Consider the following 115437-nt stretch of genomic DNA (forward strand, 5'->3'; position numbering starts at 1 on the left):
AGTGAAAGTGCCAATTTTTCAACCAACCCACGTTTCCAGACGGTTTTTCAGGAATACTTCAGAAAGTAAATCATTCAACAAGGAGTATGAAATATCAGAAATATTTGGGTCCTAGAATTTTCTCGTATTCTTCATTCAGTTATTTTCTCTAAGATTTCAAATCTATACACTTTTGGCTAGACTTTTGGATATCACAATGCCCAATGAAAATATCATATTATAATTTAAGCCAAAATAGAAAACACTCCCGATGAGTTTGATATACTGCCTTTGCCCTATTTTTCAATACGAAACCACCCTTTCCTACGCACATGTACCAAACGCATATGGGACCATATTCTTCTTCATACAGAAACGAACTCGAAATTGCCATCTTAATGACATTGACTTTTTTGGAAGACTTTTTCTCACTAATGTAAAGCATAATTTATCTTTTCTGTATTTGTTTTCCTTGACGTTCTTATATGTGGAGGATTATCATCAATGTCTGTTATATGCCATATAAATATTACTTAGCCCAGCCCGGCGTACCGAAATGTAATTTCGGTTACTATATATGATGCTGCAGGATTAAGTATAGATCGTTCGAGAAAAACATGGGAGCAAATAATTTCGCATAATGTGGAATAATGTTTTACTGAAAGAAGGTCGCGGAGTATACTGTGATGTGAAGCGAGCTGTATTTTGATGAGTTTGTGTGTATATGAGCTTATGACTTTTACCCTTCAATTTATTTTTACATCCCCTCTCCGATAATTTCGGAAGAAAGGAGTGCAGAAATATCAGCCAAGATTGATATTCGTCAATATTTTCTCCAACATATTATCATTGTGTAAACGATGTACGCTGGGCTGTAAAAAACGAATATTAAGTAGATTATCGTAATGATAAATTTTTCTGAGATTCTATTAACCGGTCACATGAAATCTCTACATCAAGTACCGCATTATTCAGCTGTAAATGAAGTCGATTGAAAACAAATATAAGTATACAGGGTGTTCCATCTCAGACGAGCCACCCCGTATATTTCTTATCCCATAGTGAGTGGAAAAATTTTCCGAAATACGTCGAATGATTTTGTTTAGGAGACATCTTGTAACGTATATTCTAGGATTTAACGAGCCACCCCCTAATAGGGGGCTCTTCAACCCCTCAAACTTGAATAGGGGAGAGGGGTTGAGTGATACTTCATTTGAAAGGTCTTGGAAGCCTCTTTACAACGGTGTATGAAAAACGTAAAATTGATGAACCGTTTTCGCCAAAAATCAATTTTGCAGCTCGAATGAGCCACCTTGAATAATTTGGTTATTTTTACATGTACAAGTGCCTTTTTTATTAAGCCCTTTTTACAAACTTGAACAATCTTCACATCACATTCTTGAAAAAATTGAATTGTTTTATCATCATGCTCACAATCAAAAAAATCAAATCTGCGTGTTTAAATCAAATGTTCAAATTGTCCTCCATTGAATTCCATACAATAATACAATCTTGAGTGAAAACCGTCTCTGACAGGGTTCACCATAATTGGAGTTATTTGACGACCCTCATTCACAATTCTTTTGCGTAGTTCGTCCAAATTTTCAGGGTGAGTCACGAAAATCTTGGACTTGAGATGTCCCCACAAGAAGTCCAGACGGTTCAGGTCAGGAGATCGGGCAGGCCACTCCATAGGACCTCTTCTTCCAATCCAACGACCGGGGTATAGCAAATTGAGGTATTGGCAAACTGATGGCTTCTCAAAATACATGAGAATTTGTATCGCTCTAAATTATACAGTTATGCCGGTTAACCTCTCCATTAGGTAAAAAAGTGCATTCGTCAGAAAAGCAAACGTTGTACGGGTTATTGTTGATACGCTTGGCCATAATTTCGCAAAACTCTTGCCTTCGATTCCAATCATCATGAATGAATTCATGAATTATTTTAATTTTTTACGTATGGAACTTGTGTCTATATAAAATTCTGAAAACGTTATATTGATTAATACCGGAAACTGCAGAAAGTTGTCGTACAGATTGCGTGTTTGGCATAAGTTGGACATGTCCAAATACCGCCACAGCTGCACCTTCATCATTCACAATTCCAATAGATGCCCTTTTTTTATCCATTACTGAACCCGTCTCCACAAATTTTGAAATCAATTCCAGTACGTACTTATGGTGAACGTTCAGGATAGTTTTGGTTAAATATCATTGCAGCCGCTCGGGCTCGGGGTAATAAAGGCTAACCAGCTCAACACGTTCTTGCAATGTGTAGGTACACCATATTTTTTGAAATTTTAAACAAATCAGCAAAGTAGTAACTCAACAGATTGATTTCAATTCTGAAATGATCGAAGAAACGTTACAACCGGATAATCACCTTCGAAGCACAAAAAAATTAAGGCAAGATAAGGAAATATTTTGCTGTTTTTTTTATTTATTAGTTTAAGAGAAAGTATTATTGTATGGAAGTCAATGAAGGACAATTTGAACATTAGATTTAAACACGCAGATTTGATTTTTTTATTATAAGCATGATAACACAATTAAATTTTTCAAGAATGCAATTTTTGACGATTGTTTGAGTTTTTAAAAAGGGCTTAATAAAAATGGGCTTGTACATTGTAAACATAACCAAATTATTCAAGGTGGCTCATTCGAGCAGCAAAATAGATTTTTAGCGGAAACGGTTCATCAATTTTACATTTTTCATACACCATTGTAAAGATGCTTCCAAGACCTTTCAAATGAAGTATCACTCAACCCCTCTCCCCTATTCAAGTTTGAGGGGTTGAAGAGCCCCCTATTAGGGGGTTACTCGTTCAAGCCTAAAAAATACGTCAAAAGATGTACTCCAAACAAAATCATTCGACGGGTTTCGGGAAATTTTTCTACTAACTATGGTTTAAGAAATATACGGGGTGGCTCGTCTGAGATGGAATACCCTGTATATCGGTACAATAGTAGAAAACCGATATGAAAATTTCAAATTTCGCTATAAGATGATATGGTAGCCAATGATTTTAATGATATGCCGCACCTGTCAGTCTCAATGTGATATACTCAAAAACTACTGAGAATGTTTTCATACGGTTTTCATCAATGAACGTAGTGATTTCAAGAGGAAGTCCAATATCTATAATTGATTTTGAAGTAGTTTTGATGAAATATGACAATACTTTATGTGCAAATCCGGGTGGCTACCCGTGTGAAACTGGGAGGGATCACTGGTTATGAAATAAAAATAAAATTACATCATTCGATGCTTGGAGTGAAAGTTTGGCTTCGAAACAGACTGCCATCACGCCTCTTGTTCATCTTGGATAACCCAGATTTGAGTGTTTTTGTGATTCACACAGAAGTCATCATTATAAAGAAAAAGGTCTATGCTTTCTTTCACTCCGAATTTCAGCCCTATATTGTCCAGGTGTTCTCTAAATGAACAGTATCCATTGCTACCGTGCTGTATTTATTCTGAACCAATCTCTGTCGAAGAAGATAGTCAGTTATTTTTTCAATGGTCCTTTCATAATAATAAGAGTAATTTATTTCCTTAAGACAGTTACAAACCATATGGAAAAAGTCAGTTGCTTACATTTTGAATACAATTATACTAAAAAATTTATTTCACCGCGAATTGCCACGACAAATATTCATTCAGTTTATAAAAATACTGTTTTGTCAAAAAGGATTTCAAATTATGTTTGAATGATTGTTTTGTCAAGCAGTTCCTCACATTTGAAGAAAGAACATTATATATTCTAGAAACCATATGACTGGGAGATTGGTGAGTTATTTTGAATTTTCCAAATGGAACTGAAAAATTATTCTTTTGTTTTGTTATTGTTATTGTCGAATACTAGCATACTCAACTCTAATATGACTAGACATGGTAATGTTAATATTTTCAGTTTCTTGAATATATATTTGCATGAATCAGTCTGTGAAAGCCCCGTCATTGATCGTAAAATTGATTTGTGCATACTAGAGCTGTATCAATTGATCAATATTGAGAACATGCCGCAAATTCTTAAATTGAAAGGTAATCGAATTCAACTTTGAGATTATGTAATGGGAGTGAGCCTTCCAATTGAGATTTTAATCTATTCGTAATCCTAAGAAAATTGTTTGATCCGAACTAGTTGAAATCGATGGACCCGATTCGTATGATTGAAATGACAACTCATTACATTCTTTTTGGATATGGTGAAACCTCAGTGCTCGGATTTTCGGAGTATTTAAGAACAAGTAATTTGCTGAAAACCAGTATTTAAGAACAAGTAATTTGCTGAAAACCATTTATTCAAAGAAGTCAACACTTCATTGCAGTTATCACGCAAGGAAGGGACCATTTTTTCAGATACGATCAACGACGTATCATCAGCATACATTGTGATGAATGCAGGTACAGAAAGTTTATCCAAATCATTAGTATAGAACAGGAACATGAATGTGTTTTCGTATGTATTCCCGGAGATATTTTCCCAGTGCTTTTCGCATTTTTATTTTTTGACTAATTTCCTGATCTCGTCTCACACCAAAGATGTTGGTACCCACCCAGCTGATTTGGGGCCTATGTAAGAATACGTATAAGTTTTTTGCTTTCTGTGATTCCTGAGAACACAGTCAATCAATTTTTTCCGGTATTTCCACTTATTTCCTTGAGGCCTCGAGTTGATATTACTTGCCCTTTACAAGCCTGAATATAGTTCTATAAGAAGATGGATGTGTATTCAGGTTCTCGACTAGCCTACATACCAGTTGTTTCTGCCGAACATATTCTCGTGTTGACTTTATCCGCGAAACTTGTGTTAAAGTGGTGTCTTGTGACCAGAACCAAATTTAAAAAAATTGTATGTTCAGGATATGAGTAGACACTTATATTCCAAAATGTCTGTTTTGTCTGTTCCCATGTGGTTCGTTGAATTTTCCAGTTTGAATTGGCCCACTTCTGGCTTAAGTTATGTTGGTGTTGTTCTCATCTCCATCATTATTCTCAAATAAGTGAGTCTTTGCAACTTGCACAAAAATGAAGATGAATGTTACCATATGTCCAAGCGCACTAATTTAGTCCTTCTTCAACCACGTTTGAATACTGGTATCCGATCAGTTGGGAATCTAGTGTGACTCCCGAATATTTGACCTTTTCTGTCAGTGGTTTCTCTCCACTTCGGAATTTCAGAGGTCCAATTCTGGCATCTTGATCATTTTGGTGAATACTACTATGCTGTTGTTATAATATTCAAGACCTCATCTCTATATCATTATATTATGCCCCCATAGTAGGATGACTAAGCCGTCTGGATAGCCCACTCATTAATATACATTACTAGTGTTCTTTTGAAGATATAAGGGGAGACAGTTTTGTCTTCTAGAAGAGTCCAGAATAATAAAATGATAATAATAACTGATGATTAATGATAAAATTCACTCAAAGCAAGATATGTTCGCAATTATCAATTTTAATTTTGAAATAGGTGAATACATATCTATCTCAAGACGAGATGAAACAAAAAAGCAAGATCTTAACTTCCAAAATGATGATAAACGTAATTGAAACATCTCTTCAACATACGTGTGGCGTCGTTTTGTCGGATGGCTTGCATTAATTTTCTCTCGCAACAACTCCTAGAATATCAATTTAAATTATGGTCTTAAGAACAATTTTAATTTAACGTATTCATTAGATGGGTATCATTATCGTTTTCATCTAAATAGCTTTCTAATTACCACATTTAATGTGATCATTCCATTTTTAACATTAAAATGGGTATAGTAAGCTATCCTTAAGAGATAGACATATGCCATCGCGGACTTTTTTCTAGATTTATAAAAGAAGAACAATACGTAGTGAATTGTTTCTCTCAAAGGGATTCAATAGCGTTTTTGATGAAAGATCCTCAGGTAACACTATCGCTCCGATTTCTCACGGCTTATATCTTCATATTTCAACCAGTTCACAAAACATTGATTCATTAAAGTACGCATCAATATTTCCCTTGAATCTATTTATAAAAACGGTCATCTCCCCAAACGGAAGAGGGAAGAGTTGATAGGTGAAAGCACTCGAATGAGCTATACATAGTCAGATCTCGGAGGAATAAGTCCAGTTATCACCCGAAGACGATTGTGGATACTAACAATCGAAACGTTGTGACATAACTTGGTTTGAAATCTTTTAATTTTTATTTTTGATTTTTTGTTTATAATTTTTTTAATTTTATAAATGTCGGTTTCAGTGTTTTTTATATTTTTCCCTACAACTTCTGTCTTTGGGACTTTTCCTTCGAAGTTGATTAGATTATTTAAATCACGTTTATACGACTATTTCATTTCTCTTCAATTTGTATAAAATTAAAATGGCTTTTTTTCCAGTTTTCCCAAACACCTGAAAGAAATTATATAGCAATAATGCCTCTGCGTCACTCAATCATAAATTTTCAAGAAAATTTATCATTGATGAAAATATAGGTACTTTCAATTATTCATGCACGATATTTTATGAGAGTTATCTCTCTCGAATTAATGCAAGCAAATTATTTATTAATAATGCGATGATGAAACAGTGTAAGTATCAAAAAAAACTTCATTGAGCCTATTCTATTTCTTTTGCCTACTTATTTCTAAATTGGTCCTATCACTCGTGGTTCACTTCATAACTCATTTTCATCTACATTCTTCAGTTGAAACAGGAAATATTCCTCTAGCACATTTATATCGACACAGGCTGTTGAATGAAAAAAACTGCTAGTCTCGACCCTATCTAACACCAAATGAATGAAACAAATAAAACAAACAAATAAAAATGAAGGCATGCACGTTAGTTTTTTTGTACTATTTTGGTTAATTAAGATTGGGCGATAACCGGTTATAAGGGGTGCTCCACGCGTAGCGTTACAAATATTAAATCCAAACTTTTTTTGCCTGGGCTGTGGTAAGAGGGTGGTTTTACTTATAGTTTTTTTTTGCACTACGCTGGATTAATTATGCTAATTGGGGAGGTAGCAGAAGAGGGTTGAAATTAAGATACACCGAATACGATCTAAGCCAAAAACGAGGCTAGTATTCGGTTACACAAAAAAATAATAGGGGTGAGCGACTTAATTTCAGAGTAGGTACACCTTGACATGGGGTAAAAGACTATTTAGCATGTATTACACACTCTTTATGTTCCATTTTTAAATCTGCGTAGCGGTGTCGTGAAAAAAATGTATTATGGAGATTTCGGTATACAATTAGGGATAGTCAAATGAATAGAAAATGTTCACCATACAGACGAGAACAGATGGGTGGCATTTGTTTTCTTGATTGTGTGTATATCATTATAGTAAACACTCACAACTATTGGTTTCAGTCTAACTCTTCTATGTCAGTTGTCAAATATATCTATGTTAAATACTTTTTCACGTGTTGAAATAATTTCTTGGTCTCAAATTAGGATGATGATTTAATGAATATCTTGTGAGTAAAGGATTAGTAACAATTTAAAGTCAAGTGTAAGAGAAACTAACGTGCAGTGTCATTAGTATATATAAACTAGCCAAAGCTTCAGTACACCTTCTTAAACCAAGAAATTTCAAAGTTGGTTCACGGATTATAACCTAGATTTATTCGTATGAGCTCTACTTTTGTTATTCGAAAAATGATGGTAGAAGTTTGACACCTGCGGATCTGCTCTCTGCTGTTGTGTCGGAATTGGATTTCCAATCAGCCCATTTTATTAAGTTGAAACGCTGTTATTGCGATTTTCAATTTTGTGTCGGAATCGGATTTTGAATCAGCTCATTCCAATAGGCTGGAATGAATTGAAATAGGTTTTTTCCATTAACCAGCTGTCACCCCCTCACAAAAAACTACCCTCTGGAATCGAATTTTGTGCGAGCAAAGATCAACGAAATTAACATCATATTGGTATCTGCAAGTGGTGGTGTTCTTACTCTAACAAGTTTTCCAATTGATGATTTTCCGACTTCATTTCAATATTAGCTACTTTCAGAGCAGCCGTGTCCTCCAAAGTAATATTGTTTCTTTGAAATAATACATCCATTGCCAACCTGATTGAGAGTAGGGTCTCATATATTCTATAATCTGTTGAAATTTGTTGAAATAAGAAACCAATTAAAATTATTCATTCAAAAATAATGTACAAAATAATTCATTGCAGATTCTTAACAATTGTATATCCAATATACGACACATTTTCGACTATTTCCTGTTTATTTCTGGGATAATAATCGATATACCAGATTTCTCAATTATCTCACTAATTTATTCTTGATTTCTTTCCATTTTTTAGACCAAATTACAAAAATAAAATCTAACTTCAGTTAATTTGGAAAGGATATAAAAAAACTATTCCTACATATCAAACTCATCCGCAAAGAAAGGTTCAATCACTTTCGAACAGGTCTATCATTGTGAACTTTTTTCCAAAGTATACATCAGTGTGTACATCTTATGGCAATCCCGTGTTGTGGGAACATTGGACGGACCCTTGTGTGGTGAGTAGAAGGAGCCCCAGGCGCTATATTTGGTGAGCTGAAGGGAAGAAAAACGTCTTCCATGAACCTACCAACCTGCTGGGCGTAATTCAATCTATCAAACGACACGTACTGTGCCTTGTTAGGTATCGCTACAGGAGCATCTGGGATACCAAGCGAAATTTCAGATTAACTAACTTTGCATCCATGCAGAAGACACTATGTGAATCACCTCTTCATACATAACTTGTACGAACCACAAAAAATAGAAATATAGAAAAAAAGAGTGTTGACACCCGTAATTACAAGATTCGCAAAAGGAAGGAATGACAGGAGTACCTACAGAAGCACAAACAAATGAAACAGAAAAAAATTGTTATAGAGACGTGGACTGCAAGCCACAAGACAAAAATAACCGTCACAGAGAAGATTCCTTGAGAATATGAGACAAAATTTGTTAGAGGCTCTCATGTTGTTTGTTTTCAATTCATCCAACTGGCATAAGGACTTATTTTATTTATTTTATCTGCTGTCTTAGATATTGACGATGATCAATATGCTCTCAGAATCAATTATCTTGGCATCGAAGACAAGAGTAATCGACGAAATTAGTTGCACGTGCATGCTACTTCTTTTCCTTCATAATGAAGACATTAGTTGAATTCACCAAAAGGACCAAAAGGTTTTGAAACCACCATTGAGGTAGAACAACAAGTGAGAGAGGTTAACTATTTCGGAGTGATACTGGATCTCAGATTGAGTTCTAGAAAGGACAAAATGAGGGTAGTAGCCTGTGATGCACTGTTTGGAACTTTTGGTGTGGTACTGAATATAACTGGAGTTTCTTTCCCAACACCAAACCGTTATTTTAACACCTCGACACGTGTTTCGATTACCAATTATTGATTGCCAATTGATGACCAATTGAGGAAGATCTTCCTCTTGAAAATGATCCGGTAATATTCAAGGGCAATATCGCTGATGATGGCTAGATACACCTTAGACATAACATGGATTCTGAAACCAAACTTGAACTTGCTATAAACAATGATTACTGAACCCATAATAACGTATGCATTTTAGGTTGGCTGAGTGATCAAAGATGGTAAAAACAGCCGATATTAACGAAGTAGTTAGGATACAAAAACATTTTTGTTGGGTGATAATTGAAGTTATGTTGAATAATGGGAAATATTTCCAGTTTTCAATTACGGAAAACGCAACAACAGATTTTTTCAATATGTGGAAGAACAAACATCATACAGGTTCATGGACCAAATAACACCTAAGCTGTTTTCGAAATAAACTTCAGAGATTTCAAATTGAAACGAATTGAAAACCATGAAGCAAGTTGGAAAATTTTGTTCAGGTGAAATTTTATATTCACCTACTAATTCAGCAGACATCTCCAGGCCACAGTATATGCAGTCCTGCAATGTGCAAGAAAAATTACTTCAATTAATCATTATTCTTACAGTCAGTTAGACCTCACTTGGAGCATTGAGGACGCCAAGAGTAATCAAGGCTTGTATGAGAGTGCCGTAAAGAACTTAATGACTATCGAATATCGATTGAATCTATATTGGGTGCCAGGAGATTCAAGAATCTCAGAAAACGAAAAATAACATGAAGGTGCTAAAAACGGATCATCCACACCATTTTTGGACCCTGAACTAACTGTGTGAGTACCAAAATTATTGGTAACACGAGATCAGGAAATTGTCTCAGAACAATTTCAGGGCTGCACACTGGACACCTGAGTTCAGTTGCAGGCAGTGTAACAAAAGAAGAAAGGCAGCTCATCATATTTAATGCGGAAGTGAGGCTTTGGATCACATAAAACAAACAATTTGATGTCAACCGAAATTGTGTGTACAGAAAAATATAAGAAATACCCCTCTTTCATGCTAGCTTGAAACTGATTTTCTTTGGAATGAAAAGTCTTTTAAACGTGTTGCTCATCAGGAGGATACTTAAATACACTCCGAGAATCAGCAACCAAATAGTTGGTCTTGATCGGCCAATTTTTAATATTTTTTTAAATTCTTCCTGTTCTTGTTATCTTGAAACCGGTATTTTCTGGAATACGGAGTATTATGAATTTGTTGCACACCAGAAGGGAACTCAGTTACACCTTGAGTATCAGCAACTAAATAGTTGAAACCGATCGGCCGATTTTTAATTTTTTGTTTAATTTTCCTCATTCTTTCTACCTTGAAACTGCTTTTCTTTAGAATGAAAAGTGTTTTAAATGTGTTGCTCATCAGGAGGATACTCAAATACACTCCGAAAATCAGAAACAAAATAGTTGGCCTTGATCGGCCGATTTTTAATATTTTTTTTAAATTCTTCCTGTTCTTGCTATCTTGAAACCGGTATTTTCTGGAACACGAAGTATTTTGAATTTGTTGCTCACCAGAAGGTGACTCAAATACACCTTGAGTATCAGCAACAAAATAGTTTAAACCGATCGGCCGATTTTCATTTATTTTTTTCATTTTCCTCATTCTACCTTGAAACTGCTTTTCTTTGGAATGAAAAATGTTTTGAATTTGTTGCTCATCAGGTGGATACTCAAATACACTCCAAGAATCAGAACAAGGAAAATGAAAAAAAAATTGAAAATCGGACGATTGGTTTCAACTATTTTGTTGCAGATACTCAAGGTGTATTCAAGTTTACTCTTGGTGAGCAACAAATTTAGAACATCTTTAATTCCAGTTTCAAGATAGCAAGATCATAAAATATTTAAAATAAAATATTTAATTTTTTTTTGCTATATCCAAGGTTTAGCAACTAAATAGCAACAAAATATTCTGTAAAGATCAAAGGGAAATTATATAATTTATTGAGATACCTTGCTTCTTTTATATCACGATAGCATTATTTGCGATTTCTGTAGATCGGCACGAGCAACAAAATCGTTGTATTGGCAACTAATTAGCAACTAGTTAGCTACAAATTCATGTTTTTTTTTTGCAATTTTGCTGGATTCGCCGTGCTAGCCTGACAGGGCTAATTTTTTGTATGACAAGTATAAGAATAGGTCGTAAAGTATATTCCATACCACTAAGTGATTATGATATGAAACTTTGATATAAGAATTACTGTACTCTCTTAATATCTCAACTTCGTTGCTATACTATTTCATTAATTTCAAATCTTCGACAGCTAGTGGAAGTTTGAAGAACTATAATGAATTAAATAACTTTCAGCGCCCAATAGTCAAGTCACTTTTGACCAAACCAAACATCTGATTGAATACTTGATCAAAAAAGACATGCAAAAAATGTATCTCAATGTTATGTTGCTATCAGAAAAATGCTAACTATGCCTATGAATATAATTTCCATAGAAAACTCTCAGCTTGAAAACATAAAAAATAATTCAAGAAATAGAATATACCAGAAATGAGGAATGGTGGCATTTTAATGGCCTTCTCTATGCTGAAAACAAAGAAAAATAACAGTCGCCTTTTCAAAATATTAATAATATTTTTTTTAAATAGAATACCCTATATTTTATCATGCATTTCGATTCGTAATAACATTTTCAATAACAAAGCTCACCTTTCTTCCTAAGGTTGAAAATGAGCGACTTATGTGGAAACATATACCGTGTTAGGAATCACACGTTAAAAGGTAAGACCTCGTTAGTCCTTAGCTCACACAAGTTACTCAACTTCTGAAAGTTGTCGTGCCTATGGGGCGACAGCTGATTAACGGAAATACAGAAATATATATCTTTCACCAGTACAAAAACTTTCTTTGTTTTGGCGAATATAGAGCTATAAAATATCGAGTAAACATTCAAAAACACCGCCTTCTTGTTGAACACATATATGGGCCCTTCTCTTGGCACTACATGATGCTTTCAAAACAATTCAGCAATCAATTCTATTAATTATAGTTTCGAAATAGTTTTTCAATTCATCTACATCATTATTTTTATTTTTTCAGAAATTCACAAAAATAAAAATCTAGAGGTGTCATGTCTAGTAAAAGAGGAGGTCACTTTTCAAAACAGTCTCACTTCCTTTTTACGCCACTGATATTATGTGTTGGTGCTCCATCCTGCTGAAAATAGATCATCTGACGAGCCTCTAGATCAAGATCTTCGAAAAACTCTTTCAACACTCTTGTTAATAAATTAATATAACGGGGTTCATTGAAAGAACCATGGTAAAAAAATTGACCGATAATTCTACCTCTGAATAGACCACACCAAACATTAATACTAAATCGTCTTTGCGGATTGTGGGGATGGACTAGAAATGGTTTATGCCTACTCCAATAATGAATACTCTTTCTTTCATAAACCCCACAATTTAAAAAATCAGCCTCATCGCTCCATATAATATTTCTATAGAAGTTTGGATCTTGTCTGCATTTATTCATAAACCACTGACAAAACCCATCATCTCTCAGGGTTACCAGGTTCTACTGCTTGCACTGGTCTTAACTTATAAGGAGAAATTTTATGTTTCTTCAGAATTTGTTGAATAACAGACGGTGAAACAGCTATTTCTCTAGATAAATCTCCGATGGAATTTTTTGGATTTACCTCGGAGTAGGCTATAACGTCAATTTCTGTATCTTCAGATATTGAAAAACGTGACAACCAGTTATATCCCAAAGACGATTATGGATACTAACAATCGAAACGTCGTGAAGTAAATTCGTTTGGAATCTTTCAATTTTATATTTTCTATTTTCATTTCTTGTCAATAATTTCTTTAATTTTTTCAGCTCGTGTTGATAGTTCAATTTATATTTTTTTTTTGTTTTTTTTTCAGTTTTTGCTTGTATGTTATTTCATTGTAATTTAAGTTTTTTGATTAATAAAATGGTTTTTTCAGCTAATCTTTTTGAATTTTTACAGCTTCTTTCAGGGATTTCAAATCATTTTATATCATATTAGTCAATGAAAATCCGAACTGATGATATGATGATATGATATAGATGATATGATTTTCATCAACTAAGGGGTCAATCAATTCATAATGTATTATTTCAATGTATTACAATTAGTATGTGTGTATTTTGAGCTACATTAGAAATATATATTTTTGAGAGACATACTGAATTTACATTTCAAACATAAAAAGAAAGCGCAACTAAGTATACGATACATATTGTTGCAATTTATAATTTTATTTTTGGCTGATGTTTATAAGTTAAAATATCACAAACTGTTATTCAGAACAAATACTCATAATAGTAGAGATGACTTCTTCCAAAATTTGATGATATGAATTTTGAAATACTGATAAATCAAGAAGATCTTCAGAAGCTATATTTGTGGAAATATGTGTATTTACAGAGCGTTCTAGAGAGTATTTTGTATTGATTTGTTCCCAAAAAATTTTTACATTCGTTTGATAAAATGAAAATATTTTTCATATAATATATCCAGAGTTAATCTCTCATGAAGTGAGAGATAACTGTAACCGCTTTTTCTTAATAACCAAGAAGGAACTGCCAAATTTCCGTGGTAATTTAATGCAAACATCTCTAATTACAGCTATCTGTATCTATCATATGTGTAATTATCATACAAATGCAACGTGTCAACCATAAATGGATTGAAAGCATTTATTTGCGTATAAACCAAGAATCACATGCTCTCAGTGATTTCCATTTCCTACAGGAAATTATCTGAGTGAAAATCGCATTAAATCGAAACCGATGGGATTTTATGAAATATGTATATTCCCCGGTATATATACAACAGAATATCGGTATTAAATGATTTTTTGGGAAAGTCGTTGGATCATTAACCAACATTGATAGCATACGAGTGCTTATCGAATGTTTCAATATCAACTTTCATTTTGAAGCTTCCATTTTGCACCAACTTCAAATTCGACTGCGTTTTTTTCGGATAACTCAGCGCTCAACATAAAATCCTTGTTATTCTAGAAAGTTTGGGAAAAGCATTATGTGCATAATTCAGAAGTTTTGCGCGAGTAATTACTTCTGATATTGATCTTATTATTTTTTATTATGTTGGCTACTTGTCCTTCAATGTATGCTTCTATTGTTTTGAAGTAGATATATCTTTCCAATAAAACGAAAGATTGATATGAGAATTTGGTCAGCAGTTGCAATAAATGGAATTGTGCAAATGAAATTTATTTATACTTTGCTACACAAATTCTCAAAAGACTGTCAGAATGTTCATATAATATCTATATTCGAAATTTCGAATACGGGTCTGTATTTTTTGTGATTATATTGGTTTCAATTATGTACCAGAAAAAGGATAAGGAGACTTTTAAAATAATAGAATCCGTTATGAAAGGATAAATGTAGAGCATTGATCATGAATCCACAACCACCAAAACTGTATATTCTAATTAACTTACACAAAACCAATTTCACGATTAGACCTGTGGTGTCGTTTTTAACAACCATCAAAACTGTATTCTCTTATTAAATTACACAAAATCAATTTCACGATTAGACTTGTGGTAGTTTGTAACTGCACCTACTGTAAAAATCTTAGAAATCCTTATAAAATTGTTTCAAAACTATACCAATTTCAAGCCGAAATTTAGTATAAATAATTCTTATCAATTGGTGGATAATATTAGAAACGTGATTCTTCCAGATAACGCAAAATAAATATCGTTCGATGTCCAAAATTTATTTCACAGTATTCCGTCAATCGAAACAATTGAACTGGTTGAGTGTCTCTTAGACAAAAACACTTGAATCCACTGATAAAATTGGAAATTTTAGATTCACTTACTATTCGCCTATCTCAAAATTATTTCAAAATTATTTGACGAAAAATTCTCTTTCATGCAGTGAAGGAATAATAATGGGAAACCCTTTGAGTCCCTTACTGGCTGAAATTTTCATTGATATGAAATCCATGACATCCATAATAATCAGTTTCTTGTACTGGTACAGATACGTAGGCGATACCTTAGTCTGTTTTACTGGTACAGATAGGCAATTAGGCGAGTTTATTGAATAGGTATGTTAATTTCATCCACCGGTCAATAAAATTCACCACTGTGATGGAGGTGAATAATTCAATAAATTAGGTACCTTGACTTAACCATTACACAAAATAACAATAAACACGAATTTGCCATTTTCCACAAACCATCTTACACTGAAATTATCATAAATAATACGTCCACACACGCTTTCCACCATAACTTTGCAGCATTAAACAGTGCGCTTCACAGACTATTGAATATTCCATTGTCTGAGAGTAATTTCCAGAGAGACCTGAGTTTGATCAAACAAATCGCAGTTAACAACGGTTATAAGGTAGATAGACTCCATCCTGTCCAAAAAACAACAAAAGCAAGCCAAGGCCCTGGTCTACCCAAATTCAAGATGCGATAACGTCAGTTATAGTCATATTTGGGTGAACCATCCAATAATATTATCCGTTGTATGAAGAAAGAATGCGTAAACGTAGCTTACAGAACGAATAATAGTCTAAGTAAATTTATTAACAACAATAAAGAAGTATATGAGCTGACTTGTGGTCAAAACTGTATATAGGCCAAACAGGGAGAACATTCCCCCAAATAATTAAAGAGCTTAGAAGTAGTTTTGTAGATAGAAAGATGAATCACACATTTGCAAACCACCTTTTAGCAGAAGGACATGAGTTCAATCATGAATACGATGTGTTACATTTAGAAAAGAATAGTCTGAAACTCAATTTTCTAAAATGTTTAGAAATCAATAGATTGAAGAACTTGGGTAATTTACTGAATGATCAATTAGAATTAAATAACTCCCCGTTACTAAATATTTTTTCAAATGGGGAAACAGGTAATTTAATTCATTACAAACTTAGGTAAAAATCAATTACTTGAAATGTAGGTTCTTCAAATTGTAGAATAAGGTATATTGAACATTGAATATCTAGAATTAGTTAGTAATGATACGCCGAAGAAGCCATTGTATGGCGAAACACGTGTTACGTTTTTGTAAAATCGTTTAGTGAAAATCTCACAATAAAGTATTTTTTGAATACAAATGAAAATGTTTTTCAACAACCTACCATGTAGATACTATTCTGCATTTGTGTATTCATAATGATCAGTCACAACAGAGATGTGATTTTATCACAGAATGGCGCTTGTTGGGATGATAAGAATAATAATTTCACTTTATATTGCTGAGAGAAGTATATCCATGACGGTAATGTTTGTTTGAAATAATAAACAATAATATAATTAGCCTTTTTTTACGGAATGTTGATGGTGGTGGTGTTGAATCATAACACAATACTTTGGTTGAATTATATTAAAAACTCAATTTCACAGGAAGGTGGTTTGGAAGAACTAGTCTGGTGGCCACCAAGTTCATCAATTTAGACTCCCTACAACATGTACATGTGTAAATTACTGAAATTAATAGTTTGAAAGAATTCAATACTCAACGAATGGAAGGAATTCTCTAACAGAATTAAAAACATGTGTCAAGAATAAATTCCTGAATGAATTTTGAGAACACTCTTCAATTTCGGCAAAAGTAAAAGGTGTAATCATTTCACAATATTAATAATAATGATGGTAAAAAAGATTTTCTCCAAAAAATGTAATAATTGAAAAAAGAATACAAATTTAACCTTCATAAAATTGCCACCAAGGCAAGAAGATTTTCGTATCTCGTGTTGTCTTGTGTGTAGAGAAAGCAGTATTCCTCTACTAATTGAAAAAAATATATTTATCAACCCTACTTTTGATATAATCCGATTGAATTAATAAATTGAAACTTGCCTGAAGCTTCAATAACAATGAGTTAGATCTTACCTTGGGGAAACCCTAAAGAAACACATTTCGCTAATTTCATTTCACTAAGTATTTTGAACGTGAAAATTATAACTTTGTAATAAACCACATAAATATTGTATGTCCGTGAACCAACAGTCTTCGCAAAAATAACTGACACTGAATCTCATTATACAAACAACTCTCTCAATTCGATGTGGTGCCCTGGCACACATGGTTAAGGTAAAAAATATACTACCTAACCTAGGACAAGGAATGAAAGGGACCGGTGTTCTCTATCAAAAATCGAAAATATTATATCGATTGATTCCCCTTGTGAAAGCGATCGAAAAACGGCACACAATAAAAAATGCTCGCCCTTCATTTTTTGCACCCTTACGGTTCACCCCTGCGTTTTTTTCACCCCAGGCAAATGAGAAATTGGGTTTTGTTCTCGAGATATAAAATTTTATACGGAGACTTAAAAAAGCGTGTTACACATTAAAACTAACGACTTTTCTTTGTGCTATAATGTTGTCATATTTCTTAAATTCAAATGAGAAAACGTTGATGGCGTTTTTTCAATGAAAACTTCTTTCATTAAAAGTTTCTATTTATTTACGGAATTGTTGTGTTGGTGAAATTACCACCGAAAAAGTAACTGCTAATAATATACAAGTATTAAACTTTTTAGTAAATCTCTGAGATACAGATTACGTTTGACACGACTTTCATGTGAAATTCATAAGAATTAATTTCAACACAATTGTCTTTAATGTAATTGCATAATTTCTAATTATTCTCTGATGCGAGCTCATTTCTTAAAAACATAAATTACTTCACTGCGGATAAGTGTCGGAGTAAAAAATTACTAAAAATAAAAACGACAGTGGTTTCTGTTTATACAAAAATATTATCGAGATAGTGTCAGTATCTGAAAATTCAATTCGAGTGTTTATAATCGATTGATGATAGTAAATCTTGTGCTGTTAGGGTTATGTTATAAAAATAAAAGAACGTTAAGCAAATGATGTTATTTTTTGAAACGGAATAGAATTTTAAATAGAATATTATACAATTCATTCCCATATCTTCTCCTCTATTGAATATGTTCCAGATATATAACAATTCACCAGAACTGTTCTACTTTACGTTTTTACCTGTTGGTATGAAATATTGTGACTGAATCCGTTACTTCTTTTATTACAGTAGAGGGTAAAATGAGGACATTGTTGAATTTATCCAGGTATAAACTTCATATTATTGGGATCACCACGCAAGATCAATAAAACTATTTTTTGACATGAAAACAAAGATATTATCGTGTAGACCTTTAACGGCTCCCTTTCAACTTGAAATCTAAATCACATTTCTTTAATGAGATAACTAATCCAAATATCAGTTCAATTCATTTAATTTTCTACTCTATTTCAGAATTGTTTCAAACAATAAACATTTCAGATTCCTTCGAGAATAAAAAATAAATTTCAGCAACTAACAACGAATTCCTGTGAAGTCTCGAGAATGCAAATCTAGTATTTTTTTACCCTAACGAAGCCACCCTCGCTTTTTTTCACCCTCAAGTCAATTCATATCCGGCCAAACGTGTAGTGAACAATCTCCGTTGTGAAATCGTTGAAGGTATGTGCAGTGATCAGATGGACGACAACAATCTTCCCCAACTTGAAAAAAATCTATAATGGTGTATATGTGTATATAAGATATGCTAGTTAGAAGGAACGAAAAGAAGTTTTGATTGCTTCATTCGGATGCAAAATATCATTTCTCTTGCTGAATTTTATGTATTTTTAAATACGGCGCGCTTTAAGAGGGCTCTTCATGCTTTCGTAATTAGGTTTGGTGTATACATAATTCAGTAGCTTTTTAATGAGAAAAATTGTTGAATATGTACTTCTTGCGCAAGAGCAAACTCACGTACAGTTCTACTTTCTGTGCTGCTTACAAATTGCATTAATTGGGTTTGTTTTTCGAATTGGAAACATAGCTGAAATGAAAATATGTTCAAAGAGAATTGAAAACACTTTGTTGGGGGCAATTCGTGTTCTTTGTAGAAACGAAAGAACAATCATGTATTTTTTCACACAGGTTAATGACACAACCAACGTTGAGTAAAACTAAGCAAAAGAGTCGGAATTATTATTGGTAATATGGATTTGATGAACATTACCATCAATATCAAGTAAAAAAGCAATTATCTCATTTAGGTGTTCAATTTTTTTTGTAGCAATTTGTCGATTGAGAGATGAAAGCCACTTCCAGAAACAATCTGTTTGAGTAATTTTGTTCACTGGCAGGAATTTTGGTTGGACTATGTCTTCATAGAAGACATGGTTACTGAGTTCACATCTCCCAGGATGTAATCTACAGTTATGGCAAGGGATTGAGCAAATTAATTCAGTTTTCAAACTGAAGGAAAATTATTTTTGAATTTTTAAAATGAATTTTCGATTGACTTTTATAGACTACTTTCAAATCTAATACTTCAAAATTCTTATAAGTCTAGATGCAACATCACTAATAAATAGTAACGAAGTAACAAAATGGAAATTAGAGGTAGATTATTATCATATTCGATTGTTGAATAATAGTATTAAAATTAATGTTGACATCTACGGTAGGTGTGGTAAATGAGATATTCTTAAATAGAGGATCTGTATTGATGATGTATAATGATTGATGAATAATTGGTATAAAATGTTGAAATTATTTCTATGAAAAAATGGATCATGAAAAAATGGATAAAGTTGATTTTTTTCGTGTGTTTGTGGCTTGTTAACATTTTGATGGTTACCAGAAAAACCTTATTTGTTCTATGTGATTTTTTTTAGATTTTTGTGGGTCACAAAAATTTGAGACCAATAATGTAAATGAGAAAACGTGATACAATTCGAGGAGCGTGTAATATAGAGAATCATGTGTCTCGCTTTTAGAAAATTAATGATTAATTATAAAAAAAAATAGTTACGAATTTCGTGCAAAACCACGAACTAGTTTCACTATCATTGTTGTAGTTGTTTTACAATTATCGCAGAATGAAATGGAGAAAAAAAATTGTCTGAAAAATTAAATAGGTACAGGGATGAAGTTATGTTGCATCCCACAAATTCCAAAAAATCCCAATATATATATATTTATATATATATATATATATATATATATATATATATATATATATATATATATATATATATATGCAGATTTTTGTTCCATTAACATATTTTGTTCAACAATCTTATGACTTTTGTTTGAAGGTGATTGACAATGTTTCATGATGAATTTCACTAGTTCGGACTTCCATTGTCTACTATGTAAAATGATTTGAAATCTCTGAAACAACTAAAAAATAAGAATTAAAAATGAATAGCTGAAAATAACAATTATATCAAGCAAAATAAACCTGAAATGAAATAATAGTGAAATAAAATACAAGTAAAATAGAACAATTGAACAAATATAAATAGAAATAACGAAATGAAAAAAGAAAATAAAAAGTTGAGAGATTCCAAGTCACGTTAGTTCACGACGTTCCGATTGTTAGTATCTACAATCGTCTTCGGGTGATGACTGGACTGATTCCTCAATCAAGTACGTTTATTATATCTTTTGGTGTATTACATATTTTTATGCATGTTTACAATTTTGTGGTGCCCTGCTTTAGGCTCATGCCTCTTCAGGGGCTGTGTTGTTTTGTGTGTTTTCTTTTATATAAAGATTAGGTTATTGGGTTAGTGTTTGTGTTTTTTTCTGTTCAAGTTTGTAGTGTCCTGTGTCATGGGTTGTCCATGGGTCTTCTTTTTTTCATGTGTAGGTCTTCTTGGTGGTTTGTCGGGTGTCGTCGCTGGTTCTGATGTTTTTGATCGGGTCTTCCTCGGTTGTGGTCTGGTCTTCGTCTGATTGCCAGCGGGAACTCGTTTAGGATGTAGTGGAATCTCTCCGGTATATCCTCCAGGGCTCCCAGTAGTCTGGCTGGGGGAAATGGGAGTTTTTTCCTTGGGACCTCCTCGCGCCCCCGCGGGGTCTCCAGGGTGTAGTCAGTGTTTCTTTGGCTGCGGTGTTGTTGCTTTCTATGGTTCTGTCGGTATATTTTCCTCGGAGTTTCTGAAATCTAATGTTTATTGGGGTTAGTTTTATTGTTTGGTATAGTTCATGGGAAGGGAATCGGTAGTTTAGGTTGTGTATGCTTCGGAGTATTTTCCTTTCGGTGGCTTGTAGTCGATTTGTCAGTCGTGTTGGTATTGTGCTGTAGATTATGGCCTTATATTCCATGATCGGTCGTATGTATGTTTTGTATGTGTGCATTAGTGTTTGGCTGTTGCATCTCCCAAGTTTTCCCCTCAAGACTTTCAGGAGGTTTGCTCTTTTCCTGACTCTGCCCAGGGTTTCTCTGATGTCGGTTTCCCAATTGAGGGTTCTCGTGAAGGTCACTTCCAGGTAGGTCACCGAGTCTTGGAGCTGGAGGTTTTCTCCTAGGAGCCTGAGGTTCAAGTTATCAGGGCTAAGCCGGGATCGGTTAGTTGTGTTTGGATGTCTGAAGAGGATTGTCTGAGTTTTTGACGGGTTGATCTGGATGCGCCATTTGTTGCACCATTGTGTGAAGTGGTCTATCATGTTCTGTGTTTGTGTCTCTAGTTTTTGGGTGTTGGATGCGGAGGAATATAGGATGGTATCGTCGGCGTATTGGAGTATTTTTGAGTTGTGGGGGCGTCGTGGACGAATATTAGGAATAGGATGGGAGCTAGTATGGAGCCCTGGGGGAGTCCAGCTTTGGGTGTGAATGGGTTGGAGAGTGTGTTGTGGATTTTGATTTTTATTTGTCTGTTTGTGAGGTATGAGGCTATCAACCTGATGAAGTGTGGTGGTAGGTGTATTTGCGTGAGCTTCCAGATCAGGCCTGCATGACAGACCTTATCGAAAGCTTTTTGTATGTCGAGTAGTTCTGCTAACGTGCCGAACGAGGAGTTTATGTTTTGTGTGATGTGTGTTTGTAGTTCTATAACAGCGTTTTGTGTTGAGTGTTCGGTCCTGAAGCCGTGTTGGTGTGGTGGTATGATGTTGTGTTCTTGTAAGTAGTCGGTGAGTCTGTCAGTTAGTAGTCTTTTAAGTAGCTTGCCTAGGCAGTTGAGGAGGCTGATTGGTCGGTAAGATTCGGGATTAGTAGGGTCTTTGTGAGGTTTGGGGATCATTATGGTGTTGGCCTATTTCCAGGACTTGGGGAAGTAGGCTGGGGTTATGCATGCGTTTAGGATATCGTTGAGGTATGGTAGGATGGTGTCTGATAGGTTCCTTAGAGTTCTGCGGTTTATTGTATCCGGGCCTGGGGTTGTGTTTTTTCCGCGTTGGATGTCGTCCTCGCTGATAGGGGCTCGGAATGGGCAGTTTGGGACAATCGGGAATGGTCTTGGGTGTCTGCCTAGGTGTGTGGTGATTTGCTGGTGAATATTGTTCAGGTGTTCGTTGTCGAAGTGTGCATTGGTAGGAACGTTGAACGTCGTTTTGAGTATTTTTCGGAAGGGTTCTGCTTTTTCTGCTGGGTTAGAGATGGCGTTGTCTTCGATCATTAGGTGGCTGGGTGTTCTTTGCTTCTGTCGTGTAAGTATTTTGAATTTATTCCAGAATGCTGAGCCGATTTTGTGGTCCAGTTTGCTCGTTTCTTCTCACCATACTAGTGAGGGCCAATCAACCAAAAACAAATTGCTTACGTATCTGACTAAACGTCAGTTACCCCTCACGAAGCACGAGTACTAACGAATCTCAATAATATCATCTGAGATGATGGTGAAACGTTGACCTTCGAAGAATTTTCAATAAGTCTGCGGTTTATTGTATCCGGGCCTGGGGTTGTGTTTTTTCAGCGTTGGATGATGTCCTCGCTAATAGGGGCTCGGAATGGGCAGTTTGGGTCAATCAAGAATGGTCTTGGGTGTCTGCCTAGGTGTGTGGTGATTTGCTGGTGAATGTTGTTCATGTGTTCGTTGTCGAAGTGTGCATTGGTAGGAACGTTGAACGTCGTTTTGAGTGTTTTTCGGAAGGCTTCTGCTTTTTCTGATGGATTAGAGATGGCGTTGTCTTCGATCATTAGGTGGCTGGGTGTTCTTTGCTTCTGTCGTGTAAGTATTTTGAATTTATTCCAGAATGCTGAGCCGATTTTGTGGTCCAGTTTGCTCGTTTCTTCTCTCCATCTTTTCTGGGTGGAAAGATTGATGAGTAGCCGTATTCGTGCGTTTTGTCTGTTTTAGTCATGTCGTCTCGTTGTTGTTGGCGTGGATGCGTCGTTTGAGTTGTGGATGAGTGTTTGTATTTTGTCAATTTGTGTGTCGATGAGTTTGTTGTTGTTAAGGGTAGGTCTGCAATTTGTGATAGGTTTTGGTTGATGAGTCCTTGGAATTTTTTGAAGTCGGTGTATTTGTAGTTTTTGTATGTGATGTATTCGGAAGTGATTTGAGTTTGGGAGTCTAGGAAGGTTTTGACTAGGAGGGGGATGTGGTCCGACGTGATTGTGTCGCCAGTGTAGGCCTGGTCATCCACCGCCTCTATTAGGTTTTCTGAACATAGGATGTGGTCGATGGCTGAGGCTCCCTGATGGCTCAGACTGATTCCTCCGAGAGATGACTATTTATAGGTCGTTCGAGTACTTTCACTTATCCCCGCTTTCCATTTTCCGCTTCACTAGTTCAGTGGGAGATGACCGTTTGGCGGGAGTTGGGCATTTTTCGCTTGATGATGGGTTTCCATATGTTGCGTATTTTTACGCTGGCTTGGCTGAATACGTTGTTGGACAACGTGTTAGCGGCTTCCTTGAATTTTCTCCTGAACCAATGTTCCTCTCTGTGCAAGATCTCAGGTTGGGACCACTAGATGGTGTGTTAATGGGTCCAAACATGGTCTGCTATTCCTGATTTGCTGGTTTTCCCTCGCTGTGTGTGTTTCTTGTGCTTGACAATACTAACATTCAATGGCCTCCAATAAAGGATTTTCCGCACTCACATGGTATCCGGTAAATGCAATTCTTGGAATCGCAGTCCGCGTTTGGTGGCCTGGTTTTCGTGAGGCTGCTACGGATAGTGTTACCGGATCTGAAGCAGGTTCTGATGTTGTGCTTGGAACCAATTCTTCTTATCCTCTCCGATAATCCTCTGATGTAGGAAAATGCAAGCACTGGTTGCGACGGCTTCTCTTCCTTGCAAGGCTCCTGCTATCTTCCAGCCAAGGTCATTTTTACCATCGCTTTGGAGTAGCCATTCTGTTGAAGATCATTTATGATGATATCTAGTTCCTTCTCGAGACCTTCCTTCGTGTTACAGAGCCCGAAAGCACGTTCTAATAGACTCTTGATGATTCCTCTTTCAGTTGATTGATGGTGGTTGGATTCGTGGTTCAGATACTGTCCCGTGTGGGAAGGTCTCACAATGGAGAAGGAAATCCACAACGAATTTGGTGAAGAGGACCGACACTAAGAAGGAAACATCTGTATACCCAAAACCTACTCATATGGTACAGTATCTGAACCACGAATCCAACCACCATCAATCAACTAAAAGAGGAATCATCAAGACTCTATCAGACCGTGCTTTCGGGCTCTATAATATGAAGGAAGGTCTCGAGAAGGAACTAGACATCATCAAAAATGATCTTCAACGAAATGGCTACTCCAAAGCGATGGTAAAAAAAGACCTTGGATAAAAGACATTAGGAGCCTCGCAAAGAAGAGAAGCCGTCACAACCAGTGCTTGCACTTCCCTACAACATCAGAACCTGCTTCAGATTCGGTAACACTATCCGTAGCAGCCTCACGAAAACCAGGCCACCAAACGCGGACTGCGATTCCAAGTATTGCATTTATCGGATACCCTGTGAGTGCGGAAAATCCTCTATTGGTGAAACAAAGAGGCCATTGCATGTTCGCATTGCTGAGCACAAAAAACACACACAGCGAGGGGAAACCAGCAAATCAGGAATAACAGACCATGTTTGGACCCATCAACATCACATCGAGTGGTCCCAAGCTGAGATCTTGCACAGAGAGGAACATTGGTTTAGGAGAAAATTCAAGGAAGCCGCTAACACGTTGTCCAACAACGTATTCAAACAAGCCAGCGTAGAAATACGCAACATACGGAAACCCATCATCAAGCGGAAAATGGCCAACTCCCACCAAACGGTGATCTCCCACGGAACCAGTGAAGCGGAGGAATCAGTCCAGTCATCACCCGAAGACGATTGTAGATACTAACAATCGAAACGTCGTGAACTAACGTGACTTGGTATCTCTCAACTTTTTATTTTTATTTTCTTTTTTCATTTCTTCATTTTTATATATTTTTGTTCAATTGTTCTATTTTACTTGTATTTTATTTCACGATTATTTCATTTCAGGTTTATTTTGCTTAATATAGTTGTTATTTTCAGCTATTAATTTTTAATTCTCCTTTTTTTAATTGTTTCAGGGATTTCATATCATTTTATATAGTAGACAATGGAAGTCTGAACTAGTGAAATTCAATCTTATGACTTATTGAAAACATTTCATTGGTAAATCTTTCGAAACTCTACATAATGAAGTAATAATGTTTTAATTAAGCTCCCAATAAAAAATAATCATTGGTGTTCAAGTGATACGGCCTGTTTAACATTATTAATTTGGATAATAATTGTTTGGTAAAATTTCAAACAACTTCATCAAAATTAATTTTTAGTGATTTTTTTGATCCTATTGAATTAGTTTATTCCTTGGCAAGTACGACTTTCGAAGCTCTACCTGATACAAATATAAGTTTCAAAGGTGATTTTTGATAACAATTAGAACCAAAAAAAAAATCATAGACAAAGCACTCTAAAAATTGCATATACATGTTTCTGGCTTATTGATCGTTATCTACGATGGTGTAGAAGAATATGAGGGCAGAACTTGATTACAGAAAACAACATGAATGCATGGAGTCATCAATAAAAGACTGACAACCAATAGGTAGAAACACGTGTTTGCGGTTTCCATTTTTTAGAGTGCTTCGTCTATGATTTTTTTGAATTTGATCGAAATCAAAATCACATATCAAAGTATCTTCTGTATTATTGATTGGAACCAGACGGGTAGGTAGTTGAAGCTGCCTCCGTGGAAACGATCCTTACAACTCGAGGTTTTATGACTGAAACCAAGTGTTGCTCATTCCTGCACTTATATATACCATACTAGTGAGGGCCAATCAACCAAAAACAAATTGCTTACGTATCTGACTAAACGTCAGTTACCCCTCACGAAGCACGAGCACTAACGAATCTCAATAATATCATCTGAGATGATGGTGAAACGTTGACCTTCGAAGAATTTTCAATGGATGAACACCTGTAAAAACAACCCCACATATTCTAACGTATCACTTTATTTTACTTGAAGTCGAACCTGATTGGTTTGCACCAAATTGCATTTTTAAAGCCTATTCAAATCATGCAGTTGGCTATCTTGTAAATTATTCTGCATGTGCAGTTATCAGGACTCATTCAAATATGCCGCATATTTGGAGAGTACATTATTTATGACAAAATGAAAATGATGAAAAAAATTAGTACGCAATAACTTCAAGCGTACGCGGTTAATTAAAGCGTTTATTGAAAATTTCAATACTACCTCAATTGAAAATAAGAATAAGGTTTTTCGTGTAATTTTTTTTGTATAATTGATTGATTTTATTCTAACTGAAATAAAAAATGAAAAAAATTGCTATTTTGCAATAAAATTGTTAATACCTAATTAACTCACAGGTTTAGCAACTAGTTATACTTTTATGGCAGGAGATAACTATGTGAGAGCCATTTTAACCGTGGTCTGTCGGTTTTTATGTCTGACGTTTCGCCTACTTCTGCGGTAGACATTATCAAAAGCTAGGAGGTAATGGTCGAAGTGCTCGAGTTGTTCCCAACTCAGAAACTACAATGTTGGTGATTGAAAATCTTTATTGATGCCTTTTTGTACATAATATAAATTAATAGGTAAGATGGTATGAGAGGGCCCTGCTATAGGCTCATACTTCTTTAGGGTTATACAATGGTGGAACTTGTCTTTGGTTTAAATACCATCATTGGTGGGCGTGGCTTCATTTTTGTCGATTGGATTGAAAGACCTTGTTTGTGTACATTTGAGGACAGGTAGCCAGATTTTACTGATGTTCTTTGCCTCTTCGTTTCCCTCTGAAATTCTATTGCATCTCTGTATATTCTTGGACAGTAATTCTAAATTTTATCGAGTATTTGTTTCTCTTCGAATGTGCTAATTTTAGTGTCTTCTTTGAATGTCAGTTTGCCCGAGGCGACAACCAGTCAACTCGAGTACTGCGGCCGTTACTTCATCGCCTTTGATAATGTCCACCGCAGAAGTAGAAGAAAGCCGAGCATAAAAACATGCAGACCACAGCCAAAACACCTGGAGAATAGCTTTGACATGGTCACAGGTTTAGGCCTGGTTGACAAAATAGTTGATATCAGCGACCCAAAAAATATAACGTACCACCAAATAACCAAGGAGACCTCGAAATGTATGCTCAATCCTCAATAGTTGTCGCACTAAGATAGTGCATTCACTAGACACTGTAGATTTTCACAAAAGTATGTCATATTGAATAAGTATTTTCTGCAACTGCAAGTATATCTTGCTTTGGTACATTCTTTGCAGTACTTAATCTTTGTATTTTTGTTCTATTCGTCTCAAGAGTTTTGAATGAACTCGATCATCTGGCTTTCAAGTGAAAGCATGTTTTCAAAATATATGGTAACTTTCGATAAGACCTCATGCAAAACTATATACGTACGTTAAAGCGGTAACAATACGCGATTAAAGGCAAAACATTTTCGAAAACTAACTTGTGATACATTTTTGGATTCAGCTAAACACGTTAACTCTGATAATTGAAAAAATTGAGATGTTTCATTTATTGAACCGGTAATGACTTCATAATTCGAAAGTAGGCCACCCTGTGTATTCAATTATTATTTCAACAGTTGTTCAAAATCAGAAACTGACTAATTTGTTTCAGTTTGTTGAGGTTTTCACTAAACAGATTACAACACTGCAATACCTGTTTTACCATACAATAACTTCTTCAGGCGTGTTAAATCGAGTATGCTCAGCTACTACTGTTCGTTCATTCTATCACTAATTTGAAACATGAAGGTAAAGCTTACCATCCGAATAAGGTTTCTTCCTGCAAATTGAGGGTCATTCGTTTATTAAGTATTAAGTATTATTGAGTCGTCTGTATATCGGCTGTTTCGATAAATTCGATCAGAAGTTTGTCTCTGCTTCCGAACTTATACACTCTTTTCAAATCGAATGTCTATTTTCAATGAATCGTCGTTGCTGAGACTTCGAGATGTGTGCCGCAGTAGCAGACGAAACGTTTGTTACTTCAGGTTCCATTTGACCTCGGCCTATTAGCCCGGATTCTGTTCTTCCCAACATTCAATCCGGCCGGGAAAGCATATGATCTTATAATAAACCTTTTGTTTTTGGTAGCAACTATTCACCCTTATATTACCAATTTACTAGATATTTATTTAACTGTATTACATACAGTAATAAAATTTGATCAGGCTTGTTTACGGATGCGTCCTGTTTTTGCAATTGAAATGCAATGATTATTTGAAGGTCAGAAAGTAAAAGCACATAGTGTCAAAATATAGTACAATTCAACATATTTTTCATTGCTCCACACAATTTATATCAAATTATGAAAAAGAAGTAAATTCAAGATGGCCGCAGATACAAAATGGCGGATTATATATTTTTTCACAACTACCTCAATTTGGGCTTGACTAGTAGAATAGTTGTTCTCTTTGAAAAAGATGGAAATTCAAGATGGCCGCAGCTACAAAATTCCGGATTACATATTGCCTTACAATACTGAAGCACTAAATGAACTAAACGGAAAGAGAAGAATTGAGTAAAAAAACTGAAATTTCGAATATTGAATGAATGAAAAAAATTCATGTTAAACGGTTTTATAGAAAAAAATCATGATGTAGATTATGTTATACAAAAAACTGTAAAAATAATTTGGAGGGTCCTAGGTAGCAGTTACCACACCATCAATTTACGGTATTGATCAGAAAATAAAATCGTTGGGCGTATTATATACCTACATATTTACTCAGGTTACGCTACGCCCAACGATTTTATTATTTTTAATCTGATCAATACCATAGATTGCTGAGGAGAGTGGTGTAATAACTGCTACCTAGGACCTTCCAAATTATTTTTTTGTTTTTTTTTACATTATCTACATCATTATTATCTTTCTTTTTTCAAAAAAACCGTTCAATATAATTGTTTTCACTCATTTTATCCCTAATCATTTCCGGTAACGATAACTGTTTCATTTGTTTCTTTCAGATCGCTGTGAAAGAAATGGTAATTCATCTCTAAGATTGACCATAATCCCAAGAATATCTGCTACAGAAATGATTCCCAGAGGAATCAAATCATGCAAAATAATGTCTTTTTGTGTACTTTATCGCTCTTATGAAGTATGAAGCATAATTAAACAGTACAGGTTTTGTGCAGTTTTGTGCGGGGGGGCGCGGTACTTATGACCGCCCATGGTTCATTCTGTGTACATATATTTGACACAAATATGATAAGAATATATACATATGACACTAGTACCTAATACATATAGTGTGTGAAAGCCAAATGGAATAAATTCATTATTTCGGTTACTGTACATATTTGAAAAAAAATCCAAAACACGTCAAATGTAAATTATGAGTTGACATTCCTCAACGTAAAAATGCCACCCCTTCGAAAGAGAAGTACAACCCCCAATTTTTTTAATGGGAAGTACAGGTTTTTAATAACCCGTTTGACAGGTTTCTTCATTCTCTATTCAAAAATGTTATCGCTTTCAAGTTAATTGCAACAATTAAGATAAAATAAATTAAAATCATGTGGTTACCGAAAATTCGATAAAATACACTCAAAAAATAAAATGTAATGCAAAACGTAATGAAATGTTCAATACGAAAAACAACTATGGATGTTATCGAAGTAGATGTTCAAAATATTCACTGCAAATGTCTTGGTAGCATCCTAATCTCAAATAAAACTGCCTCCTAACATTATCATATCAGGCGTGACTGACCTAATAGCAAGCGTTATTGGTTCTTTTAAGTCATTCAAATCTGAAGGTTTAGTTTTGTACACATTGCTCTTTACATATCCTCATGAAAAGAAATCTAATGATGGAAGATCAGGTGATCGCGCTGGCCATTCTATCAATCCTTGCCTCCCTATCCACCGATTGCGAAATGTTGTATCGAAGTATTGCCGGACATTAACTTTGTAATATGGTGGTGCTCCATCCTGCTGAAACCATATCGTATTCACTGGAACTTGAAGGTTTCCTGGATCAGGAATTTACTATTTTGCTAAACTTGGAATGACATCATTTTGAAGTAGTGCCAAATAATTATCGCCACTCAAGTTGCTCTTAATGAAAAAGGGACCAATGATATGGTATCCTACATACCCTGCCCAAATAATAACCTTTTGAGGGTATTGCGTGTGTTCTCCTCTCATCCAGTGAGGATTTTCCGTTGACCAGTAGCGGCAATTTCGCCGATTAGCATGACCGTTAAGAGACAAAGTACATCAGAAAACATAACGTCTTCTCATTGAATGATACTGTTATCCAACATGACCATCATTCGCTCACAAAAATAAGTTCTCCTATCAAAATCGTCTTCCATGAGCTCCTGAGTAGGTATTATTTTATAGGGATGCATTTTATTTTATTTCAATATATTTACTAACGATGTATGGCTAACATTGAATGTAGTGGATGCCTGTCTACTCGATGTATGTGGGTTTTCCTCAAACTGAAGCATCACATCTAATTTGAGTTCATTACTCATTGCATTGGCAGCTGCTTTTTTCATCTGCCCCACATGACCAAGTTCGCGAAACTGCTTCTCTATTTTGCTTATTGGTTCTTGAGATATGGGCGGTAAAATAGAAAATTTCTCATGAAATAGGAAAGCAAGATACTTCCTGTTGTGTTCGGGTTATATCTTTGTATTCAATCATTTGTAAACTGTTATTTTATGGATTTCCGTTAATCTAACCATTTGTCAGACTTGTAGTTAACGAACTTTAAACTTATATTGAAATACTGACAACGAATGTTGTAACATATAAAACAAATTGACAAGACGTTTCAAACTAACGTTATCACGGAAATTATTTATAGTTTTTCGAAGGATACCATCTAAAAAGAACATGGCTAAGTTTTGATTGTAATTTATCGAATTTCGGTAACCACATGATTTTAATTCACTTTATCTTAATTCTTGCAATACACTTGAAAGCGATAACATTTTTGAATAGAGAATGGAGATACCTTTCAAACGATATATCACAAGCTTATACTTCCCATTGAAAAAATTGGGAGTTTTACCTGTCAATGGACTGGAGTTGAAGGTAGGGGTAGTATGTTAAATTATAAGTTAAATTTCACGTATTTCGGTATTTTGTTAAAATATGTACCGTAACCGAAATAATGAATTTATTCCCTTAGGCTTTTACACAGTGTATGTGAATAGGACGGGAATATCGAGAAAACCTAATATACTTTATGGGTTAAAACTTATTGAAAATTATTCATTTAACTGTCTTCTCTATTATTTCAATAAATGAAACATTAAATCAATATCAATTATAAAATTTGCTTCCTACGTGTACTGGGTTACACATTTATTACTTTTTTTCATCATTTTGTGCCCCAAATATCGAAAATAGGAGTTATTTCAATTTGAAACAATTTTGGAAAAATAATATTGGATTCGATTCAAACAAATGTGTTTTTCATTGACACCTTTTTCACGTTTCCTTTTAACTACATCTATGATTTTACAAATTTTGAAATTAAACATCAAGGTTTAACAATTTCTGTACTGCAACAAAATGTGACATTTTCTCGTAGGAACACCTCGCCTCATCCAACAGAATTTTGTCGAGCTCACATCTAACAACAATTTTCAGATTTTTTTCCAAACTCAACCAGTTCAGAACGAACTTTGTGTAATGCATTATAATATAATTCCGAAAAAACTTACTCAATCGCTTTAAGGCCTTTTCCATTTCAAAGCACTCAGAAGTTACATATTGTATTTGAAAGAAAACTTTGTTCGATGGCTGTGAATTATATAACGATAAATTCGTTCTGTGCGATCAAAAGGTAATTCAGCACATTTAACAAAGAATAAGATCTAATGCCGCCTATCTTGAGACTTCAAATATAAGATTTATTGTAGCTGGAGGTACTTTTAGAGTCACTTTTCATTTTATGATCAAATAAACCTGAGTATTCAATCGTGATGCTGTATTCAAAATGAAATTGGTGGCGTCATCTCTGTGAGAATCCTAGAAATAATTCATTGGTAATGAGAGTCGCGAAAGATAATGGAATATAAAAATGGATTATAAATAAAATGTACTTAATATAAGTATTAATTATGAAAAAGTTTTCTCTGTGTAAATCGTTACATTAACGTTTTTCTGTACCTAATCCCATTTCTTATGACAATCTCGAACAAACAAATTGTATAAGTAAACATATGGATATATACATGGTGTATCTCCAGGAAATGCATCGATCGATTATGGGAAAACTATGATTAGAAAGAATTTGAAAATTTGACAAGATACTAAAGTCGATGTGGGCCACTAAGCTTGAATATTTTCAAAATGGCGGCACTTCCAATTATGCCGGGAGTTGCTGTCAACTTCATTATTTCAAATGGAACACCCTGAATATTATTACATTTTTGAATTCCACATCAGATACATGAATACTTTTCGTGTAATGCCCCATATCCAAGTATAACTGTTTTTGACATATTTGAATTTTTATGTCAAAAATAATGTTTGCATACCCTAAAATGATTATAAATTTATCCCATGAGAAAACCTTTATCATTAGGTTTTGGTCGGATTCCTTGTGGAGGGGAACTAAATTCAATAGACTTCATACGAAATTTCGATAATTAATAATACAAGGTGATTAAAAAAGAAGAATATAAATATAATTCAATAAACCGTCAAAAGTGACTTTTTTCAAACGGAAACGCCCCAGTTTTATGAACTAGGTAATCATATTGAGCAATAATACTAAGGGTAACTTTGGATGGGGATACCTATTCCGAAAATTAGTAATTTTGAAATATTTGCAATTTAATATTTTTCTATCGACACAATACTCACTATACGGTTTCTAAATTCTGTCATTTGTCCATTACGGCACGGCGTTAAAAAACAACCAATTGATTCGATAATGTCACTACTTGTCGTTTGCAAATTGTTAATTTATCATTTACGAATAATGTGATGAAGTTATTTCGAATAAGACATGTGATACATTTGCGATCCGATTTCCGAAAAAAAAACATCATATAGGTATCTCAAGAAAATGATACAAAATTTCAAGAATTTTGGATCTATACGTGCAATAATGCAAAAACAAACCAGTAGTTAACAGGGAAATTATTGAAGTTGCAATTTTGGGATATTTTACAGCATACCCTACCAGATAAGTAGCATTAGAATCGGGAATATCTCAGGTATCAATACTAAGAATTCATGTCTTTTCCAAGGTTCAACATCTTGAAGAGACCTACTTTTCACGAAGAGTAAATTATGTGAATTCATTTTACTTTGATCTCAAGAAAACTATTTTTTAAAATACCATCTGGAGGGAGGAAGCGAAGTTTACGAAAAATGGAATTTTTAATCGACCACAATCGAATTATCGCCTGAAGATGATTGTGGATACTAACAATCGAAACGTCGTGAAGTAACTTGATTTGGAATCTTTCAATTTTATATTTTTAATTTTCATTTCTTGTCAATAATTTTTTTGATTTTTCATCTCGTGTTAATAGTTCAATTTTTTTTGTTTTTTTGGTTGTTGCTTGTATATCATTTCATTGTAATTTAAGTTTATTGCCTAATAAAATTGTTTTTCACCTAACCTTTTTCATTTTTTTACAAAATCTGTCAGGGATTTCAAATCAATTTATATCATATTAGACAATGAAAGTCCGAACTGATGAAATGAAGAACTGGTTTATCATTCACAGTAGTACAATATGTTCATATTGTAATATTCCTTTTGTCACATCAAAAGTACCTAATACTTCTTGAAAACTTCAGAACAGTCTCTTTCACGACGACCTGTCTCTCTACAATTCCAACATACTTGACTATTTCTTTTGCCGAGTTGGACGAAACATGTCCTGTGAGGCCTTGGAACATGAGCTCAGGCTCTGCAATTGTATTGTTATTAGTTGAAGGTGGGCCAACGCGTGATGTGCGCAATTACACCTTTTCAAGACTTGAGTAGCTCTTTCTTGTCCATCAAATGTTCTCACAGTAAACAAGGCCAAATGATTTTTGATAACTGGTTTGAGGTTACGCCAAATAATTTGCAACTGATTTTCTCCACTTGAAGGTTGAGAAAGTTCTTTGTACATTTTTTTCTTCAAACCATTTCAAGACATTCTCTTCATACTTCTAGGATAAACGAGTGGAGCGGATATTTCTCTCTATGAATCAAGGATATCGCTAATTGCACGATACCATGATACTCAGCTCTACAATTCGATCAAAGTAGTTACTGACATTACCCTGTCCATTAAATTGAATATTCCATTTCGAAATTGTGATGAAACTCTTCGATAATTCAGTTTTGGCGATTTTCAAAATATTTCAAAAAAATAGTGGGACATTCAGTAATTGTGGATCATCAATAAGTGGAGTATCTAATAACTGTAATATTCCATTATTTGGAATAGGCTCTTTTATTGGCAGTGTAGGATTTTGTTGGTCTAGGATCGAAATTTGATTACCAGAATTGTTTTGTGAAGAATTATTTTGGTTTTCTGATTGATTCGGCCGTTACTTGATGAAGATCCATAGTAATTTCACAAACTACACTTAAACGATTTGATCTCCACTAACTTTATTGAAAATAATCATAACATGTTTCGCTAAAACATTAGCTTTTTCAAATGATTAATACATCCAAGCATCCTTACATTCATATTTATATACTACAGGTAACCACAATCGAGACTACCTGTAAGAAATTACCTGAATCTCTACATCACATACCTGCTCGATTATGCTTACCTAAAGCAAATTGCCTACCATCTACATCAATAATAATTCTTTATGGGTTTTTAAGAAAACAAATTCAATAATGGTGATCTATTCAAATCCAATTGGTCATTCATTAGAATATTTGAATTTTTAAGTTTATTAATTTCCATTGCTTCTAAATGATTCAGTTTGAAACCTTTATTTTCAATGTGCAAAATTTCGAATTCTTCATTAAAGATGTGATTTTCTTCTAGAAGATGATTTGAATACGTTGAATTTGTTTTCTTGTTTACATAGCTCTTATGATGTTCCTGGATTCGATTCCTAAATGTCCTGCCAGTTTGACCAATATATACCTTAGGGCACGTTCCACACTTTAATTTATATACCCCTGATTTCTCGAATTTAGATGTCTTATCTTTATTATTTTTAACTAGCTTTCCCAACGTATTACTTGTTCTATATGCAATTTTAATATCTCTATTTCTCAAAAATGAAGCCACTTTTTCCGTTGGTTGTCCAAAATAGGTTAAAGCTCTATAATTTTGATTATCTACCTTATCAATGGGAAAAACGTCTCGCATCGCTTTTGTGTAGACTTTCTTGGCAAGTATTTTGTTTATTAATTCGGCTTTAAACCCATTGTTTACCGCAATTTGCTTGATGATATATAGGGGTATATAAATTAAAGTGTGGAACGTGCCCTAAGGTATATATTGGTCAAACTGGCAGGACATTTAGGAATCGAATCCAGGAACATCATAAGAGCTATGTAAACAAGAAAACAAATTCAACGTATTCAAATCATCTTCTAGAAGAAAATCACATCTTTAATGAAGAATTCGAAATTTTGCACATTGAAAATAAAGGTTTCAAACTGAATCATTTAGAAGCAATGGAAATTAATAAACTTAAAAATTCAAATATTCTAATGAATGACCAATTGGATTTGAATAGATCACCATTATTGAATTTGTTTTCTTAAAAACCCATAAAGAATTATTATTGATGTAGATGGTAGGCAATTTGCTTTAGGTAAGCATAATCGAGCAGGTATGTGATGTAGAGATTCAGGTAATTTCTTACAGGTAGTCTCGATTGTGGTTACCTGTAGTATATAAATATGAATGTAAGGATGCTTGGATGTATTAATCATTTGAAAAAGCTAATGTTTTAGCGAAACATGTTATGATTATTTTCAATAAAGTTAGTGGAGATCAAATCGTTTAAGTGTAGTTTGTGGAATTATTTTGGTCTAATAAATCATTTCAATGAATTTCTAATGAATTGTTACGTTCCACCAATGCTTTTAAATGATCAAATAGTTCTGCAGTCCGTGTTATCAACAGACTTTTCACCCTAATGAAACAATCGAAAGAATCAAATTTTTTAATTATACTTTCATAAACTTCATTGGAAAGAATTTTATCTATAAATTCAGCTTTAAATCCGTTGTTTACTTCAATTTGCTAGATATATAATTTTAATAAAGAACTTAATATCATCAAGCTAATTTCAGTAAACAACGGATGTAAAACTGAATTATTAGACAAAATTCCCTTCAAAAAAGTCTATACACAAACGAGAAACAAGATGTTTTTCCTATTGATAAGTTAGATAATCAAAATCAAAATCATAGAGTTTCAACATATTGCATATAGAACAGGTAATACCTGGGAAAGTTAGTAATAAAGACGAAACATCCAAATTCGAGAAATTAAGAGTATATAAATTAAAGTGTGGAACATGTCCAAAGGTGTATATTGATCAAACTGGCTAAACATTCAGTAATCGTATCCATGAGCTATGAAAATAAGAAAACAGGTTCAATATATTTAAATCATCTTTTAGAAAAAATCAAATCTTCAACAAAGATTTCAAAATTTTGCACATCCTTACTTCCCTACTAATATCATGAATGCGAATGTATGTTTGTTTGTTACGGTTTCTCGCGAAAACTACTCAACCGCTTATCATGAAAAAAAAATTGTATGCAAGATGAAAAAATTGTTTGTTAAAAAATCTCAAAATCTAGCTACTTTAGCGTCATCTAGCATTCCAGTAATGAAGTTCCAATTTCGTCTATCATTTTTATTTTGAGGTGAGGTGTCATTATTGTGGTTAGATGCCAGATTCGTTTCTATTGTACTGACACTTATTGAATGGCATAAATGCGAGCGAAGATGTGGGTAAAAACTAGTAGAAAATAAAGGTTGAAAGCTGAATCATTTGGAAGCAATGGAAACTATTCAACTTTAAAAATTCAAACATCCTATCAAATGACCAACTGTATTTAGGTAAATAGATCACTATTATTGCACTTTTTTTTCTTAAAAACCCATGAAGTATTATTATTGATGTAGAATTGATGTAATAGCTTTAGGTAATCATAATTGAAGCTGTATCTTAGGTATGTAAAAGTTGTACATGTTTTAGGTATCTAATTTGATCGAGTGAGTACCTACCTGGGTAGGTATTCTCAGTTGTGATTAGGTAGGGTATATAAATATCAGAATAAGAATGAACTTATAGGACTTATTTTACTAGGAAGAAGCTACTTTATTAGCGAAACATGCGATATATTTCTTTAAAGTTTGTGGAGATCAAATCGTAAGGTGTATTTTATGAAATTACTTTGATGGATCTTCATCAAGTAACTTCCGAATCAATCAGAAAAAATATATTGAATAATGTGCATAAATACGAATATATTATTCGTTTTCGGCAATAGAAAATTATACACTGATTATTTTCATCCTACGTAAAACAACCCAATCAATCAGAAAAAAAAGGATGTGAATATTTGCGAGAATCCCATTTTTGATATAACATTAGGAAGGATTAAATACACATTCGTCTGGAATTTATACTTATTACCATCCTTTCCATATAACTATATATTTATATTTTTTTAGATATTAGGTCTATGACTCAAGACAAGTTTTCGTGAAAACTTTCACAAAGTTTCATTTCTTTCGTAGTAATAAAATAGCAAAAATCACGTTTTCTCATGCCACACTTTGTTAGATTATTCATTCATTTACTTAGATGGAATATAGATGTCGCCCGCTCCGTCATGTTTCTCTATAGAAAATGGCTTACAATCCACATCCTGACCTCTGACAGCCAAGTGACAAACTCGGTGACAAACACGTAAAATTTTTAGTACTCACCCTGACTACTAGAGGGCGATGGCAGTACGATATCAGTATTTAATGTGATCAATATTACTAGGTAGTAGTCGCTGACAAACCAGTCGGCTTTTTGATTTAATTTAATTTTAGCGTACATCCCAACTTCGATATAGTCCGGCCGACTGGTTATCAGCGACACAGATTGTCAGCAACTGCTAGCTACCCAAATTCTGTTGATATTCACATTAACTACTGACATCATTGTCTAAGGATCGTTAGACAATTCTAATATCGTACTGCCATCGCCCTCTGATTTGACATTGTATCACAGCGACTACAATGGAAATTATCATCTACTTTTTTCTTAGTTTTTTGTGTGTAATTGCATCGATATTAATAACCTTTTTCATTGAACTCACTTGTATCTTGACTTCCGCTGAGTGGCAAATATCTATAGCATTTTGCAGGGTGAGTTCAGGCTCAGCGAGCAACTTTTCTCTAACAGAGTCACTTTGGATTCCCATTACAATTCTGTCTCTAATAAGGCTTTCTTCGAGCCTGTCATAACCACAATGTTTTGCTTTGCTCCTCAAGTCTGTGAAGAACTCGTCAAATAACTGTCCTTTTTTTCGAACAAGATTAAATGTAAACCTTTCATAAGTCTCGTTGCTTTTGGGCGTGAAATGATTCGTGAAACCAGGGCCGTCGCCATGGGGGGACGGGGGGGAGGCCATGAAGATAGAAAAAAATAATAGTAAAAAAATTAAAGAAAAATAGAAATGAGAGAAAAGAAAGGGAGAGGTGATAAGAAATAGGGAAAGAACCAGGAGAAGGTTGGGATTTCCCAACATGCATAACTTGGAGATCCCATACTTCTGAAATTTTGAGTTGTTTGAAAACTTCAAAAAAGTTCAATTTCTCCCAAGTAAGAGAACAGTCCACAAATTTTGAAGTGACAATTTTACAAAATTCACAACTTTTCGCTGTTTTTTCGATTTGGAAAAGTTGTAAAATTCCGGGCCGTGAAGATAGAAAAAATAATAGTAGAAAACAATAAGCACAATATTATTCAGGTGTTGTTTCCTTTCATTTATATTGAATATTCCTATACATGGTGGATATGGTGGTAGGACAAGGACCTTGGTCCAAAGTAGAATAATTCCCATTATTATTTTTATGATTACCAAAATTTATTTTTGTTTTTGCATACCCTAACGGGCATATAAGCATTCAGCCAGTCTTTGGATAGCTAAGTAAGAAAATTAGTATATTATATTAGTAACTAATCCCTTAGCTTCCATTTTTTCGAAAGTTGGGAAATTTTGCTGGTGGGGTTGGGAAAATTTGGATTTCCTCCCCCCTGGTTTTTCTTTTCGCTACGGCCCTGCGTGAAACTTTCTTTCACTATGTCCAGTTGATTGATCTCAGTCAGACAAAGATTGAAAATGTTATAGGTAATTGACTGCTGAATCGGGTCCTATGCACGACATGAATACTGCCACTTGTACCTCTGGTGTTTTACTCGGCAAATTGGTTGCTATCGAACACCATTCGAACTGCTGTAGCCAAAGTTTCCAAGCCCGGGCCACATTTTCGTTTGTTTTTGGAGCAAAAGGCGTGGGCGGTTTCATGTTTATGTCGGCGTTGCCTGTGCTTTGGTTCGTCATATTATTTGGCCAAGACTGGTTTCGGCACCATGTAACGTTATTTAATACTTTATAACAGAATTACAACAAAAGTAGTAATTCTATTATAATAAGAAAATGAAATTGTAATGATGACACCTGTAGTTGTTAAAAATGCATGATTGATAAACGATACGTGACACACTATAGGCTGCGTTCCGTCTCAGACATCATGGAAAGGTTCGAGGTGCTTTTATATTCGTGATGGGCTATTTATAGACAGATGTCAGAAATAGATCTAAATATCATTATCGTCATAAAATAGGTATAACATTTATGTACCTAATTACCCCGTCAATTTGATATATAACATGAAAACAACAACCACAAAATAAATCAAGTTAGGATATACCATATACCATAAAGCTCTAATGGCATAACCTTCCGTTGATTAAAAATCATCAAAGTTAAATCGTAGCTTCATTATCTACATCAGCATAAAATATTATTTCAAGGCTCACTGCACCGGCACCGGTTGCAAGTTATTGAGATTTTCGGAAAAATATGTGGTAGCTAAGGTGTTTTCCCCAAGACATGAATGTTGTCTGCCGAAGTGACGTAAAGAATAACAAACTAGCGTGTAGTATCATTTGTATACAGGATACTTCAAATGTTACTTTGATTTTCGTTTAATTTTATTCAATTTCATGATGTATACAGGGTGTTTCAAATTCGATCCTCACCATTGGGATCTCGGAAACTATGAGAGATACCAAGATGGTTAAATTGGGGTAAAGTTGCGCATTTACCTGACTACATAGTTTTTATTTTTTTTTTGGCTTAATTTTTTGAAGGATTCGAAATTAAATTGCACTTCCACATTGCCACTTTTCCCTGCTACATAATGGTATTTTCAGATTTGATATCCGACATTTCTTCTTCCGGTCACCACCATCAACTTTATTTTTCCTTAAGGGAGCTACATTGAATTATTTCTGTTTTGAATAGAACCAGATTTTACCTAGTCAATAATGTACCATAAGTTAGCATTCTTTATTTAAAAATTGGAGATATATTAAAAAAATTAATTCTTATCATAATAGGTTCTGACTTTGATGTTTCTAATTTCGACTTTCACGTTGTTACACTCAATGACATTTTGTTATTGTACCAGTCATTGAATTTTTGGCGAAAAATGGCTTTCACGAATGAAGAAAAAATAGATATGATACAAATTTATTACAAATATGATAGAAACAGTGTAAGGACATCGGAAATGTATTTGAACTTGAACCCCGAAAGACAACAACCACATCGAACTATGTTCAAATTATTGGATCAAAATCTCACTGAGTTTGGTTCATTTGAAAAGCCGAGGAAAAATACGGAGACAGAATGGACCAGGAAACTAAAGAAAATTTTATAAATGAGGTATGTATGAGGTAAATCTACAAATTTTCTCCGAAATGAATATTATGACCATTTTGAACAAATATTTTTTTTACCCAAAACTTCAGGTTTCCTAATTCAAAACTGACGAAATTCAATACAATCTTTGAACCTACCTGCATATTTCGAAATTATAGGTTCAGTAGCTTAACTTAATATCATCAAGCAAATTTCAGTAAATAACGGATTTAAAGCTGAATTAATAGACAAAATTCTCTTCAAAAAAGTCTACACAAACGAGAAACAAGATGTTTTTCTTATTGATAAGTTAGACTATCAAAATCAAAATCATAGAGTTTCAACATATTGCATATAGAACAGGTAATACCTGGAAAAGTTAGTAGAAATAATAAAGACAAAACGTCCAAATTCGAGAAATTATGAGTATATAAATTAAAGTGTGGAACATGTCCAAAGGTATATATTGGTCAAACTGGCAAAACGTTCAGTAATCGTATCCATGAGCTATGAAAATAAGAAAACAGGTTAAATATATTTAAACCATCTTTTAGAAAAAAATCAAATTTTCAACAAAGATTTCGATATTTTGCATATCCTTACTTCCCTACTAATATCATGAATGCGAATTTAAGTTTGTTTGTTACGGTTTCTCGCGAAAACTACTCAACCGCTTATCAGGAAAAAAAAATTTATGTAAGATAAAAAAATTGTTGTAAATCTAGCTACTTTAGCGTCATGTAGCATTCCAGTAATGAAGTTCCAATTTCGTCTATCATTTTTATTTTTAGGTATGGTGTCATTACTGTGGTTAGATGCCAGATTCATTTCTATTGTACTGACACTTATTTAATGACATAAATGCGAGCGCAGATGCGGGTAAAAGCTAGTAGAAAATGAAGGTTGAAAGCTGAATCATTTGGAAGCAATGGAAACTATTCAACTTTAAAAATTCAAGCATCCTATCAAATGACCAACTGTATTTAAATAGATCACTATTATTGCACTTTTTTTCTTAAAAACCCATGAAGTATTATTATTGATGTAGAATTGATGTAATAGCTTTAGATAATCATAATTGAAGCTGTACCTTAGGTAGATTGTACTCTTTTGGACTAAAAAGCAACAAAAGTTGTGTTTTCTCATAGAACAGAATGCAGCAAATTTTGGTCGTGCCGACTAGGAAAAAATGATTCGACGTTTTCAAACCATTCCTTGGTATGCAACCACAAGTTTCCGAATCTAAACGATACGGAAATTCTGCACTATGCAAGGAAGGGTTGCAAACTCAATTATTGAGAATCCTTGGAAATTTACAAGCATAAACATTCCGGGTGCAACCTGTGAAATGATCAAATCGATTTAATTTACTCTCCGTTTTTGAAATTGGCACATCCGCATTGTGAACTGTACTCAATCAAGTACCTGAATGGTATATATTGGCGAATGTAATGAATCATTGTTAGTTTATTGTATTAGCTTGAGAATGTCCATATAGGACGAAACTGCAGTAACGTTATAGTTACAATTAAAAGTGGTAAAAAACAGAAATTTTCATTTCTTTTTTCATTATGATCTCCTACCACGTAGTAACGGCTACATCTATCAAATTATTGAATTATAGGTACTCTCAAATTGATTTCAGTGTCTGAACTCAAGATCAGCTGTTTCATTCACTCAGTTGAAAATAATACAAAGAAATCAAACTTGGACTTTCTTCGAATTGGACATATTCACAATCATCCACAAGATAAAACAAATTACTATCAAAAATCAAAATACAAATTTTGAAAAAATACCTGAAAAAATAAAGAAGCACTATTCCATTACAAAATTTGAGTATCAATTGAAAAAAATCCAATTAGTGGAATTTCATAGTTTCCATTTTTTTTCCTATTCAATTGAATTCGTTTTCAACGTGTACTTGTTTCATATTTGACTGCGTTTATTGTTTCTTGGTACACTAAACTGAATTGAATTGAATGAATGTTTCGAAAAATATCAGGAGTAAAGTAGATTGTAAAGGGATGAATTTTTTTTTATATACCTTTTATATACCTAGGATATTCATTTTTAGAAGGTATTTCAAAAAATAGTTTCAATAGTTGATACCTATTTCATTAAATTTCTCGGAAATTATCAAGGGTAAAGTAGGAATGTGAAAGAGTGTATAAAATTTTTGACTAGAGCAAACTGGGGGTGTTGAGGGGTGAATCTTTTTTTTTTCTGTATTTCGTCTCAGACCATGCATTCTCAGAGGATAATTTCAATAGTTAATATGCGTTTCACGAATTTTATCGGAAAATATGGAGGTAAAATGGGGATGTGGAGTGGTGAATCATTTTTTTTCTTTCATAGATCCTCTGATTTTTCATATACCTAGGATATTCATTTTTAGAAAGTAGTTTCAAAATTTAATTTTTTAGAAAATGGCAAGAGTAATGTGGGGGTGTTAGGGGATAAATTGGTTTTTTTCTATATATCGTCTCAGTTTTCGATATTAACTCAGAATATGCATGTGCGGACCATAATTTCAATATGTATAACCCATTTCGCAAATTAAAACTTTGTTGTTCACTTACTTAGATGAGATTTAGATGTCACTCACTTCGTAATTTTTTCCTATATAAATAAAATAGATCAATGAATCAAATACGTTTATTATATCTTTCGGTTTGTTACATATTTTTGTGCATGTTTACATTTTATGGTGCCCTGCTTTAAGCTCGTGCCTCTTCAGGAGGTATAAAATAGATAAAATAGCTTACAGTTAAATCCTTAGACAATGTTTTACAGTGCTTACAGCCCATGTTGTTCCCTCTGTCAGCCGAGTGATGAACTCTGTCGACATGGTGAAAAGTTTGAGTCAGTGATCTCACATTCGTGTTAGGCTATCTGTCGACAGATGGCAGATGAAGGTTAGAATGTTATATTTTGAGATCGGTATAACAGTTATATGTTTGTACCATGAACACAATACCAACAATAAAAAATAGGAAATACCGCTAACCGCTATTATGGTATGTCCTTCTATAAATTAATCATAAATGTTAAATTGTTGGTCTCATTAACTATACAGGCCAAAATATTTCTTAAACCTAAATGCACTATGGTGCCAAGTTATTAATATTTTCGAAAAAATTGGTAGTGATACAAAATGAAACAACAGTTATCAGGGTGTTTTTTCGAAGATCTGAATTGTTTCTGTTGAAGTGGCGTTATAAGCAAAATATCATTTGTCATTTGTATACAAGGTCCATTTCAAGTTCATGCGATTTTTTCAAATGGAACACTCGTTCAAAACATAGTCCGAGAACATAATCGTTTACAATTTCGCCCTATTTTTATATTCAACTTTCATTTGTGTTGTATTAATCAAAATTTTTTTAATAGCAAATCTCAATAATTTACTTCTTCATTCACATTTTTGAAACCTTATTATTATTATATAATTGCACTTTTCATATGTATCTTTATCATTGGGGTTTTTTTAAAAGTTTCGTCCGTTTAAATGTCATGTGTTTCGTAGCTCCATATCTCAATAAATAGTTATTTTAGTACTGATTGGTAGAGATTTTTGTACTATATACCAGGAGTTCCCAACCTTTTTGCACCTGCGTACCACTTGACTTTTTGAGAAGTATTGGCGTGTCACCAGACCTAAAATATTAAGCAGCAAACAATTTCTTCATGTCATGATTTTTTTCACTTGAAAACATGAAAACTTCTGATCTCAGTCCAAAGAGATGGTTCAAAATTTTCCCGCGAGATAACCACCTCACTTCTGTGTGCAGGAGTAAAGTTTTGAACTTGCCACCCATTTCTTCACACATCAAGGAGAATAATTTTGTGTTAAGAGGCCAAGCCTTTATGAAATTAATAACTTTCACAGCATCTGATAGAACGAAGTTAAAATTTTCCGGCATACCTAGCAAGCAGCTAATGCTTCTCGATGGATGACACAATGCGTACTTTCGCATTCAGGAGCAACTCCCTACATTCACCACTGGTGGTACGCGTACCACCGGTTGGGATCCTCTGCTATATACAGTGATGCTGATGGTATAAAACGTATTCGAAAGGTCAAAAGGCTCGAAAACTGGGTGCCATATGATTTGAAGTATCGATAGAAAGCCCCACGTTTTGAGGTCTTGCGCAACCAAAACTATACTTTTTTGGATAGGATCGTCACGTTCAGGACAGTGGTTGAACACCGATGAGACACGTTTGAAACCTAATATTTAATGTTTAAAACGACAAAAGTAGTTTTTTTATCCATTACAGACAACAAACTAATACACATCTCAGAAAATACATATGTTGAACAGAATGGAATGAAAATGATTGTAACACCACGAATGATCGAATTATTGTTTGAAATAACATGCAGGTATGCAATTGATATCAAAATTTGGAAGTAAACAATATCGAAAGGGAATAAAATCGAAGTAAGATTTAAAAGAAATCAGTACCTATAAAAATGAATGATGATCAAAGCAGTACATACTACTTTAATGTTCTTTACGTAACTTCACCAGACAAAATTCACTCTTCAAAGAAACAGCTTAATTACTCTCATTTCTCTCAAGACTCGCGTGATTTTCCATTTTTTTTCAACAAAAGCCAGTAATTTGGCCCATGTGCATTGTGGTTTGGAATAAACTTTGAACAAAATAGGAATTGCAGTGGCAGAAAAATAAACTAGTTGTTTCATTAATAAAAAATAATTTCAAGCTGTGTTGTGTTGTGCATCTGAAAGCGACTATTTTCAAAAGGTGAGCTTACTGGTGCCTCATAACTTTCATATAAGATTATTTTATTCATTATCGATTATAGAAATATCGAGCAAATTGGAATACTTTACTTATATCCTGTTACTAAAAGTATTGGACATTTTTGCTGCTTGCTGTGAAATAATGCGACTATTGAGAGGTCTAGAAATTTGTCGCACATATGTTTTAGGGCAATCCATACACGAAATTTTATATACCAATTCAAATTTTTTGCTAATTTATTAATGGAGTTTTTTTTTGTAGTCCTCTTATATCAGCAACTGTTTTATGATTATGTTTTTATACAAAATCCAATCCACATATTTCAATTATGTTGACGAATAAGGTAATAAAGATATCGAAAGCTTGACAAATATTAAAGAGTATTTTTGGCCGAAACCTCACGAAAACAACCGTCATATTGAAGTTAGTCACAATATCATCTGCTATTCAAGGATGGCGTCTCACCAAAAATTTGTTTCTGCTAAACTTGTCTCAAATGCACTGGTAACTGCCTTGTTTAATCATTTGGGGCGAAACACTTCCCTCCCTCGCATATAACCCATATGAAATTTACTTTTTTCTACTCCCTCCATTTTTAACTGATCATTGCCTGTTTGACAGCAGGTAGGTAATGGCTCACTTAGAATAAACGTGTATTCTAAATTAATGGCGGCCACTTCCGTAAGAAATTAAGAATACTCTTTGTTATTTGTCGAGCTTTCGAAAACTATTTATTTCTTTCTTCGAGATATTAAAACAAGGTTTAAAGAGGAAATAACAAAATCACAATACTGAAGACATCCACACAAATGTATGTAATGATTCAAAATGATTGAAAAACTATTATAGAGTCACTTGTCTAGGTATTCCAAAAGAGTAGACTGTTTACAGTTTATTGTATAAGTTTGAAAATGTCCGTATAGGACGAAACTGCACTAACGTTAGTTACAAATAGAAGTGGTAAAAAACAGAAATTTTCATTTCTCTTTTCATTATGATTTCCTACCACGTAGTAACGGCTACATCCATCAATTTATTGAAATGTAAAATCTAAATTCTAAATATAAATTAACTTTTCATCATTTCCAAAAATTTACAAGTTTATGATGTCTTTTTGTTTTCAATTGACATTAATTAATATCTTCTGCCGGTTGTCTATTTTATGAAAACAATAAATGTGTGTGAACGTGGATTTAGTGCTGTGGCAATGTCGCTAACTAACAAGAGAAATCGGTTACAGATTACCGAACGCGGTGGCTTACGGCTGTTTTTGAGTAAATTGAGTAAATTCGAGCCTGATATTAACAAAGTTGTTGAAAATCATTAAATTCATCCTTCAAATTAGATTAGTTTCAAAATTCAAATTGAAATGTTTGTTTAAATAACATGAATACAAGTTTTCCTAATATTACAAAATGGTGTTTTACATTATCCTCATCAGAAAGTCTTATTTTCACATGACACACATAATTTAATTATAAAATAATGACTGCGATTGTGATTCTTAAGTTGTAGTAAAGTAAAAGATTTGGGGTGCGCTAGAAAATAATTAATTCTCCAAGTGGGCGATAGACAAAATAAGTTTGAGAACCTCTGATCTAGAAGAAAGTGAAACATTGTAGGTATTCTCAAATCTTATATCATAATATTCTTGAATTTGAACCAAAAAAACGAAATACTTCAAACCAATCAATATATAATACTCAGTTCAATTCAAAAAATTTCAGACCCTAGAACAAAAATTGAAATGAGTTTCTTGCTCAAGAAAATATTAATGAATGTGGAAAAATACTAATGAAAACATCAGAATAGTACAATACAATGTTGTTCACTGCGAAATAGCTACTACGATAGCGAAACATGTGATATTTTTGGAAATAAAGTTTGTGAAGATAAAATCGTTTCCAGTGTAGTTTGTGAAAGTACAATACAAATTGTGCAAAATCGTGAATACATCGAAAGAAGAAACCAAATGACTTCAGGATTAGTACAAAACTACAAAAAAAACATCAAATGAATTGCAAAATGAAGTCATCGACTCAAGAAGTAACTTAGAAATCCTATTGAAAAAACCAGAAGTGTGTTTTATAAGAAACGAAAAGAAAACAATGAAACGTCTCCTGAATTTCTGTGGAAGACAATAAATGGCATTTATGATGGAATTGGTCTATACTTCATGAAAATCCAGAACAAACTTATTCAAGAAACACTTTATTGTGGGATTTTCACTACACGATTTTAGAAAAACGCAACACGTGATTCGCCATACAAAGGCTTCTTCGGGCATGTCTTTACTAGTAAAGTAGTTAGGACGTATGGCGAAACACGTGTTACGTTCTTGTAAAATCGTTTAGTGAAAATCTCACAATGAAATGTTTTTTGAATACGTCAATGAATGGCATTGGTAAAAAACAAGAGAAAGCAACAATAAAATCAGATAATGATAAGAGAAATTGCAAACTCTTTCAATAACTACTTTAGGAAGGCTGCAAAAATGAAAAAACTAACAATGCTCCTCAAATTCACGAATCGAATCACGATCGAATCAATCAAACTCAAAAAATGCAGGGTACGAGTCGATCAGGTCAGAAACATTGAAAGAAGTAAAGAAGTAGGTTGAAATACCATCAACACACCTTTTGAAATAAATCATGATGGGCGCATTTCCTGTTTGTCCTGAAATATCAATAAATGGTTAGACAAGAAATGATCTTTTTTTCAAATTTCAACGTCCTGTTTTCAGGAAATAAAGCGTTTGCTGACCTATTTTCATATGAATATTTCTTGAAAACATCCAGAGATTATCGCTCTTCAGGATTAGCACTCTATTATGAAACACACTGTATATATAGTTCCTTTCGGTACACTGTACTCGGTCTTGGTACTTTGAAGGATTCAAGAAGGGATGGTTAATCGTGTCCAATTCCAATATTCTAAAGATGAATCTACATGTCTATAATCAAATCTGGAAAACCTTTTCAAAGACATACTAGAACTAGAAATAATTCATGTTGTTGGTAATGCAGTTATGGCAAAGTAATGAGAGACTGTCACGAATATGTCAGAGTTGTTCACTTGAAGTATTTTGAATAGTTAGGTTAGGGAGAGTGTTTTCACATTGTTAACTCGAAATTTATTCAAATAATTTTTGTATTTTTTCATATTCATCTATACAAAAATGATAACAAAAATATGCTGTATTTAATTTTCTCAACGAAACTCACACCTGTAGATTCATGAAAAAACAGAGTAGCTTCTCTCTCGAATTCATCTTTAGGTTTTTTAAAATTTTCTGATATCAAAATTAATTTTTGACTGAACAGACATGATCCCTACATCATTATATTTTTATCATTATTGCCATTACCTGAAACTTGGTGAGGAAATTAATTCGAATAATTTCTCGCAAACTATTCTACCTATTACCAAATGTAGACACCTACTTCTTCAGAACATTTTTAACAATTTCCTGCTAATTATAAGTCAATGCGGATATTATGAGTACACTGACCCATTACTCAATGACAATTAATAATACTGTACATGATAGTGATTATACAATTTTCGCACTATAAATTTTATAGTTTAAACAGTTACACTGATGAAACTACCATGTAGTGAAACGTGTCTTCAATAAAATATATATTGTGAAAATGTTAATTTTATCATCATTATCATGAATATCGTCAATATGTTTGACGAAAATACTTCTCCTATTTCCTATTTTTGGACTTGAATGTTTTTCATTCCTCTTTGGAACCATCTTCATTTCTTCAACTTTGTCTTTGTTTATTGCCAAATTCACATCACGAAAATAATATAAAATAGTATTTGTTCTGAACTTCTTTCTAATAATTATATCGAGTTACACTTCAACGGATTATTATGTATTCGTTATGATTATTCTTTCCACAACTGATAATCCTTTGAGTCGGCCATATTTGGCTTTGCTATCTTGCTCATAAAACGGTGTAGCTACAGCAGCACCGCTTCCCCCATCTTTAGTATTGATACCATAATTTTCAGGATCATCTGTTTGTTTACAGAAATCAGTAAAGAACTCTAAATATTCCTCTTCCTCTTCTGTAAGACTACGTGGAGGGGCTTCTAATTCCTGTGGGGGTTCAATTGGTCGTGAACGCTTCTTTGCCTCTGAAAAATATTTTGAAAATTAAATTATCCAATATGACAAAATTTGAAAAAAAATTCTCCTATTTTTCACACAAAGTGGGATTGGGCAGATGCTTGACGGAAAACAACAAGATTCAACTGGCACACGAGATGCTTTTTCCTGCTAAACTAAACTAAACTGAATATTTTACAGTCGAAACTTTCTCATGTGCACTGCAACTTCGATAAAATCAGTCGAGTACCAGACAGTGATTTTAGTGAGATCTGTCATTATTAATGAGAAAATTTACTCCGAACTTGAATAATTTCAGCGTCATGTTGCTTAACGATCAAAAAGCATCTGCAAGAATTTTCTGCATGAGAAAACTCGTACAAATGTTTTTCAGATATAGTACAATACCCCATGGAACTGGTTTTTGACGGTAACTCACTGAATCCTGTTGCGTAGGAACTTTAGGAAAGGTGAATTGTCGAATTTCAATTCAAAATATGTATTTTCTCAATTCAGAGGAATCGAGTCTCTTCAGATTGTGAGAATCCAAAAAAATTTAAAAAATCTAGGTAATCTAGGTATCATTAATTGTTGACACTCCACATATTCATAAAATCGATAGTTAACTTTCAAAAGTCCATTGAAAGACTAGTGTTGAAAATTTTTTCATTTCATTGAATGAAAATATTTATTCTCGTATAATTTTTACCATGGTAGAATTTCAAATATCACCATGAGCAATTAATTATATTTCTAAAAATCAAGTCCAACCTTCACTTACACTGAACTAGATAACAATCCCAATTTATACAAGCAAGCAAAATCATCTCTCTTGAGTAGTTTTATCATTAAGTTAATTATAAGTAAAAAACTCAGGGTCTCAATTACCTTACCATATTTCAAATATATCAACACCGATGGCCCCCTCAAATTCAAAATCGCAGTAATAATGACCATTAATATTCAAACCAGTTATACTTTGCGTATTCATACATGAATCACTTCACGATCCTCCAAAGGTAGTGGTGATTATTTATATTTTTTTCAATACATCGACCAGTTACAAACACTATCTGATGATAATTGCAAATTATCATATCAAAATATTTTGAAATAATTTGCAAACATAATCATGAATAGGAGTTTTTATATGATTTTTAGGATGATAAGGTAGTGAAAAATTTGGTATTCCACACCTATTTGCATTTTTGACCATACGATAATTTTAAAATATTTGTACAGAGTGGGCCAAATTAATTGGACACTTTTAAAGGGAAACTCCTGTTTTGAAACTAGATAGATGAGAACTGAGGATCAAATTTCATGACAAACTTAATGTGCATTTTCGAAAAGTTGTTGTAACTTTTTTTTCTGTTGAAAACAATTCCAGGGCACTTTTAAACGTAGAATTCAATGGTATGAAAAACTCATTTTTTCAATTCGTATATCGATAGTTATTGATAGCAAACTATTTTTTTAATGAGGCATCCTGAATATTTCTGCAAATTTCAATAGGGCTTTAAATTACCTTTCCAAAAATGTAGCACATTTGATGTTTTGCTAGAGTCATCTTTAAGATACATAGCTTTCAGGTTTTTTATGTAAGCTTTGAAAAGCACCTTTCCATCAAGTAATCTTTGGACAATGCGCAAATAGAACAAAATGCAGATGTTTTCTGGTAGCTCTCAAATTTTGATTTAAGCAGTAAAGACGCTCAACAATTAGCTGGTTTATATTCAATTTTCATAAACATTCCCAATGAAGTATGAGAATTATGAAAAATGGGATATGATAATCTGTTTTATACAAACCGGAGAAAATGCAGAAGCAAGCAATTTGTATCACGAAAGGTGACCAGAGAGAAGCCACACTTCTACAGACATGTTCGCAAGATTGCGACACAACCTAGTTGATGGTAGTCAATTTGAAAAAAAGCCAAAATTTTATAAATCAAATAGGGATAAGGAGTTGGAAGGAATGGTCGTTTTAGGAGCTGTTGAAAATAATCCCAAAACGTCAACGCGAAATTTAAAAATATCAACAGGCCTACCAAGAACTAACGTTAGGAGGATTTTGAAATAACACAAATTCAAGCCATACAGGACCAGAAAAATTCATTAACTCAGACCAGGAGATTTGGAACGCTGCATGGCTTTTTGCCAGTTCTTCCTAGAAAATTCTAACAAAGAGCGTGATTTTTCGTTTCAAGGGAATTTGGACAGACAAAGCTTATGTGAGAAGTTCTGGCATTTTCAACCGCTACAATTCTTATCCTTGGCCACAAGGAAAACCTCATTCTATTGTGGTGCAGATGAGTCGAAGAAGATTTGGATTTAGTATGTGGGCGGGTGTTTTCACGGGTAGAATTATCGACTCATTCATTTATAATGGCATTCTCACATCTCAGAGATATTTAGAAATTTTAAGGCAAAATATTGAACCCCTTGTTGATGAATTGTCACTAATGGAGCTCAGAAAAATATATTTTCAACAAGACGGAGCTATGCCTCACAATACTGCAATTGTCACAAATTTTTTGGCTGCAATTTTTGGTAATAATTGGTTAGCCAACCAAGGACCTAACCGTTGGCCGGCCAGGTCACCGGACCTAACGCTTATGGACTTTCATCTCTGGGAAAGATTGAAAGATTATATTTTCAAATTTCCGACGAATTTTAAATACGAATTGGGAGCGACAGTGATGCAACGTTTTGCATCTCTCACTCCCATTGAAAAAACGTTCAGAAAAGGTGTCGTTTGTGTGTAGGAGAAGCTGGTAGACACCTGAAACACTTTCTCTGAAGAAATATATTTCATTGTTTGTTCTTTATCATTACTATTATTATTGGTGAAATTTCATTTATTAGTTGTGTAAAAATTGTTATCAGTTTTATTGAAACTGTGCGTTTCAATTACTGCTGTGAAAAGCTTTCTCAACATTTGATAGCTACTACAGAACAATTTCTTTGTTTTATCGCCGCGTCGTCCAAAGCCCACTTGATCATAATGTGCGTTTCAAAGTCTACATGAAAAAACCTGAAAGATTTGCATTTCAAAGATTACTCTAGCAATACATCGAGTGTCCTCAATTTTTGGAAATGTAATTTTAAGCTTGATTGAAATATGCAGGAATATACAGGGAGTTTCATTAAAAACAAGTTTTCCATCTATTACTATTCATATCTCATTTGAAAAATAAGTATTTTACACCATTGAATTTAACGTAAAAAAGTGCTCTGGAAATGTTTCATAGAAACAAGAAGTTTTTGACAGAAAACAAGTTTCAGCAACTTCTCAAAAATGCATATTTTCAAAAAACGTGCTGTAACTCAGAAACGATGATAGATATCTATATGAGGTTTTCTCCTTTAGGTTTTTCAAGAAATTTGATTTGCCATCAGTTTTCATCTATCTAGTTTGAAAACAGGAGTTTCACTATAAAGAGGTCAAATTTGGCCCACTCTGTACAATATTCTATATAAGTTGATTTGGACGGAAAACGTGACAGAAAAGCTCTGGTGAATTACTCTTTACTGGATTTTGAATATAAACATCATCAGTTCCTTGTCTCACAGAGGAAAGATTCACATGGAAAGTTTCAACTGAACGTTTATCACCGATTTATGCTACGTTAACAAAACTTTCGAAGACAATTCAAAAAACTTTTTTCTTCACTTTCACCCCGGTTTTCCTTGATATTGATGATGAAAATAATTTTCAAGCATGCAATTTGAATATATTTAACATCTTCATAATAATGTTGAGAGAGTATCTACTTCAACTGATTTTTCATGAAACGAAAAAGTGATGCAAATGTTATTCAACCTATTTTTGCTGCTCTGTAACTCATTCGCAGTTCAGGGTCGAAAATGAAACAGAATAATTCTCGTACGAAATGTTGCCTCTACAAGAATGAATATTCAGTATAATCCACTATTCTTCCACTACTCGTACCCAGTCTCACAGATCTGGGCAATCTTAGTTCTTGGGTACTTCACTGTATTTGACGACTATAAATAGCTTCTTAGTACCAGTTTTTTTCTGACTCTAGTGAGTTGTGCCAAAAAGAGTTTGTAGACCTTTGTTTGGGTTTGAGCCCCGCGCGAGTACTTTTGTTTTGTTTTGACAAATAGTGTTTCATTGCTAATTCGATTCAACTGAAAATGAATGTTATAAATTTCCATGAATTTTACATTGATTATGAGAAATAGTCTTTTTGATGAAGTTGAAGGTGATGATAACCCTGTTGACGACTAATTAGAGGAGAAATTTTTGAAGAGAAAGTAAGTATGGAAAGTAAGTAAGTAAAACGTAAGACGTAAAGAGATGGTGATGTCTGATGATGAGACAGTCGAGGAGATCTGATCGCCATCATTCATTGGGAAATTTCGTCTACATACGATGTAACACTCGGCGTTGGCTAAATTATTTGATTTGATGGATATAGCTGAGAACAACAGCTGAATACTGTATATGACCAATAGAAAAATATTGTTGAGCATTTGAGCGTGAATAGTGAGAGTTTAACTACATTTATGCATTTAAAAATTATGAGCGAACATTTGTATCTTCTTCCAGACAGTAGAAAATACAGAGAGGTAGGGATGAAAAAAAAATAGGATTTTCCATTTTTCACAACTCTAGTAACAGTTCACTTCTTTGTATAAATACTGAACTGAATGTAATCTTCATCCCTACAAAAATAAAATCCTAACTCAAAGATTGAGAGACTGTACCGTACCATCTGTGGAATTATGAATTTGGTAGAGTAAATATTTTAGAAATTAAAAAAAAAGAGTTTTTACAAATTAGAAATTTCGAGACAAGGTTCATGTGATACCATCAAGTTCCTCTTCAAAACTTGAAACGTAGACCTTCCATTTCAAATAGATCATTGTAAATTTCAAAACCCATCATTTCTATTCTGTTATTCTTATACTATGATATCTTATTAACCTTTTCCATGAAATTTTTCATGTGGTGGAGCGAATGCTTTATTCAGTCTGTACGTCAGTCTTTCTAACTCTGCATACTGCTTGGCTGCCTTTTCCGCTAATCGCATCACTCTTATTTGTTCTTCGTAACAGCTTCCCTCTAACATTTGAACTTGTTCACTGGGAACCTAGAGAATGAATAATAATATTATTGTACTAATTTCTTGAACCACTTTGTAACTGAAATTTTCGAAAAAAAAGTCAATCGTGAAACTAGATACATATTTCAACCATAAAATAATACTGACTCAGAAGAAGAAAGCCAAAAATGATATTTTATACATCTTTATGAAAAATATAAAAAAATATTACCTTATCAAGACTTAAGAGTTCATGGCGATACTTTTCCTCTATTGCTTTCATCATCTTCAGCATGCTCAGATTGGCATCATTCGGGCCAATTCGTGTTTCGTACACATCTTCGACGTACACATGTAAATTAAGAACCGTATCGTCCATAACCAAACGCTTGAACTGATTTTCAATTAGATCCATTGCAAGTTCTTCTAGATATTTGGCTCTATTCTCTTCCCAGCTGAAAATGGTTATAATAAGTGTCAAACCTATCATTAAGACTTCGTGAATACTAAAAATTATTCATTGCCCAATTTATCGCGAGTTCACAATAAAAAGTTATCAGTTTTAGTACTTTTTGAAAAGAAAGACAATTGTGTTCCATCACGCGTTGCCGAGAAGACGCTACATACTTTTTTTTCAAATAGAAAGGGGGTTTTTCAAACAATTCGTTTGAGAGGCATTGCGATTCTCCACCAACATTATTTAATTTTTGAAAATCAGATCAGGTGTTCCTGATTGCGTAGTAGTTTTATATACATAATGATTGAATAATGATTTACTTGTACTGGAATAGTTTCACGAAAATTGCATCATCAATTTCAAATCATAATTTGAATGGAAACATTATTTTGAACTCACTTTGGTACACCAACATCTGCAAAGAGTTCTAATTCTTGCACTCACAGAATCCAAAGTCAGTGCTTCAACAAATTCCGTCAATTTTCTATATCACGGTTATGATTCCCATTCCCTATTCAGACGTGGTTCTGGTATATATCTTTTTATCTGAACGAGAGGAAATGCTGGAACCCCAAAACTTTTATGTTATGTGGTTTAAAGTATCACAGAAGATCACTGAATTCATATAATGCTTCATTCTTTACTTGCAAACATCATTGACTTTCTTCAAATCAACCATCCCAGTGCCAAAATTTCCATATTCGGTGACTTCAGTGTCCACAATATAGAATGGCTCAAATTTTCAAATATCAACGACGAAAAGGTCGCGAAGCCGAGCATTTTGCAATAAGCAGCGGCCTTACTTAGATTATAAATGAGCCAACCAGGAGTTCTGGCCGTGATGGAAAATATGTCTTCTGAAGCTATGCCTAACAAACAATCCAGAAATTTAGGTACGCAATCAGCGTAATGTCTTCAGTGGGATCTACTGACCACAAACTCATTCAAGTGTCGAGTAAATTACCGATAAATATTGAAAACCAATCTGAGCCTCGCGTAGTTTGATGATACAGGAATCACATGTTAAAAGGTAAGACCTCGTTAGTCCTTAGCTCGCACAAGTTTCTCAACTTCTGAGAGTTGTCGTTCGTATGAGGGCGGCAGCTGATTAAAACGGAAAAACAGATTTCAAACAGATATGCTGAAGAGAAAGATTTTCAAAACATTTCCGAAATACCTCTGACTAGATGTTTGTTTCAGCTCTAATGATCCACCTACTTGTGCTTCTGCAGTCACGGAAGTTAATCAATCATCCATGGATGTAGATATTCCTTTGTCAATAAAACGAACTGCTAACGGCAAACCTTGATTCAATAAAGATTGCGATCAAACTGTCGCCTCCAAAAATATTGTCTATCGGCAGTGGTGCAAGAATCCCAGTACCGAAAACCGAACTAGATTTGTTAAAGCTCGCAATAGCTGCAAACTTGAAATAAATGAAAGCAAAGAACTTCACAATCAAAGAATCGGGGATGAACTGCTTGCCAACCCCAACGGATCTAGATCCTTCTGGTCAGTAGCTGAAGCTGTTAATCAAAACTTTACAAAATCCACAATTCCACCACTAACACTAGTGAATGGCAACAACAGCCATAGAAAAAGCAAATCTACTAACTGACAATTTGCGTCCCACTCCACAGTCGATTTTTTAGGAAAGGCACAACCCACTATTCCCACAAGAGAATCCGTAATGCCGGAAATTACTTCTCGACAACGTCTAGTGAGGCGAATTTTGAAACAGCTTAATATCAACAAGCCGTCTGGTTCTGAAGAAATGTCCGTCATCATACCTAAAAAGTGCACCAATGAACTCGCACCAGTATTTTGCAGACTTTTCAACCAGTTTCACAAGGAAGGGGTTTTTCTTCATGTTGGAAAATTGCTAGCGTTCAGCCTATTCCCAAAAAGTTCAAAAAAGTTTTCCAAATAACTATAGACCAGTCGCTTTGCTATCAGTGATATCGAAATCATGAAAAAAGCCGTAAACCACCATATCCCTAAATATGTGGAAAGCTTCAACATCTTGAGCGTTCATCGATATGGCTTTCAGCAACAAAGATCAACAGGCGACCTTTTATGGTAAGTCACCCATATTTGGGATAACGCAATCGAGAAACAAGTATAGTTGAGAACTGTTGCGCTTGATATTTCTAAGGCATTTAACCGTGTGTGGCATAAGGGTTCGCTGGCCAAAGATGTTATGGCTTAACGGATCATTTGTATATGGCTCTTCAGCTTCCTGAAAAAAAATTTCCTGCAAGTGGTCGTCGTAGCATATCTCTGTAATACTTTTATCATTAACGCTGGTGTTCCCAGATAGCCATATTGTCTCCAACCCTCTTTTTTGTATATCAACGACTTATTGAAAAAAACGAAAATTCAATATATAGCTTTGCTAATGACAGCACACTTGTCTCGTCATTCCATTTGGAATCAATATCGGTTGAGGATGCACCTCCCACCAGGGTGAAAACAAGTAGTGTATCAATGGGCATACGACGGAACTCAAGGTCAAGCACTGTAAATCTTATATTTGATATCATGATTAATATATCTCCTGTGATTAGGATTCAAAACATCACGGTGAACATCCCAGCAAATTTTTGATACGCTATTATGAATGCGCCGAAATTGGAGACCCGACACATCACGGTAAACATCCCAGTTCATTTTTTATAAAACTGTATTGAGAATTTATCAAAATTGTGGTATCCGACACCACACGGTTGCCATCTTAGCAAATTTTTGATAAGCTATTGTGCATCAACAAAGTTGGGGGACCTCGTACCTCAGTGCCTCATGGAGGTACCTCATTGCGAACACCCTAGCCCATTTTTGTATGCTATTAGAAACAGTTGAATGGAAGGAAAAAAAAGTTGAATTTATTGACAAAAAAAAAGTCAAAGATGATGTGAGAAGGGCATTTAGTGGCATATTCGTTAATAATAGTTGGATCTCAACGTGTAGCACATGAAATGAAAGAGAATCGAATGCAGAATTCATCAACAAAGAAGAAAAACAAAGACGATCCCAAAAGGGCACTAAGCCGCATCTTCGTTGATGATAGTTGGATTTCATTATGCAGCACATCATATGAAAGGGAAACGAATGCAGAATTCGTCTTAAAAAAAACAAAGATGATGTCAACAGAGCAATAAGTTGTATTTTCGCTAATAATAGTAGCATCGTCACATGTAGCACATCAAATGAAAGGGAAAGGAAACTCATCGACAAACAAAAAAAATGGCGGAACATGTCACAAAAGGTCACTATGAGTATTTGAATTTACAATGAAGATTCTAGAATTCCTTTCCAATATAGAATGGATGTATTTAAATTTTTGAGATTTGGTCATTGGTGGTACTTGAAACAATCATCAATCCTGAAGTATATAATCTTGATTTGGAAGTATCGTACCATCATCCAGAACTGCTTCAAGAAGAAGAAAAAGAGTAGAGGGGGTAAGAGACTTTTGGAGCGTATTCCCTAGGGGACGTAATTACGGTAGTGAGTGGGAAAGAGACGTGTGCGACGTGATCGACGCATAGAAGGATGGAATGAGCATCGAGTAGATTCATTTGATAGATAAGGGCGCGGTGGAATTACAAAAATAACGGTATAATATTAATAATGAACGAAAAATCGGATTAAAGAAAAAAAACATGGCCACGGGCGTTAAAGGAAAAAACATGGCTGTCATACAGGGTGTCTCATCGTTTAGGAAAAAACATGTACGGCGTAAAAAATAATGGTATGATAATAATAATGGATGAAAAATCGGATTCAATAAAAAAAAACATGACGTCAATGTGTAAAGTTTAACGAGCCTCTATGGTTTTGGTGTGTGATTCTTCAATGTATAGAGGGTGTCTTATTAAGCGTGCGATCCCAGTGGAAAACATTTGAAAATGGGAGCAATGGAGGTATTCAGCAATGACATTTCAAAATACGTCAGATGAGTCTTTTCGTGTTAGTTAGGAAATGGGGGAGTGGGGGGAGTAAACAAAACACGTGGGAGGGTAATATTATTTTTTTCGAAAGAATGTTAATGTCGTTAAACAGTTGAAATATTTAGTGATAAAATGATATCTGAAGAATACAGAGTTTTGTAAACGTGTTCGAAAATTGAAGAAAGACATTCAATTTTTCGAACAAAAAAAATTGTTTTGAATCGGTTGGATAATTTGAATATTCAAGACAGTGTTCGGTCGAAAAGTGCCTCAAACGAGATATCCGCTGCGAAGAATTCAACCTCACAGCGATTATGTCGCCGCCAATGCTGAGATTAAATTTTGTGCTTTTAACTGCAATAATAAATAATGTTTTGTATGTGAACGTACCAAAGGGCGTTAAATTCATGGCAATTTGTGTGAAGCCCAATAATTTCGATCATGGATGCAATAGAATACAATGGAAATTGATGAGTTCAACATTTGTGAATGACGACCAATTGGCAGTTTTTGCAAGTAAAGACCCGAAAAATACCTCTTCCAAATATAAACTGAGGCTCAAATTCCACGATCTTCGAGAAATTGATTCAAAAACTGTTGAATTCATTCCAGAACACGCAAGGCTAACCAAAAAGAAGTCACAAATGGAATTTGACCTTTATAGAATTCTCATTATAGTATCTACGATATCAGCATGTATTTTGATTAGAGTTTTTCAAGAAATAATCATGAAACTGAATGAAATGTATATAATTTGGTTCAAATAATGAATATTTGAATATTCACAAATATTCGTTTCATTTCACATTTCAAGTCAAAGATGAAATATAATGTGTGGGAGTATGATGCGGATGTTTGCTACGGTTAGTGGGCCATCTGCTTGAAAACGGTTGCTTCATCAGTTGTAACTGCTTCTGTTGCGTTTGTGTGTGTGCATTATCTTCAATAAACAGATATAAGTACGAAATTTGTCTTTAAAACAATGTATAATCATGTTTTTTATTTGCGAAACTCAGTGAAATGGTTTTAATTGAAGAGCCTTCAAAACTTTTGGTCAAAATTGCGTGTGTGTAATCGAAAAATTTCATTTTTCATTTCAAAACCGAAAGATTTCGTTTTCCAAGGTGTTTGTACGTACTTATAATTATTTCAGAAAGTATTCAAAATGTTTGTTTGAAAGTGTGTGTGTGTGTGTGATCGAAAAATTTTATTTTTCATTTAAAAACCAAAATATTTCTCGTTTTCTGTAAAATGTTTGTTTGAAATTGCATGCGTTTGTGCAAAAAAAAATTTCAAAACCAAAATATTTCGTTTTCCAAGATGTGTCTACGTATTTATAATTATTTCAGACAGTCTTCAAAATTTTTGCTCAAAATTGTGTTTTTCATTTCAAAACCAAAATATTTCGTTTTCCGTTAAATGATATCAAAATTTTTGTTCAAAATTGTGTACTTTACAGTGTTAGTGTAATCAAAAAATTTCATTTTTCATTTCTAAACCAGAATATTTCGTTTTCCGTAAAAAGTTTTCAAAATTTCCATTCAAAATTGCGTGTGTGCAAACAAAAAATTTCATTTTCTCTCGATTCGAAATATGGAAAAATTTCATTTTTTTTCAGTTTGTTCAATTTTTTGTTGTAGATGGATCTAAACAAAATTAACGGAATTTCTCTTGTAGACACAGAGAATAAGAAACCTGTGGAGAAATTACAAAATCTTTCGCTAGGAGAGCCGCAGAAAATTTTCTCAGCCCGAATCGTGCAGACTGAATTTGGAAAGACAGTACTGCTCGAGTTGGAGAAGCATATAACGTTTCTACCGCAGAGAGTTACAAAAACCTACGAGGGATTCGTAAATCATTCTGAAAAAGAGAAGTACGCCATCGTGTTCAGAGGGCTGAATAATACAGGGAAAGACAATCTGCAACATCTTTCGAAATTGTAGAAAATTGAGATTAGTATTGTTGTTTTTCATTTGTTTCTCTTTGTGAGTAGTAAGATGTGTGATTTGAAATGAATTTTTCTTTTTCATTTTCCAGATAGTTATATATCCTCCGCCCCTCAGTACAACAGAAATATTTTTCGTCAAGCTTTCCTTTGAGAATCATCTCCGTTCATCACTTCACCACATTTGACCAAGGTTTGAGTTTCCTACAGTCCTTTTACAGAGTAGTACTTCAAGCTTCCCTTTGCAGCGTTCAGCAAGCATTCATTTGTGTATTCGTAGCAGGAAAAATTTTTTTTGTAAGTTGAAAATGGTGTTTTTAAAAACTTTATCGCAAATTGATAAATTGCTTGAATTAATTAAACAAAATTATTCAAGTTCCGTTGCACGAACGTCGTTGAATTTGATTGGTAGGCATATTAGAAAATGTGAGTTGGCAATGAAAAAAATTAAATTTTCAGTGGAAGAAAAAAAGAAAATTATTAGTGGAATTGGAGAATTGAAACGCATTAGATGTATAATAAATGTTATGAAAAACGATAAGTATATTGGATCAGGTTTGAAACGAAGCGATAGAGTTAAATGGGAAAATGTAAATGCAATTTTCCGAGGTAGAGTGAGGACAGGTGTAATTATAAATTTAGCGCACAAAGAAGTGCGAAAATGTTTGAGTGATGCATATTTTCTTTTCAAATCTAGAATTTCCAAAATTTTGAAGGAGATGCAATGCCTCAAAGTGAACATGACATTGTTGGGGGATTTCATCAAAACATCGAAGGACGGGGAAATTATCGATAGAAAATATTTCAATACTCGTAATGTAATCATTGATTTGGGGACAGATTTGTCTGCTTGGTATAATGAATATGTTGTGAATGTTTTATTGAATAAACTTGGCGAATTTCAGAAAAAAGACTCTGATTAGGCATTGAGTAAAATTCTTTTGCTTGAGTTAGCAATCAATAAATATGCAATGGGCAACGGTGCATCATTCATACGATTGCCCAAAGAAATTGCAAACAAGCATGCATGTGTGAATCTTGATAATCAAGATGATGCGTGTTTCTTCAGAGCAATCGTAAGTGGTTTGTACCCTCCCAAAGGAACCGTTTCACGTGCATCTTCATATCCAAATCATGATACGGTTTTGAATATGAAGAGTTTGGAAATTCCTATGCCAATTCGCTGTATCACAAAATTTGAAAAACAAAACGATATTTCTGTGAATGTATATAGTTTAGAAATGAATGTTGTCAAAGAAAAGACATTTTATGAAGTAGTTCCTGCACGATCAACCAAAAATAGATTGAATAAACATGTAAATTTACTATTAATTCAAAATGTATATTTTCCTAGATTGAATGAGTATGACGCTTTACCTCAAGAGACAGATGACTGTGAAATCAAATACCACTTTCGCTATATTAAAAATATGTCTAGATTATTTTCATGTCCTCTATGAATAATCATAGAGGACAAACGTTTTTCTGTGATCGATGTATCAATTATTTTTCAAGTCAGCAGAAACTGAATGAACATATCGTTTTGTGTGAGAATATAAACGAGTGTAAAATTTCATTTCCAAAATTTGATCATGTTGAATTCCGAAATTATGTATATAAACAAAAATGTCCATTCGTTTTATACGCTGATTTTGAATCAGTCCTCGAGAATCGCGAGAAAAAGATTTCGGACAAATGTAGAAAATTTCAAAAACATAAAGCGTTCAGTGTAGGCTACTACTTGAAATGTTCTTATGATGACAGTTCGTCCAAATTTAATAGCCATCGAGGTGACGATTGCATACAATGGTTTACCGATGAAATGGCTAGCATTGCAAAATTCGTTGAGTCAAAAATTAGGAATATCGAACAGATGATATGTCACTGCCAAGGTATGTCATATATGTGAGAAACCTTTTGCCGGAAAAGACATCATCGTAAGAGATCATTGTCACTTTTCAGGGTTGTTCAGGGGATGGAGTCATCAAGCTTGCAATTTGTCGTTCAAGAAGTTCTTTATCGTACCCATTACATTCCACAATTTGAGTGGATATGATAGTCATTTCATTATAAGAGATGTAGCAAAAAAAGGACTTCCCATCAACAAAGAAAAATATATTTCTTTTACCCAATACGATAATGAAACTAGCATTAGATTTAGATTTATAGATTCTTATCGTTTTATGGGAGCCAGTCTCGATGAATTAGTTTCCACACTGGATGTTAAGAATTTGAAAATATTGAAAAAAGAATTTGCAGAATTGGACGATGAGTTTGGGCTTCTCACTAAGAAAGGCGTATTCCCATACGATTATGTGGACGGTGTGGAAAAACTTCTCGACACTGAGTTACCATCCAAAAAACATTTTTATAATAAATTAAACAATTGTGACATTGATGATGCAGAGTTTGCTCAACGCGTTTGGAATCTATTCGATATCAAAACTTTGGGGAAATACAGCGATTTATACATGCGAACTGATATATTGCTGTTGGCAGACGTTTTTGAAAACTTTCACGAAATTGACTTGAAAACATATGGGCTGGACGCTGCGTGGTATTATACTATGCCGGGGTACACGTGGGATTGTATGTTGAAATATACAAGTTGTAAACTGCAAATTTTAAAAGACGTCGATATGGTTATGTTTGTGGAAAAGGGTATAAGGGGTGGAATTTCGGTTTGTTGTAATAGATATTCGGAAGCCAATAACAAGTATATGCCAACATATGATCCAACGGAACCATCCAAATACAAAATGTATTTCGATGTAAATAACTTGTATGGGTGGGCAATGTCACAATATTTGCCATATGGAGGCTTCGAATGGGTCGATACGAATATTGATGTATCTCAAATTCCCGATGACAATCCAGATGGATATATTTTACAAGTTGATTTGGAGTACCCTGAGGGACTTCACGATTTACACAAAGATTTTCCATTTTGCCCCGAGCACCGCGCTCCACCAAATTCCAAATTGACAAAATTGATGTCAACTCTCTATAATAAAACAGAGTATACGTTACACTATAGAAATTTGAAACAGGCCCTCGAGCATGGATTGAAATTAACTAAAATTAATGAAGTTTTGAAATTTGAACAATCTGCATGGCTGCGTGCCTATATTGAGTTGAATACTCGATTGAGGACTGCAGCCAATACGTCTTTCGAAAAAAATCAATTCAAATTAGCCGACAACGCGATCTTTGGGAAAACCATGGAAAACATCCGGTTGCACCGAATAGTGAAATTAGTGTCCTCTTACGAGGGCAGATTTGGCGCCAAAAATCTCATTTCCAGCCCTCGATCTCATAATCGTACAATTTTCGATTCAAACTTGATGGCTATCGAATTGAAAAGGTATGTGGGCATGACAATTTTGGATTTGTCAAAAACATGTAATGTTTCAATTTCATTACGAATTCATGTTACCTACCATGAGCATTACCATGAGCATGGGAAAATGCAAGTTACTGTATACAGATACAGACAGTTTCATTTATGAGCTATCGTGTGACGATGGTTATAAAGATATTATCAAAAAACACATTTCAAAATTTGACACTTCTGATTATTCGAGAGATAACGAGTACAACATTCCCCTTGCAAATAAAAAAGTACCCGGACTCATGAAAGATGAAGCAAACGGCTAAATCATCACGCATTTCGCAGGACTACGTTCAAAAATGTACACCTACAAAGTGCAGGATGGTAAAGTTGTTAAAAAGGCAAAGGGAGTGAAATATAACGTCGTTAAAAATAAATTGAGCTTTGAAAATTACGCAGATTGTTCGAAGAATTTCAAGCAGAAGAATATCACACAATGCACAATAAGATCATTTGCACATAACGTTTTCAGTATAGAGCAGACAAAAATAGCCCTTAGTCCGTATGCCGACAAACGTCATCTTATCCCCAAATCATTCGATACATTACCTTGGGGGCATTATAATTTGATATAAGGTTATCATTTGAATTTTTTTTTGTTCTAGTTTGAATATGCTCGATAGACGTGTTATTCTGAAAATTTCCAACAGCGGCAGAAGTCCAACAACTTTGCAAGAATTGGCTGCAAAAAAAATTTTTGGGACTGTTGGAGATATTTATAGAATTCGTGCTAATGAAAAACTAGGAATTGAAATTTGGTGTTGTAAAAATATGCCCTGTACTTGTTTCTTCAATATACCAAAAGAATTTAAAGAAATACTCAATGTGAATTGTATTAGAGAATTAAAGAAACAAATGAGAAAAAATTACCATTTTACCGATTCTGATTGGTCAAATTTTTTGAAATGTAAATTTATAGCTAATACAAGGTTCACATAATTTTTTTTGAGTATTTGAGTTTTTGCATAATATTCATTATTATACACGCAAATATCTGAAAACATTTTGGTAATTTCTTCGCCCGTTTTCGATTTCAGTGGTCGAGTCCACACGAATTTCGAAAAACAATCGATGACGACTAGAATGAGTTTGAAATTTCGATTTTGGTGAGCGAACGATCTCATCTCAGCCAAGTCCATCTGCCATAAATCATCCAGTCCCTTGATAATGGTACGGCGTCGAGAAAAATGTTTTCTAATTGGTTTATGCAGTTCACGGACAAGTTGAATCTTGTCTTTGGTGACCATAACTGTGCATAATGTTGGGAAACAATTCAATTTATTACATTGGAGTTAGGTTTCTTCGATTTTTTCTTTCTTTCTTTCTTTTTGTTGATGGCGAGCTCCAAATTTTTAACATTCAGACCTAATGTAGATATTTGCAATTCGACGTTTGATCTAAATTCTTTCAATTCTCTATCCATTTTCTCGGTCAAAATGTCAGTTTGAACCAAACTGGTTTGTTCTTTCAATCCCTTTGATAAATCATTGGCGATACGTTCGATATCGATTTCATATTGACGATTGAATTTTTCATGCAACTTTTGGAATATTTCCGTAGCAGGTTGAGTCGTTTGCAAAATGTCGGCGTTAACTGCTTGATTTTTTTTATCGAATTCAATATTCGACTTATTAACTTCATTCTTGATGAGTGTGTTGATGTCATTTTTCAAATGTTGCATATCACTGCGCATTATTTTCGTGAGCTCAATCATTTTCCAATCACAGTTGGTCATATTTCTTTTTATGAAAGTAGTGAGATTTTTCTCAACTTCATCCACGTACTCTTTGTTGACTGCATCTGATGCATTCGTAGGTCTTTTCACATTACACAATTTCAAATTATCGAAAGCAATGTCACCGTCAGGTGTATGTAGCAAGCCACTGACTACTGATGGTGTTGTAGGATGCTTTAGTTTCCTATTTGAGCTACGCCCAAACTTGTCGATAGTCATGATGACAATGCGACACACACACATATGACTGTAGTTATATGTGTTTTTTAATGTGGTTTTCGCAACTCAAATGACCGCATCGAAATTTTGCGAAATATTTCATGCGACATTTGCAGCATAAATGTACGTTTTATCGCGCTAAATTTTTGACATTTTTCTGAAGCGATTCTCATGTCATTTCTGCATCATTTTCCGTGACGCATTACGATGCAAATCATATGAGTTTTTAGAAGAAATGAGACTTTAAAAAATGCATTTTTTTCGATGCGATTGAAATGACAAAACTGTCTATTTTAACGTATCGAAATTTTTAAAAATTTTTAATGCGTTTTTCGAGACAAAAATGAATGTTTTATCGCATTATATTTTCAATAAAAAAAATACATCTCATATTGAATTGTTTATTACTGAAAAATGTTGGCTTTTCTGAGTTCATTGAATATAGCTGTAATTTCGTTGTCGCGAGAAGAAGAATTTTCAGCTTCTTTCGAAGCTATAAGCAGCTTCAATCTATCGCATAACTCGTTCGGATCATCCCAATACACATACTCGAAGGGCTTCTCATTATATATCCAACGATGCGTGTCGAGTGCAATATTTGAACCAACTTCTTCATTGCTCGCTAGATTATCGTAACCCTTACCAAGTGTTTGAGTACGAAACATGGGTCAAATTACATCGGACCATTTCCATTTTTGAGTTCCCTTTATGGATCCTCTGGCATTCAGGTGGGCTTGCGTTACCTCTAAAATAGGTTTATAAGAGGCTCGATCCTCTTTATTATAGTCTTCAGGTTCATTGAGGAAAATTAAATTATATAGTCCTGGAGTTCCTTTGAAAGAGAGTCCTTCAGTTGTGATATTTCCACGTTTATCAGAGTCAATGTACTTTCTACCGAGGATCCATTTTGAAGAGGACTCGTCATAAACTGGTCCGTATATTTTATCAATCGAATCGTCTTTAGCCCAATGTTGCATAACATATTTGTGCGATATGGGGGGATATTGTTCCAGGTACTCCATCATACTCTCCTCTGAAATATTTTCCATTGATGGTGGTGGTGGTGGTGGTGAAGGCAACTCGTGGAATACCTCATCATAATCCTTTCCCGTTTCAGCAACATCTTCAAGTGGTGAGAATTGTGTTTCTTCAAATGTTCGAGATTGATCGAACGGCTCCTTCTTCATCTCCTCTTTCTCTTCCTTCTTACTGACATCACTACGTTGTCTCAAATGGTTTACTACCGATTTCTTAGAGATTTCAGCTATATCTTTCAGTGGTTTCGATATAGGTTGAAAAAACTTTTGCAACGACTCATCCTCTTCAGACTTTCCCAATTTCAGAGCTAGATACGTTTTTCTTATACTTTTTGGAATTTTGTTGATTTTGTTCTTGCGAACAACATCGACTTCTTTACTGAGCGGTTTCATATTGACAAATAACGTTTCCATCTCTATTCACATACACTTATGTATTTGTCGAAGCCTTTTCGATATAGCCCCGCATTCAAATCACATTCCTTGACAATGATAAAAGTTACATACTTGTCGCACCAACATTCGGCACACATTCTGTTGAATTCATCGAAAGACATGTCTGGAGATACGTGTTCATCGAACTCATGTTTAGAATTCATTTCGTCTTGCTTAAACAATACAAGCATGTTACAATTGTCGCGTATCAATTGTTTCGGTATCTTGGAATACGTCTGACATAGATAGATGGCATCAATGTCCTTATGTCGGCACATAGAATAATATTCGCGAATTTTCTGCTGACCATCGCAGGCTACATCATCGAATATGAATATGGAATTTCGTTTAGCCGCCTCTGGACTGAGAATTTCTTCGTTGTCTCGAAATGGGGAATAACCGACTCCTTTGGTTTTTTCCAATATCTCTCGAAGCAACTGATACTTGGGTGGATACAATGACTTTGAGTACACGTAGACATTTTCAAATTTGGCTCCATTCGGATGAAATAATATCGATAATGCTGTGTTGGTTTTTCCACACCCTGACGGACCACATATGATGGCGCGAAACGAATTGGGCAACAACTTGTCATGTTTATTTCGGTACTTGACGCCGTCATCCAAATAGTCCAAGTTGTCTATGGGTAATGTATTGTCTTGCGGAACGACTTCCATGTTCTGATCAATGATCGGTAGATTCACTTCAATATGTAGCGTGCACATTGACGTCATCCATCATTCCAAATGTTGACTTATCACGGAGAAGGTATCGTCAATACGCTAATCAATAAGCTACCATTCGAATTACACTTACCTGGCTATCAGTATTGCGGTCTTGGTACGAAACTACAAGAACGTCTTGCACGAGGCGATCCTGGTATTAATCCACTAGACTCGGCTTGTAAACAACACGACTTGGCATATTCGCAAGATACGTCTCTTGAAGCAAGACATCGAGCTGATAAAGCTCTAGAAGAAGAGGCGTGGCAACGAGTGAAATCTAAAGACGCTACACTTGGCGAGAAGGCGAGCGCTCTATTCGTCACCGGAGTAATGAAGTCCAAACGGAAATTGGGAATGGGTGTGTAATCATTTTGACGCAGCATTTTGCAAAATATAATCAAAAACTGGTAGCCTACGACGAATGACGTGAAGAAGTCTGCGGCATCGGCTCTAAAGGCGGCAAAAATGGCCGTCCATAAAGCTGGAGGACGTAAGAAGATACGTATACCGCGAGTTATTCCATTCGAAGCAAAATCTGGAGAAATCCTACCACCAATACCATATTTGCAGGCCTTTCAGCTTTGGGTTCGTTGGTAGGCGGAGCGAGCGTCATCGCAAAAACAGTGATAGATGCAAAAAATGCCAAAAAGAAACTCGAAGAAGATCAACGCCACAATAAAGCTATGGAACATTTGGGTTCCGGTTTGTACTTGCGCAAAACTCCTCGGGAATTTGGTCTGTTTCTAAAAAAACAATATCAACGTAAAGGACGAGGCCTTTACTTGAGAAAGCAACAAAAAACTCCTGCTAAAGCTACCCCATAGAGCATTATATGATTCGAAAATTCAAAAGTGTGCCCATCAATTGAAAATACCACATTTTCGTGGAGTCTTTATGCGTGATACGTTGCCAACTTGTGGTTCTTGGCCGCGAGAATGTGCTGTATTGAACTTGGATTCTCGATTGAATAAAGGCACTCATTGGGTAGCTCAAATTAAAAACGGCAATGCTGTACAATATTTCGATACTTTCGGTAATCTCAAACCTCCGATGGAATTGGTGCGATATTTTGGAAGGGGTATAACGATTACATATAACAGTGATCGGTATCAAAATTTTGACCAGAGTAATTGCGGACATCTGTGCCTTCACTTTCTACTTCATAATGTCTGCAAAAATGGTTAGAGGAATACGGGATTTATCTGATGCTGACTTGAAAACTCTATCGATTGACTATTTGATTGAGAATGCTGAACCTTGGGAGTTATTGGATGTTTGGCATCCAAAGGACTACCAACATCGATTCGCTTTGCAGATTCGTTTACCATGTTTCATCCATTATCGACATGAGGTGGTGTCAACTGCGTCATCGCTACAAAATGCAATGTATTATGGTCCTGTTAGCTCACAAAGATAATGTTATTATTGTAGGAATAAATGATTCAAAATATTGTTGTTGTTGTTGTTTTCATTTCATTATTTAAGGTGTGTACATGCGGGAAATGTATCAGTCATGTCTATGATATTAACTCTAACGAGTCGTTATTCGATACTTTCTATCGATTTCAATCCACCCATTCGACTGGATTCCGATTCAAAATACAGTTTGGCTTTGCTCAATTTCCATTCGTACAACAGTATACCGAACATTGAAGAAGGCACGAAATTCTATTATTACGAAAACGATGACAAAACTAAACAAAAAAGTATCGATATCCCTTCTGGATCTTACGAAATTGGTGACATTAAAGCTTAAATAAGCAAATATATTGTGCCTAAAACGTACAATGAAAATCCCCAGGAATTTTTCTATCTCAAACCGAACAATAATACGCTGAAAAGCGAAATATTTTGTTCGAAACACTCAATTGATTTCTGACCTGCAAATAGCTTGGTTCACATACTGGGCTTTTAATCTACTCTTCTCAAACCCAACTTGCATTACGCATCCGATCTACCTATGGATATCATTAAAGTACGCACCATACACATAGATAGCAACATTACGTTTGGAGCCTTCTACAACGACACACAATCTCATACGATATACGAATTTGCCGTCGATGTTGATCCTGGTTACGCAATTGACGAAACACCCAATCATCTTATTTATCTACCCATTTCTCATACGAACGAAATAAACAACATTAAATTGCGAGTTCTCGACCAAAATTCTAGGCTCGTTGATTTCAGAAACGAAGAAATAATAGTTCGTTTCAAAACTTTCAAACAGCGTCAACAAAGGTCAATGGGAATAAATTATTTTTGGAATCTCTTGGCTATCATGTTGTCCAATCAAATATTCAACATTTTCCGAAAACCAGAAAACGATTAATCCATACAAAAGGTAGAATGGCGGACCTACTACCCGTATGTCAAATCTTTTCGCAACAATGATGTTATTGAAATCAACATTAACCAATTCGATGCCTATGATACTTTGTACGATAGCCTGCTATTCATCAGCGGAAAAGTTGAGAGAATTAAAGGAGATGGTCGGGTAACCTTCATAAACAATGCTGGTGGTTTCATGTTTCAAACTGCTACCTATGAGCAAAATGGTGAAGAATTGGAAGCAGTTCGTGAAGTTGGAATTGTTAGTACCTACTGTCAGAGGCTTCCTCACCTACACCGATGGAAATATCAAGCACTTGGCTATCTCAGGATGGACATACCCCAACAGCTTCGGCATCATTCAAACTACATCTTCAACGTTCAACATACTTATACCTATCAAATATTTCTTGAATATTTTCAATGATTATCAATGTTTTTCCTATGGTAAACACACCATCCGATTAGTACGAGCTGGAGATGATAGCAACTGTTTCAAAATAGATGTGACTGCTGATACAGTAGCATCAAAGACGGAAGTTAAGCTGAACATTGAAAATATCGAACTGAAAGTTAAACGAATCTTCCCTCATGATCAAATCAAATTGCAACTTTTGAAAGCTATCCAAGCCGACACTCCTATTCTCATACCGTTCAGAAAATGGGAACTCCATATGCTGCCTGCTCTCACACAAGGTGCAAAAAATGAAATATGGGCCGTCAAGACTTCTCCGTTTCTCGAAAGCCCTCGCTATGTGATTGTATGTTTCCAAAAAGATCGTGATTACACCAAAGTCAACAATGATCCAACGCAATTCGACCATATAAATATCACCAATATAACGTTGACTCTGAACGGTGAAAATTACCCCAAAGAGAATATGCATCTGAATTTTGGGAAAATGAATTTTTTGCAAGCATATTTTAATTACGCACAATTTGGTCTTACCTATTAAATGACTAATCAACATAATCCTCTCATCAACACCGCTGACTTTACTCAAAAAACTCTCTCTGTCATCGATTGCTCTAGAAGGGATGAAAATATCAAAAGTTCCAGTGTTGATGTAAAACTTGAAATCGAAGCATCCGAGGGATTTCCACAAAATACACGAGCCTATTGTATCATTGTGCACGACACTGTCATTAAACACCTCCCACTTAGCGAAATTATCAAGAAATGGAACTGAACATGTGATTTTGCTGCAGTATCAATCGAAGAGTCAACATGAGAATAGCTGTCATAGATATTCAAGGTTTCATCATCGAGCAACAATTCCATCCTAAGGAGATAGCTATTAGGATCGGAATTCAATGTAGTAACTTTTTACTGTTGCCAAACATACCATTTTCCTGTTTGAGTAAAGAAGATCGTCGTACCGGCTGTTACTTGGAGCGAAACGTTCACGGATTGAGGTATTCCTCTGGCTTTGTGGAATACAATCAATTGGATGCCATCCTCTTGAAAAATCTACAAGGTATCGATATCGTTTATGTGTGAGGTCATCAAAAACATGACTTTCTATCAGCGAAATTTCACGAGTTGGATATATCTACACGCGTCGTGAATTTGGAGGAGTATGACAATACGACACGGATGGTTCCCACATTCGACAATAACAACAACGAAGGTGTCTCACCTTGTATGCATCACATTCACAACCAAACCAAATATAATTGCAGTCTCCGAAACGCAGATATTCTATACAAATGGCTTTGTGCTATGTTACCAAAATGAAAATGTTTAATAAATTTTTATTCGAAATGTTTCATTTATTTTTTCTACCTACCCTCAACACCTGATGATGATGGTGACAACATTTTGAAATCTCTCCAATGCCCCGTTTGTTCGTTGCACCCCATTCCCCCCATTTCCTTACTAACACGAAAAGACGCATCTGACATATTTTGAAATGACATTGCTGAATACCTCCATTGCCCCCATTTTCAAATGTTTTCCATTGGGATCGCACGCTGAAACGTTAGGCCACCCCCACCTGGCATGTTTTTTTCCTAAATGAGACACCCTCTATACATTGAAAAATCACACACCAAAACCATAGAGCCTCGTTAAACTTTTTTAAATGACGTATTTTGAGACATCCTGTACACATTGATGTGATGTTTTTTTTTCTTGAATCCGATTTTTCATTCATTACTATTATCATACCATTATTTTTCACGCCGACGTACATCCCACCCCGTACATGTTGTTTCCTAAACGATGAGACACCCTGTATGACAGCCATGTTTTTTTCTATTACGTTGACAACCATGTTGTTTTCTTCAACGCCCGTGGCCATATTTTCTTTTTCTTTTATCCGATTTTTCGTTCATTATTAATATAATACCGTTATTTTCCACGCTGACGTATTTGAGACACCCCGTACATGTTTTTTCTTGAACGACGAGACGCCCTGTATGGCAGCGATGTTTTTTTCTATTACGTTGGCAGACATGTTTTTTCTTTAACGCCCGTGGCCATGTTTTTTCTTCAATCCCGATTTTTCGTTCATTATTATTATTATAAATATCATTATTTTCCACGCTGACGTATTTGAGACACCCACCCCGTACATGTTTTTTTTCTAAACGATGAGACTTCCTGTTCATTATTAATATTATATCATTATTTTTGTAATTCCACCGCGCCCTTATCTATCAAATGAATCTACTCGATGCTCATTCCATCCTTCTATGCGTCGATCACGTCGCACACGTCTCTTTCCCACTCACTACCGTAATTACGTCCCCTAGGAAATACTCTCCAAAAGTTTCTTACCCCCTCTACTAACAAGCATATATTTAAATATTTAGATTCAGATGATGAATTGAATAAACATTCTGCACTGGAAAGAGAAGAACCTGTATATCATATTTCAAAAATCTAATATTTATTCTGATAACAAATCTTCTATAGTTTACTTGTTTACTGTATAACGTTTTGGTTGAATAAAAAAGTATCAGAATACCAAGATATGAGACCCGAAATATTAATTTCGGGTCTCATATCTTGGTATGATACGCTATTGTGCACCAGCCCGGATGGGGGTTACCTCATTGCAAACATACTAGCACGTATTATTTGAATAATTAGTTTACGATCTCAATCGGTTTAATGTAATCCATTAAAAAGATTTTGTAGTCCAGTTATAGAATAGGTTTCTTCTGCACTGAAAGGGGAATTAAATGATTGGAACGAGAAAATAACTTTTTAAAAAGAATTTATTTTACAAACTGGAGACGACCGTCTCTTACGAGAGCTACAAACAGAATGATAAATAATTAATACAATGTTAACTGGATGCTAACAGCATGTCGAGATAAGGGATTCCTGGAATATCTCTTACTCAGCTGAATCTCTGTGTGAATGGCCGTGTCGTGGGAACTATGACCACGTAACTCCTCCCTCCTTAGGCCGAAAAAATAATGGAATTATTTTGGCGGCTTGGAACCATATCTTCGTCATTGGTATTTTCTTCTTTTTGGGGTGTTTTGAAGCAACAACATCCCAGTATACGGGTTTTAATCCAATTTTTCTTAAAAGCTGCCAATATCAGGACAATTATTGTGATAGTAACTCCTGCAAAAACGCCAAAAATGGTAGTGTTATTTTCGGAGTTGTTAAATTTGTGGATTGGTTTCAATCGGTCCACTATATTGTTGATTTCGTAGAGTTCTTCAAAATTTAGTCTCGAGAAATTTTGTGTTTCATATATTGTTGACTTCTCGATATTTTTCATTTCAATTTTAGGTAAGATCAGTGGCTTGCCTGTTCTTATTTTCACGTTGTTGGTGAAAATCTTGTTTCTCACTTCAATTTGGCAATTTTTCGGGATCTTGACTAGGGTGGGCGCTTTTATTTCCAAATATTGATCGGTTTTACACTTGGAAAATATTCTTTCGCTCTGTATCGGAATTACCAGGATTTCTTCTTGAGTGATTTGTTCGATAATCGACTCTGCCACATTGATTGGAAGAGGCTGAAAATTATCGGCGACTTTGTCTTCGATCAGGTGGGATGTGCATTGGTCTTCGGAAAAGTAATCTTCTGGACAATAATACGTTTTCTCTAATACTGGACATGGACTGTCTTCGAACTGGATATTGTGGTTTGCTCGTGCCAAATATGGGTACTTATTTTGGGATAAAAATACTGTGATTTTGGATGATAGGATAAAGGTGGAAAAATGTAAGAACTTCGTTTCCGACAATAGGAACGTGTATTGCGAAAATTATTCTGTCATTCGAAAAAGTTACTTGTGCACCGAAAAATTGATAATATGTCAACATACTTTCAAATTTCGGGATTTTTGAATCAGAGTAGATGTTGCTTAAATAATTTATTATTTCTTTTAGTTCAGAACTAGGTATTGAATTATGTAAGGTATTTAACTTTGCAAATGTGATAGCATCTTCTAGATTATCGATAAAAGTAATCATATTTTGGCAGTCAAGGGTTATTTGTGAAACAATTCCTTGAAAACTAATGTAATTCGTCAGGTCGCCAATGGTTTTTTGAACTGCAACTTGAAATGTTTTTAGACTGTTTTCTAATTTTTCTTGATTTGAATTCAAAATTTGGATAGTTTTATTATAGTGATTGATTAGTTTTTTGGACAGAGAGATTTGCATGTTTACCTCATTGATCATATTTCCTTGGTTACGTTCTAATATAGCGATACTTTGGTCGTATCGTTTACCATCATCAGCATCAAGAGTGCCGAATAACCAATTTTCGATTTTTCCAATAACATTTATCATACCTCTTTTAATACGGATATGGGGTTGGAGGTTTACTAATTTCTTTTTTGTCATATCAATAAGATATTCGGTTCTGACTAGCAGGCTGTATGCTAATCCATGATAGGAAATTGGGTTATTAATTGTTCCCTTATCAAAATTATTTTTGATTATTTGGAAGTAGTCGTCTAGTTTGTTTAATTGTTTTATTATAGAGCTAAGTTCTATGTAATATAAAAATGTATGTTTGCTGTATATAATTCTTGCATTTCCCAGCTGTATGGGAAGGATGGGGTTGGTTATAGGGGTTATTTGAATATCGTCACTTTGGACTCGGAGCACGTGAAGTAGAAGGTATAGCGGTATCAACACGTGTATCTTCATGTTCTTTTACTCCCTGTAACAAAAGTTTTTTTTGAAATTTTTGGTTTTCTGGCTATTGTTTTGTGGTAGGTGCCTTTATTTGTTTTGAGTTTTATATCGGTCTCTTCAATCATTTCAGTTTTCTTAAATTTCGGTCGATCTTTATTTCGCGCCTTTGTTCTAATATACGCAACTTGTTGATTTGCAAACTCTGGGGGTTCATTTCGTTGGATATTTCTATTTTCAATGACTTTTTCTTTAGTAATTTGGTTGGAATTTTAAATAGATTGATACAGTTTTTTGACATTTTCTTTGTGTTTTTGAACGTAATCGGAAACAATTATACGATCATTTAAATCAAATGGGTCTGTGTTATTAATATGACCTTTAATTACTTCGAAAGGTGTAAATTTGGTAACACTATGTATTGAATTATTATAGCCAAGGACAGCTCTTTTCATCGGCTGTTCAGCTGTGAACGATTTTCCTTCTTCCTTTAAGCATCGATAATGCTCAATCAGTGTTGAATGAAATCTTTCAACTGGTGAATTAGAATTACTGTTTTTTGAAGTTGTGTAATGCAAGTCAATGTTATAAATTTTACAAAAATTTTCTAGATCTTTATTTTTGAATTCGGTGCCTGAATCAGCGGTTATTTTGAGTGGTAAACCGTGATGGGTAATAAAATTGAGTAATTTTCGACTACTAAAACTCCGGTTAAGGATTTTAATGGATATGCCTGACCATATCGTGAAAATGTGTCAATAATTGTTGAAAAAGTTTCGTTTGAAATTTTGAATGTATCTATGTGAACATGCTCAAATGGCTTAGAAGTTGTAGGTGTTAGGTTGAATTTAATTACAGGAGGATTCCGATCGTATTTGTTTTTCTGACATGTTTCGCAATTATTAATATAATTTTGTATGTCTTCTGCCATTTTTGGCCAATAAAATCGTGAACTGAGGGATGTCCTCATTTCATTTATACCTCTATGGCATGTTTTCTCAACGTGATAGCATTTAAGTTTCTCTTTCTGTTCTTTCGATGTTTCTACATCCTCTAAGAATGTTGGACAATGAACAATTTTGAATGAAGAATTCTTGAGTAAATTTTGGATTGTTGTATTGAACATTTGTGAGACTGTTGGGTTTTTAAAATGGAAGGCAATGTTTGTTTTGGATCGATATATTCTTTAATGAGTTTAACAATATTCTCGCTCAGATTTTTAGAGGGTATGGTAATATAAGATCACAAATTCTCGAATACCTTTTCTATTCTACATTTAAGTTTTTCTATGTCACCAATAGCTACAATTATTTGATTTTTATATGTATTAACTGGTCTTTCTGAAATGGGAATTTGAAAGACAGGGTCTTCGAGAGAAGTGTGAACGGTTTGTGAATCCGATGTTTTTTCGATTTCATTTAATTTTGGGGGAACAATTTGAATATCAGATAATATGTTAATTTGTTTTTTCGGTTCTTGCGGTTCCAGGACTTCATTGAGAACGTCGTTGTCTAAGACTGGAATATTATCGTTATTCAAATAGATGTCGATAAGTTCGTTTATGTCTCCAGGATTATTTTGAACTGAAAGTGTTTCGATAGCATTGAAGTCATTTGTATGAGGATTTCTGGAAAGAGCATCCGCTGCTTGGTTGCATTTTCCTTTTTTATATTTTAGAACATAGTCGAATTCCTCTAATTTCAAACGCCATCGCACAAGTCTTGAATTAGGTTCCTTTAGCGAGAAAAGCCACTGAAGGGGTTTGTGATCTGAATAAATTGTAAACTTTCTGCCGAAAAGGTATGGTCTGAAATATTTGCAGCTCCATACAATCGAAAGAAGTTCTTTTTCGATAGTTGAGTAATTAATTTCAGGTGGGTCAAGTGTTCGAGAAGCGTAACAAATTGGGTGTCCAACTTGTGACAAAATGGCGCCAAGGGCGTAATTTGAAGCATCAGTTGTGACTTCGAAGGGTTTTTCAAAATCGGGGTATGCGAGAACCGGTTCTGAAGTCAATACCGATTTACAAGTATTGAAACATTCGATAAATTCTTTAGTGTGTTCAACTTTTGCGTTCTTTTTAAGACAACTTGTGAGAGGTTTTGTTAGTTTTGCGAAGTTGTTTATAAATTTTCGATAGTATCCCAATAGTCCTAGGAATGACTTTATTTCTCGTTGTGTTTTTGGGATTGGAAAATTTTGAACAGCTCTGATTTTCTTTGGGTTTGGTTTTATGCCTTCGGGCGTAATAACATGACCCAAAAATTCTACCTCTTTTCTGAGAAACTCCGATTTATCCAGTTGGATCTCAAATTGTGCCTCTCGTTATTTAGAGAAGACCAATTTCAAGTTTTGGATGTGTTCTTGGAGTCCAGTGCTGAAAATAATTATGTCGTCCATGTAAATCATGCATACCTTATTCTGTAGGTCTTTCAGAACCTCGTCTAATACGCGCTGAAGACTTGATGGACCGTTCTTAAGGCCATACGGAAGTCTCAAATACTCGTGGTGTCCGTGTTCCACATTAAAAGCCGTTTTTTGGATTGAATTTTCGGCCATCTCGATTTGATGAAAACTGCTTGCCAAATCGAGGGTGCTAAAGTACTGAGCTCGTCCCAGTTTATCTAAAATGTCGTTTATGTTTGGGAGTGGGTAACGATCACTAATGGTTTTATCATTAAGTTTTCGATAATCGACTACCACTCGCCATTTTGGCTTCCCGGAAGCATCCATCTTTTTTGGAACTATCCAGACCGGGGAAAACCAGGGACTACAGCTTGGTCGTATTATATTTTTTTCAAGCATGTCTTTTATTTGACGCTGAACTTCGCTCTTATGAACGTATGGATACCTGTATGGTCTGGTATGTATGGGTATTTCGTCTGTGGTCTTGATTTCGTGTTTGACCTTGGAGGTGAATGTTAATTTATCCCCAGGTTTCAAAAATATGTCTGAAAATTCTTAAGAGTTTCAGTATAGCATTTGTTTCTTCCTTGTTCATGTGGTCTGTACGTATCAAATCAGCGATATTAATTTCGGTTGCCAGTTTAGGTGAGTCCGTCCCTGTATTTTCTAAAGTTTCGTAAGAATACATTTCGAAAGTAGGGGATTGAAAGCTCTCTACAGGAAGCGGTTGTATCAATTTCACTGATATTGTTCTATCGGTGGGGTTTTGTACTTCCATAAGGGCGTAACCATTTTTTGAAGTTGTCAATATTTGCGGAATGAAAAGATCATTAAGTGTTTCCTCAAGGGTAAGAATTTCACCTTCAGGAACTGTGACAGGCAGATATTTAAGTACTCTTTCTTGTGGGTTGACAGAGAAAGAAAAACTCGTATCTGTAGACTGTCTGAACTTGAAAGGAATTTCAACATGATTTCCTATCAGTCTCTTATTTACAAGGTCTATATTCAGGTGCATATTTATCAAGTCTGTTAATCCTAAAACTCCGTCAAAGTAATCGTGGAAATCAAATAAAATAAAAGTAATTTCATAGTTTGTGTTGAACTCTGGAAAAGCAGGTATCGAGGCTTGGTATCTTACTTTCTGACTTCCTAAAGCCGTTTTGATGATAGTATTTGAGTGATAAATTTTGTTTGGGAATAATTTTTCAATAATAGATGGTTTAATAATCGATCTTGAACTTCCAGTATCGATTAGTAGTTTAATAATTTTATTTTTGTGACTAACTTCGACATAAGGTAATGCATTGCTACAAAATGCATTAATTTCGGCTAAGTATGATTTTCGAATTGGGTTGTTAAATAAAAATTTCCAGTTTCATCACAATCTATGTCGCTTAAGTATTCATTCTGAAAATTTGGTTCGTTTTCTAAATGAACAGCATTTTCTGAAGTGTATGCTTCTCCACTGAGGTTGGGATTATCATAAAATTGTTGATCAGTGTCATTATATTGGGGAAATTCATCGTATTCGTTAGAAAATAATTCCTCAGATATAAAATTCGGTTTTTGACTTGCGGTAAACATTTTTTGAGGGTTTCGGTAATTATTGGGGTTTCTAAAAGTGTTGTTTTGTTGAGAAAAAGGTCTTTGAGACATTTTTGTTGGGTTTCTTGATGTAGTGGACATGGGTTCCGGTTTCGGTAATTGATTAGGTGGAATATTTTTTGGTTTAAAAACAATCTGAGGAGGTCCGAAAACTTCTCGGTTTGTAGGGTATCTCTGCGGTGGTATTTGTCTGGGTTGGATGTTAATAGGTTGGCTTGGCCAATTAGGTCTAGTTGAGAATTGTGGATTGAAAAAATGTTGATCATTTTTTGAAAAATAATTTGGGTTAGAGAAATTTTCGTTTTGAAAATTTTGTCTTTGAGGTTGTATGAATCTAGGGCCATTTTGGTTGACGTTTGGCATGATGGATTGTCTACCGAAAGTATTGAACTTTGGTTTATAATCGTTTTACGAACCATACATTTTTTCAAAATTTTCGAACTCGTTTACGTATGCCATGGCGTCCTCTAGTGAGGCTGGCTTTTTAAGATGCATATTATTTCTTAAAATACCAGGACAACCAGCAATGAAAGTACTGAGGGCTACTTTATCGTAGTGAGTTGTTTGGTAAATTTTTTCTTCTGGAGTTAAGTCTGGGTTGTTACTGACTCTTTGAACTACATTACTTTTGGTTAATTGAATTCTACTACCGAATGTCATTAGGTCTTCTCCCCTATAGGGTCGACTTCTAGTTAATTCTTGAACTAAACAGTCCAAATCTCTCCTATCCGAAAAACATTGTTTCAGAGCAGATTTTAAGGCGTCCCAAGTATTAAGTTCGGTTCTGTTACCAACCATATACTCGGCTTTACCTGTCAATTTTTCTTGAATACATTCAAGAACGTGTTCATTAAGTGAAGCATCATTAAACACATTGTACGCGTTAACTATAGCATCGCATCTACTGATAAATTTGTTCAATGTATTGCTATCACCATCAAAAGTTTTTAAATTGTTTATTCTAGATTTGAAAAGGTTCCAATTTATTTGAGTTGGTTGGGGCGGAACTGGTGGAACCATTGTGGGTTGAAAAGTATTATCAACATTTTCAGTATTATTTGCTGAACTTTCTTGAAATGATAAACTATTCAATCGTGATAAAATATCTTCAATTTCACTCATAAATAAATAATTGTTTTTCTCAATAAATAGTTTCTTAAAATTACTCGTCTCGAATAGACAACAATTTGTTCGCAATGAACGGTACTATATATCTTCGCCGAAGTCCTCATACAGAGGGTTCGTGAAGGCAAGAAGGAAATATTTGGCACTTACTTGTAAGTTCCAGTTCCTTCTCCGTTGATTCCTTGCAGCTTCCCTGGGCTCTGTCGTCTCCTTGTCCGCTCGTTCTGGGTGGTCTTCGAAGGATTCTTGTTGAATTTTTATGCTGAAGGGGTTGAAACTCCACGACGCAAAAAGTTCGTTTTCACGCTGCACAAATCCTACCGACTGCGCCAATTAAATGATTGGAACGAGAAAATAACTTTTTAAAAAGAATTTATTTTACAAACTAGAGACGACTGTCTCTTACGAGAGCTACAAACAGAATGATAATCAATACAATATTAACTGGATGCTAACAGCATGTCGAGATAAGGGATTCCTGGAATATCTCTTACTCAGCTGAATCTCTGTGCGAACGGCCGTGTCGTGGGAACTATGACCACGTAACTGGGGTAACAGAGGATTTGGTTCGTATTCAGAATAGATATCCCAGACACAAACGTAAAAAATTCCAACTATAAATCGAAAATAATATTCTTCAATAATTCTCACTTTGATCAAGAGGAACGGCAAAGTATTGGTCTGAATCAAACACAACAGATGTCGGAAGATTTGAAGTGGAATTTGAGCAGACCCAGCCAAATACTATTCGAATTCACAATGGTGATTCTAGTACCTATTCGTTTAAATTGTAAATTGTTATGAAAATTATGGCTTTCCATACCTATTCTCCAATATAAAATGGACGTATTGAAATCTTTGAGATTTGATGCAGTCATCAATCCGGAGTAAAGTCGGATATAATCAACAGGTAATCGGAAGTACTTGAAACAATAAAAGAAATTAATCCTGAAGTATACACGTTCAGATTGGAAGTGACGTATGATTATCCAGAACTCCTTAACTCCATATATCTAGATATGACAAATAAATGTTACATTTGGTAAAGTAAACATATGATACATTATGAATGAATTTAAAGAAACATTATCTGAAATTGATGCATCTTCAAGAAGAAGATCAGTTTGATCTTCCTTCTGAAGATGATCACTTGGTGATCAAAACACGTGTGGAGGTGGTTAATTAACGGCATGGTGTTGGGAAAAAACTCCAGTAGTATTCTAGAAGGGCAATTGGTTTTCTCTAAATTTTCAGATGAAATCATCACGCTAACTGTGCATAAAACGATTCTCGAAGACGTTTTCTGTGCAGGTGATTTTCTCTATGAATCACCTCTATCGTGGATATTAACACAGCAAATGATGAAAAAATACGTGAATTACAAGTGGCATTCTATATGTCAAATGGCTGAAGATGAATATAGTGAACATAGTTCTTATTGAGATATTGAATATCTTCCCAATCATAAATTTATAAGTAAATAATTGAGAACAGTAATATTATTTCAAAACGATTGGGACTGCGTAATTGAAGATCATCATGAATACTTTATATGGATGAATTATTATAGGATTGATAAATTTCGCTTATGTGTTTGTAATCCTGATTTGATAAAGTTGAACATGCTCATAGATGACAAAATATTCATTTTTGGTGTTATAGTTATTTTCGAGTATTATTTGAACATAGAAGTTATGAGTCTTGTAAAAAAAAACTTCATTCATCATCTCCTATAAGAAAACTTTTTAGAGGTGAATACGAACATGAGAGCGATATTTATGATTTTGATGACTATTAACAAAAATAGATTTCTCTTCTCTCTCCGTCTCTCTCTCTCTCTTTTTCTCCCTCAGTTATTATACTATCAATATTTTGAATACCTTCATACTTGTTAAGTTACAATGATTGAATTTATTCATATCTTTCAGAATTTCACCTCAACAGACATTTCGAAACTTTCTGATTGGGTTATTGATAAACAAATAATGATTCCTCAGTCATTTGATACACTTCCATGAGGACATTACAGTAAATTGATTATGATCAATGTATCACAGTTATCCATAAAGAATGTATTTAAATCAGTGATGTACATGACATATTAAAAAATTAAAATAAAAACGAAAAATACATGTATATTTTTTTATTCCATTTACTACCGAATCCAGAGATTCAGAGATTTACATAAATGACATCTTGATTGTGAAGTTGATGGACCGTCTGCGTGAGTGCGCCAGTCAGATACATTCGTTTCCCTTTCATTTGATTTGCTACATGTTGAGATCCGACATTAAGCGACGAAGATGTCGCTTAGTGCACTTCTGACATCATCTTCGTCTTTTTTCTTTGTCAATGAATTAAACATTTTTTTCTTCCATTTTATGTGCTTTTGATATGCTACACGTTGAGATTCAACTATTATTAACGAAGATGCCGCTTAGTTACCTTTTGACATTATCCTTGCCTTCTTTTTCTTTGTCAATAAATTCAACATTTTTTTTTTCATGTAACTGATTCTCATAGCATACAAAAAATGGGTCCCCAATTTCGGCCCAGCCATAATATCGTATCAAAAATTTGCTGGGATGTTGACCGTGATGTTTTGAATCCAAATCACAATATCCAATTTAAGATGTACAGTGCTTGACCATGAATTCCGTCGTATGTCCATTGATACATTACTAAAGCAACCCGGTCATATTACGTCAGGTTATATAATGTCAACCAGATATAATAATGTTAGGACAGACAATTCCGCTGGTTGGGGATTACGAGTAAAATAGACACAAACATGTCTTGGCACAATCATGTCGCTGGAATTGCGAAGGCTGCTTCTCAAAAGCTTGGAATACTGTTCCGAACCAGAAAACTGTTTAAACCCCAGCAGTTTTTTATGCTCTGTTAAGCTCGGATTAGACCTTATTATTATTATTGTTCGCCCCTAAGCATACCCTGAAGCTGCTGGATTCAATCCAGAAAAGAGCCCTCCACCTGATTGGAGACGCGAACATCACTTGCAACCTTGATAGTCTGGAACATCGAAAAAAGGTTGGAGATTCCACACGCCAAGGACTATGGCTGCAACTCCATTGTTTGATAATTCTTTCCTTTGGAGAACTGTGTTCATGTGGGATAAATTTTTTTCAAATTCTACGTGAATCGCTACTTTCGCACAGAGAGTGCTCTTATAGAACGCCTCAAATATTTTCCTGTAGTGCTTGTGTTTTGTTTTGACAAAAAATTTCAGCAAATCTTTGAATTGATCATCATTCACTTCCTCAAAATAATGCAGTTTGTTCACCGGATGTTACGGAGCTGTCTCCGTCAAGATTATGATAGTTTTCTTATGAACACAAAATGTATTAACTGAAACCACACATGTGCGGCTGGTTCCTGCTAATGGCTTCGTGCATTTGTATTTCTTTTTTTTTTCGGTAACCATGTGTTGCCCATCTTTACACTTGGCTCATGTGGAGAATTCGAAAAGAATGAAACATTCACAACACATTCCTTATAAGGGCACAACCCCACTCCGATCCGAGGTAAATCTATGACGTTTCATCCAAGGTCACTCAAGTTCGAAGTCATGTCGGTTGTCAAGGTCGAACTTAATATTTGAAGTCATATAACGTGCTCATATTTTAAAGCCGTTTAGGATCTTCAAGGTCATATGACGTACACATAGCACAAGGTCATGCGATGTCATTCAAGATCAATGTCAACTGGTAGGAAAAGGTTCAAATTCGTAAGTAGCACTCTGCTTATATATTGAAAAAGAGGTGAAATTAGCGGACATAACACTCAAAAATTGGGAAAAATCACGGGCACCTATTCTTCTAATGGAAAGCTCCTTCAGGGCCTATAATTGAGTTATGAACAAATTACACAATTATTCTCACAGTGAGAATGTCATGTGATTTGTCATACGGTATTGCACAAATGATATCGTCAACGTATTTTTTCAAAAAAAGAATTTCAGAACTTAGTTTAGGAAGTGTATTTTCCAAAAGATCGTCCATTGCGTATTGTGCTATAATAGTAGAAATAGAAATGGTGTACCAAGAATTTATTTATAGCACTTACCTTCGAAAAAGAAATAACTTGAGTTGTATATGAAATTAATTATTTCAACTTTTATTTTGTTTTATTGAACATTTTTCATTAACATCATTACATTTTTTGATGTTACTTTTTTCCACTAGATTCATAGGTATATTGCTGGAGAGTGAAATCACATCAAGGCTGATTAGAATATAACCTGGTGGTAATGATTTTTCATTTATAAAATTCGATTTTTCCAAATTCATTATTGAAAAATCATCATCACCGGGTTATATTCTGATCAGCCTATCTAGAATGACATGAAATCGAGAAAGGTTAATCAACCGACAACTGTGCTGAAAGAAATTTGGGAAGCTATCCTGGAATGCTATGGGACAACGAATCCACATGTTTCTAAAATGATATGAAATCGAGAAAGGTTGATCAACCGACAACTACGGTGGAAGAAATTTGAGAAAACTATCCTGGAATGCTATCGGACAGGACAACTAATCCACATGTTTCTAGAAATGATATGAAATCGAGAAAGGTTAATGCAGTTGAGCTGTTAAAACGTATTTGATGATGAGTTACGAAGTAAACCCACGAAAAGTTTTTCTAATCAAGTAATTTTACGACGATGTTGTTATACTAACTTTCATCATCCGAAATGATTGTGGATACTAATAACAATCGACATAATTAATACTTCATCAATGAACTTACGATATTCCTCCAGAAAGACTATCAATACATCCTCGTAATTTTTCTATTTCACTTTCAAATATTTTCTCGGCTACCCTCATACCATCTTTTACATGCTCTAAGGGAATCGCTAATTCTTCAGCATGCAATAATGAGTTCAAATTTTGCATCTCCATGAAACGAAACACATCCATTAACTGCTCTGGATCTTTGAAATAGAGCTGAGGGGATTCATCATCCATACATTCTTCGCGAAATAATTGTAAAATGTCATTCAGCGACACACCTTTTTCAGCAAGAGACAGACGATACTTCCCAAATATTTTTTCTTCCTCATTGTCATCATCGACTGGTTCCATCATGAAAACGCTTGTACGTCTGAATTTTTGTCTTTCTCCTCTCCAAGATAGCGGACTGACAGTATACAAAAACTTCTGATACATTTTACAATTTCTATATTTTTCTTCCGAATTGTACAAAGATGACCGCAAAGCTCCAAATCTTTTAGCCAGCTTTTTATACTCCTCATATGCATTATAAGCTTCTTCGGCAGCCTTTTCAGAGTTTCTCAAAAGCTCCATGGCCGACGTATGATCTCTGTACAAGAATTCTTCGAATGTATTTACATATATCTGATAATTTTCTTTTATAGTATCTATCATTTTTTGTTCTGAAAGGAGGTTCTCTTCTATGAGCATTATATCATCTTCTCGATAGCCTCCTATGATTCTTGTTCGTAAAGTATCTCGAACTGTGTTTATGTATTCTCTTATATCCAATTTATCTGGAATAGGTCGACCTGAAAAAAAAACAGTGTTGAAAGCTGTATTGACAAATGCCGTTCGTCACTATGTTTTATCGTAATGCAATTTGAAGATATGTTGAATGAAGGTATATTGATTGACAACGTAATGGGGATATTTTCGATGTGTACCAGGTTAACAGATAGTAGATCTGGGTTCAACTTTCAAATTTCAGAAATCACTGCGTCATCAAAAACTTGTATGCAAAATTCAATCAAATCTGTACAAATGCTTTCTGAAGTTACTCATCATATACTGTTCAGTTGTTCAATTAAATCATATATTGAAAAAATATTACAAATATCAAAAGAGTTGAAAAGTTAATTTTCTTCGTGAGAAAACAAGAAATGTACATTATGGAAAATGTATTATCAAAAAAAAAAAGAACTGAAATCAACCCCATACACAAGAGGAACTAGTATCAAAAAAGACGAAGACATCTTTCAATATAAATCGATCAATTAAAAAAAATTAGTTTTTTGGAAACAGTTCATTTTTCTTCGACTTTAATTTTACTAATAAAGATATGCTGAATACTAGATATTACCAATATCAAATAAGTATGCATGGGGTGGAATTGACAGATTCTTGATAGGAATACATGATGTCGAATATTCAAGTAACAGTTCATTGCGTGATTTTCACTAAATAGGATACAAAACTGAAACACATATTGCCCTATTTTAGCTCGATTTGCTTCAAAGTAATTGAAATCCCAAAAATCAGTTCATTTTTCATCGATATATACAGATTTTATAGACACATCTATATTGTTCTTGGGAACCACGTCATGTGAGCATTTTTTCTCTAAATCTACGCAGAATACTGCAGCCTCATGGGCTTACTATATTTTCTCACTATCTCTATACGTTCTTTGTTGGACATTTCTCATATACTTCTGGACATAATGTGGGTTGCCTCCTATTATCCAGTGCCTCACATTTGCATAAAACAGGATGAGCTGTATCTGTCCCTTTGTCCCTACAGTCGATCCATGCTCCATCCAAGTAGATTTTCTGTTCTCTTTTCAGAAGGTCTTTTTATAAATGTTTTTCCGTGTGTGTTCTCGGCTTTATTTTCCCAGTACTACTTCATCTTTCTCATAGATCCACTTTCCAATCTAGTTCTGTACTAAAGACTTATCCCCACAGCGGGATCAGGGCCTATATATGGAGTTGATGATCCATGTCTAGCACACTCATCATCTTTCACGTTTCCTATTATTTCCAAGTGTCCTGACGATGTATTTCTGTCCGTTAGTTTTCTCAGTTCATAACGACATTTATAAACCAGTCTAGAAGTCACTTTTGAGTTTATTAGTTCAGCCTGACTGTCTGTGAAAATATCGATTCGTTGATTTCGTGGAGGCCTCAAATTAATGTTCCTTGGGCATTGCAAGATTGCATATACTTCAGCCTAAAAGACTGTATGATGACCGAGCGGGTAACCCTTTCTGAGGTGAACCCACGTGCGCTGGCACATTTCACATCACTGACTATACGACTGTGTATGGCACGAAGGTTTTCTGATAAGCTCCTTGAGTTAGGCCTGCCTCGGGACTTGATCCGGTGGATTGAGTCCTTCCTGAAGGGCAGGACCTTTTAGGTCAGAGTAGAGGAATATCTGTCTGACAACAGGAAGACAACGTGCATTGGACGACCATTAGCGGTGGTACCTCGATTGGAAGATCCATGTGAACCCGAACAAGACTCAAATAACCATAGGAAGAAGGACATCTTCTCCGGTTATGAAAGTGAGAGTCTCTGGAATGGAGATCGACTGGCAAGCGCAGGTAAAGTGCCTTGGTCTTCTGATAGACTGTAGGCTCACCTGAACCCTACACTTCGAAAACTTGAAAGCAAAGATCGAGGGTCGGATTGTAAATCTGTATCTTCTGATGAATAAAAAATTAAAGATGAGCCTAAAAAAACAAGTTGTTGATCTGTAACACGATGTTCAAGCCTGTCAGCATGTATTCTTCAGGCGTCTGGGGACAAGCGGTTCCGACAAAAATCTCAATTTTGGAATGATTGCAAAATAAGTTGATACGGATGATAGTGAATGCTTTGTGGTTTGTGCGGCATGAAGCCATTCATGTGCCTTCCATTCAGCAGTACATTCAGTTGAAAAATCGGCGAGTTTTCGATAGTGCGGAAACTCACGATAATCCATTAGTCAGGAAAACTATAGATTATGCTTTAGACGACCCCTCACAAAATAGAAGATCTCGACACTCAGTCAAATGAGGCGCTCATATCCTTTGTTAACGGATGAATAATGTTCTCACCTAATCACCCTAGCTAGCCAGGTAGGGGTACAACGTTAGTTGTGTCTCGTTTTGTCCTCTTGATGAACACACGTTGAAAGGATCAGGGATCTAGACTTCATTCTGATCTCAATTAAGATGTCAATCGGATCGCTTACTATCCATTGCCTTGCTACACTCCGGTCATACCAGAATTATATACACTCCTGTGATACCAGATACATATACAAGGAAAATTCCTATAGCTATATCACACACCTTCCTCACAAAAATATACGCTATTTACACTCTATCGATGTTCAGTCACTGTACAGGTTTGACTTCAGTTTCCACTTATTTCAGATAAAGGTCTATCCGAAATAATCTCACCGTTTTCTGACCAGTATCCACTCTCAATATTGTTCTTGAGTCCTTCCATTAACTATTACAGCAATACCCCGATAAAAAAAGATTTTTCATAGATTTTACTCGACAAAACAAGTGAGATGAGGTACATATAGATGCGCAGAACATGCCTGCGAGTAATCGCAGTAATATCGAATGAGTTTCCATTCCACGTCGTATGAAAAAATATTGTTGTAAATCATGCCCTGAAGAAAATAACGCCGGCCGCCACTGGTAGCCATAAACCAATTGTGACGTGGCGAAGAGCGCACTCAGTTTGACCGACATTTCGTGGCTGTTCGCACGGAATCGATAGAATTCTTGGCGAATATTTCACCGACTTCGATAGAATTCTGAAGAATTTTCTTCTTCTTTTGATTTCCAAATATAAACGTCATTCACTCGCCCATCGAGACAGTCAAGTGGAAGTTACAGTGTGGTATGCGGAGTAATATAATAATGCGATAGATATTTGAAAAATAGTTGAAATTTTAGTTGAAGTGTATGTTGTATTTGAAGCGATATAAAGTTGAGTTTGAATATTGTTCAGTGTAGTCAGTTATTGGCAAACCCACAGGGGAAAACGTAAAAATATATTTGTAATGTCACAATGTTTTGAAAAAACACTCAGTTTTTCAATAACATGACTCTAAAAAGACAAACTTGTATCTATTATGATTTCCAGATTCTCAGTTTCACTAACAATAGAAATAGTATTTCCATTGAACATTTAGTTCGTACCCAATGATTGAAGCAAATATTTTTGCCAGCTTCAATTTGGGTTCTCTTTTAGCGACCATTTACTGTTATCATTGAAATTGTCATTCGCTTGGATCACTATCTGGTTTGAATTTTCAGGAGGAGTTGAGGCAAATATCTGAGTGTCGTCTGCATACATGGAAGTTATCCAATGCATCGTTAATAATCGTAAAGAGTCGGCAGTGAATATGCTGGATGAGATAAAGATCCAAGATACTTCCTTACGGTCCTCACAATACCACAACGTAACGTTACATTTAGATAACACCCTTCAATGGCCTCTGGGTCAAAGATAATTTCTGAGATATGTCTCAATTCGTAGAACTTCATTTTGCAATGAATAGATCATGATTCATGAGGTCTTAGTAAAATTGTACATTACAAAGGGGAAAACATGGAAATCATCCACCGCTCGGAAGAAATTATTTGTGACTTTCAGTAGTGCTGTACTTGCACTGGGGATTTCTCAAACACTGCTTGAATTGCAGGCAGAACACAAGTTGAATCATTTCTAGTGGGGGCTCATTTGACTGAGTTCGGTAGCCTTCGAAATTTTGGAAACAGGTAAGACAACTGATTGCTTCCATAGGCTTGGTATGACACCAGTTGAGATTGTAGCCTAATTAGGTTCAATTGCACTCACTTTAGGTCACAAAAAAATGTGTAGTCTCAAAAAAGTTTGATAGAAACATCATTGTCTTGAATTGAAGAGTTCAGTCTCGATAAAAAGTATGTTTGTGCGATAACTGTATGGTATTTTGCAGATTCTTCTGATAATTTTCATTTGAAAAATTTCCAACAATTCCAAATGATCTTTGCTACATATCCCCACGTAATGATACCATACTTCGGATGACTTTAAATTCATTTTAAGGAAAAATCTGACGGAAAGTCGTATTGAAATCATTGTTGGCAAATCAATTTTTTTGTATACAATCAATACACAATGTAAAATAAGGCATCATGAGTATTCATAATTTTTTTGTTCGTTAATGATAAATTGAAAACGCCATAAAGTTTATAATTGAAATCCTGGATACGAAAATGTACAGACATTTTTTTCATTGATTTATCAAGCTTGAAAAAATGATAAATCAAATATTATATGCTTACAAAGTAGTTGGAGATTTCTAAAAAATCCATAAATTTGATAAACATCAAAGTTTGTTCAAAACTTCCTAATTTGAATAATACCCAACTTTTTTGTCAGGCTACAGGAATTATCTCTATTGGCATAAAAAAATCTTACACCAAAGAAATATTCATTTTACCTTTTTTTAATCTGATCATCAAGATTAATTTAAAAAACCCAAATATTTCGAACATTTCCATTCTCGTTGAAGATTTGATATGTCTAATGATATTTTGATTTCTATGCCGTACAAGAATGAATGTCTTTCAACCCCTACTGCAGGATAAGGGTTGATCTTATGTTAACCACCCCATGCAATGAATAATAAAACAAGGCATGAGAAAATGAATTGCTCTTGTTGAGTTTATAACGTCTGCAAAAAGAAATTACTTTTCAGAAAATGAAAATTGTTTGTCTCACTTTTTTGTAGGGCATTTGGTTAGGATATATCGATTTTCGTCTGAAATTTCGAAAATATCTATTTTGTTTGAATATTTGCTTGTTGAAACATTCACTGTTTTCCATAAATGAAATAATTAATTGACGTTTCTGGTTATATTTCAGTTATAATATTTTTCTTTATTCTAACACTTTTCTTATATAGTCTCTTTTCTCACTCCTATATTGTTGTTTTTTATCGTTATTTGGATTTTGTTTTCATGCCCTGCACAGATTATTCTTCGTTATCAATTTTCAAAATTTCATTTGTCCATGGTTTTATTTTTCGTAAATGACAGTTTTTTAATAATATCATCGCTGCTTTCAATGATATATCTGTTGGTATCTAAAAATTCAGTTCCACAATTGTTTGCACAGTAGTAGTTTGAATTTTTTGTTGTATATCTGATCAGTTTTATATATATATATATATATATATATATATATATATATATATATATATATATATATATATATATATATATATATATATATATATATATATATATATATTATCTATTAACAGGTAACTGTTAGCGGGAACTATACAATGGTCGAAGACTCTCGCCCTTCTAGAGTTATACAGGGAAAACAAAAAATGAGATTTCGGAGAATATCAAAAAATGAAAGAAGAAATTGTTATTGTATTGTATTCGAAGTGTACTAAGACGAGGTAATAATGAATATTCGATAAAACTTTTCTTGTCAACCTGGCCACCATCAACTTTAAAAAAAAAAATGCGAGCCTGTCTTTTTTATTACAGATATTGATAAAGCAATAAATTCACAATCCAAGGGTATATCACATTTGATATTTTCATAGCGTTTCATTTGAAATAACCATCAGTTTCGAATAGAAAAACAATTTAATTCATCATGCACTTTTGGGAAAAATGAAACCAATACAGAGAATCAAAGCTACATGGTGATCTACATCAAATGCTCGAATTGGCGACCTTTTTTTTTGAATGCACATAATTTGTCGATCCAGACAATTTCTGTGACAATTTTCTAGCATAATGAGTGTAGTATCAATACATGCATCTCTAGTTTTTTTTTGAGATGGTCAATTTATAATAATAAAAATAATAATAATAATAATATAGCGTCGTCCAATCGGTTTCCGAATCGGAAGGACGAAATCCCGGCCTTGCGGTTCGGAATATTGAACGGCGTGTACACAAGATGGAGGCTAAGACAACGTCGGCGAGACAACACGCGTCTCGTATCCAATGTGTCATGGATTACAGGGCGGCCAACAGGCCTTTCACGCCCGCAGTGCGGCGAATGGCCGCCAATCTACGACGTATATCACACTTTAAGTCAAGGCGTGTTGCTGACCACCAAACAGCACTGCCTTGATAGGATACGAATGCTAGTGGCTGCTAAGAAGTCACTAGTGAGGCGAGCGAGAGATATAGCGGAAAACCTTAGGTTCCGCGAGAGACCCCCTCGCTTATTCCAAGAGCCTTCACGTGTTGTGGATAATCCGCCGACAGCTGATCAGGTGGAATCCTTGTGGAAAGATATCTATGAACACCCGCAGCCACTCAACTTAAACACTCCAGCCCTAGCGCAGTTCGAAGCTTTCAACACAGAGTTTCGACAGCCTGAACACAATGAACTGCGCAACCCGATAACCCTGGATGACGTTCGAAGAGCCCTTGTGGGTTTCAAGAACTCTGCTGCTCCAGGCCCAGATGGGCTGAACACTTTTTGGTGAAAAAAACTACCAAGAATCCACCGCCATCTGGCCAGAGTTTTCAATTCATGGCTGGACGGAGAGCAGCCGATTCCGGATTGGTTTGTCAAGGGGCGGACCGTTCTATCCCCAAAAGCGGAGATTTGTCAATTCCTAAGAATTAGAGACCGATAACATGCTTGAATTCGTGTTATAAGTTGTTTACAAGCATCTCATACACACGAATACTCACCGCAGTTGACCGAGTGTTCCAACGGATATATGAGCAGAGAGGGTCGAAGAGAGGAGTCGCTGGATGTAAAGAGAACCTGCTCATCGATAGATGTGTAAGGCAGGACTCGATACAATATAAGCGTAACCTCTCTATGGCTTGGATCGATTACCGTAAGGCATTTGATACAATTTCGCATGAGCTCATCTTGCATTTGCTCGGATGCCTTGCGGTACCCGATAAATTAGTGAGATGCATTGAACAACTGATACCACTTTGGTGAACTCGCTTCACCATAACATCTGGTCAAGCAAGAGTCCAAACAGGGTGGGTCACTTTCAGAAGGGGTGTATTTCAGGGTGATTTTCTCAGTCCCCTTTTCTTCTGCACTTCACTATTGCCATTATTCGTTGCGCTCAGAAATACTCGAGGGTATAATTGTGGCACCCGGAAACCGGAGGCTCAAGGTCACCCACTTGTTTAATATGGAGGATTTTAAACTTTATGCCTCTGGAGAGAAGGATTTCCATCAGTCCTTGAGGGTGGTGGAAGAGTACACGCATGCTATCGATATGAAATTCGGGATAGACAATTGTGCAGTGGTCCATCTCAAAAGAAGACGATGCGGGGACTACGAAGAGGATGTGCAGCTCGTAGATGGAAGCATCCTACAACATCTGGATGTCGGAGAGACGTATACTCACCTCGGGGAGGAACAACGCCACTCACAAGAGGTAACAGCAGTGAAGAACCCTCTTCGCGGCAAGTATCAGCACAAACTTCGACAGATCTGGTCATCGGACCTGTCGGGGAAGAACAAAGTTGCTGCAACAAATATTCTTGCCGTTTCAATCTTACTCTACTCGTTTGGAGTAGTGAAGGGGACTCGAGAGGAGCTGTATCAACTTGACGTAAAGACCCGAAAAATGATGCATCTCCATAGGAGTTTGCATCCCAAATCGTCCGTTCCACGGTTGTACTTCCCCCGACAACAGGGAGGCCGTGGACTTTTGAGTCTGGAGTGTCTACATGACAGAATGGTACTGGATACAGCCTGTGTAGTCGTCAGGAGTTCGGATCCCCTTCTCTGCATGATCCGTGACCATGAAAGAGCAGAAATTGGAGCATTTCTTTTTAGGGCAGCTGCCCGAGCAGCCGATGAACTGGGTATAGTTTTCGACACTGAATGAGGTGACCACAACTCTGTCATCAAGTTGGAACCTGTTCAGCAAAAAACTCAGATAAAAGCCGCAGAGATAAGCATACTTCTGCGGAAACACAAGGATAAGCCAATGCATGGGGTCTTCTTCAATAACATTGGAGACCTTGGCTTATCAAAGCGCCTGACGTTCGCTTTTCTTAGGTCGTGTTGGCTGGAGTCGGAAACTGAGGGGTTCATCATGGCTGGTCTTCAACACCTCAGTCTATCGCAGTCACGTGATTGGTATAGAGGTTTCTGACACAAGTTGCAGGGCCTGCCGCGAGGCGCCCGAGACCCTAATGCACTAGCTATCAGCATGTCCAGCATATGCGGCCTCGGCCTATATCCATCGACATAACGCTGCCCTAAGAGTGCTATATCACCACCTGCGGCACTCTTAGGGTATTGACGAGACACCGATGTTGCCCTACGCTCCGGGGGATATCGAATCCGTTGTGTGGAACGAGAAGTGCTGAATTTATTGGAACTATTCGTTCCCCACCCTCAGGCTCATACAAGCTAATAAGCCTGATATGGTCCAACTCGACCACCAGAGCAAAACGATATTTGTCGTGGAGTTTTCAGCTCCTGGCGAGACGAATATCATCAGAAAATAGGAGAAAAAACGGATAAAATATCGAGATTTTCTATTCGAACTCCGCAGACTCCATCCAGATCACTCTGTCAAGATGGTTGTTCTGATTATTGGAGTCCTTGGTGGAATGGTGTCCTCTCTACACTCGAATCTTAAAATCATACCGGCTTGCTGCACTAAGGCAGAAATCTTAGCCACACAGATGCAGAAGGCTGTCATTCTTGGCTCACTGCGCTTGCTCAGGGTACATGATTCTCGGACCCAATGATCATACCCCACGGTGTGGAGAGTGGTCATTGGTTGATAATGCTGGCGCGCCCTCCCGAATGTATCGTGGCTTCGGGGGACAGGGGCCTGACCAGCGCACACTACGGTGAAAAAAAAAATAAATAAGCAGGGATGGCCGCTAACACTCTTGGCTTTTGGTGAGTTGCGCCACCACTTACCCGAGCAACTGGTGCAAAACCGGACCGGCAGCCCAGGCGCACCCGGGAAGGAGAACACTATTTTTCCTCCGGTGCCGGCCTTGGGTTCACTGGGCTAACCACCCGGTGGACCCAACATTTCGTTCCTAGCAATCAAGCCGCTCGGAGGGGTCAGAAGCAATGTGGTGGGGCCCATAACGATGATTTGCCTACCGATGACAACCCTGGCAACGACAACGGACGCTTTGAGTGGACGCATGAACTGAGAGATAGCCTAATGCATTGCTACGAGAGTAGTGAGCCCGCACGAAGAGGGTACATGGCGAGATGGCATGCTATGTGGTGTGAAATACATCCGGAACATTCCGCCTTTTCCGCCCAAAATCTTAGGGATTACGTATCCTATCTTCGGAGGCAGGGCTATATAGCTTCTCCCCAGCCTGCTAACGAAGTGGTAGAAGTGTCAGTTATACCACCCATTGGTACGGCTGGAGAGGAGACTCGCACCATACCACCAATGGAGACGACAATCAGAACACGCAGGGCGCTCCACAGAATCAGGCCCCTGAAGCCACAAGAACTGGCTTGTTCGGATGCGGAGGTTCATAGTGTCCTAACAAAAGAGACTGGCATCTGCCAAATCGACACCGCCGTGTATAATGTCGTCGAATCGCTTTCCGAATCGGAAGGGCGGAATCCCGGCCGTGGGGTTCGGAAGATTGAACGTCGTGTACACAAGATGGAGGCTGAGATCGCGTCGGCGAGACAACACGCGTCTCATATCCAATGTGTGATGGATTACAGGGCGGCCCGTAGGCCTTTCACGCCCGCATTGCGGCGAAAAGCCGCCAATCTACGACGTATCCATCTCACTTTAAGTCAAGGCGTGTTGCTGACCACCAAACAGCACTGTCTTGATAGGATACGAATGCTAGTGGCTGCTTAGAAGTCGCTAGTGAGACGAGCGAAAAGTATCGCGGAAAACCTCAGGTTCCGCGAGAAACATTCTCGCTTATTCCAAGAGCCTCCACGTGTTGTGGATAATCCGCCGACCGCTGATCAGGTGGAATCCTTCTGGAAGGATATCTATGAACACCCGCAGCCACTCAACTTAGACACTCCAGCCTTAGCGCAGTTCGAAGCTTTCAACAGAGAGCTTAGACAGCCTGTGCTCAATGAAATGCGCAACCCGATAACCCCGGATGACGTTTGGAGGGCCCTTGTTGGTTCCAAGAATTTTGCTGCTCCAGTCCCAGATGGGTTGAACACTTATTGGTGAAAAAAACTACAAAGTACCCACCGCCATCTAGCCAGAGTTTTCAACTCATGGCTGGACGGAGAGCAGCCGATTTCGAATTGGTTTGTCGAGGGGCGGACCGTTCTTATCCCCAAAAGCAGAGATTTGTCGATTCCTAAGAATTACAGACCGACAACATGCTTGAATTCGTGTTATAAGTTGTTTACAAGCATTTTATACACACGAATACTCACCGCAGTTGACCGAGTGTTCGAACGGATATATGAGTAGAAAGGGTAGGAGAGAAGAGTCGCTGGATGTAAAGAGAACCTGCTCATCGATAGATGTGTCACGCAGGACTCGATACAATATGGGGGTAACCTCTCTATGGCCTGGATCGATTACCGTAAGGCATTTGATACAATTTCGCATGAGTTCATATTGCATTTGCTCAAATGTCTTGCGGTACCCGACAAATTAGTGAGATGCATTGAACAATTGATATCAGTTTGGCGAACTCGCTTCACCATAACATCTGGTCAAACAAGAGTCCAAACAGGGTGGGTCAATTTCAGAAAGGGTAAATTTCAGGGTGATTCCCTCAGTCCCCTTCTCTTCTGCATCTCACTTTTGCCATTATCCGTTGCGCTCAGAAATACTCGAGGGTATAACTGTGGCACTCCCGGAATCCGGAGGCACAAGGTCACCCATTTGTTTTATATGGATGATCTCAAACTTAATGCCTCTGGAGAGAAGGATTTCCATCAGTCCTTGAGGGTGGTGGAAGAGTACACGCATGCTATCGGTATAAAATTCGGGATAGACACATGTGCAATGGTCCATCTCAAAAGAGTACGATGCGGGGACTATGGAGAGGATATGCAGCTCGTAGATAGAAGCATCCTACACCACCTGGATGCCGTAGAGGCGTATACTTACCTCAGATTGGAACAACGCCACTCACAAGAGGTAACAGCAGTGAAAAACTCTCTCCGCGGGCAAGTATCAGCACAAACTTCGACAGATCTGGTCATCGGAACTGTCGGGGAAGAACAAAGTTGCTGCAACAAATATGCTTGCCGTTCCCAATTTACTCTACTCGTTTGAAGTAGTGAAGTGGACTCGGGAGGAGCTGTATCAACTCGACGTGAAGACCCAAAAAATGATGCATCTCTATAGGAGTTTGCATTCCAAATCGTCCGTTCCACGGTAGTACTTCCTCCGACAACAAGGAGGCTGTGGACTTTCGAGTTTGGAGTGTCTACATGACAGAATGGTACTGGATACAGCCTATAAAGTCGTCAGAAGTTCGTATCCCCTTCTCTGCATGGTCCGTGACCATGAGAGAGCAGGAATTGGAGTGAGTTTGTAGTGTCTACATGACAGAATGGTACTGGATACAGCCTGTAAAGTCCGGATCCCCTTTTCTGCATGGTCCGTGACCATGAGAGAGCAGGAATTGGATCATTTCTCTTCAGGGCAGTTGCCCAAGCAGCTGACGAACTCGGTATAGTTTTCGACCCTGAACGAGGTGACCACAACTCTGTCACCGAGTTGGAAACCGTTCAGCAAAAAACTCAGAAGAAAGCCACAGAGATCACCTCACTTCTGTTAAGGCACAAGAATAAGCCAATGCATGGGGTCTTCTTCAATAACATTGGAGACCTTGGCTTATCAAAGCGCCTGAAGTCAGAAACTGAGAATCAGAATTTTATGGCAGTTTATTTCGGTTTTGGCAGATGGCTCAGTGATTTATATAAGTAAATAGAAGTAACAGTAAGAATTTTTTGGTTTTTGTATACATCGCGACATGAAGTTTGATAAGGTAGGTTAAAAATTAATCGCAATATTCTTTTTTGTTATACAAACACCCTTTGGTTATCACGCCCTTGCACCCATACTATGATACTATAGGAAATCGCAGAGTAAGCATACGAATAATAGACACTCAATGAAGTATCCCTATGTAGCATAGATTTCAAAACAGTCAATAGGTCAATAGATTGATTTTTTTACAGACACTACTAATTTGCCTCCCAAGATAAATTACAGTCGAATATGGTTCCGAGAAATTTTGCAGACTTCGGTGTATTGATTGAAGTGATATTTAATAATAATGAGCAATCGGTTTTGTTACTCTGGAAGTAATTATTGGCCTATGTCCATCAAATGAGTTGTTCAAACAATTTACCAAATATGTAGCTTTTTCTTCAATACTTTCTTGGTCATATATTTAAAAAAATGAAGTATTGAACAGATCTACCTGAAAAAGATTTTGGTTAAAGGCTGTGAAGCTCCTGTATGTACAGAGTTTGGGATCCTGTTGCTTCTCACGTACTCTCAACTTACAATATACTAGATCGGGATCAGAAATGTGAGGTATAATACTATTATTTACCTGACTTCCCTCTTGGACTATAACATAGTCCAGAAGACTTGCTGACGTGACTGTGATCCTAGTAGGAACATCCATCAACTGACAAAGATTCAGTGTATTCAGTATTGAGTAAAACTTTTTAACTCCACTTCTCATTATCCAATAAATTTAAATTGAAATCCCCCATGCATATAATTTCATCTACCGTTGGTCCTACTGTAGCCAAGCTTTCCTCAAATTGATCCAAAAATACATTTGTATTCTGTTCATGAGGATTATAAATTACACCAATAGCAAAAGCATCTTTTTCAACAGTAGGTAGTTCTTATTTAACACTGTTCCCAAAAGTAACTTGGTGTTGAAAAAACGTTATCCTTTATGCATGCCCAGACGAAGAAATCTAAAGGAGTAAGATCTGGAGATCGAGCTAGCCAGTTAATTGGTTCATGGTTTCCAATCCATTTTCTTGATAATATCAAATCTAAATGTTCTCTTACTATTGCTGCATTATGAGGAGGAGCGCCGCCCTGTTGAAAATATTGTATTTCATGGCGGATATTCAGTAGCAATTCATCTAAGTAGCCATCGAATTCATTGAATAGAAAATGAAGATACATTCCACTATTCAAATGATCATCGTAAAAGAAAGGACCAAGGATATTTGATCCCACAATTCCCAACCAAAAATGTATTCTGAACCTTACCCTATGTAAATGTTCATTTGTTTTATTCCACCTATAATGGATATTTCTGTTAAACCAACTATTGCTAGTGAATTCTTATTCATTCGTCCATATTATTTTTTTCCAAATATTTCCAACTTCCCTATTTCTTAACCACTTCGCAAATCGTACTCTCCTTCCGTAATCCCTTTCATTGAGATAATGAACTTTGCGTATCCTCTAGCATTTATATTTGTTTTTTTTTTCAAAATAGTTCTAGTGGGTTTTACAGAAATCCCCATTTTGTGGGCAATTTCTCGTGAAGAAAAATCTTGATTTGTATAATTTTTGTATGGCCAATCCTAAATAAAAAAAAAGTTTTCACTGTGTAATTTTTTATGTGGTAATATTTGCCTACCCATAACATTTATTTGATTACTCACACTTCCAGTAACCACACATTTTCTTGTTTTCTTTCCGTCAAATTCACCATAGTCCGTCAAATTTCTTTCTAATCGTCTAAACATTTGGATGTTCGGAATATAACGATTCGGATATAACTCAACATACATATTCCTTGCCAAAAAAGATTTTATTTAATGTTACATAACTTAATAGCATATAAGTCCTTTCATCATTTAAATACATCTTTGATATGTTCATATACGTCTGACAGTTCTCAACAAATATCAACAACGCATTCATTTTTCCTGTCATAGAAACCTAGCAGAGCCTACGCGTATAAGATGGTAAATGAATTGGAATGCTATTTGATCATACCAATTTATACAACAATCGAATTTTGACCAAAACCTGATATTTTCGTTACTTCTAGGATTGAGAATCATAAAAATATTACGAATTATAATTGATTAGGGAGAAATAAGCCTTGAAAGAAAGATCACGGCAATACAAAAATTTCTGAACGGAAAAAGTACTAATTTTCATTGTGTTAGGATACCTACCTGTGGAATTTTTTCGGTTGTCTGAAATATATTTTGAAGAAATCGAAACAATTTACAAAAGAAGTAACGACAGGACCGTAATTTAAAATTGTTGGCTCTGATGATGGTAGTTATTTCAAATAAACGCTATAGAAATATCAAATGTGATATACCCTTGGATTGTGAATTTACCGCTTCATTAATATCTGTAATATAAAAGACAGGTCAGTATAAAAAAAAAGTGGATGGTGACCATATTGGCACGAAACGTTTCATCGAATATTTAATAGTACATCGTCATAGTAAACTTCGAATACAAAAATATTTCCATTTTCCATTTTTTGTATTCTCCGAAATAACAATTCCATTCGAAAAAACCGAAAAACATCATTTTTTGGTTTTCTCCGTACCTATAACTCGAGAAGGGCGAGAATTCCCGTAAATTTTCTTCGACCATTGTATTGTTCTCGATGACTTTCTGTTATACTTCTTTATTTTGAATGAAACACCCAATATATTATTATATTTTTGGATATTATATCAGAATAAAAAATATATTATTATATTTTTGGATATTATATCAGAATTTCAATACTCTTTGAGTATAATAACCTATATCTGAGTTCAACTGTTTTTGACATATTTTTAAGTTTTTGTGTCAAAAATTATGTTTACAGACCCAAAATCAAATTTTTCTATAAGGAAACCTTTATCATTATATTTTGTTCGGGTTCCTTTTAGAGGGGGACCAAATTCAATAGAAATTTCGATAATTATCAATACAGGATAGTTAAAAAAGAAGAATATAAATGAAATTTGATAAACCGTCTGAAGTAACTTTTTTATGATTTTTATTTTCATGATTTAATCGTATAAGGCTTTAAGAATAAGGGCAACTTTGTATGAGGATACCTATTCCGAAAGTTTTTGAAATATTTGCAATCTGCTTCATCTGATAACGAAACAAAAAATGTCGTATATCACAGGTTGCTTCATTGAAAAGTGCACTCTTCAGTGAAGCACAATTCTGGAAGAGAGAAGAGGTAACTTTAAATGTCTTCTACGATCATTATAATTGATTATTTTTTTGTGAAAATTCCGCAAAAGTTGAATCTGTAGAAAACAACCAAGATTTCCGTCAAAGAATTTTCTGGGAGCACCGTCATATCATTCTGGAAATTGAAAAGAAAGTGACTAGTTACTATGGAAAAAAGCGTGTTGGCTTTCTTCTTCTCCATCTTCGAACAAAAAATGTGGGAAGTTTCTTTCAGAACAACCACTTTCATATGAACATTGAATTACACGAAAATCACTTTTGATCATTCAGTTTGTACTATAAACATTCGTTATGAAATTGGAACAGATATCATTCACACGAACGCTACACAATGTAGCATATCAAAAAATTTTTATATGAAATGTCACTTAGATGGAACACTAACTATCATCCTCAATGGTGTACTTTGAAATTTTGGTACAAGACACTTGTTTTATCACCTGATCGGCACCGTTTTGGGTAAATTTACAACTGGACGTTACCGGGAAATGAATAAATAAATAGATAAAAAAGTGATTTCCACATTTTTTGTTCGAAAATGGAGAAGTAGAAAGCCAAAACGTTTTTTCTCCAGAAATGTATGGAATTTGCAGAAACACTGTGTAAAAAAATTATTGCGTGGACGCGGCTGGTCATCAGTTTGAACTTCAATCAACTAGATAGATATGTATTTAGTCAGCAGTTTAAACAAATTTCAAAATGTGAGAATTTCAATAAATCAATAATATTTCATGATCCCAAAATACTATTGAGTTATTTTGAGATGATTATTACCGTCGCTTGGGGGTGCAAGAGGCTATGTCACAAATACCAGAAAAATACCACCAAATAAAAGAAATTGCAGATCTCTGCGCTGTTTAAATGTTGACCAGGTTCATGACGAAAACTCTATTTCGATTTATTTCCATTGCTTTGTGTTTTATATTTCACAAAAATTATTTTTTTGAATTGAAATTAATCAATATTCCAAATAAAAAATAGTTTTGCTCCCAGTATAGATTTCTGGAATTATTTGAAAATTTTACGATACAGACTGCAGATGACAGAATATTAAAAATACAGGATCATCAACAATTTTCAACGTCATACCAGAATAAAAAAATCAGGATTAACAACAATTTTCGACGTCATATCAGATTATATAACTACTGTTTTGATAATAATTGAAACTTACCTTCAATAATCTTGAAATATTGAGGATCGACATCAAGAATAGTTTTCATGGTGTTACTGGAGGGTTCTTCCACGTATAACCGGTTCAAAATATTTCTTCGCAGTTTATCGCGATAGCAGAATTTTTTCCGGCATTTCAAACCCAATTCTCTTACTCTCACATCATTTCTCCAAGCTTTCGTCATAACTCTATGAGCGAACTCCTCCAGTTCTTTGGGATACGCAAATGGAGAAGGTTCTGTATCCAAGTCGTGAGCATTACTTGCGTTCACCTTCGAGCCCGCCGTAAAGTATTTTTTTGCTGCCGATATTTTCGGTTTCAAAATAGATTGAAGTCGACGAGACTTTTTATTTTTGAGCAGGACTTTTGGCTTGTCTGGCAGAATTTTCTTGGTTTCAAATTCTTCATCATTTGACGAACCAGACTCAGAAGCAATGGGCAATTGATCTGGTAAAGATGTTAACGATTCTTTAGATTTTTCATTCCATTGATCCATTTTTAGGATAGTTCAGCTTCAAAATATTATTTTATTCAAATTGACATGAAAAACTCATAGCATGAGATGCATTCACTTTGGGAATTATTTGACGGATTGTAGTTTTGTCAATGTTGCCATAGAAATGATAACACACCCTCCATTATCCTATTAGTCCAGTTTCGAGATATTCATTACCATATGCAAAGTGTAGAGTGAATCTTGATTACGTTGACAAATATCCAAATATTCTTATCGGTATTGAAATCATAATGTATAGAATGCTACTGAAACTAAAATGAATAATTCATTTCGTTTCAAACATTCAGGTTAATCGTTTTGGCCCATTAGGGACTGATTCAAATTATCCATGCTAAAAAAACATTGATATACATTATCAGGAGATATACAGAAGCTGAATTTTCAGTTTATACATTCACCTTTTGTGAATCTTGATTTACCAATTTTCAATATTTTCAAAAATATAGAACTCAAAACCATGGTAACTTTGACACTCTTATCGGCAATGCTACTAACTGACATCAGGTTGGTAGGTACGTAGGTCTGGGATATGCAAAGTATTGCTAAAGATGATTGTGTTTGGTTCTCCAAACACAAGCCTCGTAACTTCGTAATATGTGAAGTCATTAGCAAAGAGTACCGTATTTTCACACCTTTGGTTCTGAATCGGCCAATAATAGCTTACTGAAACACGTGTAGCATACAAGAATAAAAATAGTGTCTCTCGACGAACATTTCGCTTACCAAGTTGGCATCATCAGGCGATGACTGGAATTAAATTTTACAGCTACATTAATGTTTTATGAGCCTCTGCATGCAACACCACCTTTCCCAATGAGGTTCATAAAATAGATTCCTGGTAATCATTGTGTTATATTATTACTGTTTCGATATTAATTACTGCCTGTTTCGATAAGTAAAATTCACCGGTTTTCTACTTACACACAAAAGTGAACAAGGAACTATTCATGTGGAACTCATTTCACATTTTTAGATATCTTAAATTTTGAAGGCATCTGAAAACCTATTGTCATGTACTGGCCTAGACAATTTCAAGCATTCCTCACTTATTCTATAGTCATTCAATAAGGTATGTTGAGCGACTCTCGCGACATCGAATATGTGAAACATGTTTCTCGTATTAGCCACCTTATTCTAACCAACGTACTTTTTATCGCTCACAGACCATTTTGTAAATATCAAACTTTTCCTTTCCCATGTAACGGTTAAACGTTACATTATTCATAATAACTAAATTTATCATTATTATGAGCCCACTATCTAGTGATCAAGAGTAAAACATTTATTGTCGATTTCTTTCTTTTGGGTAAAAGAATTATTAAGCAACACTTTGCGGAGCACTATTTTATTTTATAAGAACCAAAGAAATTACAATACTTTTTAACATGAGACTAAATCAACGACTAACTTTCTATTATTTTCAACAACCTTGACGTTTGACAACTGACTACTTAATGAAATAGTTTCATTGACATTTCAACACCCTCCCTCAATGAAATTATTTCATTCTATTCTCATACAAATATAACTAAGTACTTAAACCTAAACCCTTTTTAAAGTTCAAAAATTTTGTTGTTGATAAAGGTTTCGTTAAACCATCAGCCAGCTGGTCTTGACTTTTTATATAAACTATTTTAACTAAACCTTCATATATTTTTTCTTTAATAAAGCAGTATTTTATATCTATGTGTTTTAATCTTCTATTGTTTTCAGGATTTTGTGCAATTTTGATTGCAGACTGATTATCTTCAAAAATTGTTGTTGGTATGTTCAATGAAAATAAAGAAAAATCTGACACTACTTTACGTAACCAACAAGCTTCACTTATAGCTAACGTAAGAGCACACAATTCAGATTCTGTGGAAGATATGGCTACAGTTTGTTGTTTTTTACTAGCCCACATTATTGTACAACCATTAAGTTTGAAAATATAGCCTGTAGTAGACTTTCTATCAAATACATTCCCTCCCCAATCTGAATCAACATATCCACACAAAATATCAGATGTACAATCAGTATTGAAAACTAATTTCAAATCAAGAGTCTTCTTAACATAACGAAGTACTCTTTTCAAAGCTTTATACACATTTTCATTAGCTTTATCTTGAAATCTACTCAACATTGTTACACTTTCACATAAATCGGGTCGTGTACCCATAACAGCATACATAAGACTACCTATTATTTGTCGGCATTTTTTAACCAAATTTTCATTGAGTGTGCCGTCTTTCAAAGTTTTAAAATCGAAATTTGAATCTAGCGGTGTTGACATAGGTTTACAGTTTAACATGCCATATTTTTCTAATACTTGTTTTAAATAAACAGTTTGATCCAATTCTGTACAACCCAGCTTTGAATTCTGTTTTACATTGATTCCTAAATATTGTGAAATTTGACCTAAATCGCTCATAGAAAAAGTTTTGGATAAAATATTTTTTGCATTATCAACTTCTACCAAATCTGTTCCTAACAATAATACATCATCTACATAAAGTAAAATATATGTTTTACTCTCACTCAAAATCTTGGAATATAAACAAAAATCGTTTTCTGATCTAACAAATCCTTCCTTTTTCATTAGATTATCAAATTTTATGTTCCAACATTTTGGTGATTTTTTAAGGCCATATATAGATTTGTTCAACTTACAAACAGTATCTGAATTAATTTTATTTTTTTCAGGAAGAGACATATATACCTCGTCAGTTATTTCTCCATATAAAAATGCACTCTGTACATCCATTTGGTATACGGGTAGTTTTAAATGATTTGCTAGTACCAATAAAATTCTAAAAGTGCATAATTTTGCCACTGGGGCATAAATATCATATAGATCATCACTGACTTCTTGCTGAAAGCCTCTGGCTACAAGTCTTGCTTTATATTGTCCATCATTTTTAATCTTCAACACCCACTTACTGTCTATCACCTTTTTGTCATCTGGCCATGGTACTTCAGTCCATGTGTTGTTCTTTTTCAACACATTCAACTCTTTTTCCATTGCTTCTTTCCAAAAAGTGGAATTTTCTTCTGTTACTATATCCTCTATATTTATTTTTTCTTCTTGTACACTGTAAAAGCATGTTTCATAATCATCTAGCCATGTAGGTCTTTTAATTGACCTTCCTTTTCTATCTTGTAGTGTGAATTCATTTTCTGGGATCGTACTTCTTGTTTCATTGTGTTCCATTGTTTCTGTGCTTTCATTTTCATCACTTTCTTGGTTCTCACAAATTTCATTATAACTAATTTCTTGCATATTTACTATCTGAGTATTTTCCTGTTCATTTTCTTCCAATTCTTTTCCTACTTCTTCAGTACCATGTAGGTCTTCATTATTTTCCAACTGATTTTCACAGTCAAGGGTTATTAGTTTTTCATATTTCTTTTGTACTTCTTGTTCTTCTGCCAGTATATTACAATATCCCTGTGTATTTCCACTTTGTTTATGTACGGAAAATATTTTCTATATCCTTTTACTTCATCGCTATATCCGACTAAGATCCCTCTTTTACTTTTAGGATCTAGTTTTTGACGTTTTTCTTTAGGAATATGTACAGATACCCGAGATCCAAACTCCATTAGAAATGAAATATCAAAATCTTTTCCATTCCATAAATTAAATGGGGTTTTACCACTGTGTTTACTAATAGCAACTCTGTTCAATACAAAAACTGCTGTGTTTATGGCTTCAGCCCAATACTTTTTTCCAAGTTTTTTGCTATATATCATGGTACGTGCGGCTTCCACCAATGTCCTGTTTTCGCGTTCTGCTCTGCCGTTTTGCTCCGGTGTGTAAGTACAGGTTTTTTCATGTTTTATTCCATACTTTTCTGTCAATCCCTGTACCTCTTTGTTTATGAATTCCAGACCATTATCTGTCCTTAAAACTTTCAATTTGTTTCCTGTCTGAGTTTCTACCATCTTTATTAGATGTTCTAATTTTTTTGATGTTTCTGATTTATATTTCAGGAAGTATATTATTCTGTAACTTGAATAATCGTCCTTTACAAGTAAAAAATACTTTGATCCTCCTATAGATTCAGTTTCGAAAGGGCCACATAAATCTGCATGCATTAATTGGCCTATTTCCGTTGCTCTCGATTCACTCTTGGTGAAAGATAGTCTATGCTGTTTACCGAGTAAACAATCTTCACAAAAAGGCTTCTTTCGCTTTTCATTGTAACTTATTTGATTTTTCCTTAAAATATCTTTTACTTGTTCAAAATTCAAATGTGACAGTCTTGAGTGCCAATCATTTAGGTTTATAGCAACGTTGCTTTGTGAAATGTTGTTTTCTTTCTGATATCTAAACATCATTTTGAAAAACTTCCCTTGTCTCAGTGCAATGGCTCGTACTTTGCCCTCTCGGTCTATAATTTCACTCTTTTCTTTATTGGATCTCAAAGTGAAACCTTTATCTAATACTTTTCCGACAGAGAACAGGTTTATTTTAAATTCTGGAACAAATAATACATTGTTGAGCTCAGTTTTTACCCAATATTCTCCGTTCCATGCTTCAACTTCTACTTTTCCGACTCCAATTGACTTCACTGTAGAGCCATCACCCATTTCTATCAATTTTTTTATTGTATTGTTCAAAGTTACAAATTTTTCAGGGTCAAAACATATATGGTCACTCGCACCGCTGTCCATACACCAGTCTTGGTTTGAGAAGTTAGATACACCTATTAACGCTAGAGATTTAGCATCCTCACTCGATTCACTTGAAACGATGAACGCATTTGAATTATCGTTGGTATTTTTTTGTTGTGTACTTTCATTGTCTTTCTTTTTCTTGAACCAACATTCTCCAATCAGGTGTCCTTTTTTCTTACCATAATGACATTCTTTCATTCTTCTTCCTTCTTTTCGTTCAGGGCAATGCTTTTTGATATGTCCAGTCTTATTACAACTACAGCATTTCACCTTGTTTTTGACTAATACCTCAGTTCTCTTTCCTGCTGATAAAGCAGTCGCTTGCTCTACCTGTTTTGTTCTTTCCTCTTCAACCAGAAGTCTCGATGTCAGTTCTTTGAGGGTTTGCTTGTCAGCTGCTGTGGACTCCCATGCAGACACGAAATGTTTAAGATTGTCCGGAAGTGACATCAAGATTTTGGTTATCAACATTTTGTCGCTGAGTTCTTCACCTAACTGTTTCAGATTTCCTTTTATTTCTTCTAACTGCGAAACAAAATCGGCTATTTCTCCCTTGTAGTCTAATCCGAAAAACCTTTGTTGTAGTAAATGCACACTGACCTGCGATTTATGTTCATAAATTGATTGCAGTTTTTCCCACATCTGAGCAGCTGTTTGGCAGCTTAAAATGGGTGTGAGGGGCCTCTCGTCAATCCTTGCAGCGATTATTTCTTGCGCTCTGGCATCTTTTCTGTCCCACTCAGTGTTATTAAGTTCGGTCATTGACCTTTGGCATGTTCCCATGGCTATGTCATATAGGCCCTTGGATTTCAGCATAATAATTGTCTGGAACTTCCATGTGGTCCAATTGTCTCCTGAGAACCTGATACTTGCAGCTCCAGTTTCTTTGTCCATTTTTTAATCGACTTCAATAAGTTTTTTTTTATTTTCTTTACGTGTCACGTTCCCGCCAACTTCTGGAGGTTATATTGAAAAAAAAACTTTTTTTTACCCAAAATATTTGATTACAGCCTGACTGGGCCCATAACCTATTGTCGATTTCTTTCTTTTGGGTAAAAGAATTATTAAGCAACACTTTGCGGAGCACTATTTTATTTTATAAGAACCAAAGAAATTACAATACTTTTTAACATGAGACTAAATCAACGACTAACTTTCTATTATTTTCAACAACCTTGACGTTTGACAACTGACTACTTAATGAAATAGTTTCATTGACATTTCAACAACATTGGATTCGTTCAATGAATCCATAATCATTGTCTATAGATTTATAGTCAGTCAACCTTATACAGTTATCATTGGAGGACGATGGAAACGAAAAGTAGATGGCGCCAATACCGTGGCCTCCAAAAAAGAGATGAAAGATTGAGATGGAAAGTGTCGTAGTAAAAGGTTGGGTAAATTTTCGTTATCTGGACACCCGGCGATTTTGAAAAAATTTTTGACTGTACTTACGTATTTTGATGCGTAGATTACGAATCCGAAAGAAAAAAGCGGCGCTCTCCCTTATTTAAAAAGTTACGGCCCTTCAAAGTTCAGAAAAGGGCAACTTTTCAGCCTTCTTTTTCACTAAATAAACTATTTAAAAACACAAGCATTTATTCACTAGGTCACCTTTACACCTTATTCCTCCTTCTTTAACACTTTTCACTTCAATAATCAACATTTTTCTTATAAAAAACTTAATTTAAAAACGAATGCTTCTCCTGGTGACATTATTCTATTTTTAGGTTAGTTACTAGTGACATTTCAGAAAAAAGCGGTTGGTATTTGCCGTCGCCTACTATTTCAAATTCGTAATACACCACCAAAAACCAATTTACGATCTAAAGAATGAAGGTAAAAAACATTTGAATTACTTCAGGAATATGGACTGCATCAGTCGTACCAACCATATCATTAACCTTAAAAACGTAAAATACAGTGATATGTAACCAAAAAGCAGCTCCGTACATTTTTTAACATTTTTGTAAGAAAAATGTTGATTATTGAAGTGAAAAGTGTTAAAGAAGGACGAATAAGGTGTAAAGGTGACCTAGTGAATAAATGCATGTGTTTTTAAATAGTTTATTTAGTGAAAAAGAAGGCTGAAAAGTTGCCCTTTTCTGAACTTTGAAGGGCCGTAACTTTTTAAATAAGGGAGAGCGCCGCTTTTTTCTTTCGGATTCGTAATCTACGCATCAAAATACGTAAGTACAGTCAAAAATTTTTTCAAAATCGCCGGGTGTCCGCATAACGAAAATTTACCATAGAATATTCACTATTGATGAGAGCTTCAAGGAGCAGTTATTTTCCGGAAAGTTTAACGATGCCGAAGTTCAACAAGAGTTCGACGAAATGGAGTTTTATAGAGCTGAAGTAATCAAATATAAATCTGAATGCGAAATCCGATTGGCAGATAACCAAATGCGAGCAGATTGTGGAACCAGTTCACAAACTTCTTACGGTGAAAAAATCAATCGAAAATTCAGATTGCCAAAGTTAGAACTGATCAAATTCGACGGAAATGTGAAAAGCTGGATCGGGTTCTGGGGACAGTTTAAAAAGATAGACCAGGATGAAGACATCGATTTAGAAGACAAGTTTCAGTATTTGGTGCAGGCAATGGAACAAGGATCACCAGCACGGGAACTTGTGGAAAGTTTTCCTCCATCCGGCGCAAACTACAAAAAAGCACTTGACCAGTTGAAAGTACGGTTCGCTAGAGACGAATTTCTGATTGAGGTTTATGTGAGAGAGTTGCTGAACCTAGTTCTTCACCAGGTGAACAAAAATAAGTCAGGTATGTCATTATCATCTTTATACGATAGATTGGAGACTCAATTACGAGCGTTGGAGTCATTAGGTGTGACAACTGAAAAGTATGCTGCAATGCTTTTCCCATTGGTTGAATCCGCACTTCCGAGTGAGTTACTCAAGATTTGGGAAAGACATCGTAGTTCGAAGGTGAAAATACATACTAAAAATGAAAAAGATAATTTTGCTTCTGATAACTATCTCACAATTTCTTGAGAACCGAGGTGGAATCAGAAGAAAGAATAAATTTGGCAAAAACAAGTTTTGGAATTGAAAAGGAGCAGCCGAAACATAATAGTAAGGGAAAACGTTTACTGCAAGGTGAGCCTGAACTCTATTCTGCTGCAGCATTGTATACAGTTAATACAAAAGATTCCTTCAAAGGTAAGAAACCTAACTGTATATTTTGTAATAATAGTACCCATGCAAGTCAAGATTGTTTTGCTGCACAAAAACTTTCTTTGGAAGAGAGAAAAGCAAAAGTTTTGGAAAAGAAAGGTTGCTTTTCTTGTTTGAGAACCAATCATATCAGCAAAAATTGCAAAGCGTTCATAAGATGTTTAATGTGCGCACGGAAACATTTTCCAATAATGTGTTGTGATTTAGATTCGAAGAAGGTTCAACCAGATGAAAATTCCAAACAAAAATTGGAAAATGTTTTGACAAGTAATTTTTCAACTGACACACTCTTACAAACTGTCATTGTCAAAGTGACAAATAATCATAAACATAAACTTGTCAGGGCTTTGCTGGATTCCGGTTCTCAAAGATCATATGTTTCATCGAAATGTGCAAAAGATTTGAATTTTAAGCCATCAGGAAAGGAAAATATTATACAAGGTGTTTTTGGTGGTTTTCAGTCATCTCCTAATCTCCATAATATATACGATATCGCAATAAGTAACATTAAAGAAGAGTTCTCTTGCAAATTATCAGTATTGGAACAGAAATTATATACCTAGATTGCGAGATTTAGCTGTTATAGGCTATTTGAAGAATAAAAACATTATTTTAAGTGATATTGGTATAAATAATCCTCCACAAGAAATTGAATTGTTGCTAGGGGCAGATATTTTTGGAAATTTAATAACAGGGCATATTGAAACTTTGAATAATGGACTTGTTGCCATAGAAACGTATCTTGGATGGACTATAATGGGACAACAAGTCCATAACACAAGTAACAATCCTATTTTTTCCGGTTTCACTGATTTTTCTATTGCTGACTTGTGGGAATTAGATGTTTTGGGTATAAAAGAGCCCGCAAATACCACACCAAAAGAAATTATTGATTTTAAAACGGAAAAGTATTTTAAAGAAACGGTTTTGCAGACAGATGATGGTAGATATCAAGTAAATCTTCCTTGGAAAGAAGGTCATCCAAAACTTTCTAACAATAAAGAAATAGCTGAAGCAAGATTATTGTCTTCAACAAAAAAGTTAATCAGTTTAGGAAAATTTGAAGACTATAGTAAGGTTTTTGCAGAATGGGAATCATTAGGTATTATAGAAGAAGTTAGGGGAGATTCAATTGATATGCCAAGTCACTATTTACCTCATCGTGTCGTTATTAAAGAAAATAGTATTACTACTAAAATTAGGCCAGTATTCGACGCATCAACAAAGGATAATAACGGAAATTCACTAAATACGTGTTTAGAAAAAGGTCCTAATCTGTTAGAATTGATCCCTTCATTGTTGATAAAATTCAGAATAGGACTAATAGGAGTTACATCTGATATAGAAAAAGCATTTTTGCAAATTTGTGTTAATCCCAATGAAAGGGACAATTTGAGGTTTCTTTGGTGGGTAGATGAATCAAAAACCGAAAAGAAAATCTTTAGGCACTGTCGAGTGGTTTTTGGTTTGCGGCCTAGCCCTTTCTTGTTAGGTGCAACTATCAGTCATCATTTAGATAGGGCATTTGAAAAACACTGCTGATAAATTGAAAACATCGTTTTACGTTGACAACTGTGTCACCAGTGTCAATAATATTGAAGAATTGGACACTTTTATTAGTCAATCAGAAGAGTTAATGTCGATTGGAAAATTCAACCTCACACAATGGGTATATAATTCATCGGATAATTTTGCTGGCGATTTTTCCAATGAAAGAAACGTGTCTGTTTTAGGTATTTCATGGGATTCCAAAAGAGATATTCTACATTGTGATTTATCCAGTCTCATATTGTCAATAGCTCAAAAGATCTTTGATCCCATTGGTTTCACATGTCCAGTAACGTTGATTCCGAAACTGTTATTACAGTTAACATGGACACTAAAAATTGGTTGGGATGAAGAATTACCTAGTGACATAATCGATAAATTTGAAGAGTGGATGAAACAATTACATTTCCTTAATGTATGTAAAATCCCTAGATCGCTTAATAATTTAAATCATTCCATTCAGGAAAATGTTTCTATTCATGTATTTTACGATGCCAGCAAAGCGGCATATGCATCTTGTGTATTTTTAAGAACAGAAACAGATAAGGAAGTCGTTCTACAACTCATTCAGGCTAAATCTAGAATAGCACCAAAAAACACCACAATACCAAGACTTGAGTTATTAAGTACAGTCATTGGAGTAAGATTATGTCAATCCATTAAGAGAGTGGAAGAGATGAAACACAACATTTTATTGTAGTGATTCCATGGTAGCCCTAACATGGATAAAAACCAAAAGGTCCTGGAATACATTTGTGGGGAATCGCGTGAAAGAAATAAATTCGTGCAGTAGTATTGATGATTGGTATCATGTACCAGGGGACCTAAATCCGGCAGATATTGCATCACGAGGATGCACTGCGAATATACTGATTGAATTAAAGTGGTGGGAAGGTCCTCAGTGGTTAAAACAGAGTCCAGAAAATTGGCCCCATACAGAAATAATTTGTTCAACGGAGGATATAAATATTGAACAGAGAAAAACGACTTCTGTTAACTTCGCACAAAATGAAGATTTTTCCAGACATTTCGGATACTTCTCCAAATATACGAAAATTGTGAGAATGATGGGTTATATTTTGAGATTTTATAATAACTGTTCAAAGAAAAATCAAATAAGAACCGGTGAATTAACTTTCGATGAAAAGGAAATGGCAGAACTTCGTATTTTAAAACTTATACAGAGAGAAAGTTTTGGTTTGGATAAAAAGTCGATTGGAAATCTTCATTTGATGATAGACAAAAACAATATTATACGTGTACAAACTAAACTTATACTGGGTGATGATAGTAATGATTTCAAGTATCCTGTTGTTTTACCATATAAACATGATATTGTTAGAAAATTGATCGAGGAACAACATAAAATACATCTTCACGCAGGGACTCAAACACTTCTTGGAATACTTCGTGAA

General features: G+C 35.0%; 1 protein-coding gene across 1 annotated transcript; it reads right to left on the minus strand.

The window, feature by feature from the left end:
* Positions 1-50078: 50078 nt before the first annotated feature.
* Positions 50079-104706, minus strand: LOC111507032 (cilia- and flagella-associated protein 100). Its single transcript, XM_074183770.1, has 5 exons — positions 104101-104706; positions 86755-87532; positions 55744-55966; positions 55394-55559; positions 50079-50466 (listed from the first exon to the last, which is right to left on the minus strand). The coding sequence occupies exons 1-5, from the start codon at positions 104594-104596 to the stop codon at positions 50198-50200; spliced, it is 1932 nt and encodes a 643-aa protein (XP_074039871.1). The 5' UTR covers positions 104597-104706; the 3' UTR covers positions 50079-50197.
* Positions 104707-115437: the final 10731 nt, after the last annotated feature.

This window comes from Leptinotarsa decemlineata, unplaced genomic scaffold, assembly GCF_025532065.1.
Source record: "Leptinotarsa decemlineata unplaced genomic scaffold, Ldec_3_MD MMD2_tig00026345_RagTag_RagTag, whole genome shotgun sequence".
NCBI classification, from domain to species: domain Eukaryota; kingdom Metazoa; phylum Arthropoda; class Insecta; order Coleoptera; family Chrysomelidae; genus Leptinotarsa; species Leptinotarsa decemlineata.

What these genes read in the sequence shown, in the direction of transcription:
- LOC111507032 (XM_074183770.1), bottom strand. Translation starts at nt 104,596, where the DNA reads ATGGATCAATGGAATGAAAAATCTAAAGAATCGTTAACATCTTTACCA. An exon ending in ATATTTCAAGATTATTGAAG is followed by an intron (nt 87,533 to 104,100) that starts GTAAGTTTCAAT and finishes TTTTTTTTTCAG; the next exon opens with GTCGACCTATTCCAGATAAA. An exon ending in AGTCTTTCTGGAGGAATATC is followed by an intron (nt 55,967 to 86,754) that starts GTAAGTTCATTG and finishes AACCATTTTCAG; the next exon opens with CTGGGAAGAGAATAGAGCCA.